Source organism: Mytilus galloprovincialis, chromosome 10 (assembly GCF_965363235.1).
Source record: "Mytilus galloprovincialis chromosome 10, xbMytGall1.hap1.1, whole genome shotgun sequence".
Taxonomy (NCBI): domain Eukaryota; kingdom Metazoa; phylum Mollusca; class Bivalvia; order Mytilida; family Mytilidae; genus Mytilus; species Mytilus galloprovincialis.
In genome coordinates this window covers 69,915,451-70,053,979 of record NC_134847.1, presented here as the reverse complement: position 1 = coordinate 70,053,979, position 138,529 = coordinate 69,915,451, and the positions used below count along the sequence as shown (strand labels likewise).

Below are 138,529 nucleotides of genomic sequence, written 5' to 3'. Positions count from 1 at the left end.
TAAAAAAGACACAAATTTTTATTTCTTATAGCCTCAATTTGCATTTTTTAATGTAGATATGTGCACGGCCTAAATTGACCCTAATTTTTTTCCAGTCTTACCTGGCCTAAGACCCTTTTAAACTAATATGATATGTTATTTGTAACTTTTCTTTCCATTTAAAGTACTTTCAATACATATGTAAGGATGATTTATAACCAAAAAGCTTCACAAGTTTAAAATTGCTGGAAAATACTACATCTTCATGTAAGGCCCCCCTTCATTGACAAACCTCAATTTTTAGGCGCAGGCTCATATAAATTTGACTTTTGAATAATTATGCCAAGTCTGATGAATCAAATGAGTACTCTATTGCTTTTAGTACATGATAAGTTATTTATTAAGGCATTTAAAAAGTATTTTTTTGCAATATTTTGATTTTTAAAGCCCCAAATGTTGATAGTTGAAATTTTTCAATTTTAACGTCAAAATTTTACACGCAAAGATGAGTATAGAACTTAACTTATTGTCTTTAATATACATCCTATTGTCATGAAACGTTGTAAGCAGTGTTATAATTTCTTAAGCTTTGGTCATACCAAGTTGTTATAAGATTTATCAACTCTTTCTATCCTAAGAGGTGAAATCTGTAAATATAGAATCTGTACTTTGGCAACTTCCCTAAATGATTTGATGGTTTCAATTTGTCAAATAGCATGAAACTAAAGGATTTAAACTTTTATTTTATAGAATTTCTGCAAAAATGACCAATTTTGGCATTTTATGTTCAAAATAGGCATTTATAGCTTTTTCAATATTGATGCATAAATGGCATCCTGACTTTCTATCTGACAGGTTTTCATGTGTCAATATTTGTGTTTCTATGCCTTTATCTAGTTCTTTTACTTATTTATGAACTCTGAATCTACAGAAAAGAAGATTATCTCAGATAATATGTGCAAAATGTGTTGAATAAATGACCCTTGTCTAACGCCCTGTTTGGATGAAGTCAAAAGTGGGGAGCTTGGTACATAAAATTTGAAGTCCATAATAAAGACCTCACTAAATTTGTATCAAAAGCACTTTAAAATGTCTATTGTACCTGTTCCATTTCACATAATATCTTTCTTTTCTTCTGTAGGATAGCAAGTGGCTTAAATATAAGCCTGTTGAGAATAAATTGCATGCAAGTTTTTCCCTAAAAAGGCAAAAATCTTTGTATCAGACCATACTGTTTGTAAGAAAAGTTAATTGCAAGAGTCTTTTTGTGCTCAGATTTGTTGTATCATGTCACATGAGTATAGAAATGATAAAAAAGACACAAATTTTTATTTCTTATAGCCTCAATTTGCATTTTTAAATGTAAATATGTGCACGGCCTAAATTGACCCTAATTTTTTTCCAGTCATACCTGGCCTAAGACCCTTTTAAACTAATATGATATGTTATTTGTAACTTTTCTTTCCATTTAAAGTACTTTCAATACATATGTAAGGATGATTTATAACCAAAAAGCTTCACAAGTTTAAAATTGCTGGAAAATACTACATCTTCATGTAAGGCCCCCCTTCATTGAAAAACCTCCATTTTTAGGCGCAGGCTCATATAAATTTGACTTTTGAATAATTATGCCAAGTCTGATGAATCAAATGAGTACTCTATTGCTTTTAGTACATGATAAGTTATTTATTAAGGCATTTAAAAAGTATTTTTTTGCAATATTTTGAATTTTAAAGCCCCAAATGTTGATAGTTGAAATTTTTCAATTTTAACGTCAAAATTTTACACGCAAAGATGAGTATAGAACTTAACTTATTGTCTTTAATATACATCCTATTGTCATGAAACGTTGTAAGCAGTGTTATAATTTCTTAAGCTTTGGTCATACCAAGTTGTTATAAGATTTATCAACTCTTTCTATCCTAAGAGGTGAAATCTGTAAATATAGAATCTGTACTTTGGCAACTTCCCTAAATGATTTGATGGTTTCAATTTGTCAAATAGCATGAAACTAAAGGATTTAAACTTTTATTTTATAGAATTTCTGCAAAAATGACCAATTTTGGCATTTTATGTTCAAAATAGGCATTTATAGCTTTTTCAATATTGATGCATAAATGGCATCCTGACTTTCTATCTGACAGGTTTTCATGTGTCAATATTTGTGTTTCTATGCCTTTATCTAGTTCTTTTACTTATTTATGAACTCTGAATCTACAGAAAAGAAGATTATCTCAGATAATATGTGCAAAATGTGTTGAATAAATGACCCTTGTCTAACGCCCTGTTTGGATGAAGTCAAAAGTGGGGAGCTTGGTACATAAAATTTGAAGTCCTTAATAAAGACCTCACTAAATTTGTATCAAAAGCACTTTAAAATGTCTATTGTACCTGTTCCATTTCACATAATATCTTTCTTTTCTTCTGTAGGATAGCAAGTGGTTTAAATATAAGCCTGTTGAGAATAAATTGCATGCAAGTTTTTCCCTAAAAAGGCAAAAATCTTTGTATCAGACCATACTGTTTGTAAGAAAAGTTAATTGCAAGAGTCTTTTTGTGCTCAGATTTGTTGTATCATGTCACATGAGTATAGAAATGATAAAAAAGACACAAATTTTTATTTCTTATAGCCTCAATTTGCATTTTTAAATGTAAATATGTGCACGGCCTAAATTGACCCTAATTTTTTTCCAGTCTTACCTGGCCTAAGACCCTTTTAAACTAATATGATATGTTATTTGTAACTTTTCTTTCCATTTAAAGTACTTTCAATACATATGTAAGGATGATTTATAACCAAAAAGCTTCACAAGTTTAAAATTGCTGGAAAATACTACATCTTCATGTAAGGCCCCCCTTCATTGAAAAACCTCCATTTTTAGGCGTAGGCTCATATAAATTTGACTTTTGAATAATTATGCCAAGTCTGATGAATCAAATGAGTACTCTATTGCTTTTAGTACATGATAAGTTATTTATTAAGGCATTTAAAAAGTATTTTTTTGCAATATTTTGAATTTTAAAGCCCCAAATGTTGATAGTTGAAATTTTTCAATTTTAACGTCAAAATTTTACACGCAAAGATGAGTATAGAACTTAACTTATTGTCTTTAATATACATCCTATTGTCATGAAACGTTGTAAGCAGTGTTATAATTTCTTAAGCTTTGGTCATACCAAGTTGTTATAAGATTTGTCAACTCTTTCTATCCTAAGAGGTGAAATCTGTAAATATAGAATCTGTACTTTGGCAACTTCCCTAAATGATTTGATGGTTTCAATTTGTCAAATAGCATGAAACTAAAGGATTTAAACTTTTATTTTATAGAATTTCTGCAAAAATGACCAATTTTGGCATTTTATGGTCAAAATAGGCATTTATAGCTTTTTCAATATTGATGCATAAATGGCATCCTGACTTTCTATCTGACAGGTTTTCATGTGTCAATATTTGTGTTTCTATGCCTTTATCTAGTTCTTTTACTTATATTTATGAACTCTGAATCTACAGAAAAGAAGATTATCTCAGATAATATGTGCAAAATGTGTTGTATAAATGACCCTTGTCTAACGCCCTGTTTGGATGAAGTCAAAAGTGGGGAGCTTGGTACATAAAATTTGAAGTCCATAATAAAGACCTCACTAAATTTGTATCAAAAGCACTTTAAAATGTCTATTGTACCTGTTCCATTTCACATAATATCTTTCTTTTCTTCTGTAGGATAGCAAGTGGTTTAAATATAAGCCTGTTGAGAATAAATTGCATGCAAGTTTTTCCCTAAAAAGGCAAAAATCTTTGTATAAGACCATACTGTTTGTAAGAAAAGTTAATTGCAAGAGTCTTTTTGTGCTCAGATTTGTTGTATCATGTCACATGAGTATAGAAATGATAAAAAAGACACAAATTTTTATTTCTTATAGCCTTAATTTGCATTTTTAAATGTAAATATGTGCATGGCCTAAATTGACCCTAATTTTTTTCCAGTCTTACCTGGCCTAAGACCCTTTTAAACTAATATGATATGTTATTTGTAACTTTTCTTTCCATTTAAAGTACTTTCAATACATATGTAAGGATGATTTATAACCAAAAAGCTTCACAAGTTTAAAATTGCTGGAAAATATTACATCTTCATGTAAGGCCCCCCTTCATTGAAAAACCTCCATTTTTAGGCGCAGGCTCATATAAATTTGACTTTTGAATAATTATGCCAAGTCTGATGAATCAAATGAGTACTCTATTGCTTTTAGTACATGATAAGTTATTTATTAAGGCATTTAAAAAGTATTTTTTTGCAATATTTTAATTTTTAAAGCCCCAAATGTTGATAGTTGAAATTTTTCAATTTTAACATCAAAATTTTACACGCAAAGATGAGTATAGAACTTAACTTATTGTCTTTAATATACATCCTATTGTCATGAAACTTTGTAAGCAGTGTTATAATTTCTTAAGCTTTAGTCATACCAAGTTGTTATAAGATTTATCAACTCTTTCTATCCTAAGATGTGAAATCTGTAAATATAGAATCTGTACTTTGGCAACTTCCCTAAATGATTTGATGGTTTCAATTTGTCAAATAGCATGAAACTAAAGAATTTAAACTTTTATTTTATAGAATTTCTGCAAAAATGACCAATTTTGGAATTTTATGTTCAAAATAGGCATTTATAGCTTTTTCAATATTAATGCATAAATGGCATCCTGACTTTCTATCTGACAGGTTTTCATGTGTCAATATTTGTGTTTCTATGCCTTTATCTAGTTCTTTTACTTATTTATGAACTCTGAATCTACAGAAAAGAAGATTATCTCAGATAATATGTGCAAAATGTGTTGTATAAATGACCCTTGTCTAACGCCCTGTTTGGATGAAGTCAAAAGTGGGGAGCTTGGTACATAAAATTTGAAGTCCATAATAAAGACCTCACTAAATTTGTATCAAAAGCACTTTAAAATGTCTATTGTACCTGTTCCATTTCACATAATATCTTTCTTTTCTTCTGTAGGATAGCAAGTGGTTTAAATATAAGCCTGTTGAGAATAAATTGCATGCAAGTTTTTCCCTAAAAAGGCAAAAATCTTTGTATCAGACCATACTGTTTGTAAGAAAAGTTAATTGCAAGAGTCTTTTTGTGCTCAGATTTGTTGTATCATGTCACATGAGTATAGAAATGATAAAAAAGACACAAATTTTTATTTCTTATAGCCTCAATTTGCATTTTTAAATGTAAATATGTGCACGGCCTAAATTGACCCTAATTTTTTTCCAGTCTTACTTGCCCTAAGACCCTTTTAAACTAATATGATATGTTATTTGTAACTTTTCTTTCCATTTAAAGTACTTTCAATACATATGTAAGGATGATTTATAACCAAAAAGCTTCACAAGTTTAAAATTGCTGGAAAATACTACATCTTCATGTAAGGCCCCCCTTCATTGAAAAACCTCAATTTTTAGGCGCAGGCTCATATAAATTTGACTTTTGAATAATTATGCCAAGTCTGATGAATCAAATGAGTACTCTATTGCTTTTAGCACATGATAAGTTATTTATTAAGGCATTTAAAAAGTATTTTTTTGCAATATTTTAATTTTTAAAGCCCCAAATGTTGATAGTTGAAATTTTTCAATTTTAACGTCAAAATTTTACACGCAAAGATGAGTATAGAACTTAACTTATTGTCTTTAATATACATCCTATTGTCATGAAACTTTGTAAGCAGTGTTATAATTTCTTAAGCTTTGGTCATACCAAGTTGTTATAAGATTTATCAACTCTTTCTATCCTATTAGGTCCGAGACCACAATTGTCGTCCCTTGATTTTCGTTGTTCCACGAATATAGTCCCTAGTGTTGACAGTGGGTTACTTGCCATTAATTTTTTTACCACTTCCAAATTTATTTCTCCATGTTTAATGCCTCAAATTGCAAGTAGGGGGGTGAAATTACACTGTAAAAAAATTTGGGTCCAGAACTTTTTATTTATCATAATAATACTTCCGCGTTAGTTTATCTTGAAAAACAAAATAAAAATTCGTCAGATAATAGAGCAATATTATATTTCTAAATAAATGTACATCTTACTGTGGAATATGTAGTACTACTCTTTCGGTGAAAAGCCCGCTATAGGCTTTTAACCATTGAGAGGACAAATTTCAAACCTTGATTTAATTATATACCTTCCTTGTTTATAGTCTCGCAAATTTGCGAGTTTCTTATTTTCAATAAATTTCTGAAAAAAAAAGAAAAAAAAATACTAGAAATTAGGTGTTTTGCTTACTATTGATATTCTATATTGTTGCAATAATAGTATCATGTTTATTATCATGTCATGTTTTGATTTTTAAGTTTAAAAACCGGGAAATTTTGAAAAATGTCGAAAATCAGCATGTCGTTTTCAAAAAAACTCATCATAGATACCGGGATTGTAATATTATATTTGCGCCAGGAGCCCGTTTCGTCTACAAAAGACTCACCAGTGGAGCTCCAATTGAAAATGGAAAAGTAAAGTAATAGTAAATGGGCTATGTCGCAGATTTCAGTAAAATTTGTCTTCAACTTTGATCCGATGATCTACAACTGAAAAACGAAAAAATAATGCATTTATCTAATTCATTGTTTGAAATTTTACTGATTGAATTCTTTCAAACTGTGGGAACATTTGTAAAAAAAGCACAAAAAATTGGCTGAAAATCTTCTAAAATTTGTCTTAAAATCATTATAGCTCTTATTCTACTCCATAGATTTTTCTTTAAAAAACTATATTTTGTTGTTACTGACTGTTCATCCGTGGAATTCCTAGATGAATCTGCGATCTCTATAAGTGAATGTATATCTAAAGATTGTTGTTATAGACTGCATCAGAGAAGGGCCGTGCTACTTCAAATAACATTCTCATATTCATTATCTGATTATACAATCTGAAACTACTCTATCACATGTATTATGGTAGTCTTAGATGTTCCTATCTCGACGAAATACGTGTTACTTTTGGTGTGAAATTATTCATAGCAATCCAATAACTTTCAGTATCTTCCTAGCAAACATGTCTGATGAAGAACATTGTTATAACTTACCATCCTCGAATTCGAACCAGTTCCCATTAGAAATTGACCAATTAGAGACATTCCAAGCCATATGCGTTCAATTTATTCATAAACTTAAAACTTCACTACGAAATCAAAATAACTGTAAAATCCTTTACTGACACTTACTCATTTCAGAGGCGGATCCAGCCATTTTAAAAGGGGGGGGGGTCCCAATACAGAGTGAAAAGGGGGGGGATCAAATGCATTGATCGGCCAAAAAAAAAGGGGGTTCCAACCCCCGGAACTCCCCCCCCCCCCCCACCTTGGATCCGCCACTGTATGCAACTAATCATGACATTTCTGATTTAATTTGCCTATTTTGTTCAATTGTTTAATTTCTGTTCATTATGTATATTATTTACACTCTCCTCCTGGAGGCAATTAAGAATAATACTGCTGGTGATCCAGTGGATAAAATATGTTGTAGAGGCGTCACTGGTGCAAATGTTCTTTTAATATAATTATCCTTTAAATAAAATAATTCTGCTGATCTGCAACTATGTTACCTTTTGATAACAGTATTAGCATGTCGAAATGTATTGTTGTATTGTTTATTTGTGTATTTCTCTGTCCTGAATGTTCTTTCATTTATTTGTACTGTACATGTAGTCCTGTCACATAATGTTATCATTTTAGTTTTATATTTGGCATTGTCATTAAAGGCTTGGCTAGCCACAAAACCAGGTAAAATCAACCATTTTTTCTTAAAGTATCCAGGGCCGTAAATTACATAGAGGCATAAAGGCAGTTGCCTCCTATTGCGGGCTCACGGAAAAAAATGGAGAAAAAAAACACTGAAAAGAAAAAATAAATGGTTAAGATCAAGACATGCATAATTTTTATAGCGCTGGTTGTTAGTTAAAAAAAAGGTGGTTAATCATAATTTCATGCAGGTGTGTTCAATATTTGGATCTGACCCAACTCAACTCCTTTGCACACATAAAATTTTCCCACCAAATACTATTGCATCTGCATACATAGAATTGACAATGTTGGCGATATTGAATGCATAGAAGTGCTAAAAAGATGGGATTCGTCCAGTCAGAAAAAAATCACCTTAGCATTTGACAAAGCCAGAATAAAACTCTTTGGTGTATACAAACATTGTTACGTTTTAATAATTTGAACTTGATAGATAAAATTATGAGTTATTGAGTATGCATTTTCATTTTAAGATTTGAAAATTGTGTCTTTGAAACGAAGTCAAAATTAATTCGATTTGGACAGCCTAATAATAAGCCGGATAAACCAAAAAAAAAAAAAAGACCAAATTCAGGGGGCTTTCATTTTAAGTCTTTGCAAAATTTTCCCTAAACTTAAGTAAAACTATCTTGTAAATAGTCATAAAGCAGGATAAAGCGAAAACAAATCTTACTCTACCGGGACACGTAATCTAACTCTGGTTTATAACTATTTTTAATATAGTCAAGGCGCATATTTATTGAAATGTAACAAAAAATTAACAAGTCGTGTATTCTTGGGAGGTACATTGCATACAAGGAAAAGGCCTGAAAAAATATCCTTTTCTGCATGGAATAGGTCCAAATATGTTTTGCCTCGCTCCGCTCGGCGATCATAAATTGCCTCCCCTTACAATGCATATACATGTAATTTCAAAGAAAGACATAACCAAGAAAACTTAACACTGACCAATGAACCATGAAAATGAGGTGAAGGTTAGAAAAACAATGCAATGCAGACTTGTACAGCTTACATTCATTCCATACAGCAAATATAGTGGGTCCTACTAAAATGCGCCCGGGAGCGCCCGGGAAAGAAAATATAGCGCCCTAGGAACATAAAAAGCGCCCGGGGAAGAAAATATAGCGCCCAGGGAACGGAAAAAGCGCCCGGGGAAAATATATAGATATTTTATTGACATGAGACAACTTTGTTAAGTTGTGGACAATGATTTATTTTTATTTTAGACAAGTAATTTGCAAATTAAGAAAATAGACATTTGTAATAAAGCACAAAAACAAGTATGAATATTTCAATTTTAACAATATATGAATACTATTTCGAAAGACTGATAATAATGGATCAGTTTATGCGGAAGATTTATAACATGTAAGACATCAAAAGACATGTTTTTCAAAAACGATATCTAAATGAAAAATGTATAAGACAACTCAAATTTCACAGATAAATTTTAATTAAATTAGGTACACATAATAAATCAGCAAAAAAAGCAGTACTATACATGTACCGTAGTTAAAACAAGGGGGTAAAAAGCAGGTGTTTGGTTTAAATTTAAGTCTAAGCATTAAAACCCTAATAACCATAGCAATTGAAACAGTTTTAGTTTTATAAAAAGATATAATAAATCTATCTCAGCATCTGTATAAAAAAGTGTTCACCATTTACTTACTTACATACAATTTTGAAATCTAAAATGTAAAAGTGCAACCACACTTTAGATGTAGGATCGTACATATCCCCATTTACATTAAGGACAAAACAAGCAATGATTAGTTATTTTTTAAGGACAAAAAATATTGTTAAAAATATTATTATTTTCTTCTCCCGGGCGCTTATTTTCTTCTCCGAGCGCTAATTTTTCTTCTCCGGGCGCTTTTTCTTTTCCCAGGCGCTTTTAAGTAGGACCGAATATAGTTAACCAATTGCTTATAGTTTAAGAAAAAGAAACCAAAACACAAACTTAACACTGAGGAATGAACTGTGAAAATGAGATCAAGGTCAAATAAAACCTGTGAGATTGACATGTACGTTATTAAGTTCTCCATACACAAAATATAGTTGACCTGTTGCATATAGTATTAAAACAAAAGACCAAGACTCAATAACTTAGCTTTCACCACTAATCCATGAAATGAGGTCAGGGTCAGATGGGGGATTTGGGGGTTTCAGATGACATTTGCCAGTTGGACATGGACACCTTACAATCATTCCATACGCCAAATATAGTAGACATACTGCATACAGTATAAGAAAACAGACAAAAACAAATAAACTTACCCATAACTACTGAACCATAAAATTTAGGTCAAGGTCAAATGACACCTGCCAGTCGGACATGTTCAAATTACAATCCTTCCATACACCAAATATGCAAAACCTATTGCTTATAGCATCTGAGATATAGACTTGACCACCAAAACTTAACCTTGTTCACTTTTTTAAAAAAGGTTCCAAAAAGTTGTTAAGCCAAGTGGTGGAGTTGGAAAATAGACTCTCAACTTCATGAAAATGCTCCTTACGGCATGTGTCTCTGACAACCAAAGTACAGCTCCAACCTTCACGAGTGGTTTATTATCTATCAACCTGGTTGAACTGCTTCAACTAACTACAGAAGGGGCAAAGGCTAGCCACTCGCGCTTAGAACCAGATAGCCTCGGTCAGATTTGGCTCATCAACCTTGGATGACGCAGCTTTATACGACGGCAGAGGTCGAACCCTGAACAGTTGGGGCAAGTATGGACACAACATTTAATCTTGATACATCTCTGAATTTGGATTGTGATTAAATAGTTGACACAACATAGGTTTCTGACACTTTCGAGCCGCGAGTTTCAAATTGGACAATTTTAAGTTGGTTATTTGTTTTTACTGTTGAAATTTGTTGTTATGTTAAATAGATAAGTATTCACCTTGAGCGATGTATTATTGTTGACCATTCGAGATTCTTATTTTGCGAACCCGTCTTCAGCTGAAGGTGGTTACTGTATTGATTTCAAATCGAAAATAAATGCAAAACATGTGTGTTCGTGTCTTTCAAAACACAAATAAAATACAGAATTAATTGCAGGACAAAGACAATAACTGTTTAGTGTCTTTAAATATCAGCTGTATTTGTACTCGGCTCGAAACAGGTGTAGTTGCTCGCTAAACGCTCGCATACACCTTGTTTCCTAGCCTCGTACAAATACAGCTGATATTTAAAGACACTAAACAGTTATTGTCTATTTATCCTGCAATTGGGTGTTCTACTATACAGATACAGCCCTACAGATATCGCTATGCTGTATCTGTATACTATACAGATATCGCTTCAAAGCTCCGCCCACGGCCGGACTGAGTATTGTATGAACCTGCGTGACCTCAGAATGTGTATTGCAGTCGCATTCCAATGACGTTTTAACGATTACTTTTATACGTTCTGTTTGTTTACAAACATTTCTTTAGAACAATAAGAATCACATCAATTTTCTGATAACATACACATATGAACAGCTGTCTTTTCTACGATGACAACTATCGATTTCAAAACTTGAATGTGTATGATTGTGTAACAAAAACAAGTAATAGCTTTTCTAAAAAGCTTGCCGTATTTTAGCTGATTATATTGAGATCAGTGGTTTGTGAGTAGTTTATTTTTATTGGAATATTGCACTTCAAGCAATATGAAAACATGCGCTTTTTCTACTAATTTGTCTACTAATTTGTCATTTTTGGTGTATTATTGGTCTACCCGTGTTATAATGGAAGGAGATTTTATAAAATTGAGAATGGAAATGGGGAATGATATTATAATAAAATGTATTCTGTGTCTATAATCAACTTGATAAAAATAGCATATAACCTACAAGTACTTTTGAGGATTACTACTTGACAAAATGGACAACAACAGAAGGAAGAGGCGGATCCAGAGGGGGATGTATAAGGCGTACACCCCATCCCCCCCCCCCCCTTTTTGCTCATTTTTTTTTTTAAATGATTAATCATACTAGACTATGTGAACTTTGCGATTTCCTGTGTACTCTATTTTTTTATATTTATGTGACAATTCTTTACTTATAAAGATATTTTTGGCTGGAATTTACTGATTGTCAAAGTAATGTGATTCGCTATGGTAGAGTTGACCAGTGCTTCGAAAAACGTCACTCAGTTGTTTTGAAATTCAAATTACAGTAACACATTGCTAAGTCTGAGGATGACAATCATGACACCTTCAAAGCGACATAGGATTGAGCAAGAACGTATTGACTTCTATTTAACTATTCCACCGAACAGGAAGTAATACTCTATAGACTATAACACTCTCATGAAAAAATTCTGAGGCAATATTATTTACCTACGAGAACATGTTTAATCCAAATGCCATTGTCATGATTGATTGAATATATAAAAGTGCTGCTTTGCGTTGAAGACTAAACTCCAACCTTTAATAATTTACTTTTATAAATTGTGACTTGGATAGACAGTTGTCTTTGGTACTTACATACATGTATATGAGATCCAGTTGTATCTATCTACAAGATTGAGCACACATTTTTTTTGTAATAAATTTAAAACATAATTATTTCTATAATATCTGATAATATGTATCAGTTATTTGTGATTTTTCATTTGATGTGTACTCTCTGATAATCTGATAATGTCAGTTTCAGCATGATCAGTTGATTGGTTGTGATAGAAAAAATGGGGCAGTTTGCAATTGTCATGTGCAGGTACACCACATGTGGATCTTCTTTCCCCTCTCATTTTTAAAATTGTGCATGATATCTATCACAGAAATGCCCCAGAATTTTGGTAAATGAAACACTTGTCATATTAAATTAAAGTCAGGGGTGGAATTAAGAGGGTTTTTCAGGGGCCTGGGCCATCCCTTTTGTAGGAAAAAATTGTTTTTTTTATAGGGAATCACTGAAGCATGACTGGAGTTGGCTCCTTCTTAGGCAGTCAGTGGGCTCTCGCTTATGAAAATTTCTGGATCCACCACTAAAAGTTTGAGTATAGTTAGATAAGAATTTATGACATATTATGTTGAAATTTGCACAGATAATGAATGAAAAATAGAGTAAATTAAAAAATAGGCACTATTATTAAAAGCTTTCCTTGCTTATTCACAAGGACGTATAATATCCTCCATGCTATTCCAATCTTAGTTTCTATTCATACATACATGTAGTCTGGTGCTGTTCCAAGTAGTTTTCTTTTTTCTGTTTCTTGAGAAGTATTTCTTTTACCTGTTCAGTCACTGTAAAGTGTTACAATTCCTATTTAAACGCAACACATAAATAGTGACCAAAAAGGTACAGCTATCACATGAGAGAAGCTAGAAAAAAGTAAAATGTATACATTTTAAACATTTTTGTAGGACCATGAAAATGGGGTATATAGATAGATATGCATAAAGAGACCATAGAACAAATAAGCAAACAAATTCAAAGGAGATATACAAGTACATGTAACATGAATTATTATTATTAAAAAAAAGCCATGGCCAGAGACCCCAAACTTGACAGCATTTGGTGTTGAACAGGTAAAATGTTTGCATTGACAATAAATATAGCCTTTGTTTCACCCAGGTCGCCTTTCCCTAAATCAGCTATATTAAAGGTAACCACATATTTCTGGGCCGGGTTGAAAAATAAATGAAAATGACTTTGAAAAAAGCTTATAGAAAGACACCAAATTTGGGAGACATCTATTAAAATGTTTGAAATAATAAGAAAGTTGACAAGAAATAAGCTTTTTCAGATAATATACAGACTATTGCAGTCAGCCTCCTGAAATGTTTGCTTATACACTTTGCTTTCCTATAATGATTTAAAATCAGTGTGATAGTTTTCATGAAGAACACTGAGCGTACAGGTATTATGACGAGATAAATGTTGTGTTACATGTATCTACCCAAATAAGTAAAATATGAAAATTCTATCCTCCAAAACCTGTGATTGATCTCCTGATTTATATCTCATCACTCTATGCAGATGCTGTGTGAAAAAAAATTTGACTAAACAGTATGCTTCTATCCATTGAGTTGATTTGTTATTAATTATTTTGCTTTGAATACACCTTATTGCTACAATATGAATATGTCCACCATTACAAACTGTACATGTACATCACAAATATTCCATGTAAAATTTTGATGTTTTAATACAAAATATATGATGCCACAATGGAAAAGTAATTGTTGTACATGTATGACGTTAATGGTTTAAGAACGGACAGATTCTTAGGTCAGGTGGGACAATAAGGGGGAAGGGGCGACTTCTCCAGTCATGCTTCAGTGATTCCCTAGATAATCAACCAAATAGTAATGTTTGTTACGAAAAAATATACTAAGTGTAAGACCTGATGATGTGAATAAATTGAAATCAGACATATCAAATGAAATTTTCAGTGCTTTTGATATATCAATGGGCAATCTGATGAGTTAAGACTTTTTTGACTGATTTTTATAGTTCGTTCTTATGTTGTACTGTTATACATGTACCACTGTCCAAGGTTTGGGGGAGGATCAGAATCCCGCTAACATGTTTACCACGCCACATTATTTATGTATGTGTCTGTCCCAAGTCAGGAGCCTATAACTCAGTGGTTGTTGTTTGTTTATGTGTTACATATTTGTTTTCATTCATTTTTTTATATAAATAAGGCTGTTGGTTTTCTGGTTTGAATTGTTTTACATGTCATATCAGGGCCTTTATAGCTGACTATGTTGTATAGATTTTGATCATCATTGACCTATAGTTGTTCATGTCTGTGTCATTTTGGTCTCTTGTAGACAGTTGTCTCATGGGCAATCATACCACATCTTCTTTTTTTATAATGACTGCTGATCACCACTGATCATACTGGGACTATTATGGTCCAACAACCAGTGGCGGATCCAGAAATTTTCATGAGTGCAGGCCCACCAAATTTCCCAAAAAAGGATTGCATGCCCCCTGGCCCCCTTCTAAATCAGTCTCCTGACAGCTACAAAGAATAAATTATCAGGTACGAGTACATCAAAGATCATTAAACTATCTACCCCACATGCAAACATGTATTTGGGAGTTCACTGTATTGCAAGTTTTTTTTTTTTGGGGTTCGAAGGATCGTATAAATGATTGCATTGGGGGTCATTGTCAAAATATAGAGCTGTGCATTGTAAAAAGATAAATTATATAATTTGCAACAGCTGACACTATAGTATCATATAGTGCACTGAAACCCTTGCAAATAACAATACAGTGGTGCTTGGTGTAGGCTTCTTTGCACATAAGAAACCATATTGCTCACCTTGTAATTTTTGTATTCTTCTATAATATAATAAGTATCGTCGGGTTTGTTTATTTACAGGGTTACCTGTTACCTGTTACCTATTCTGTACTTTCCACCTTTATCAGATGAACCACTTCAGTTGGAATATCCTCTTGAAGTGTAGAATCCCTTATATTCACTATTGGATTAAAAACATCTTCTTTATACACTTATATACACCGCCACCACACTTATTTAAAAGTATTCAAACTGTATATACAGTCATATTTTAAAATCTAAAACTTGATAGATTCATCCATTGTTATTTTGTCCTTTATCTCACTTGAGTCTCTCTCCTCATCGGAAGAATATATATACATCACATCTATCCACCAAGCACATAGACTGTGAAACTTGCTCAGCTCAGCAAATGTCTAATTCACATTCCTTATACTTAAACATACTCATCAAATGCAAACTGTAAGTCCTAACCCTTACACTTATACCTAGTATATACCCCTAACCAAAGAGCCTCATTACAGAGTAGTTTATTCTTAAACTTAAGGTAATGAACCATTACATTGTTATTTGTACTTAAAACTTAGCGACAAATAAACATTTAAAATCTAAAAATAATATGTAAAGTTATCACCTATCATATAAGCGTTAAAAAGACCACCTAACTTTAACAATCAGTTTAAATCTTTGCTTATCATTATCATCTATACCACACTCAAAAAATAAATTTCACTATATATGTCTCTTTAACTTGGAAAACTATATGAACAGTCTTTATAGTAACAAGCTAGTTCTCTTCTGATGTAGACCAAAACATAAGCTGCTTGACAGGCGCTCAATAGTTGTCCATAATTGTTTTAAAAACTGGAATTTTGTACAGTCCACTATTAATTGTAATAGATTATCTTCAAAGTTAAATAAATCATCCACAAGAAGAGCATTTATCTTATCATTTAGTAGATTTCTTAGTAGCATAATGAATTTCCTTCTCACTCCTTCCAAAGAGTTACATTTTATAAGAAAGTGCATTAAGTCTTCAGATTGTTTAAAACACAGAGGGCATAAAGAACTTGTTCTATTTCCATTAAATTTTGCTCGATCAGCTTGAAGAGTGTAAGTCCCACTTAATATTTTGGCTTTGACACATGCTCTTTTAACGGATAAAAGTTCTGAACCACTACTCTCCCAGATATTATGAACTACACCAACTTTAAAGTTATCAACATTTAACATTTTCATAGATACTTTTGTCCTAGCTTCAAGAATTAAAATGTTTTTCCAATAGTCATTCACTGCGTTATAAACCAATTTTTTCCAAATATGCTTTTCTGGGACTAGATCCAGTACCTCTATAGGAGATGGCAATTCATACATTTCTGTTAATTTTATAATTTGAATAAACCAGCTTTCAGAGTCTCTTGTTTTCAAAGCAAGCTGTCTTTGAGCGATACTGCGTTCAACTGACCCGTGATTATCTGCAATGTTACGAAATAGGGAAAGCATTTTTTTGTGGATTTCAGATTCTATAGGAAGCTGACCAGTCAGGACTAAAACAGCAGAATTCGCAGTGCGTGACGGCAGATGCTGGATTTGTTTCAACAATTGTATATAATAAACAGATAGTTTTGCTATATCAGTTTTTGTTAATCGAATAATATCCAGGCCATACAGTAGCCTCGGAATGACAAAGCACTTTATCATGTGAACTGAGACCTTCGGATTTATCCCATTCAGGCCATAGAGACCAGCGCCCATCAATGCATATACTGTTTTACGAGCAGTTTGTATTCTATCTGGTACAACTTCTTTAACTCCAAATTTAGAATTTATGTCCCTTTTTATTCCTAAGTGGGTAGCATTAATTGGTGTATTTAACTTTTGGTCGTTCATATACCAGGAATGTTCTGACTTGTCTCCTATTTTCAATACACAGGATTTCTGTTCACTAATCGAATATCTAAATTTATTTGCATGGTCCATTTGAATATTAATCATAGTTTGTAGTTCATATGGATCATTAGCTATCAATGTAACATCGTCTGCTACAGTTGGAGCACCACAGTATATTGAACCTATGTACGACCCAATTTTGTTTTCCTCATAAATTTTCAGTAAAGAGTTAATAAAAACTTTATACGCAGTTGGAGACCAAACACCTCCTTGACGGACGCCTTGTTTTTCTTTAAACCCACGTGAATAATTTCCTTCCCATTTTACTTTTGTAGTTAAGTCTTCATACCATGCCCTAAATAATAACCAATTATCTCCAGATATGTTCATTTTATGCATTTCTCTAAATAGGCCAGCATGCCATACTATATCAAACGCTTTTTTAGCATCAGTTAATCCAATATATATGGGTAAACGTTTTTCTTTAGCTTCTATTCTTAGTTCAGTTACAACCAGCCCCGCTACAGTAGGGGATTCCCCTTCAGTGAACCCTTTTTGTAATCTACTTTGCTGATTTTTAATAGAGCTTTTGTTACGGGATAAATGTAGCTTTTCTATAGTTTTTCCAATAGCACTAGTTATAGTTATACGTCTATATGAATTTGGATCTTCTTTTGGTTTTCCTCCATTTTTAAACAGAGGGCATCCTATCCCTATTTTTAAATTATTTGGGACAGCAACAGTTTTAAAAATCAAGTTTATCAATTTAGTTAGTATATTTACAACTGTCTGTCCTCCATATTTCAAGTGTTCTATGGTGAATTTATCAACATCTGGAGCTTTTCCATTTTTAAAAGATAAAATACATTTATTCAATTCGTACTCAGTCACTTCCTGAATCGGTTCTCTTGTACTTAAGAAAATATCAGTTAATATTTCAATGTCATTATTAACCAAATTGAAAAATTTACTATCGAATCTATCTTGCACAGATGGCGAGGCCAAATCTTCAAAGTATTCAGCCCAAGCTCCCAGAATAGAGGCTGAATTATTATACAGTCTATTGTTAACCTTCAAAATTGAAGTTGTGGATGACCTTGCATTTCTCTGCTTATTTACTAATGCGAAAAATTGTTTATCATTATTCTCATTTAATTCCATAATTTTGGTATACGTATTTTCTCTTTTCTCAGCAGCCAATCGTCTTTGGGCAGAACGAAGTTTTTTCTTTTGCACTTTCATTCGAATATAGTTAATGCTAGATTTATTATCTTTATTACCTTCATTTTTCCATTTCCAATAGTAAAATTTACCCTCCTTAACAATTTCAGTCATTTCTGGGGTCCAGTCCCTTTTCCTCTTAAATTTCTTTTTCCTTTTTGGGCATAGACTTTCAGCAGTAGTCACAATAATGTCAGAAAATTTTGTTAAAATGTTCTCTATATTTTCAGCAGTTTCAACCACAGCCACATCACTAAATTCAGTTAATCTCTCTTGAAGTAAATTTTCATATTTTTGTTTATCAATTTTATCCCATTTTATACGTAAAGGTCTAGGATCGCTAGTGCTAATATCCATCCTTTCAATACAACAGTTAATTGAAATCATAATTGGATCATGAATGGATAGATTTTGAAATTCACGATTAAATGACAAATATTTCTTGACCATTGCACTAGTTTCTACAAAATAGTCAATTTGAGATTCATCTCTGTTATTGAAGTGAAAAAACGTACTCTGCGTTTTGCAAGTGGAAGGTATTGACAGACCATTAGATTTTAAGAATTCATCAAAGACAATGTCACGAGGTATTTTACGCTCATTTCTATGCAGTGAGGCATTCATGTCACCTCCTATAATTATGTCAGAAGTAGGCAGATATTTTTCTATCATTTCACTTAGCTCATCTAGTACAGTTTTAAAATCTTCAATAGTGATATTTCCACCTCTAGTTGGCATATAGACACATATTAGCACAAGTGGCTGTTTTACGTTGAGACGTATAGCTATTACTCTATTACATCCATCCGGTAAAAGTTCAACAAGATTTTGTAATTTTTTGTTAACACAAATTGCAACCCCAGCATGCCCCCTCCTCCTTTCAGTTGGGTCATTTGTCTTATCATCATCAAAGCATTTTACAAGACATAAAAAGTCAGTTAAAAATTCCTCTAAAACTTGTTTTTCCCTATTATGTAACCAATGTTCCTGTAACATAATTATATCAGCTCTTTTCTCTAGCATAGATAGATACATATTATTAGATAAAAAACCTTCAATGTTAAAAGATAAAATGTTCAGCACGCTATCTATACTTATTTCATTATCATGAGGCTCTTGTACATGTATATCCTTTCCTACATTTTTGTGGATTGACCCAATGTGGGCATCATTAAATTGTCTCTCTGTGTGCAACCCAACTTTTCCTGTTGAAGACGTTGGAACCTCGGCGGTACTTGTTTCATTTGCTTTCTTGGGGGTATATATATTTGCTCCGATTTCTCGTGAAATCTTTTCCTTGCTTGTGTTTGACATTTTGATTTCCCCCTGGAATGAATATTCCCTAAAAAATTATCACTATTGTTTGTTTGACCATTAACCACAGAATTGGTCTCATTTTCACTACCACTATTATCAATGTGAAGACTATTGGGTTGGGATTCATCGTGCCGAAATGACATACCCCCACTAAAATCTGCAAAATCATTCTGAAATTTACAGTGCTTGTTTTCACTATGTCTATCAAATTGAGACCTTTCGTTTCTACTGTACTTATTAGCATTATTTTGCCTCCCTCTATTTTGCCTTTGTCGAGACCGTGTTGATTGATTATTGTTGTCAAATCTCAAGTCCAACAGTTTATCACTTAGATTACTTATTTTATTATCTTGTTTACAAATTTCCAATTCCATTTGCCTCATCCTCTGTTCAAAAAACCAACTTTTTAAGTTTTCTGATTCGGATTTATTACTATTATCACTAAAAGGACTTTGCCTGTTAAAGTCCGCATTCACGCTTGAACTTTGTTTTTGTTTTTGAATTAACAAAGAGTGTTCTAAATCCCTAATGTCATTTTCCAGTTTTATAGCATACGCTCTACTTGCTGCAAGCTCTTTTTTCTGAGTGGACACTTCTGTTTGTAACTTATAAATTTGACTGTCCTTTTGCTTGATTCCTTTATCTTTATGAGTAATTTCTAATTTTAGAGAGATTATTTCTTCTTTTAAAATGTTTGAACCCATTTGTACGGAACTATAGGAGCTATCACTTCTTGAATTGTCCTTATTTATATCCTCATCATTTGTGGAATTATTATTAGAAAACAGTCTATTGTCTTTATGTATTATAGTAACACCAGAAACAACCGACCCCCGAGCCATGGGGTTAATATCAGCACTTGAGAGGGACGATCTTGGCATTTCTTCCCCCTTATTTGAGTCATTACTATTATCAGAGATAGACCCTCCTGCTACACAATCAGCCTGCAAGGCTCTCAACTGTTTGCAGCTTATACAGATATACTCTGCTGTTAAGTCATTTTCAATTACATGAATGTCACTTAGACCAAGTTTTTCACAGCTATAATGGACCCATACATTACATATGTCACACTCTACTGCCTTTGAGTCATTTCCACAGACTTTCTTACATGTTGGACATAAGATGTCACTTTGAATAGTTTTTGACTTAATATTAGAACAGGTCCCCACTGTCTGTTGTTTAGAACTAACCATTGACTTCTTACTTAAAATTTGTACCCCTTGCTCATCTTTACTTGCTGTGTCCAGATTACTTTGTTGCGTGTTATCTAAAAACATTTTACAATATTCTCTGATTTGATTGTTTATAAGACTAAATTTGGAGTTACGGTCAAGAATACACAATATGTCCCCGAGAGCAGTGGTTATAAATTCCTTTATATATGATTGGTTGCCATTCAAAAGGACTTTTGTTGTGGTATTAAAAAAGTTCAAAACAAATAATTTTGTGCTTCCATTATGGATCGCCAGTGATTCAGATACAATGGCACCTAATTTATCCTTAGTCTCAGTCTTATTTATCTGCAGACCAGTGTTGTTTACAACTGACTGTGTTATAACTTTGAATTCTTCATAAGCAGCAGCAGAGAAGATAAGGACCAGATTACCTGGACTTATTTCAGTTTTTACTGTATACAACCGTTCGGCAGCATCAAGCTTCTTGCTAACAGCCTTTCTTTTATTTAATTCATAATCAACAGTTTTTTCATTAATACTACTATTACTATTAGACTTCTTGTTTTTTGTTGCAGTATTAGATACAGTTTTACAGGGAGTAAACATTACTTTCTTGCCTTTAACTCGGTCACTTCTTCTTCTGGCAATTTCCATTTTACCAAACAAAGAATTTAATGAGTGTGGTAATAGATTTACACAAAAATATTTTGAGCAAAAATAACTTATCTGCTAACATGTGCTACATCAAGGACAGTTTAAAAATTAAAAACTGATTATAAAACACTTTATAGTAACACAAACTTAAAAGTACTGGCTTAAAATTTAATTCAAGTGTTTTAAAAGGTAAAATGAAAAACCTTACTACATACAATAAAATCTAAAAAATTTATCAAGCGATAAAAGGTAAAATGAAGAATGAGAACGAGTACACAGACTGTGAAACTACACAAGAATACTGATCATTTTCAAACTACTCGATTTGGATAAAATAATGGACACTAAAAGTTCGTTAAAAGTTAATTAAAAATTCAGTAAACATCAGCAACACATTGTTCTTGTGTTTCCCGGGAAAGGAGAGACTAATTTCAGGTGAAGTATAGACTTAACACCTTTGCTTTGAAAGTTTTGAAATTTTTTCAAGATGGCGCTGGGTGACGCTATGTTACCTGTCCTTCACTCGCAATGAATTTTCTGCTAAAACCGCTATTAAATGACAATAAATTGTCAAATACTTGCACTAGTGTTTGAGTAATGACACAATCAACTACTAAGTGGGTGCGGGTAAGTGTAGGCGACAGAATAGGTCAGCTCAGAAAACACGTCCACCTTCCTCCACGTCCGGTTGTTCCTCACTGTTACACTAATGACTGGACCGAATGACAGGACCGAATGACAGGACCAAATGAAAAATGCTAATAACTTTTTCATTTCTCAAAGGATTGATCTCAAATTTGAAATATAATAAGATTTCATCAATTGATAAATAGATTTAAGAAAAAAATTAAAAAGTTTTGTAAGAAACTTTAGAAAATGTGACATGACCAACTTTGATAATGACAGGACCAACATCGAGAATGACAGGACCAAATAAAAATGCTAATAACTTTTTTGTTTTTCAAAGGAATTATTTCAGATTTGAAATGTAAAATGGTATGTCATATTTTGAAACCAAAATGTTATAAAAATTATAGATTTATTTTCAAAAACTTTCGAAAACGTGACATGACCATCGCTGATTGACAGGACCAACCTCGACAATGACTGGACCAGATGAAATTGCTAATTTCTTTTATTTCTCAAAATATTTTTCTGAAATTTGATATATAATAAGATTTTATCATTTGATAAATAGATTTAAGAAAAAAAATTAAAAAAAATTGTAAGAAACTTTAGAAAACGTGACATGACCATGACCAACATCGACAATGACAGGACCAAAGTAAAATGCTAATAACTCTTTTTTTTTAAGGAATTCTCTCAGATTTGAAATATAAAATAATATGTCATATTTTGAAAAAAATAAATGTTATAAAAAATATAGAAAGTTTAAACGTGACATGACCATCGCTGACTGACAGGACCAGATGAAATTGCTAATTACTTTTTATTTCTAAAAAATATTTTTCTGAAACTTGAGATATAGTCAGATTTAACCATTTTATACATAAAAATAGGAATAATGTAGGGAAAAAAATATTAAAAGCTTGCTGTAATGTGACCTGACCAACACTGACAATGACAGGACAAACCTTGACAAGGACAGGACCAAATACAAATGCTATTCACTTTTTAATTTTGAAAAGGAATTATGTCAGATTTAAAATAAAATGTGATCTCATCTTTTAAAACATCAATTAAAGAAAAAAATCTAGATTTTTTTTTTATTACGAAAACGTGAAATGACCATAGTTCCTACTATAGAAATCCTGGTTGAAATTAATAATAATAATTAAAAAAAAACACATTAAGATTGAATGATTTATAAGTTTTTAGAAAATAAGGGAAAAAGCAAACTTTATTTATCTTTGGTGTAAATATTTATCATATTAATTGATATTTCACACATGCTATATCTTAACTCTTAACTATGTATTTGGGTTGAGAATAAAGATCATTCATTCATTCATTCAGATTATTTTGTATATTAATTACCGGACATAATCTGACACGTCTGAAAACAATTATAAGGTAACAAACAAAAGGTGTGACATAAGCCATAAATAAGTTGATAAATCCAATAAAGATTGTGATGACAGTAATTAAAATCACATAATAGTTCATGTCGTTGTTTTATTAAATATTTTCAGAACATTAAATAATTATTTCCATGTATGCTTGAGTATATGCAGGGTATATCTTGATAGTTTTTTCCCCCTCATAATAAATAAACAAAAAAACATTTCTTGAAGTATGCCCGACCCTTGCATGCATGTTTTCTTGGTAGTTTTAAATATTTTCATAAAATATACTGAATCAAACATTTTCACGGACTACTTTAAAAGGTTTGATACCTTTTCAAAGTGGCTTAAATTGGGCTTCATGATGTCAAGAAATATTATGATGACAATTCAATAAATCTGAATTTATCTATAGTTTAATGAACAATCTCTTAAATGTAATTACATATAAATATTTCTTAAATATAGTGATCATTCGTGTCTTTTTGTCCTGTGACTCTGCATGTCCTGTGACTCTCTGCCAACATACGTTTAGCATGTTTAGTAGCTAGGTCAAGAATTTTAACCACCATAGAATATATTTTCCTGAATTTATAAGATATATCTTACTAATTATGGATCAGAATTGAACAATTTCAGTAAAATCATTGGCCAGATCATAGCCGATGTTGGTCAGGTCACACAACCGCAAGCTTTCAATACGTTTTTTTTTCTATATTTTTCTTATATGATGTGCAAAATGGTCTTAATTGTCATTATTTCAAATATTCTGTCAAATGTTATGCATAATTAGCATTTTTATTTGGTCCTGTCATTAATTGTCGAGGATTGTCCTGTTATTGACAACGTTAACAGTTCACATTTCAGCAAGCTTTTATACCTTTTTCTTATATTTATGTATAAAATGGTATAATCTTCACATATTTTAATTTTCAGAGAAATATTCTGCGAAATAAAAGAATTATTAGCAATTTATTTGTTCAGGTCATTGTCGAGGTTGGTCATGTCAGTCAGCGATGGGATCATGTCACGATTTTGAAAGTTTTTGAAAATAAATCTTTATTTTTTATAACATAAATGTTTCAAAATGTGACATATCATTTTATGTTTCAAATCTGAGATAATTCTTTTGAAAAATAAAAAAGAAATTAGCATTTTTATTTGGTCCTGTTATTGTCGAAGTTGGTCCTGTCATTATCAGAGTTGGTAATGTCACGTTTTCTAAAGTTTCTTACATATTTTTTGTGTATTTTTTTTTTAAATTTATTTGATAAATGATGAAATCTTATTATATTTCAAATTTCAGAAAAATATTTTGAGAAATAAAAGAGAAATTAGCAATTTCATCTGGTCCTGTCATTGTCGAGGTTGATCATGTCAATCAGCGATGGTCATGCCACCTTTTCGAAAGTTTTTGAAAATAAATCTATAATTTTTATAACAATTTGGTTTCAAAATATGACATCCATTTTATATTTCAAATCTGAAATAATTCGTTTGAAAAACAAAAAAGTTATTAGCAATTTGATTTGGTCCTGTCATTCTCGATGTTGGTCCTGTCATTATCAGAGTTGGTCATGTCACGTTTTCTAAAGTTTCTTACAAAACTTTTTAATTTTTTTCTTAAATCTATTTATCAAATGATGAAATCTTATTATATTTCAAATTTGAGATCAATCCTTTGCGAAATGAAAAAGTTATTAGCATTTTTCATTTGGTCCTGTCATTCGGTCCTGTCATTCGGTCCAGTCATTAGTGTAACCCTTATTTACATCAGAAATCAATGAAGCGATGAATGCTGGAAACGAAATTACATCTTCGGTAAATTCCGTGATTCTAATATTTTCTAATCAATATGTCCAAGCAATGAAAAATAAATGGTTATTATTTTTATACATAGAGCATACGTTTTATGTATTTACTATTTTTAAAAAATCTAAGCTTACGAAGAAATCTAACACAAAAGTATCTCAATGCTCGTCGATCTCAATCATTTAACCGTTTTAATACGCAGTTTAAAGTGTAAATTATACGCATTACTGTTCTATTTTTAGAGAATAGCAATAATACATAAATGTACAGTTTCTTAACAAAATAGCAACATAATTACAAGATTAAATCACCACATTGTCACATGATTATATAATCTGCACCAAATTGACAGTTTGTCGTGAGTTATCATCATAACTAATCACTATAGCAAATGAACACTTTATCATAATATATACATATAACCTAGTATCATGATTTCAATCCGACCCCACTTACGGACGCGTTGAACATATAATGCATGCCACTCATTAATAGCCAATCAGACGTTAAAAAGACCTTCATTTCCCCAAAAATCATTCCGGAAACAGCCGCGAAGCAGTATTTATAACCAATGAAATAACAGAAATATCGTTAACAGATTTACCCGAACCTGACGTTTAGCCTCTGACTAATCAGACCGTATGACCATGGTCATACGGTAATGACCATGGTCATACGGTAACAACCATGTCAATTTCAGCATGCATGTTTAGTGAATGTCGAGTCTGAAGCATAGGACAACTCGTACACTCCTGTTTCAATTTTTAAGTTGGTTATTTGTTTTTACTGTTGAAATTTGTTGTTATGTTAAATAGATAAGTATTCACCTTGAGCGATGTATTATTGTTGACCATTCGAGATTCTTTTTTTGCGAACCCGTCTTCAGCTGAAGGTGTGGTTACTGTATTGATTTCAAATCGAAAATAAATGCAATACATGTGTGTTCGTGTCTTTCAAAACACAAATAAAATACAGAATTAATTGCAGGACAAAGACAATAATTATATAACTGTTTAGTGTCTTTAAATATCAGCTGTATTTGTACTCGGCTCGAAACAGGCGTAGATGCTCGCTAAACGCTCGCATACACCTTGTTTCCTAGCCTCGTACAAATACAGCCGATATTTAAAGACACTAAACAATTATTGTCTATATATCAATGAGAAAGCTCTAGGGAAACACAAGTTTCTCAATCACAATCGTCTCCAAGGGATATCAAGGTCATGCAAACAACCGCTGTAACTGGGACAACAAACCATCACGGTTTGTTCCCAAATCGTTTTAATCAATTCAAGACATTTAGGAGGCCCCTCATGGGGGGGGGGGGGGTCCTAGTAATCACATAATCATCATTTTTTTGCCAATATAATCACATAATCATTAAATATTTGCTTATCTTTAGTAATCAAATAATCATAAACTAAAAATACAGTCCTAGGTAATCAAATAATCATGAAATATTTGGCTTAATAATCAAATAATCATTAAAAAACGGCCAAGTAATCACATAATCAAAAACCCCATGAGGGCCCTCATTTAGGACGACATGTGATGAACACTTCATGTTGTTGCTACAAATGGAAGTATCCCTAAGACCCTAAGAATACATAAATGGTTAGAAAAGATTGAAGAAGATTGAACGAACTAGCATCCAAACAAGACTTTTACAGCAAACTCAACGTTGAAGACATTGGCGTCGACAAATGTGCTCATGCGCAAACGGTGTATTTAGACACTTTCGTGTGTAAGAACGATTGTAACAATATTTATTTCTTATGCAGCAGAAATACTGCAATCTGATTGGTTAATAACCCCGGTGTAAATAACACCCCACCCTTGTTCACCCGGGGATAAATAAAATTTTGCCAAAAAAAAATTACAAATAAGATTTTGACGAAAATTTTAAATATTAAAATTTTGCCAAAAAAAAAAAAAAAAAATTATTTTCTCTTCTCTTCTCACATTCTTTCTTAAATAAAATTCTCACTTTATTGATCAATATTGAAATAATTGATACACAATAATATACTGTATATATATTTTGTAATTTTGAGTACTAACAATTACTAACAATTTTTCTAAATATACAATCTAATGTTTAACGAGGCCGGGATAAGGTACCGGTACTTTCTGTATCAAACTAACAAATGTGAAAGTTTTCAATAAAGTATGTATAATTTAAAAAAAAAAAAAAAAAAAAAAAAAAAAAAAAAAAAAAAAAATTTGACAAATAAAAATAATAAAATCAGTCAAAAAAAAAAAAAATAAAAAAAATATTTTTAATTTTTTGTTTCCCCAACAATTCAAAAGAACAAAATAATTAAGGAATTTTCCCTAAAATAAAGAAAAAAAGTAGTTGACAATGCACAGCAAGTTCGCCATTGAAATATTGTTAAACTGGAAATTTTTTACATCCTGGTTTAAAAATGAGTAATAGAATTGTTCATAAGAAATAAATTCGTTATCTTGGTGTAATCAGGGGTGTACGGAATTTTACACCGTTGTTGAAAATTCATACACCCATTCGGCTGCGCCTCAGGGTGTATGAATTTTCAACAACGGTGTAAAATTCTGTACACCCCTGATTACACCAAGATAACTAATATTATATGCTACTCGATGTATTACTGTTGACGAAACTTTTGTAATACTTGTGTGCATGAAAACTACAGGTTAACAGTTTAATTCCAACTGAGTACTATTACCAGGATACGAGTCTGTAACGCAGCGCTCAAGACAAAGAGTCAGATTTGAACTGTTGGTCAGTTCAACTCAATTCAAAGCTTTATTTATAGGCAGCATGTCACATAACAATTAAAAATAATCTGTTTGAACTTTTATAACCGACAAATACATACATTTTCACAATAATCATACTCAATACTAATATTAAAACATAAAAGACATATAGACCATACATTTTATGCACATTTTCGCTGAACTAATTTTAAATACTATATATTATATACATGCATGAGCACTAAGCTAAACCAACAAAAAAACTAAAGCACAGCAATCAAGACATGCTACTGATGTTTGGAAATAAACTCATCATAGATACCAGGAATAAAATTTAATATTTACGCCAGGCGCGCGTTTCGTCTACAAAATACTCATCAGGGACGCTCAAATCAAAAATGTTATAAAAGGCCAAATAAAGTACGAAGTTGAAGAGCATTGAGGACCAAAAATTCCTAAAAGTTTTGCCAAATACATCTAAGGTAATCTATTCCTGAGGTAAACAAGCCACCAGATAAGTCGTGGCCATAGTATTTTATCGACAGAACAAGGATAACAGACCGTACATAACCGACTACGACAAAACACAACCGAACAATTATCAAACCTACCTGTAGAGATGGATTATGACACAACCCCTACCTACAGGATATTTTGAGCAGACGGAACCTGCGGATATTGAAGAAATTCTAAACTACTAAGTGGACGACCATTTTAAAATATTCGGGGTGGGGTGGGGGGACAATAGGATTTGTTTTTGATCGGTTATTTATTTTTGTAAACTAAGCGGACAGGTAATCTATTTTCTGCAGTATTGAAGCAAGATTTTTTATTTTCATTAAAGCAAGGGACTGATTATTTATTTTCACAACTATAGCTTTGATATTCAAAAATATACAATTTTAAAAGTATTTGTTTATTATAAAATTATACATGTATAGTCAAGACGTTATGTACCATTTAATCAGAATTAATCATCATCCTCTGCAGAAATGAATCTTCTATATTCCCAACTGCATATACATGTACGTATTGCATAAATACACAGTATCAAAGTTTGGTTGTAACTAGTCTTGGAAAACATGTTTCCACAAGCCAAGCGGAGCGAGGCAAACATTTTTTTAAAGGATTTTGGAGCCACTGAAGGCACAGAAGATGTAGAACAAATGATGCAAAATCATGCTATCTGGGTGTTCCCCAGACCCTTTCTTGGTCTCACAGCAAAATGTATAGATTCAGTGTAAGACTTAAGTTTCTAGGGACAACATCAAAAGACCTAATGATCAGGTTAATAACAAAATTGCTCAATTACAAAATGAATGCAACACAAACAGAATACAGAAGGGTAAATGAACAAATGACAAATAAATAAGAAACATTGATCCCGAAAAATCAGGGGCTACGTCTGAGGGAGAACAGAGCTTGCTTCTTGCAAGGCACTCGCCGTGAACATAAGTTGGTATGGAGACCGGCCTTGTAATAAACGCGAGGTAAGAGTTCCTGAGAAAATATACCTAAAGTTAAATGAAACCAATTTTCAAACATTTCAAGTATATTTAAATAGTATTTATTAGGGATGGCAACGAGTACTCGAGTACTCGGGTACTCGATCGGAAGACCTAGTACTCGAGTACAGTTTTAGTACTCGGTTACTCGTTTGCCTGTTGTATATCTTGAGATATGTTCTCTTCACATTTCCACTCACTTTAGTACCGTTGAAATATCACATTCGTAATACTTTATTTAAATAAAACCAATTAAGAGCATAAATATGATTATTATGAGGCTTCTATTTGTTATAGTAGTACCAGCAAAGTTCTTTTATTCCGCGGGAATGTTTTCATGTGCATTACTTGTAACAAAAAAAATGGAAAGTCAAACAGTCTTTCGTCTGAAATTATTGACCATATCATATTTCTAAACAAGAACAAAATGACCTGCGATAAACCATACGCAACTGATTGGAGACAGTCATATTTAACGGTGTTTGTACACAGATCAACACTTTCATGGATTAATAATTAACTCATCACAAGCCGTAAAACTTATCTTTGTTTGTTAATCAAGACTTCTATGTAAACGTGATTGGTATGCGATTTACATTTAAATTAATCTAATTACACAATATTTGAAATTTAACTATAATTGTTTAATTTACAATTAAAAGATAGACGAAATTACGAGAGCGACATTCAAACTCAAATGTCGAAAATAAACTGACAACGTCGTGGCAAAAAAATAAAAGAAAATCAGAAAAACGATGGAGCCAAATAAAACCAAACAACACAGAACAAGTAAGACTGTGCAGCACGAAAAAGCACATGTAATTTGAAGTCCAATATTCTTGTTGACAAATTAACGGACAAGTCGTATCATTAAAGATACCAACTCCTCAGGAACAGATGATACATATTATATATTGTATACTGTGTCGGACTTTATATTCAAATATTTTTGATTTTATTGAAATTTGGTTCATGAACACGTACACAAGCAATGATTGGTATTATGATAGGTTATTTGTAGAAACGGCGGTCGGTAATTCATTGTTAAATTGACTACAAACAAAAAACAGAGGAGCAAGCTATGTTTGAAGTACGTTTGACTTATGTTTATGAAAGGTAATAACAAAAACACTGCATCCCACCTTAAATCTAAATTTTTCAATAGACGTTTAAGATTCATCCGATTACTCGCGAGTACTCGAGTATCTTGACCGAGTATCCGAGTATTAAATTTCTGATCTTTTGACATCCCTAGTATTTATACTTTTATTATTATTTTTGTGAGTATCAAGGCTGAGTTATTTATTTTCAAAATCCTCCTGCCACCATTCCCCCCCCCCCTCCCACCGAATATCAAATGGTCGTCCCCTAAAACTATCACGAGAAGGGGTACATGGTTCAATGCGACATCGATTACCCCAAGAATTCCACTTCAAACATGACGATTCTATGTTGGAGCATGGGAATATAGGAATAAATGAGAACGAGAACAAAGATATCAACAAGGTGGACGAACTGAATAACCTGAATAACTGCAAAAAGTGTATACTCCATAACAACAATTTGAAACAGTGCTTAGCAATGACAATTGACTTTGATCAACCACATCAGTTATCGGATTCGAGGAGTCTTCATGGCTCAAAATGTGTATCAACATGCACACAAGTCTTCACGCCAAGGCATAGACCGACTCTTAGAAAAACTTTTTCAAACTTATAAACCATTCGGTGTTCAGCAATATCATGGAACACATGCATCTGCAAGAGCGTTGACGTCCAAACTAGAAACAGATAAAGACAAAGTATACCGCTGTTTAATATTCATAGTTCGATTAAGCAAAAACAAATCCGGGTAGCAAACTAAAACAAATGTATCTAGCGTATTAAAAAAACTCATTCTAGATACGATAGCTCTTGGTGAAATATAGGAGGAAAGAAACAACAAAATACAATGAACACCAACATTTCAAATTCTAATGTTAACACACATAGAAACAGACTAAAATAACAACTGCCATATTCCTCAGTACAGGACATTTTTTTAGACAAAATGGTGAGTTGAACCTGGTCTTATGGTTAGCCAAACCTCCAGCTTATGTGTCAATATTGCAAACACCGCTTGAATGACAACACTACGTGGCAGTAATACAGTACAAACAAACATAGGAACACTCATAACAGATAATTATAAAATAGATAAACAAATGATATAATAGTACATTACAACAAAGAAGAAAGGAACGAAATTCGTAGCAGAGTAAAACTTTAATAGGAGCTTTATCTTTATCGAAAACATATATATAGACATTATTAAAATGAAAAACACCAAGTTTAATGTCGTCAAATAAAGCATGTTAGATCGACAAGTTTGGATTTTATTGAGGGAGCGAAGAAGGAACCTGACTAATACGTTCGACGACCTCAAGATGAAAATCACTTGCTTCATCAATTTGACAGCTCACAGGGCCAGTGTGGATGATGAAACGAAATGTGTACAACCATTATATTCGTAAACTTTCCGAAGGAAAGTAGCTGATTAGCTGGTGACGAAAGGCTAGTTTCCAAAGAATTGGCAAGAGCTGATGTAATCACTTGCTTCATCAATTTGACAGCTCACAGGGCCAGTGTGGATGATGAAACGAAATGTGTACAACCATTATATTCGTAAACTTTCCGAAGGAAAGTAGCTGATTAGCTGGTGACGAAAGGCTAGTTTCCAAAGAATTGGCAAGAGCTGATGTAAACATGCAAGAAAAATCTGAAGAGACAAGCGAATAAGAAATTGAAAGAACAGCATAAAAACCTGGACAATATTTTGTCTTGAATAGAGACATACTGCTGCGAGATCAAGACGTATATAGTTATCAAAGGTACCAGGATTTTAATTTAGTACGCCAGACGCGCGTTTCGTCTACATAAGACTCATCAGTGACGCTCATATTAAAGTATTTGTAAAGCCAAACAAGTACAAAGTTGAAGAGCATTGAGGATCCAAAATTCCAAAAATTTGTGCCAAATACGGCTAAGGTAATCTATGCCTGGGATAAGAAAATCCTTAGTTTTTCGAAAAATTCAAAGTTTTGTAAACTGGAAATTTATAAAAATAAATGACCACATTATTGATATTCATTTCAACACCTAAGTGTTGACTACTGGGCTGGTGATACCCTCGGGGACGAAACGTCCACCAGCAGTGGCATCGACCCAGTGGTGTAAATAGTTATCAAAGGTACCAGGATTTTAATTTAGTACGCCAGACGCGCGTTTCGTCTACATAAGACTCATCAGTGACGCTCATATCAAAGAATTTATAAGGCCAAACAAGTACAAAGTTGAAGAGCATTGAGGATCCAAAATTCCAAAAAGTTGTGCCAAATACGGCTAAGGTAATCTTTGCCTGGGATAGGAAAATCTTTAGTTTTTCGAAAAATTCAAAGTTTTGTAAACAGGAAATTTATAAAAATAAATGACCACATTATTGATATTCATTTCTTCACCTAAGTGTTGACAACTGGGCTGGTGATACCCTCGGGGACGAAACGTCCACCAGCAGTGGCATCGACCCAGTGGTGTAAATAGTTATCAAAGGTACCAGGATTTTAATTTAGTACGCCAGACGCGCGTTTCGTCTACATAAGACTCATATAACCGTTTATCAATTCAGACAAAGCATGATCTAATGATGGATTGCTGTTCAACGTCTAAGTAACCTTCATACTAGTAGTCTTATCGAACGGTTAAGACAAATCAGCTTGATGAGTTGTTTTAACTGTAGTCTGATTGTTTGATCCAAAAAAATATACTGAGGGTATAAACTTCATTTGGTGTAGAATTCCTAGCTGATACTTCGGGATGGAATTTACATAGGCGATCGCGGATTCCGTGGGTCGGTGTAAAAGGGAAAAACATATTATATGCCAATATACAGACTATGTTCCTGTATAGCTTTCGCTAGATCTTTTAAATGCAGTTCACGTCTTAGGCTGTCTTCTGAATTTCGGGTTCGTAGAATTAACCATGTATCTTCTCATCTTTGAATTCCTTGAGACTTTTAGTCGGGTGTTGAGTGTATAAAACGTGGAAAGCGTTGCCCACTAGGTGTGTTTTCCTTTTCAAATGCACGCTTCTTCTTAAAGTCATACTTTAACTGTTTTAAACGATACATCACCATCAAAAACTATAGCATTAAAGTAATGTAAATTTTCAGATTCGCTAATTCATTATTTTTTTTCTGGTTGCATCTAGGAATTTTATATATTATTCCATAGTCAACTCAACCAAGGTAGCTAAACTATAATACAACACACTATTATAATGTCATCTAATGTATCCAGCTTAATCTTGTTTTTTTAATTTTAGCTATGAATAAACTCATCATAGATACCAGGATTGAAATGTTATATTTACACCAGACGCTCGTCTCGTCTACAAAAGACTCATCAGTGAACTTTCAACAGAAAATGTGCTTGAATCTGGCTTTTGTTGGTAGCTTAATTTGATTAAATAGGTCAGTGACATTGTTCCTACCATCTGCATATTTTGTTAAGAGCTTCATTTTGAAAGTTTTCATCTGTGGTTTTCGAGAGCTGACATTCTACATCTCCTTACAGCATGTACAGGCAAATCCTACATTTGGCCAATGTACCAAATATTTACATCAACCTTAATATGCATGAAACAATTGCCACTGAACATTAAACGGGCAGAGATCAATCTGTTGAGGTCACAATTATCCACATAACTACATGTTTACCCAAACTGAAGTGGTTTTTTTTTACAGTATTTCAGTTAAATGTTGTAAATTCTAAAACATTCTTAGGATATCATTTGCTGGGGTCATTTCATGTGTAAAGGTGAAACAACATATCAAAATGTTCAGCGGATTAGAACTTTTCCACATTTGTATGTAGACTTTGTCAAATCTGCAAGATCAAACATCCACGAGAATATGATTCTCTCCAATCCACGACAATTGGTACAATCAGAAGAAAATAAATCAACAATAGCTTAAATTCTATCCATGCTCATTTTAATGGGGTATGTGTGCTACATGAGGCTGATTGTCATTTAGATTAATTGTTCATTGAATCCAAGTAAATGGAAATTTTGATCTGATCATTATGATTTAAATTTTATGCTGGTCATGGTCTAAAATTTTACTCACAGATTTCCTTAGATATTGCTTCTGTGAATAGTTATCGAAGGTACCAGGATTATAATTTAATATGTCAGACGCGCGTTTCTTCTACATAAGACTCATCAGTGACACTCAGATCAAAATACATGCAGTTTTAGATCGAAACAAGTACAAAACTGAAGAGTATTGAGAACACAAAATTCCCAAAAAGTTGTGCAAATGCAACTAACTAAAATTCAATTTAATTTGTAACTTCTACAAATATTTACATTTTGCCATTCAAAATAAAATTTTGTTGATAAAATATTTGTTATGCAATTATAAGGAAATTCGTGATTTTTTTAGATGAATCACAATAAACTTGTTTGTAAAGAATAATATTTTGACTACCATCAAAACTTTAATTTCCAAATGTGTTCAGCGGATTATTGTTCCCTCATTGCTTAGTTTATAATAAAATCTTGTTTTAAAGTCAAATAGAACAAAATAAACTATTCCTGTGTTAGTCTCTTCAAGATTTCATTATTTCTACATTAGTCGATGATACAGAACTCTGTAATTTCAAGTGAACTCATCATTGAAACTGATAATATATCAAAACAGCCAATTAAAGAAGATTCAATGAAATTATAGCACAAATACAATTTTTCAAAACCAAAGTATGCTAGATATGATTCTGTTAATAATTGCTTATGTCATATATAAGAGATGCATTAGGTCCTGTTGAGGGAACAATCTCCCCTTTGATTTTTTGAGAAGTTGACAGATATGCAAATAGTTTCTTTAAATTTGACATTTCACATCCTTCTCAGCCAGCAGTTAAGCGTTTAGTGGGAAATTGTGTCAAATTTGATAACTATGTTAAATGCATCTATCCTGTCGAGCTAGAGATAACGGATACAGCTAAGTCTGCCTCAGTTCTCAACTTACATCTAGAAATTGACAGAAACAAAACTTTTCGACAATAGAGATTATTTCAGCTTCCCAATTGTAAACTTTCCATTTCTATGTAGCAACATTCCAGCAGCGCCTGCATACAGAGTATATGCCTCCCAATTGATACGATCTATGCTCGTGCTTGTATTTCCTACCATGATTTCTTTCGTAGAGGGTTGCTGTTCATAAGGAAGATTTTTTAAAACAAAGAGTTTCAAATGGTAAAGTTAAAAGCATTCCTTCGTAAATTTTACGGATGCCATCACAAGTTAGTTGACAGTTATGTGGAGCAGTATCTACTTATCATTTTGGAGCACCTAAGATAATCCCTAGTTTTTGATGGGGTTCTTGTTGCTAAGCCTTAAGTTTCCTATATTATGGCATGTACTATTATTTGTCTGTTTGTCTTTTTCGTTCTTAGCCATGATGTTTTCAGTTTATTCTGAATCCGCCCCACTTTTATAGTGTTTCTGCATTTTCTTTTGACTAAACTTTCATTAAACACATTTATTTACTTGATGATAAAAACTACAACTAAAACTATTCATGAAATCTGACCATGTGCTTTATACATGTACAAATTTATAAAAATGTTATTTTCATTTTCCATTTAGTGGCAGAATTAGAATAACAAATTTAATCCTATCCTTTTTTTTATTAAATATATTAAACCATAATACAAATCATTATCACAAAACCAAAACCTTTTTTTCTATCACAAAGTATAAAGCAATTTGTTAAATGCTAAAAATAGATATAACAAAAACATTTTCATCACAGGAAAAAAACTTAATAAACTTACTGCTAAAAATATGACTATAAAACATGATATTAAGTGAATTTAATATCATCTTTAGCCCTTCAAATACCTATTTGGTAGTGAAATCTTTATGTATCAGGTGAAACTGTTTGTTTCAAGTGACTTTAGATTAGATTAAACAGAGATCCATGATAGTAGGGGCATTTTGTAACTGAAACTGATTAACAAAAATTTAATATAATTGCATCATTACCATCAGTTAATAATAGATACATGGTTATAATAGGTTCAATACCAAAACCAATTTAGATAAATTAAAACATAACAATTATATATAAATCACAGTTAAGCAATCAAAACATAGTTAAAAGTGAATATTTTTGTACTATCTAGCAGCAGTAATTTGTGTTTTATGAACAAAAATGTTAAACAATATAATACATAATACAATTGACAATCTGTATAAAGACAAATGAAGTTCTGAAGATGTCCAAAATGTGACCACTTAAATATGTAACACTCCCAAACGTGTCCTTCCCCCCCAAACGTGTCCGATTCCCCCAAACGTGTCTATTCTCCCCAAACATGTCCATAATATTCAATGTTCCTCAAACGTGTCCGATTTCAGAACCCCCAAACGTGCCCGATACTATTGTTATTCGCCCAAACGTGTCCACTTTTAAACGACAGAACGTCTCGCGTCTTTTAGAGCTAATACATGTCCTAAACGCGACATCAATAACGTTCACGGCAGTTCTATGATGGGGGACACAGTTGATGAAGTGGTAATTTATTAGCATTAATTTGTTCAATGACGGTTGTTAATGATTATCAATACTGAAAATTTAATATGTAACATATGCATTAACTTTTGACTGAATTTGCTTATTGTCCAGTTGCAAGTATTTCATGCTCATTTAAAGCGAGCATACAAATAATTCTAGTACAGTTCAATTAATCGTTTACTATGTAAATTATTTTATACTAATAAACTCCGATGATGCATTTTATATTAATCAGAATATTGCACGATGGGCTTTCAGTCGAATTGACCTCCCATCTTTTTTTAACAGTTCTAATTTTTAATAAATTTTAGGTTACGAGCGTCACTAAAGACACACGAACAAGAGAAATAACGTCCAGTGCCAAATATTTCATTCGTTATTTGAACGATATCATATTAACGATATATACTGTAGATAGGTTCTATCATCAAATCGGGAGTTTAAAATTGGGCATTAATTTTTACGGTTATTTGGGATGACCACTAGTTGGGATTTTAATCTAAAAAAAAATAAATGCGAGTAAAGACCGATTTGTTTATGACATCAGTAAGAAACTACTTCAATGTCTGTTATGTAATATAGAGGCCGTTTCAAATAAAAGTTGCAGAAATTAAAAAAAAATGTTGCCTTCCAAAATACAACTTATGGCACATTATAAAGAGTGAAATGCTACAAACATAGAAAAAGAATTTAAGTAATTTATTCTGATCTTTTAATGAAATAGTAAAAGATCGTAAAATGAGTATACAATAATAATAATAAAAAAAACCACACAAATAACCTACGTTTTTATAATATGAACACTAATGATAGTTCCAGTAAAATAAAAAGCTTGATATGGACACGTTTGGGGGATTGGACAAGATTGGGGGTTTATTTTAAAAATGGACACGTTTGAGCGTTTATACAAATGACACGATTTGGCGCCCTTTGACAACTAGACATGTTTTTGCAGTTCAGTGACGTCGATGTGGACACGTTTGGGGGAATCGGACACGTTTAGGGGGAAGGACACGTTTCTGAGTGTTACAAATATGTTACAGAATTGATAGCATAATGTAAACATCATTAGACAATAAAATTATGAATTAAAAAAAAAACGTAAAACAAACAATTAAATCATTAATCAAATAACATACATAGAAATAATAATAAAACAATATGCTTTAAAAAATGTTATTACAAAAATTTACAAAAAACTAAATTTTATTTTACAATTTGTGTTAATAAATTAAATAAAAGTTATAATATCCATGATATCATAGCCTTTGTAAATTGTATAATAATGGCATTTTGAAATTTGTATAACATAAAACTTATTTGTGCAGAGCACTTGCAGTAACTCAATTTTTCTCTTGCAGTTTAATTGAGATTTCATGAAAATTTGTCTTTTTGTTCAACAATTTGTACATATCATGAAAGGTAAACTTTTATTTGACTTTCAAACATTAATTCAATATATTCAACAGAAATTTGCAGGACGCCATCATCTATGTATTATTATATCATTATTACCAATAAAATATTTTTTCTTTATTTAGATATTTTGAGATGGACAGTGTTAATTAAAATTCTTTTTTCAAATTTTGTTAACTTTTGTTTGAAAAAAATAAATACATAAATAAAATAAATAAATGAATATTTTGTAAACAACATTATAAGGAACAAAGTTTTCTATCTCCGTGGTAACCAATACATTTGCACTGAATAACTAATATCATAAATATTGTAAAATGCTACATTTTGAATGGCTAGTCATATAGATTATTCAAATCTCTTAGAATCAAAGAGAAAAAATAAAACCATGTCATATTTATTAGCATAAATACTGAAGAGCTACCTTGGTACATAGGGAAAAGAATTTTTTTTAATCATTATTTATATTTGGTTTTTCTTTATAAAAAACATAATAAAAAATGAAATAAAAAAAAAAGCTCAATCAATAATAATCAAATTGCAATTACTATGCCAACAATTAGGTCAATACTTACTTGATAAAACAAGAACAAGGAGTTTTTTGAAAGCATTTGCTATATTTTACTCCATTATCAATTAAATCTTAAGGCACAATGAAATTTAGGAAAACAATATATAGTAGTGGCTTATTGGTCTACAATTAGCACTAAACTACATGTAACATTTTAGCAGCAACATGGCCCCAACAATGGCCCAATTCTAACATGTCCGAGGTCCATTTATATTCAGCCTCTTTTTGCTGATAGAAGGTTACCATTTTTAACAAATCGGTTGGGGTCTTAAAACCTATCTGCCTTGTGATTGGTGTTTTAGTACTATCTGACAGCCATTGTGTTAGCTGTTGTTGCCATGACGACTGTTCCAGAATGTGGTCAGATACAAAATCAGGAGATATCAGCTGGATGATCACAAGAAGTGTTAAAGATGTGGCAAGTAATATCATAATTTCTTCTTGTATTTTCGAAGCTGAAATCAAAAACACAGAAATTCTGTATCTCTTTACATACATAATTGTTCACATGTGAAATAAATATTTCTTAAGTCTTATATATTTTTGGTTTAATAAAAGATGTGTAAATATAGTTACTAAATGTAGATATGCACACATCAACTGTATTTATAGTCAGCCAAATGAGTTTTACTGATGCAAAATGATGAATTAAACAAAATGACATAATGTTGACAGAAGTTTTCCAAACTTGACTTTGCTATACAAATTATAAAAGTTATAGCTTAAAGGGTTTGACAAGACCGTTTGTCTTACCTGCTTTTCCTTGTCAGTGTCATAGTAAAGGTTAATTCTTTTGATATAGCTTTATATTTCAGAAGGTAGAATACCAGGATGCTTCACACATTGAATACAGATACCATGTAATACAAAGTTTCTGTTTGTCATACATAGTTTTTTAATGTAACTTTCTCACTAATTATAATAAATACAATAAGCATCCATTTACCTCAGGCGTAACAAAAAAATTCACTATATTTTAATTTTAGTGTTGGAGGTAAATGACGATAAACAAATGTTTGTTTGTTATGTCTAATCTTAGCAACCTTTACCAGACAATAAAAATGCAAGTAGACAGTTTACTCTTTTTTTATTTTAATCAAAACATGAGCATGCATAAATGAATGTCCAAAGTTACCTAATGATTTTATCCCTGCCTCTTTAAGTATTTTCATACAAGCATCATATTCTATACCAAGTAAGGTACATAACTGTTGAGAAAACTTCCAACTACCATCCTGGAAATAAAGGCAAATTTCAACATCTTGTAGTTATATACTATTTATCTAGATCTGTTTCAAAATGAGTAGGCCAGGTAAAACCTCTTTTTGGCCCCAAATCATAGGATTATAACAAATGGGTTAAAATGAGCACTTTTAGCTATTTATTTGAAAGTAGAATATGTGTTGTATTTGTTAATACATTGCACATGCAAAAGGGAATAACATCATAAATTCGTTTAATATTACTGAAATCTTCACAATTTTAACATTTATGCTAATTTTATGGTGGTTTTTGTCTAAACTGGAAGAGGTCACATTTGTGTTCAGACTTAATATTCTAACAGAAAACCAAATATAACATTATCCCCCATTTAGACTAATTATTAACATTGGTGTCTGTAAATTAAGACCTACCTCTTCTTGAATAGCAAATATTTTATTTATACTATATTTATCTACTGTTCCTCCTGTCTTCACTGGTTTTATAGTTGAACCGATTCCATAATCAGCCAAATCAGTTGAAGGACCTATAATTATAAATAACAAATATGTAACAATGTTCAACAAGGAGATTTATTTTTTCTTTCATTACTCGGTATTAATCTCATCGGCTGTAGTATCAAGTTTGTTGAGGGTACTCGGTATTAATCTCATCGGCTGTAGTATCAAGTTTGTTGAGGGTAACAATACTGATTTGCTTATTTTCTTTTCTGTAAAAGTTTTGTATTAAATGAACATGTAGGTTGTTTGGTCTCTAGTGGAGAGTTGTCTCATTGGCAATCATACCACATCATTCTTATTCATAAATGACTTAAACAGGTTTAAATCCGATAGGACCAATTTTTATCTAGCCTAATTGAATTTCAATTCTATCAGAAATTTTTACTTTCCTCAGCTTAAAGAAATTGTTGGCTTTGAATTATTTCTGATATTTCAGGACATAAAAAATGGCACCTCTCCCAAGATTAGCATGTTTTATATGGGATGCAAATTGTGCCCTAACAGGAGGTGTAAATACAGAAATGATAGTAATCATGCCAACATATCTAAATAAGATACAGCCGTATAAGGACAAAAATATGGTCTCCAATAAAACACTTAAGACATCATCACCAAATTGATAACCCCTTAGGTCAATCTTGTCATGGCCAAATGTGAAAGTGAAATGAATAAACTCATCATAGATACCAGGACTGAATTTAGTATATACGCCAGACGCGCGTTTCGTCTACAAAAGACTCATCAGTGATGCTCGAATCCAAAAAAGTTAAAAAGGCCAAATAAAGTACAAAGTTGAAGAGCATTGAGAAAACATTGTTAACAATGACAGAGGATAGACAAGACAAAAGATGACATTTTATACCAGTAGAAACAACTCAGGGGCGTTGAAAATAAAATGCTAGTTTGGTTATCATAACATATAGCTCTAACCCTCTTTGAATCAAAACTACGTATTAATTCAGGTACTCTCTCAAAGGGTCACAGCACCAATAATAATCAATCTACAGTATTTGACATAAATGTGGGAAATGCAGTTACTATATTATAAACATTGTAAACATCTAAAACATATGTAAACTGTACACAAATCTTGAACATACTATCTATACCTTGTTGCCCAACTGTTTCTGATCTTGATGACACCTACATTAAAATAAATAAAGATTAAGTCAAAATAGTGCAATGCCTTTGGGTGTTCAATAAATCATTCTATGAGTAACTACAATTTATAGCACCATGCAGGGTAAAAAATAACCATAGTGAGTAGAACTCAATTTGTAGAATTTAACTTTTTCAATTTAAAATGTATAATAAAGGGTTCATATGAGAAAATAGAATTAAAGCAATATTATCTCCACATCTTAAATTTCATGAACCATGAGAACCATAATGCCATAATTCATGATATTTTGAAAATTATAGAACACAAGCAAGTGCTTTTTCCAAGAAAAATATCAAATTGTGTGCTTTTACCGTTTAAGATCAAAGTAAAATTATATTTGGACCATTTTATGCAAAAAATGATATCTTTTTGGACTGGACATTTTTCCTGTCTGCATGTGAACTTGCCCAGATTCTGACACTGATTAGATTTTTGTTTCATGCATTTCAATAATTTGAATAAATAAGTGCCTGGAAAATATTGAATAGTGTTCAAATGATATTTATGATCTATTTATACACAAGAATGGGATGCCCCACTCACAATAATATTTTTTTCCAAATTCAGTGGACCATGAAATTTGGGTAAAAATCTAATATTGCATTGAAAATAGAAAGATCATAGCATAAGGAACATGTGTAATATGTTTAAAGTTGATTGATCTTCAACTTCATCAAAATCTACCTTGACCCAAAATTTTAATTGGATGAGGGGCAGACGGACGAACAAAAGTATGTAAATACCAGATAACATAATGCCAATAAATGGGGCATAAAAATTACTTGTTTACAACAAAAATTTCAGTGTTCTTTCCTTAAAAGATGCAAATTTTGATTGCCATGTTTCTATGTGTAGCATATCAAGCGCAGAAAGATAGTCTGTTCCTAAGTTAGAAGGTTTTAAAATACCAATCAATTCATATATTTCAAACAGAATTTTATTGTTTCTCGAAATTACCATTGTTCAAGGCATAAATAGTTAATGTAAAAGTTTCCGACTCAATCTTATATTTGACAGCAGTATTGTGGTTGGAAGGACAGTAAGAAAAGTTTCTAACGTCAAATAATCTGCATGGTTATACAGCGCCTTCATGTTTTTCCTGTTTGCAATGATCATATGGGCTTAGTTCAGATTTTCCTTGCTCCATCTAAGCAAGATGAAGATGCAACATTTTTTACCTGTGCGTATGGATCACTAGCGGATTTAAGGGGGTCTTGGGGGGGGGGGGGGTGTCACAAACCCCCCTCCCCCCCCGCTTGAAAATCTTAAAATAATTTTTGTATTAACCATTTCCTGTTCTAATGTTATCTTTACTATAAATTGAATATCTAGCACTGAATAGGGTGACACGTTGTCGCTACACTCCTTTAAATATACACATGTCATAATTACATTGGCCTGAGGGTAACTTGATACTTAGAGGATCAAAGGATTTAATTAAGACAATCAAAGGCAGGTATCCCTATATTTTATTAATTTGTTGGTTTTAGGATTAAGGTAGCACAATACAAAGATTTTATAACTCCAAGTTTTAAAATGCTGTAAATTTCTTAATAATGCTTGAAAATTTATAAAAGTGGTAATTTTGGATAGCTAACAGATTACTCTTTCAAATAAATGCAATGTTAGTATTATGCAACAATTATGTAACCAATTATAATGTTAACTGTGTCTAAACTATTTTTCACCAAATTTCCACTTTCAAATGAAATTAGCTTCTGCATAGGTATCCCTAGAGGGTTGATTTTATTATATGTTGTTCCTATGGCCATTATCTACAAAAGGGTGTCTCAGATTTCAGATAGAATGTAAAAAACAAATTTTACACCTAATTGAACATTATCTTCTTTTATGTGGTTAGGATGTTTACACTAATTAGAGATTTATGAGAGAATGAACACCATAGAGACAATCTGAGACACCCTTTTGAAGCCCATGATGTGTTGATTAAGATTCCGTTAAAATTTTCTGTATAGTTAAAGAGATGATAGAGCTAAATTCATTCAAGTGAACTTACCCAGATTTTGCCACTAATTACATAATAATTGATTACATAATGATTGCAAAATAAAAATATTGCATTCATTTAAAAGATTAATCTTTTATCTATCTATATATACCTCTTTTATTATTTTCTATGCATTCATAAGAAAGTTAAAGCATTTTAAAGGTTAGTGATTGGAAGGAAAAAAATCTTTGTATTGTGCTACCTTAAAACGACGTTTTTTGTTAGCTTGATTTGAAGAAAAATACTTTTTCACCCTATCAAATATAAGATTTTTTTTAGAAAATGACACTTGCTGAATCTAAGGATATTGCAAACTTTATTTCAACATCTGTACCTAGTGCTCAAATGTATAGCATTCTAAATGAAAACTGGAATCCACCTAGTTCTTTTCCATTTCATAAACGTGAAATGTACGTGTAAAAAAGATGCTTCTAATATGCGTGGCTGCACCATTTCCCAGGCATTGTCTTATATTCAACTTCACAGGACAAAATTTAGTGCAAATTTTGCGTTTTGTTCGCTACTGACGACAATCCCGGACAGTTTGTTAAAAAAACAGGTTCAGAATTGGGTGAAGCAAATGGTGAATGTTAATCTCACAAACAAAATACAACCAAACAGCCTTTATATTAAGATCACAAAACTTTACCAACACACATGATAAGACGCAGCTAGTGGAATAGATGCAAGGGGTGATACAGCAATTGCAAAACGGGTAGATACAATCTGTAATTAAATAATTAAACTAATCAAATGTTTATTTAGAGTAACCATATGCCGGATGAACAAAAAGTGTGCCTTTTATTGAAAAACATATGGTTTGGTATAACAAGAAAACTTCTCTAGTGTTCAAAAACATTTATCAGAGACCAAATGACAGAGAAAGTAACAATTATGGGTCCCCATATTGCGTTCAACAATGAGCAAAACCAATACTCCATACAGTCAGCTATAAAAGTTAACCAGCTGCTCTGCAGGGCACAGCTTTATACGACCGCAGAGTTCGAACACTAAACAGTTAGGGCAAGTATGGACACAACATTCAAGCTTGATACAGCTCTGAATTTGGATTGTGATTAAAAAGTTGACACAATATAGGTTTCTGACACAGATTGAATGTGGTCTAAGAACTCAAACTTAAAAACTTAAAAATTTTAAATTGGACATTTACCTATTATGGTCCAATATCCAAAATCTAAACACATGGTTAGATTCGCCATATCAAAGAACTCTAAGAATTCAATTTTTGATGAAATCAAATAAAGTTCAAGTTTTGACCCTTTAGACCTCAATGTGGACCAATTTGATAACCAGCCCAAATATCAACAAGAGGCTGTCACAACGACAGCAAACCGGATTTATTAACATTTAATTGTGTCCTGCCAATATCACAAGAACCATAACTGATGAACGGTGAAAGTGAAAATCGTCAATATCAAATTTGACATCCATTTTGTCATCAGTATCAACATATTAAAATTTGTAAAGCTTATAGGTTGAATGGTTCATGAGTAAATGCAACAACACCATTTTTCTATCTTTCAAGAACCATAACTGATGAACGGTAAAAGTCAAAATCGACATTATTGAACTTGACCTCTATTTGTCATCAGTAACAACATATTAAAATTTGGGAAGCTTTGGTTGAACAGTTCATGCGTAAATGAATGGACACGACTGGAAATGCCATTTTTCAATCTTTCAAGAACCATAACTCCAGAACGGTATAGGTCAAAATCATCATTATTGAACTTGACCTTCATTTTGTTGTCAGTAACAACATATTAAGATTTTAAAAGCTTTGGTTGAACAGTTCATGAGTAAATGCACGGACAACATTTGGTTGCCGCCCGCCCGACTGCCCGCCGTACATCCCCAAATCAATAACCGACATTTTTCTCACAAAAATCCGGTTAAAAATCTAAATACATGGTTAGATTCAGCATATATCAAAGATCCCCATATATTCAATTTTTGTTGAAATCAAACAAAGTTTAATTTTGGACCCCAATTTGGACCAACTTGAAACTGGGCCTATAATCAAAAATCTTATAGGTACATGTTAAGATTCAGCATATCAAAGAACCCCAAGAATTCAATTTTTGTTAAAATCAAACTTCAGCTTAATTTTGGACCCTTTGGACCTTAATGTAGACCAATTTGAAAACGGGACCAAAAATTAAGAATCTACATACACAGTTAGATTCAGCATATCAAAGAACCCCAATTATTCAATTTTTGATGAAATCAAACAAAGTGTAATTTTGGACCCTTTGGGCCCCAAAATATAGCAGTTTTATAAAATTGTGAAAATGTAATCTTTAAGCTATCTATTGGAAAGTAGAATGCTTCTGCTACATAAATATGGGCTGTATTTGACCAAACAATGCACATATATCGGGTACTAGCATCATTAAGTCATGCTAAATTACTGAAATCTTCACAATTTTAGCATTTTAGTTTAATTTTAGATGGTTTCCATCTTAAATGAAAGTAGTCGCTTTGTTGTTCATTCATAATATTGAAATGTAAGTTGTATTTGATGATGATACATAATATATTTAAAGGTTGAGGATAAACACGGATGCAGCCACTTTCATTTTTGACAAAAACCATCTAAAAAGTGACGTTTTTTTGCATATTTTATAGATTTTTCATATTTAAGGGGGCTCGCGGGTCTAAATGAAATTTTTTATTTAATATAGGATTTCTCTATATTTTTCTATAAATGAACTTTATCTTATACTTAATAGAAAAATGAAATAAAAAAATGGGGTCACCGTTCATTTACGCTCACAATCTGCCTTCGAAAGGAGCATACATTTTTGTTAATGTCCCTTTTTTCTGTTGAACTAATAGGAGAAATAGCGGCAATATCGAAATAAAAAAATAACTAAATTACAGAAATCGTTAAAATTTTACTATTATTTAGTCTATGTACAGCTTATTCGAAAACTACAATAAATCAAAGAGCAGAATGCTCTGAGGGATACGATTGCCATATAGTTTTCATTGACACATGTATAGCAGTTCTGCCAACTTTTCACCAAGCAAATTCGTGAGATTTGGCCAAAATAGAAAAGATCAAAGAGGAAAAAATTGATCCAAGGATACTGCTGCAAAAAAGCATGAACATGCGTGAGTCTCACACATTTTTGGCAGCCCTGGCCTTGATTGTCCAAATAACTATGACGTCTTGAAAGGCTATTATAATTATTTTTGGTTGACGCCTTACTTCGACGTCGAAGTAAGGCTTCAAAGAAAAAAATTATAATAGCCTTCCAAGACGTCATAATTATTTGGACTATGGCCTTGAAGGCATAAAACTTTGCTCAGTGCTTGGAGCACAAAAATCATGCTCGAAACAAGAAATCAAGCAATTTCATTGATTCATTTTCGAGTGTGAATACAAAAAAACTGACTCGAAAGTTTTATGACCGCAAAAACTAATTCAACTGCACATGCAAAGGTAATATAAATCTGAATAGTCACTCAACTTTAAAAATAGCTAATCCCGGATACAAGTGTACGAGCAATGTACTTATTGTGTTTTATTTGTGTGCTATCAATTCCAAGTTTAATTTCCACAGCAGTCACTGAGAGCAGGGCCGTAACTAGGGTTCCAATTCAGGGGAGGCAGGGGTTTGTGGGTAGCCGACTGATGCCCCCAAGAGAAGGGGGTTGGGGCGCAGCCCCCGCCATTTTTTTTTTTCTCTCAGTAAAATGCCTAAAAATCACCCTTTTTCCTTTGATTTCCTTACTTTAAGGATTGCTTGAACCTGGAAGCAAATTTTATGCAAAAACAAGCTGAGATTGCTGAGAGTGTTGTTCGGGGTGAGCCCAGGCTCCGTCTTGAAGGCCGTACTTTGACCTATAATTATTAACATTAAATACCTTGTGACAGCGGATTGTTTTCTCAATAGAATCAGTGGCTAAAAATGACCTGTTTTCCTTCGATTTCCTTACTTTAAGAAACATCAGTATTGCTGGATCCTGGAAGCAATTTTTATGCAAACAATTATTATCTGTATTTAAAGATATTTTAGTTAGAAATCAAACTGGTAAGTTAAAAAAGCAAGATCATAGAACGGAAGATATTTTTTTTTTATCGAGGACCTTGAATTTCAATATTGTTGACAGCTGAACAGACATGTATATAACTACAACCAGGGACTTTCTATACTAGTATATACTTAGTATAGAAAGTCACTGCTACAACGAATGGGAGTGTTTAACTACTAACTACTAAGGCATTGACCACAATGTTCTCGTACGATCTGGAGACGTTAAAATAAATGATCCAACAGCTGATTCAGTCGGTAACGAATTTCTGGTATCATTAAAGATTCATAATACAAAGGGAACCTCCTCCGCTTAATTGAGCCCCTCAATACATGTGAACAGTTAAGTTTTATTCAAAATTGTCGAAAGCAAAGTTTCATATGTGTTCTCTTACAAATACTGAATAACAGACGGACGGCCACTATCGATCAAAAATCTGGAAAATGACATATATCACGTATCATGATAACACTGTTAAAACTGTAAACTTGTATTGTTTATAATACAAATTCAAGTTATTCGTGTACATATTGTCAATATTTCATTTTATTACTTAAAAAAAAATGGTGTAGAAAATTCAGGAGAGGCAGTTGCCTCCCCTGCCTCATAGGTAGTTACGGCCCTGAAGAGAGAGAGAGAAGGTATTTCATTTCATAGTTCGAGATTACTCTGATGTCCGACATCTACATCTACATCTATGTCGTTGAAATGCAAAGGGTCTAAGACCCATCACGCAAGTACTAATTTGGTCATTCAATATGGTGCTCATTAAAAACGTATTTACATGTGAAATTAAAATCAAATGTTTGTTGCGTGACTACTCTGTTAAATAAGATGTGAGGCTGTTCTTGAATGCCTCTGCATCTTCTATATTTAACAGTCTTATTGGTAGAGTATTCCAGTCTTTGATGGTACGTGGAAAGAAGCTGTATTTGTAGGTGTTTGTTGAAGTTTGAAGGTTTCTAAATTTGCTTCGGTGGTATTGCCGTGTTGTCCTGCCTTGTTCTTCTACATAATCTGGTATATTTATGACTATCTTTTTATGTAAAGCTTTGTGACGGCTGATTTGCCAGACAAGCTGGGACCGTGGGGGACTTTTATGCTAGTATACTTAAATTACAAAGTTAACTTAAATAGTCCCAGTCCGATATATTATATCAAGTATTATTGGATGCCGAATTGAATTTTAAATATATAGGTGCCGATTTGACTAGATGCCGATTTAACCAGGTGCCGATTTGACTTTTTCTTTGGGTGCCGATTTGACCAGGTGCCGATTTCACTACAAGTAACCAATAATCTCGGGACTATTCACTTCGTATCTTATCACCGTTAATTCTAGGAGGAACCCCATTTCCCAGTCCCGTATATTATATCAAATATTATTGGATGCCGAATTGACTTTTAAATAGGTGCCGATTTGACTTTTTCTACGGGTGCCGATTTGACTTGTACCCAGTAATCTCGGACTATTCACTTCGTATCTTATCACCGTTAATTCTAGGAGGAACCCCATTTCTAAATCTTTTCCTTTGGGTCAGTGGGCATGAACCCTTCCATATACACTCCTCTGTTTAAATTGAGATCGTTCTTAATATAATACGACGTTTATCGACAAGTTAATTTTTTCTTGAAGATTTTGACGGGAAATACTTCTGAAAGGGAGACAACTCGAAACGATAATATGGAAGACTCCATTTCGGCTAAAGGGGTGTTATAGGTAAAACTTCATTGATTTTAATTTAAATGATGCATATGATTTTAAATTATGCAACAACATTATTAAACCCTCAATAGCAGGCAGACATAGAAAGAATTCAATGAGTTTCAAATTAATTAATAAGCGGGGAATCCAGAACAACCACTCAATCTGATACCCCTTGAAATCAAGAAAACTATACACATGCGCATTAATACATAAACAAACCGACGACTCGCGATTTGGAACAAGAACGTTTATTTAATTTATGATATGATGAATGAGTCTCAATTTCTTATTTCTTTATGAGAGTACAGTATCAGTTTCATAACGGTAAAATATAGAAAACTCCACTTCAGTTCTTATATGACAGAAATAGGATTATCGGAATTCAAAGAACTCTCGCATTTATCAAAACTGAGGAATTCCCTCTGACGTGTTTCTAAATTTATAAAAACACTAAATATAAATACTGCTTAATTCTGATTTTCCGTGTTGTTAAAAACACGCATATAAGTCAAGGGAAAAATCAAACATGAAGATTATGAGAAGAACATTACAGGAAAGTTGTTTATGTTCAATCCTTTTGCTTGTTTTTACCTTTTAAAGCAAGACAATCATCAGAATCTGAGATGTTGCTGAATGTTTAGAATAAAACGGTTGACGTGAGGGAATGAGCCCCGAGTAAACGGTAAAAGTCTACAGATTGCTTAAAAGCAATCGTATCCCAAAAATATAGGTCACCGATGAGTTAAAAAAGATATTTCAATTTTTATGCCAAAAAATGGCTTTTTGCACCAAAGGGAGATAATTTGAAGCTTTTCAATGGCATCTACAGTTTAAAAGTCCGCTGGGGCCAACACGAATTGATTTTTTGGAATGATTTTTGTACCATATGATAAAGTAACAGCTACTTAAGGTAATCAATAAAATTTGTAATGAAAAATTAATGTTTAATTTTTTTCTGAAAATCTTATACCCGCGAGCCTCCTTAAGCTTGAATCGGAGTGTTTTTAATGACTAAATCAGTTAAAATCATTCACATAAACTAATTGAATCAATTGAAATAGACACTTGAGTGTTTAAAAAGTGTCTAATATCTTTCGTTAGATGAACTTGAAATCGGCCCTTAACGGACCTACTCCTTTGTACTTGATCTGAGTTTTGTGGTAATAAACATTGTGTGCATGTTTTATAACATTTAGTTGAGACAAACTTAAGTAAGAGAACGAAACAAAAAAAATCAGCATCTTTTCCATTTGTAAAGAGGTATAAAATGGTTTCCTTTTACAAAATGTGACTTGGATGGAGAGTTGTCTCATTGGCACTCATACCACATCTTCTTATATCTATAACTATAGAAAAGCATAAGTGATGCCACCAAAATTGGAACTTAAGCATTTTTTATATGTTTCATAACATTTAGTTGAGGCAAACTTAAGTAAGGGAATGGAAATGAAAACCAGATGCTCCGCAGGGCGTAGCTTTATACGACCGCAGAGGTTGAACCCTGAACGGTTAGGGCAAGTATGGACACAACATTCAAGCTGGATTCAGCTCTAAATTTGGATTGTGAATAAATAGTTGACACAGCATAGGTTTCTGACACAGAATGAATGTGTTCTAATGAACTTAAAATTTTTGTTTCTCTTAGAGCAATTCACTATGCTGTTGAATATTAATCCTCTCAAAAAAATGTTTGAAGAAATTTTCTTTTTTATTTATGAAATTTCAAATGAGAAAAATTGAACCCAATTTTTTTAATCACATCCCCCTTTCCCTTATTCCAAAACTAATCTCAATTAAAATTTCTAATGGAGTTTGCAACAATAACTACTCATTTAAATACATCATAAAATATTAAGATGTAAAAAAACTGCTTGTTATCACTGAATGGTAAAGATTATTTTAATTTATCAGTTGGTAGTAAAAAGTGAATATACATTGTATATTGTATATAACAAAGATTTAAGTTGATTCTGGACAAAGAAAGATAACTCCAATTAAAAAAAAATCTTGCTATTGCACAATATTTTGCAATTAGATATTTCTTGCTTACTATTCTGGACAAAGAAAGATAACTCTAATTAAAAAAAAATTTGATATTTCACAATATTGTGCAATTAGATATTTCTTGCCATTGCGCAATACTGTGCAATTGAAAAGACTTGCTATTGCACAATACTTAATATAATAATTTTAGATCCTGATTTGGACCAACTTGAAAACTGGGCCCATAATAAAAAATCTAAGTACATTTTTGGATTCAGCATATCAAAGAACTTCAAGATTTCAATTTTTGTTAAAATCAGACTAAGTTTAATTTTGGACCCTTTAGACTTTAGTGTAGACCAATTTGAAAACAGGACCAAAAATGAAGAATCTACATACACAGTTAGATTTGGTATATCAAAGAACCCCATTTATTCAATTTTTGATGAAATCAAACAAAGTTTAATTTTGGACCCCGATTTGGACCAACTTGAAAACTGGGCCAATAATCAAGAATCTAAGTACATTTTTAGATTCAGCATATCAAAGAACCTAACTGATTCATTTTTTGTCAAAATCAAACTAAGTTTAATTTTGGACCCTTTGGACCTTAATGTAGACCAATTTGAAAACGGGACCAAAAGTTAAGAATCTACATACACAGTCATGACAGTTAGATTCAGCATATCAAAGAACCCCAATTATTCAATTTTGATGAAATCAAACAAAAGTTTAATTTTGGACCCTTTGGGCCCCTTATTATGTTGGGACCAAAACTCCCAAAATCAAACCCAACCTTTCTTTTATGGTCATAAACCTTGTGTTTAAATTTCATAGATTTCTATTTACTTATACTAACGTTATGGTGCGAAAACCAAGAAAAATGCTTATTTGGGTCCCTTTTTGGCCCCTAATTCCTAAACTGTTGGGACCTAAACTCCCAAAATCAATACCAACCTTCCTTTTGTAGTCATTAACATTGTGTTTAAATTTCATTGATTTCTACTTACTTAAACTAATGTTATTGTGCGAAAACCAAGAATAATGCTTATTTGGGCCCTTTTTTGGCCCCTAATTCCTAAACTGTTGAGACCAAAACTCCCAAAATCAATCCCAACCGTTCTTTTGTGGTCATAAACCTTGTGTCAAAATTTCATAGATTTCTATTAACTTAAACTAAAGTTATAGTGCGAAAACCAAGAAAATGCTTATTTGGGCCCTTTTTGGCCCCTAATTCCTAAAATGTTGGGACCAAAACTCCCAAAATCAATACCAACCTTCCTTTTGTGGTCATAAACCTTGTGTTAAAATTTCATAGATTTCCATTCACTTTTACTAAAGTTAGAGTGCGAAAACTAAAAGTATTCGGACGCCGGATGACGACGACGACGCCGACGCCAACGTGATAGCAATATACGACGAAAATTTTTTCAAAATTTGCGGTCGTATAAAAATCAGCAATTTTTTAATTTGTTAAGGGCAGATTCCTAGAACAGTAGAATTGACGCCACCAAAATTCAAACTTTAACTATGTTTTGTGGTCGAAAGTATTGTGTAGCAGTTTCATAACATTTGGATGAGGCAAACTAAAGTAAGAGAATAGAAACAAAAAACTTTGCCCATTAGTAACAGAGGAAATTATTTTGTAAAAATTTACAAAAATTTACCAAATTAATGAAAATTGTTAAAAATTGACTATAAAGGGCAATAACTCCTTAAGGGTTCAACTGACCATTTTGGTCATGTTGACATATTTGTAGATCTTACTTTACTGAAAATTATTGCTGTTTACAGTTTATCTCTATCTATAATAGTATTCAAGATAATAACCAAAAACTGCAAAATTTCCTTAAAATTAATATTTTGGGGGCTGTCTGAGAGCAACCTAACAACTGGTTGTCTGATTTGTCTGAAAATTTGAGGGCAGATAGATCTTGATCTGATAAACAATTTCAACCCCATGTCAGATTTGCTTTAAATGCTTTGGTTTCAGAGATATAAGCCAAAATCTACATTTTACTCCTATGTTTTATTTTTAGCCATGGCGGCCATCTTGGTTGGTGGGCTGGGTCACTGGACACATTTTGTAAAAGATACCCCTAGTGATGATTAAGGCCAAGTTTGGTGAAATTTTGCCCAGTAGTGTCAGAGGAGAAGATTTTTGTAAAAGTTAAAGACAACAAATGGACGACAATGGACGCAAAGTGATGAGAAAAGCTCACTTAGAAGGGCCAGGTGAGCTAATAATAATGAATGTGTACTGGACTGCCTTTGATTTGCAGTATTAAACACTTGCACAGTGATGTAATACTGTTTCTCTAACCACGTTAGTTTCGTATATGCAAAGCAGTTAACGGGTAATGGGGCCCTGCATGGGTTATTTGATGAACATGAGTGTTGAAAGTGAGAAAATAGAATAATTAGAAGTTAATGTTCTTTAAAAAAAATATTAAATTAAAGATTGATGTATAAAAATTCTTCAACCATATATAAATGCCCTATAGGCTGTAATATTAAACATATGTGTAGATCGCCCCAAGCCAAATTATGACAGTACACATGATCCACGTGGGATAATGATCAATAATTAGCAGGGGTTATTGTTTTTAAAATTCACCCAAATGTAATCTATGAACAATGTATGAAATCCAATCAATAATTAACACCTTTTGAGATAGGATGGTCTTGTTTTTTACCACAATCACCTGTTAACATTTTTATGACCTTAAAATAGAACATGGGCTTTTTTAATAATCATATGAACACGAAAGAAACTGTTTTAAAACTTTATTTAAACAACACAAAGGAAAACATGAAATAATAACGAAAATTATGATGCATTCAAGAAAAATATACTTACCAAAATGACGTTTCCGATCAAAAATCTTGTCAGTTTTAACTAAGCATATCTAGCTGGTGAATATTTTCTATGCAATTAACCAAAAGGCCACTTGTAAGGCTATGCATATAACTGGACAATTTAACATTAGATGAATAGGAAATGGCTTTGTGCAGGAGAAAAGTATGCAATTCAACGAATTATGCAATTAAAACAGTCGACTGTAATTTAACATTTTGTTTAAGTTTCATAACATTTGGTTGAGGCAAACTAAAGTTAGAGAATAGAAACCAAATTAAGAACATACAGATGTACAGACGGACAAGGTTATAACTTAATTTCCCCTCCACTATGACGGGAACATCAATATTGAAATTATATTACCTTTTTCACATCTATCCCATATGAATCTCTATCTTTAGCCTCTATTGCTGCTCTTCGACGTGGGCTAACTGCGCTTCCTATTTTGCAAAGAAATCCTCTTGGCTTTGCTGATTCTGTTGAAAGCTTGACTTTCATTCCATGAACATCACTTGTCACCAACTGATTATATATTATAAAACTCATTAATAATCTAATCTAATCTAATCTAATATCAATCTTCTTTCATGAATATTTTCCATTCCTATCAAATGACTAACATACAGAGATACATAAGCTAAACCTGGTTGAGTTTGTGTGCATATTTAAATACAAAAGCACACATGTTGAAATGTCTCATTGGAATTTATGTTTATATATGAACATAAAAAGATGTATTATAATTGAAATGAGATGACTGTCCATTAGAGACCAAATGTCATAAAAACTGTGGGTCACTGTATCACATTCAACAATGAGCAAAACCAATACTGCATAGTCAGCTATAAAAGGCATAGAAATAACTAATGTATAACAATTCAAACGAGAAAACTAACGGCCTTATTTATATAAAAAAATGAACGAAAAACAAATATGTAACACATAAACAAACTGTTCATTTAATTATCTGAGTTCTAACCTTTCTTAATTAGTATTTATTTTTTATTAAGCCTGTTATTTTTTACCTTAGTCATCATTCCTCTGTTATCATCATCACCATCTTCATCATCTTCATCATCTTCATCAACATGCCATCGGTTATCTGCATAGTCTGTGACATTTGCCTTACCCCTACAAATATATGATATCAAGATTTATTTATTATTTTGTAATAAAACTGTTACACAATCAGAATGTATATCATCTAAATCATAATAAGGCTTTTGATAAAGTTTTAATATCTAAAATATGATCTAATCAGAATAGCTATGGCAAGCCATTTTTATATTTATTCACTTTCAAGATATCGTAGAAAGTTAAATCAGATATCTTTATAATTAAATAAGATATCTTATAAATTAATAGATATCTTATAAATTAATAGAGATATCTTGATAAATAAATAAGATATCTTATTAAAACTTGTTATCAAGATATCTTATTTAACATATAAGATATCTTATTTAGTTTAAAAGATATCTCATTAAGTTTATAAAATATCTTATAAACTATATAAGATATCTTTTATATAGTTTCTTATAAAGATATCTTATAAACTTAATAAGATATCTTTAAAACTAAATAAGATATCTTATTAACTAAATAATATATCTTCTTTTCTTTTTACGAATTAAAATAAAGTATCCCTGTATGTTGGAAAAAAGTTTGACCAATCAAAAAATCAAAAGCAATTCAGATCAAGGTTGCTAATTCATATCTGTATCTGTGTTAGATTCTGCCAGTGTAGGCACACCTCCAAAGGAGGAGAATAAAATATTAAGTGTCCTTCACCACCCACCAGCAGTAATATATTAATAATAAAATTGACTTCTGTTTTGCCACCGTTATGTACATTGATATATGATCATATATAATTTCACAATAAAAAGAGACAACTATCTTTGATTTAAATTCGCATGCACCAAAAATTTATAATTGGTTAACATCAGTATTTGATTTGATTACAACTAATGATACCTGTTGAGATTCAAACCCTGATCATCAGCATAATGTCAAAATAATTACTGTGCACTTATAAAAGCTATATATAAATGCTTGTTTTCTCCATTTTTGTTATCAAATTTTATTAAATTCTATTGGCAAACATTTATTCTCTGCTGTATTAAATGGAAGTGCATGGTATATACAGATAAGGCCGTTGGTTTCCCCCTTTGAATTGTTTTACACTATATTATTATAGCTATAAATTTTTGGAGCCCTAAAATTATAGCTTGTTGTTCAGTGTGAGCCAAAGCTTCGGATTGAAGGCTGTACCTTGACCTTTAATGGTTTACTTTTATAATTTTTTACTTGAATGGAGAGTTGTCTCATTGTAAATTACCACATTTTCCTCTATCTATTTTGTTAACATACAAATTACTAAAAATGGGTAAAGGGGGGATACATGCATATCCACTGTTTCATTGTAAATGATTATTTCACGATAAATGAAAGAGAAAAGGGCAATTCCTTGCTTCCTATCAAAATGAATGAAATTTATTTAATGTGCTTCAAGCAGGAAAAATTGCAAAGATATGAAAATAACAGTTTACTACCAGAACGAAAATCCCAATAAAAACAAGGATATTTCTTTTGTCCTTTTTTCTAGGTAATTCTGCTTTAAAAAAATAAAATCAAATAAACATAAAAACTTATCACATTTAGTTTGTTAGAATTCTTACTTGTAATTGTTTATTGTTTGATAGATTCTTATTTATTATATCAAATATATATAAGATATCTTATTTAATAATAGAGATATGTTATTTAATAATAGAGATATCTTATTTAATATATAAGATTTCTTAATTACTATTAAAGATATTCTATTTAAAATAAAATAAGTCTCACTCAAAATATGTATAACCAATCTCATTTCAATTTGTTTTCTGTTTATCTAGAAATAAGAATTTACGAAACTATTATAAAGAATTGAAATATTTTATTAAGTTCCATTTTTTTGGGGGGGGGTTGATAAACTCAAAATGCTCTCCCTTTCATAATTCGTCAGTCAGAAATAGTGACAAGAATGAGACTTAGTCCACAAATGGATATGATACAAAAATTACAGGAATTTTCACATTCTTTGAACCAGTCACTTGTGCTGGCATGGTCATCTACATTTTTTATAACCATGGTTAACATACCTCTCTTTTATTCTATCCAAATGTGACAAAAACTATTTTGTTAGCTTACTTCTATTATATTTCGATGGTTTTTTTTTTCATCACAATCTCTCCTTGATTATTACTTGCATCAAAGTCAACAGATTTTATATAAGGTAACTGTTTTAAAATAAAATTAATAATATGTCATATTTCAAATAGTTTGAAAAAATAAGATATCTTATAAAGAAAATAAGATATCTTATTTACTTTTAAAGATATCTCATAAACTATACAAGATATCTTATAAATTATTTGTTTAAAAGATATCTTTGAAAAGATATAAGATATCTTATAGAATAAATAAGATATCTTATAAATTAAATAAGATATCTTGTATACTTTATAAGATATCTTATTAACTTTACAAGATATCTTTAAATTGATTAAATATAAAAACAGCTTGCCATACATAGCGCTTTGATCCTGCCATTCTGACTAGAACATCAACAATGTTGACTTCTATGATAAAAAAAACTTTTTTTTCAAAGCAGCAGTTGTAGAAGTCCTCTTTTCAAGTTTGAAAGGGATATATAAGGGGCTTGTTATGGTTTTAAATGAAACATTATCAACATTTAAAGTAAGTAAACTTTTTTTCATATTTGTTTCAATTACAATCATTCCACACATATTTTTAATCCAGAAATGTCTACTTTTTTTCTTTTTGATAACTGATAATTAATTGTCATCCTAAAGGGATTCCAAATTTTATTTCAGCTGGTCTGACATTTTTTTTGAAATCATTGTGAATGTTTTTCTTAAATTATGTGAACTGCAATTATAAATTTCAAAACAGCAATCAAACCCTAGGATAAGTCATTAGTCCCTCAATCCTCTAATATGCTGACATTCATTGATTTGAACTCAGTTTTAACCCCTACAAAAGATTTAAAGCCTTTGCAAACAGATGGGATCAATTGCTTTACCGAGCTCAGCTTGATACGACAGCAGAAATTGAACCCTGAACAGTTTGGACACAATACTCAAGCTTGATACTGAGACACAAAATAAATGTGGGGAAAGATCTTGAAATATTTGTATTAACTTTCAATTGAATATTTCTTGCCATTACACAATACCATTTGCAATTGAAGATTTCAGGTTATTGCACACTATTGGGCTATTGTGCAATACTATGCAATTGGATATTACTTGCTTTTGCCCCATACTGTGCAATTGAAGATTTCTTGCTATTGTGCAATACTGTGCAATTGAAGAGTTCTTGCTATTGCGCAATACTTTGCTATTGTGCAATACTATGCTATTGCACAATACTTCATATATAGTTTACAAATCATGTTTGGTGTATCTCCTGCCATATCAGTATTATTTTGCTTTTATCTATAAATTGCAAAATGGAAAATTTTGAAGAGAAAAAAAAAAATATGAAAAAAAGTTCCTACCCAAATTTTATTCAATTCCCTTTTAGTAATTATCAAACTCAATCCCAGCTTTCCCTTTAAGGTATGGTACATTGCAGTACAATTTCAGAGAAATCCATACACTTGAACACAAGTTAATGTCTAAAAACTAGAAAAATGCTTGTTAACCAAAATAAAATGACATTAATTTTTTGTGGGTACTAATTTTCGTGGATTGAGAAAACTTGCATTTCAGTGGATATTTGGTTTCATGGTTTTGTCAATGTCTGTATACAATCCTATACATATAAACTTTCTCATTGGTTGAATATTTAAATTTGTCAGTTTCACCTTTACCCACAAAGCCCATGAAAAGTGGTATCCAACACATAATACAAATGTAATAATGAATCCACAGTATTTCCTTATACTTACATCCTCTTTTTAAACTTTCTAGACCTTAGATTATCAAATAATGAAGCATGGGAATCAACCTAGAAAATTAAGAAATCATTTTAAAAATGAGGTTTTTCATCTAACAAAGTGTATCTAATTTTTTGCCCTATACATATAGCATTGCCTGCCAAGTTATATAACATATATATCTCGATCTATGTGCCTGTGATTTATTTTATTGATATTACTGAATGGCTTTGTTCTTTTACAGTTGTGGCATAATCATTAATTTAGTTTGCAAAGAATTTCCAATAAACCAGTGCTATTAAGGTCTTAAACTTGCAGTGAGGTGAGAGCTTTTGCTCCATGTTAAACAATGTGACTGAAATAAGTTTTAACAAGAGTTTTTATTGTTCACAGCTGACTGCTTCGCATCTACCAGTTCAAATCTATTCAGCATATCACAACAATGGCAGGGATTCAAAGTTGACTGAACAGTCGTTTGCCAAGTATATAAATGCTGACATATATAGGATAGTAGTTGTTCTTTGCTATTACATAAATCGATGTGAAAAAGAACAAGAAGTTTAGATTTCCTTTTAAAATAGAAAACACTCGCAACCCAAGGAATCATAATATCATATATATCTGATGGTGGAAATGAGATTTTGCAAATCGTAAAAACAACACTTTTAAACTAAGTTTTCAAAATCGGAACTATTTGTTTGATATTATCTAAAATTGGTTCAAATTAAACTAACTTTTTCATTTGTCATTATCTATAATTGGTTCAAATTAATCATTCATTTGACATTCATATTATAAGTACAGGTATCTTTTTACTTACCATTAATTCTTCAGTATTACTTTGTTTTTGAACGCTATCAGCAGAATCTAATTGGCTAGGTATATCCTTCTCAATTATTGATAGTGGTTTTGTTATACTCCCCAAAACACGAGCTGATCCTCCACGAGCAGTTAAACCACTCATTTTTTTAGCTGAAGATCCATCTGAAATGTCTGAAAGTAATTGTGCTCTTGGTGATGTTGATGAAAATACTTGATTTTGTTTTAGATGAGAAGAACTACTCTTTGCCATTTCCCTAGGACCAAATGGTGTTTTTGGAATCGGCAATCCTGTTGGTGGTGGTGGCGGTGGTGGTATTCCTTTTGGAGGACCATACCTTGGTTCCGGTAGCATACGATTCAATTCTTTTAGTAGTGAAGGTGGTGGTGCACCAGACACTAAAGAGTCCATTTGTTTTGATGACTGCAAAGGTGGTTGTGGTTTTCCCTGTTGATGCAGTGGTGGCATTCCTGATGCTGAGCATTTAATTTTAACTGGCATTCCTCTTGATTGTAGGGATGCTGGAGGTGGCATTCCTCTTGATGGAAGAGGCGGTGGGGGTGGTGGTATCCCTCTTGATGATGCTAGAGGGGGTGGAGGAGGGGGTATTCCAAACTGTGGACCAACCTGTTGTGGCAACAGTTCATCACATATTGCTTCTGGAAATGCTAGTGCAGCAGACATTGGAGAGTACATTTGTATCGATGGAGGATCTGACTTTACTGATGAAGAGCCAACAACATGCATTCCTCTTGGTGGTTGTGAAGGTGGCATTCCTCTGAATAGTTTGGGAGTACGCATTTGGGTTTGAAATTGTGGTGATGCATCTGGTTGGGTTGGTGGTATTTTTATTAATGAACCAAAAGAAAACATGTCTGATAGTTGTTGTTCTTCTGACATTTTTTTTTTCTGAACTAGGGGTAACATTTTTGGTGAATAAGATAGTTTTTTTAATGCTTGATGTTTGTCAGGTACACTAGATTCTATTGTATCTTCATCTGAAGATAAGGTTAAAGACCTGCTATATTTCATCAAAGTATCTACAAAATGCAAAAATTGTAAATCAACTATTTTTTCATTCAATATTGTATCTTAATATTTCTAAAAAAATTATAATCTTCAACCTTTTCTAGTGTATTCAATAAATATGAGTATATGAATAAATATTATATGTAGGTTACACATTTGCATGAATATATAATTCTGACCTCACTAGCAAACACAGGAATAGCAGAGGGCTTAATTATAATTTATCAGCCATGGACTCGGGGATTTTATTGTACTAGTAATGTTTATCTGTTTTCATAATGCATTTGCATGAAATATTTGCCACTGGATGCTAATCCTTAGTTCATTTAACAAAGTCAACCAGATGCTCCGCAGGGCGCAGCTTTATACGACCGCAGAGGTTGAACCCTGAACGGTTGGGGCAAGTATGGACACAACATTCAAGCTGGATTCAGCTCTAAATTTGGATTGTGATTAAATAGTTGACACAGCATAGGTTTCTGACACAGAATGAATGTGTTCTAATGAACTTAAAATTTTTGTTTTCTCTTAGAGCAATTCACTATGCTGTTGGAATATTAATCCTCTCAAAAAAATGTTTGAAGAAATTTTCTTTTTTATTTATGAAATTTCAAATGAGAAAAATTGAACCCAATTTTTTTAATCACATCCCCCTTTCCCTTATTCCAAAACTAATCTCAATTAAAATTTCTAATGGAGTTTGCAACAATAACTACTCATTTAAATACATCATAAAATATTAAGATGTAAAAAAACTGCTTGTTATCACTGAATGGTAAAGATTATTTTAATTTATCAGTTGGTAGTAAAAAGTGAATATACATTGTATATTGTATATAACAAAGATTTAAGTTGATTCTGGACAAAGAAAGATAACTCCAATTAAAAAAAAATCTTGCTATTGCACAATATTTTGCAATTAGATATTTCTTGCTTACTATTCTGGACAAAGAAAGATAACTCTAATTAAAAAAAAATTTGCTATTTCACAATATTGTGCAATTAGATATTTCTTGCCATTGCGCAATACTGTGCAATTGAAAAGACTTGCTATTGCACAATACTTAATATAATAATTTTAGATCCTGATTTGGACCAACTTGAAAACTGGGCCCATAATAAAAAATCTAAATACATTTTTGGATTCAGCATATCAAAGAACCCCAAGATTTCAATTTTTGTTAAAATCAGACTAAGTTTAATTTTGGACCCTTTGGACTTTAGTGTAGACCAATTTGAAAACAGGACCAAAAATGAAGAATCTACATACACAGTTAGATTTGGTATATCAAAGAACTACATTTATTCAATTTTTGATGAAATCAAACAAAGTTTAATTTTGGACCCCGATTTGGACCAACTTGAAAACTGGGCCAATAATCAAGAATCTAAGTACATTTTTTAGATTCAGCATATCAAAGAACCTAACTGATTCATTTTTTGTCAAAATCAAACTAAGTTTAATTTTGGACCCTTTGGACCTTAATGTAGACCAATTTGAAAACGGGACCAAAAGTTAAGAATCTACATACACAGTCATGACAGTTAGATTCGGCATATCAAAGAACCCCAATTATTCAATTTTGATGAAATCAAACAAAGTTTAATTTTGGACCCTTTGGGCCCCTTATTCTGTTGGGACCAAAACTCCCAAAATCAATACCAACCTTCCTTTTATGGTCATAAACCTTGTGTTTAAATTTCATAGATTTCTATTTACTTGTACTAATGTTATGGTGCGAAAACCAAGAAAAATGCTTATTTGGGTCCCTTTTTGGCCCCTAATTCCTAAACTGTTGGGACCTAAACTCCCAAAATCAATACCAACCTTCCTTTTGTAGTCATTAACATTGTGTTTAAATTTCATTGATTTCTATTTACTTAAACTAAAGTTATTGTGCGAAAACCAAGAATAATGCTTATTTGGGCCCTTTTTTGGCCCCTAATTCCTAAACTGTTGAGACCAAAACTCCCAAAATCAATCCCAACCGTTCTTTTGTGGTCATAAACCTTGTGTCAAAATTTCATAGATTTCTATTAACTTAAACTAAAGTTATAGTGCGAAAACCAAGAAAATGCTTATTTGGGCCCTTTTTGGCCCCTAATTCCTAAAATGTTGGGACCAAAACTCCCAAAATCAATACCAACCTTCCTTTTGTGGTCATAAACCTTGTGTTAAAATTTCATAGATTTCCATTCACTTTTACTAAAGTTAGAGTGCGAAAACTAAAAGTATTCGGACGACGACGACGACGACGACGACGACGACGACGACGCCAACGTGATAGCAATATACGACGAAAAATTTTTCAAATTTTGCGGTCGTATAAAAATAAATCTGTTGTATTACATGAGTTTATAATTAGTGCCATCTTATTATGAGAGTTTTATGTTTTTTTTTCTTATAAAATTGTTCTTGTAGAAAGTTTCATATCAAAGTGTGTGTTTTTTTTTATCAGATAACTTTTGTCCACCAATGAGTTATTTGTCACTCAGGTTGAGGTTCTTTTCAAATTAAACATAAATTTTTTTCCCTTCCTCATTCTAAAATTTTTTATTGTAATAGTATAGAGATCCCACTTGTTTTGTCAAGTCTAATTGTGAACTGCTGTTCATCATTTATGCCAACATTTATGACTTGCCAGGCAAATATGAAAATGTTCAACAAAAGGATGACAACAGCACAAAATATATTAACTGCAAATTCTCTTATCTCTGGGTTTTTTTTGCCTGTTTTTTTAGCACTTTAGTTGTTTTCATGACTATTACTGATCTTTTGACTTAAACCAATTGCAACTAATTTTAACGGTTTAGTCCAATGTGTAAGAATAGTGTGAGAGTTAAACACCACTGTCTAAGACTAGTGTGAGAGTTAAACACCACTGTCTAAGACTAGTGTGAGAGTTAAACACCACTGTCTAAGACTAGTGTGAGACTTAAACACCACTGTCTAAGACTAGTGTGAGACTTAAACACCACTGTCTAAGACTAGTGTGAGAGTTAAACACCACTGTCTAAGACTAGTGTGAGAGTTAAACACCACTGTCTAAGACTAGTGTGAGAGTTAAACACCACTGTCTAAGACTAGTGTGAGACTTAAACACCACTGTCTAAGACTAGTGTGAGACTTAAACACCACTGTCTAAGATTAGTGTGAGAGTTAAACACCACTGTCTAAGACTAGTGTGAGAGTTAAGCACTAACAAACATGTTGACCCTATCACATTCTTTATGTGCCAGTTCAAAGTCAGGTTGCCTGTTGTTCAGTGGTTATTAGTTCATATCTTTAATTATTTTTTTCTTAAATTGTTTTGTTTTTAATTTAATCTGTTAGTTTTCTCATTTGAATTGTTTTATATTTTCATGTCAGACCCCTTATTAAGGATTTGAATGAGTATAATTAAGTGCTTAAATATATTTCCAACCCCTTTGGATGGCTTTTTTTTATTTAGATATTTAGATAATGTTATGGAGGATTTTAAATCGAATGTCAACATTCCTCAAGGGAAATTTTTCATAAATCAGGCAGCCAGCTATAATGTTTAGCCCTACAACATTCTGTATTTATGTGCCTGTCCCTAGTTAATAGCCTGTAATTTAGAGGTTGTCTTTTGTTGCTATGTTACATACTTGCTCTTCAGTCTTTTTTTTGTACATTAATCATGCGGTTAGTTTTCTCGTTTGAATTCTTTTACATTTGTGATATTGGAGCCTCTTATAGCTGACTATATGTGGTAAGGGCTTTGCTCATTGTTGAAGGTTGTAAAGTGACCTATAACTGTTAATTTTCGTATCATTTGGATGTCTCATTGGCAATCAAACCACATCTTCATCTTTAAAGGTATGGAATTTTAGGAAAAATTTATTTGTGTTTAGATAGTTTTTCTTTGGAAGTATAATGACATCTTTATTCAATATTGTGAGTGAATTATCTTTATTGCAGTATTATACAAGGCAAAAGAACCATTTGTAATAAGTTTGTGAAATAAGGGAAATAGGGGATTTTGTTATAGAGAAGGCAAACGTACGCTGCAAAAATCTGAGACATTTAAAATTTTCTTTAGGTTTTAGAAATTATTTGCTTATTTGAGTATTGACCAAAGTTTAAATGTCTATTTGGTTCAGATGAAAAGTGTCGGTGGCTTAGTGCTACAACAGAATCAGCAGCTAAATGATGAAGTACAATTGTGAAGTTGTTTTTTTAAAAATCAGAAATACAATTACCTGCACCTCTCTGCTTTACTTCTTTCTTTTCGAGCTCTTTTCCTTTAGCTGAAAGACAAAAACAATTATATCATAAAGAGAGAAGCTAAATTCAACAAACTGAATCATAAAAGACATTTGGTACACATCTCAATCAATTATGCTTAAGAGGGTTTATCCTACTTCATTGATTGATTTTATATTGGAAGTTTTTAAGATAAAGGTTTAACTACAAGTATCACAGAAACTTTACATTATCAATGATCTATGTAAATGCAGTCAAGAAGAACCATGCCACATGAATATGCATGTGCACTGTAGAATCGTTCAAAACCTTTAAATAGTAAACCATGAAAATGAGGTGTTTTTCTCATTTGTGCAGGACATACTTTTGCCTTTATTGAACTTTAATAGATAATAGTTGTCTCTTTGCATATTGGCAATCAAATCACATCTCCATATTTTCATATGTATTATATTAAGTGACTTTCATCACAGGATAGATAATAAGAAAAATATATTGTTTATGGTATTATTTCAAAATATTATTTCCTTATCATCTTTTTATCCCTCTTCTCTTTTGGTGTTAAAGTTACTTTAAACACTTCTGTGCTATTTTGCGGTGGTCAGTTTTGTTGGTGAAGGAAGCCTGAGTGCCAAAAGAGAACCACGACCTTAGATAGGAAAACTGTCAATTCTAGTCAACTAAGATTATTAGGAAAACTGTCAATTCTAGTCAATTAAGATTATTAGGAAAACTGTCAATTCTAGTCAATTAAGATTATTAGGAAAACTGTCAATTCTAGTCAATTAAGATTATTAGGAAAACTGTCAATTCTAGTCAATTAAGATTATTAGAGTCCTGTGCACCTGTTTAATGCAGGGTTTGAACTTAATACCTCAGTGTTGACTAGCTAGTGATAAAGTAGACCCATTTCCTTATGATCAACACAGTATCAAACCGTTATGGTTAAACAGAAAGTTTTATACCTGGTTTTCCACAGGCTTCAAATCCAACATATGCATCCTTCTGTCCCATTCCAACCATTACCCCTTGATGTCTAGGTCTACCTACAGCTGTTGGGAAATTAGCTCTAGGATGATCATCTCCAGCAAATCCTGCCTTCATCATGAGTGATCCAGCATCTAATACTAATGGCATTATCTGCACATCTTCATCAGAGCTTGACTTATATTGGCCTTCTTCAGAAATCATACTCGTAGCTTCTTCAAGAATTTCATCTTCCTCAAAATCCTCACATGATGCATATGAAGAAATTTTAAAGCTAAATAATTCATTAGCATCTTCGTCTGAATCAATAAACCTGGCATAACCCTTTTGTTCTGGTGACATATCAGTTTCAAGATCTAAAATCAGATATTAACAAGAGTGCACATGCTGTAATATCTAGCCAAAGCTTAAAGTGATAACAATTGAATATTATGATGAAAGTATTTTATGCAAACATGTATTGCATAAACTTAATAGTTTCAAAGATTGATTGATTGGTGTTTAACACACTATTTTGTGGCAGTTTTTACTGGTGGTGGAAGCCAGAGTGCCTTGAAACAACTACATTTTGATAAAAACAGAAACCCCAAGTCAATTAAGATTGCAGTAAAGTGCACCTGCTCCGTGCAGGATTCAAACTCACAACCTCAGTATTGACAGTCTTAGTTATACAGTAGTTTGACTTCTTAGACCAGTTAACAGTAAACAGTTAAGGGAGTTCGCTTCTCAGTTTCAAAGTAATTAACTTTTCAAAACACTAGTTTATATTGATAGGAAATTAAAAAAGGAATCCAAAGAGCCGAAAAAATATATAGGTCACCGTGATTGTTTTCGAGATATTAGCCATTGAAATTTTGGCCGGAAAATTTTCTCTCTTGACTTTTCATAGCTTTATCATTGACATGTCTATGTTCTCAAAAACTGTTAAAAAGTAATTAAAATTTTATAAGACTTTTACAGATGGCTTATTATTATACATGTAAAAGATTTTCAAAAAGAAAAATGGGGGTCACCGGGCAAAATTTTCCAAGGCATTTAAATGGATAAAACCAGAGGATTCCAAAAATCTGACCAAAAATTTAAAACATGACATTAGCCAGCTTCCTTAATTTATGAATATGAAAAAAAGTTAAAAAGGCCAAATAAAGTACGAAGTTGAAGAGCATTGAGGACCAAAGTTACTAAAAGTTGTGCCAAATATGGCTAACATAATCTATTCCTGAAGTAAAAAAACCTTAGTATTTCAAAAATTCTAAATTTATTTTGTGAACAGTTAATTTATAAATATGACCATATCAATGATAATTCATGTCAGCACAGAACTGACTACCAGGCTTGTGAAACCCTCGGGGTATTAAAACTCCACCAGCAGTGGTATCGACCCAGTGGTTGTAAATAAACTCATCAGCGATACCAGATACAAGATAGACTGCTTTATGGAACAGATTTTACTCATCGCCAAAGATTGCTTTCATCTTTACATTTGGTTTATATGGTTAGATGTCTCATTGGTAATCATAACACATCTGATTCCTTTATACTCTATAAACAATTGTTGGTGCTATCAATGTCCAAAGCATGCCTAAGGTTTTATTTTGGTACTTTCTTGCACTTCTGCAACTCTGATGCAGTCAAGACAGTAATTATGGTAGCTTTACCAAATAAACACTAAACTTACCTTCACCTTCAGCAGTCCACAGTGTTAAATTATCTCTTAACAACTGCATTTTTACAGCTGAATCTTTATAGCTCTCTTCACTTAAACAATCTAGCTCTGATATTGCCTGATCAAATGCTGATTTTGCTATACTACATGCTTTATCTGGGGAGTTGAGAACATCGTGATATAATGCAGACAAACTAAGTGCTAAATCTAGACATACAGGATGAGTAGGTGCTAGACCTGCAGATGCTGTATCACTTGCAATGTTATATGCAGCTAAAAAAATTTCTGTGGCTTCATTTTTATCATTTCCTGTGACAGTTTCATTTAAGAATTGGTAATAGTCTGCTAAGTATTGGTAATATTCTCCTTTCCTGGAAATTTTGGAAGGTCAAAATATAAAAAAGAAAATGTGGTCTGATTGCCAATAAGACAACTCTCCATAAGAGACCAAATGACACAGAAATTAACAACACTAGGTGACTGTACAGCCTTCAACAATGAGCAAAGCCCATACAGCATATAGGCAGCTATAAAAACAAAGATAATGACAATCTTGAAACATTTTTGGATCAATCAATGATTTTTACTTTATACTAAAATACCTACAGAACAGTCATTCATAAAGTTTTTAGTTAAACTTTAATTTATAGAATAAATAATCTAAGTGGTCAAGAAATTTCCAATAATACATTAGAAGAATTTAATCTTTGGTCTTTTAACATTTGAAGAAATTTTTGTGAAACTTACATTTTATAGTAGAAAACTTTGGATTCTTCACTTGCTGCATAAGGAATTAGTTTGTTATCTAAAATGTCTAAAATACTATGGCAAATATTCTTAAGATCCATCTACAAAATGAACTGTAGTTTAATATGATTACCCAAATAAAAAAAGAATACAACCCAATAAATTGCTTCGCCAAGCACAGCTAGATACGACTGAAAAGGTCGAACCCTGAACAGTTGGGACAAAAATGGACACAATATTAGCTCTTGATACAGGTCTGAATTTGGATTGTAATTCAATATCTGACACATAACAGGTTTCTCACAGAGAATAACTGTAGTCAAAGAACTTAAAATCGGTCATATGAATGATTTGAATTTATATTAAAATTTTTGCTATTGTGCAATACACCATGCTATTACAAATTGACCCCCCCCCCCCAAAAAAAAAATAACCCCATTTTTTTGGTGCAATTCACTATGCTGTTGAGAATTAACCCCCACCCCTCCAAACAAAATAATGATCCCTAAATTTTTGTTCACTCCCCTTTATTGGCAAATAAATTTATTTTGAAAATCTCTTTTCAATTTTTTAAATCTTAAGAAAAATAATATTCTTTCCCTAAAGATAAGGTAATAATCTGAATTCAAATGTCCAATGGAGATTGCAATCATAATTACCCATTTAATAATTTAAAATCCGTGTAAGGGAGGTAATCCAAACTTAACATTTAATTAAAAGTAATTGTCCATTAACCAGAACACCCTTGTTTTACCCCTATTTTGCCTCTAGTTCCTAAACGGTTTGAGCCTAACCCCCCAAAGCCAATCACAACCATCCCTTTCTGATATGGAACCTTGTAGTATATTTCAGAGAGATCCATACATCATTTCACAAGTTAATATCTGGAAACTCGAAAAATGCTTATTTGGGTCCCATTTTGGCCCCTTATTCCTTAACTGTGAGGACCACAACTTCAAAAATCATACCTAACCTTCCTTTTGTGGTTATAAACCTTGTGTTTAAATTTCATAGATTTCTATTCACTTATTCTAAAGTTATTGTCCAGAAACCAAATGTCTTAAACTTTGGACGACGCTGACGACGACAATGTAATACAAATGTATGTCTGCAAACTTTTTGGGGAAGATCCTGGTAAGATCGTATAAAAAGTAGCTCTAAAATTAAAATTTAATATCATTAAACATTTTTAAAAACTAATAAAAAAGTAAAATCCTTGACTATTTTTAAATCAAAGCGCTGTAAGCGCTGAAGGCAGTTAACCAAAAACCAAGACAAACGTAATTACGAAAACTGTGGCATTGTTGCTTCAACATTAAACATTCATATATAGTACATTTATGTTTATCTAATGAATTAATTATTAAGGCACATAATTTATATGTTATCAAGGTTTCAAAAGCAATGCATATTTCAATGTATATTTTTTATGGTGAGTCTGCAGTGGTACAAGTTCGCAATGATTGCAGTTGTTCTACTTGGTAGTTAACGTTGGTTTTAGTTGACTGCTAGTAGTACAAGTTGACTTATTACGAATATGTAATGGTATGAATGGACAAGTTTCCCTGGAAAGAAAACTGAGTTTGTGTTCTATAAGTACAAAAGTTATGAGACACAAATCAGACAATTCCCTACTACAGGGATTAAAGGTGAGGTCTGAATAACCTGCTCATAGTAAAGGTAGACCTTTATTCCCGTTTTTACGGCACAATAATTTGACTTTCCCACGTCATGCTTACAAAAAATCGGCAATCCCGCGTCACGCTTAGACCGCAATGAGACCCACTTCAAAATTGAGAGAAAAATACCCCTATAAAATTGCAGTAATATGTTTACACTTTAAAAGCATCTTACATGCATAAAGATAAAGATAATTTATACTGTGACCAGGAACATATATATTGTTAGATATACTGTTCCCAGCTGTCACATTGTATTGGATTTTGACATTAAAATTTGTCAAAAAGTAAATATGAGTTTCTGTATAAAATATTTTTTGCTTTTTCTTTCTTTTACATATATCTTTTGGTTTTCAATTCTAGTGTTTATATTCATTAACCATGCATAGATGTATTTTGTCAACTGCCTGGATTTTTGTGTAGTTGATCGCCAAAACCCAGGATTTACCCTTATCCGCTTCCGGAATCGGATCGATATTGTAATTACGGCATCCATTGTTTATGTTTACAATGTTGATTTTGTCAGTCAGATACATTTTTACTCAAATTTACACATTATTTGTCGGCGATTTTCTGTATAAAGCTAGCGGTTGATCAAAATGAACATTGCTGTCATGAATAATAATGATGAAAATAAGTTTTTGTTTATTTGGAGACTTTGGTGAAAAGGCTTGCAAAGTTATTTTTTATTTTCTTTCAAGTGGAAGGTCTGTCTGGCATAGCTATGAACCATCCGAAATTCCGATTGCAAAAGTGGATGGTCGCGGACCTTAGACCACCTCTAATTTGAATCCCTGCCTCAAAATTGAAAAGATACAAAAATTCGTCTCCTAATTTGAAATTGCCGCCAACAGCATGACCAGTTGAACTTATTATATAATAGACTACTGACGTAGTTGTACTACATATTGACAACAAACAATATTCCTACGACTTTTGCCATTTTGGAAATCTAAACTACTTGTCTTAAGAGATTTTCGACGATTAAATATTTCATACAATTGTTCTTTGACATCTTAGCCAAAAGCACAGGCAATAATAAACTACACAAGGATTCCTAATAAGCACTACTTCCTATGTGCAACTTCAAAACTTTTGGGCGATTCGACCATCATTTTAGGTTTTTCTTGTCATATTTTTTGAAATCCAGATTTAAAAGTATTAAAAAAGTGTTCAATTAGTTATATATAACATAGTAGCCAGCTAGGTAATAACAATGGCAAGTATTTCAGCATTTATTGGGTAGAACACAAATCTCGGGTGCTCGCATAATGCAGCTTAACTGCATAAAAATCAGTTTTGAATAACAGAAAACCTTATCAAGATTAAAAATATTTTCTTTTCAAAAGAAATATTAGAACTCCTGGAATGAAAGTTTAAAATTATTATCACGGTCACCTAGAGACAAAAGTGATTGATTTTTTGTTGTAAATGTGTGCACTAGTTATTCCCAAGTAAAAAATAGTGTTACTATTGTATTAAAAGATTTTGTATAAGTTATCAGAAGTTATCAACAGTGATTAGTATATTAGTAATTAACGTACTTTTTACTTTATGTTATTAGCTGTATCGATAATGTCATATATAGCGCAACCTTGTCATGTATTGTTCAGAACGTTACATTATATTTGTCTTACACCAAGGCTCTGCCCATGGGTTACTAGATGTAAGAAGCAGAGCATTTAGCTGTATGCCTCACCGTTTATCTTATGAGTAAGGGTCATAGTTTAAAGGTAAGAAGCAGCGCAAATAGCTGTATACCTTGCATTTATTTACATTGTAGAATTTAAGATAGTCCCGTTTGGTCAATACAAAAATACAAGAGAAAGAATGTTATTCTAGTAGCTTGCCTGTTAGATGAAATAAAATAACTTTTTAACAATCATTTTGGGTTTTAACAAAATTGAAACAAAACAGAGATTTATTCCTATACCTTTCCCTTGTTTTCTTTGTGTTCATTACGGCCATTATTTCTCAAAATTGTTCTTTTAGTTAAGATTTCTCTTCTAAATACATCTGACAACAAGTTTCTCTCTTCAGCTGTTAAATCCACATGTGTTGACTCAACCTTATTAATTTGATCCATTATTTCTGAAAACAATAATGTCGTCCAATGCTAATGCTCTCAAAGTAAGACTTGTTATTTATTTTGATTGTTTCCCTTGAGCAATCAAATTAAAGAAGTATGAATATCTTATCTTCGTTTAAGAAACATAACCGTAGACTCTTGGCTGAGTTTGGGTCTGTTTTCTCTATGGGATGTGTAAATGTGCAATACCATTCTGTCTAATCATTAGATCATTAAATATAAGTATGGGTTGAAAGAATGTTACACTGTTACTTTTCAAAAGTATCCCAAATCAATAAATGTTGAATAGGGCTGTGAAAATAGCATCCTTTAAGACTGCTGGAAATACAAGCTTTCATTGACAAGATAAGAGAAGAAACTTAACTTTAAGATTTTTATGAATTAAAGTACTGTGAAAAGACGAAGACAATTAAAATCAAAGGGGGATAATTGTGGTCTCAGGCCATTATTGGGGTGTCAAAAATAAAATTCACTTTTACTTTAGTATAAGGTTGAGAACATTAGGCTACATGCTTATCTGAAATGGAGTAAAGTTATTTTTTCAATGGAGTGTAAGATTATAGAATCAAACACAAGTTTACCTAAATGAAAGAGTTCTTTTTTTTAAAACAAAAAAGAAACTTTTATTATTTTATTTCATTTTGAGAAGGGATTGACAATGGCAATGATGTTTTGTTATGCTAAAATAATTTTCAAAACATTTTCATTTTATCTTGTTCATATATTTTTTTTAATCTTTTATCAGTATCGTTGTACAAATCTTCAGACTTTAATTGGCTGTTAGGTCAGTGTTTTTTCTGGGCACTCCGGCTTCCTACACCAATCAAAGAGCAGATTGCTCTGAGGGATACGATTGCCATTGTTTTCATTGACACATGTATACAAGTAGCTGGATAATATTATTTTCAAAGCTAATTCAACTGCACATGTAAAATGTAATTTACGTAATCTGAAGTTACAAAATAGCCAATCCCAGATACAAGTGTACGAACAATGTATTCATTGTGTTTTATTTTTGTACTATAAATTCCATGTTTACTTTCCACAGAGGTCACATGTACAGCAGAGACTCAGAGTGAGAGAAGGTATTTCACTTCGTATCTTATCACCTATTTTCCTACGATAATTCTAGGAGGAACCCCATTCCTAACTCTTTCAAAAATATTTAATTTCCTTTGGGTCAGTGGTCATGACTCCTTCCCGTACACATTCCTCGGTTAAAACTGCAATCGTATTTAATCTAACACGACATTTATCGACAAAACGAGTTAATTTTTCTCGACATGTTTTGTTTTCAGAATTTACGGAAGTTACTTCCAGAAGGGAGACAACTCGTAACGATAATATGGATGACTCCATTTCGCCGTAAGGGGTGTTGCGATGTGATAATACATTTATTTTAATTTAAATGATGCATATGATTTAAAATTATGAAACAATAATAACCCTCAGTATCAGACAAATATAGAAACGATCCCATGAGTTTAAAATCAATCAACTGAGTGGGGAATCCAGAGCAACCATTCAATCTAATACCCCATAAAGTCAAGAAAACTATACGCATGCGCATAATTACCTTAACAAACCCTTGAGCAAGAACGTATATTAAATGTTAATTAAACGACCTAGATGGTTCTCTATTTCTTTATGGAAGTACAATATCAAATATCAGTTTCATAACGGTGACATATATAAGAGAAACTCCACTTCAGTTCTTATATGACAGAAATAGATTTATCGGAATTCAGAGAACTCTCGCATGTTTATCAAAACTGGGGAATTCCCTCTGACGTGTTTCTAAATTTATAAAAACACTAAAGATAAATACTGCTTAATTCTGATTTTCCGTGTTGTTAAAAACATGCATATAAGTCAAGAGAAATATCAAACATGAAGATTATGAAAAGAACATTATATTAAAGATGTTTAAGTTCAATCTCTTTGTTTGGTTTTACCTTTTAAAGCAAGACAATCATCTGAGATGTTCCTTAATGTTTAGAATAAAACGATTGACGTGAGGGCATTGCTCTGAGCCACTGGTATAAGTCTACAGATTGCTTGAAAGCAATCGTATCCCAATAAAAACCGATTACCATGAAATAGCCCAAAAGCGATGCTTAAAGTGGCATTAAAAACATACAATAAAATAAAAAAATATATAAATTGGCTGTTTACTAAAGACACTACATATATATGTCTAAAGTTCCTCAAATTACTCATCCTTCATACATATAGATTTATTGCACATCACAGTATTCTCAACTCATCAGACAAAACATGTAGGCTGCAAATGTTCAAATTATATCAGAGCATTATGAATTCCAATTTTTAAAATGTAGATAATAAAATACAATTATAATATCATAACCAGAGTTCATTATCTTTTTTTACATATAACCAGAATCATTCTAAAAATCTTTAAAACAAACATTCATTAATCAATGGTAGAAATTTTCTTGCTTAGGACAGCTAATCTCCCAATATTATAGAGGTTAATCAAGGGTTTTGTTTTTTAAAAGAAAAGGGCTCTGACATCAAATGTGTGTTTTCTCTCTATAACAATACCTTGTAGCACTACTACATGTAGCAGTTCAGTTTGAGATAAGACACAAACATAAGGACATAAAAAGGTAAGTGGTTTATAAAGAATTGGGTACCTATCCCATTAAAATCCTGTTCCTCAATCAACTTACCACATGAAAGAAAGTAAGGCATAGGAGCGGCTTCTTCCATGTCTGCGCCAAGTATATCGTAACAATCTACCATTTCTGCGCCAAGTACATCGTAACAATCTACCATTTCTGCGCCAAAACATTCACTGTAAAGATGTTCCTCTTCCCCTTCCCATCCTAAATACTGCAAAGTATCTACATCTTCATCAGAAACCAATTCCAGTATTGATGGTCCATCAGCCTGAATCACTTCATCCTTAATCAAGTAAAATTTTTACAGTGAGTTGACTGTTAGTGTTGCTCTCCACCAACTACAACTCATTCAAAATTTGACCAAATTGCAATTTGTTTTATTAAACCAAATTGTTCAACTGGTCATAATATTGAACAAATTGTTCAGTCAAAATGTGAAAGTGCAAGGTGATGAAATAAAATATACTTACAATCCTATAAGACTTTAACTCCACTTTAATGATGTTGTGACAAAGTTAGTTTATCAGTTTGTATAGTTATATTATATTCCTTTCCATGCTGAAGAGGAACTGTTTATTTTGAATTGCTATAAAATGTTCCTTCATCCAAGCATATCTTGGATGTGCAGGATGAAGGTCATTCTTAGAATATGAGCCTGAGGCTCGAAAGTAATGAATTAGCTTAACTTCTCTATGAGGGGTGAAGCTTACATATAATATCTCTGTTTAAAGAAACGAACTATACCACCAGACCATACCTGGCCAGTGACCTTGACCCTAGTATATAAGCACCTGTTCCATAATAACTTGTCATAATTTAAAGCAAGTTTGTGTCGACCAAAAATAAAACCCAGTGGAAAAGGGTGGGTCTGACTGATAATCTCTAGGGTGGGAATTAATTACTTTCGAGCCTCAGGCTCATATTCTAAGAATGACCTTCATCCTGCACATCCAAGATATGCTTGGATGAAGGAACATTCTTATTCATATTTCGCCTTCGGTCTCAAGTAATGAATTAGCTTGTTTAAAGTGTAGACACAAACTAAAAACAATTTTTATATAAATGCCAACATTTAATAAAGGATAAAAATCACAAGATCATCCAGTAACTACAACTGAAGAAAAGTGTTTTAGTACTGATATTATTTACTTTCCTGTTATAGAACTTGTAAAAAGTTTTACCATATGTCCAGACAAAACTGTTGCCATAATGTCCTTAATAGAACATCCTGAAGCTAAATGCACTTATGAAAAGGTTCCTCTAAATGAGTTAACCTTAAAACCTCGGATAAAATTAGAACTCTCTCTAACGATCTAAACTTTACAAAAAGACTTAGATGAATTCTCTCACCTATTTTGTACACAAAACCTGATAAATCATTGTCTTAACAACACAAAGTTTTGGTTTATCAAAACCTTTGATCACCTCATTAGGTAAACTAACTAACAGATCTAGTATTTTTCAAAAACTCATGTATATGAAAAAATAAAGTGCCATGTCTCAGAATGAAAGACATAGAATGTAAATCTACAGCTGATAAAGATAGTACTTTAAGGTGCCAGATGTAGTCAAGGCAAATAAAGACACAAGTATAAAAGACAGTCTTCAATGTTAAATACTCCAATGAATATTAAGAACTTAAAAAAGAAAGCACTAAAATCATCTCCCAAGTGAAAGAGTATCTAACTCTTCAATTGCAGATTCAGGTTTAAGCAACCTTCCACAAATACATGTAGTAAACAAACAAAATAAGTAACATCTATTTCCTAAAGGATAAAGTCTGTTTCAACATAGAACAAGGAAAATACACATTAAACATGCTGAATATGAAAAGCTTGTGTTTTACAAAAATTTCAATAATCAATAACATCCTTTTTAGATGGTGATAAGGAATTGGTTCTCTAATTGAACACACCAAATAATGAAATTTCTCAAAAAATATTGATAATGCTTGATTATAGATGCAAGATCTCCAAGATGAAGTGTAAATATATTTTACAAATGATTCTGAAATCTCTTGTATATATTAAAGTGATTTCTGAGAATAATACACACTTTTACCCTACTGCACAATCAACCCTTCAGGTGTTAGTTCACTTATATTTTTTACAATATACAGTTAAATTAAGTCTCTTCCTGACGGTAAGACATTATCTTCAGTATGCAACATTGTTACTAATTTTTATGCTTAGCAGTTTAACTGGCAAAAAATTAAAATTGGTCTAAGCAAAGAAAACCAACTCTGAGCAAGCCAAAAAGGATAATCAAAAGAGCCTTCTGAACTTTATCACTAATAATTTCCTTTATAATTATCCCCAACAATGAAAAAGTTGGGAAAATATAAGGTCTTAATTCTGATCATGAAAAATACAAACATCTCTGAAAGGAACTTGTTGGTCAAAAGACAACGAGGTAATCATCTACAGATTTGAAAATGAAAACGTGATAAAAACAAAACAAATATATCTTCTTTCAATTGCCATCCTTTTGAATCTGTAAATTTTTTAGACATATGATAAGCATCAAAATTTTCTTACCAGGAATATAAAGAGCTGTGATAAAAATGTTCCTTCTTGAACACCAAGCCCAAATAATGAAATATTTGTAGTAAGCATGTTAAGTGACAAAGAGGTTATACCTCCTATTGCATAATAAAAGCTACTGAAATTGTATTTTCTGATTGTATAACTCTCTGTGACTAAAACTTTTTCTCTATAAGAAAAATATAGCCAACAATACTATGAAATCTATATGAAATAAGTGCATACTCTTAAAGAAGCTCCATCTACCAACAGAAACATTTTCTTCAAATTTGGATCCCAAATCCTTCTTATGTCAGAGGAATCTGGTCCAATCCAAAAACTTATTTGGATGGGTCTATAAATCAAATTTTTAATTTCTGAATTTAAATTATTAAAAAAAAAAAAACTTTCACCTATTGATGATAATAAACACTGTAACAACTATACAGTGTTTCAACATTATTTCTCGCCATGTTTCTGCAATGTAACATTCCCACAGATACTGCATTAAAAAGCATTCGTCACAAGACCAATAAATGATGTAAATCATCTATAATACAGTTACACAATTCTATTTAAGAAGAATTTCCCAAGGGAGATAATTTTACCATTTCTCATCTGTCAGAAAAAACTAAAATAGCTCAGTATCAATAATGAGACAAAGGAAAACAATGTGCTTCAACTTCTCAAAATTTATTCCGAAGCACAGCTTATCAAGCATTTGCACCACTTCTTCTGTATTCACAATACAATAATCTAAACTCTGATCCATAATAAAAGAATCATCAATGTATAAACTTATTATAGCATGTATATACTTCAAGTGACATTATTTCATAAATACATAAGACAGGTTTTAAAACCTTAGTAAAAACTCTTGATGCAGAAGCCAATCCAAAACAAAAAACATAAATATCATTTCAATGTCTTTTCCACATGAAACAGGAAATTGTGATATAATCATAAATGATACTTAAATATGCATCTGTGAGATCTATAGATGTTAGCTCTCTCTCTATATATATATAGATAATTATCCTAAAGAATTACCTCTAAACAAAAGATAAATGGTCCTGCTCCAAATGCTGATTAGCCACAAGCTAATTTTGTTTGAATTTTTCAAATAGATACAGGCCTTGAAGACCAATCTTTCTTAGGAACCAAGAAAATATAGGAAATAAACTGATTTTCCATTGATCAATCAACCTCTTAAATAGCTCCCTTAGCTATCAATTTTTGGACTTCTGAAATAAATTCATCCTTATGAAAGGTGAAATGTATTTAATTCAGAAATGATAAACCTTGTGGTACATCATTAAAAATAATTTTATAACCATTTCTTAATAAATCTAATATCAATAGATCATTAGTAACATTTTCCAAATCATAATATTTAAGTTATCTACTGTATATATAGCAACTGGTTGAGAAATGTGACCTCTTCGAGATTCTCTGTTCCCTTTTTGGAAACCTCTCCCTCTCAATGAAGGGAAATGCCTACTAATATAGTCGCTCTGTTGACCAACAGAGCCTCTGCAGTTAAAAAACTGATATTGCCTTTCCCATAACAGCTGGGAGTAAATTAATTGCTAGACCTGGAACCTCTTCCAAGGAATCTATAATTTGCTTCAGAATCTTTGTATAAACACTAAGTTTGCTTTTTGCAATCGTAACTAGAAATGTGATAAAGCAACTATCACAACAGAATTACAAATAAGTATTATCATCTAAATATTTCTGAGCATCTCCTATGGGTTTAACCAGAAACCCATGGTCAAACAAACAAAAAGAATTTTACAATAAAATCCTTGTATTATCAAGATCCAATGGCTCATTCTTACAACAAGAAATAGCCAACTCAACAATAGGGGTGATGATCAACCCCTTAAAAAAGTATCTCTGGGTTTCCTGCATCTTTGAAACCACAGAGTGGGCCTGTCTAGGCAGTGCCATATCGATTTATTATTTATCCTAGACACACTAGGATTGTCACAGTCTCAGTGTGATAGTATTTCCTCTATGAACTTTATATTTTCCTGATTTTATCAAAATCATGATTAAACTGTTCAACAAACAGGATGAGATAATGGACCATTAATCTCAATAAAAGAAGCCTTAAAGGCTTCTGAAAACCTTAATGCAGGATCAAAAGATGTATCAAATTCAACTCCGGCTGGACTATCATCAGCCATGGCACAAACTCCAAAAGGAGGTACATACACGTATCATTTCAGTAGATCAGATAAAAAAAAATAAATTAGAACTAAATCTTCATTAAAGTAAGCCTCTAATTTTCAAATATAGCAGCAGGTTTCTCTACAAACTCTGCTAGAGTTGAAGGCAGTGAAACTGTCTCAAACCTTATGATTCATACAGGTTCTTTACTACATAGTCATTAATAATAATGAGTAAATGTATCAATATACATGCCTATCTTAAATCTCAACAGCACTTTCGTGAGAAACATTCACAAATCAAGTAGATTTTGAAGTTATACAAGTAGCACTAGATTTTAAAAATTACTAATTTTACAGGTTCTGTTGCTTTGTCAATTATTTCCAATTGCCATGCCATTATGATTTATTATAAAACTACTAGGTTTTATATCTGTTAAAGAAGAGGATTTATTCAAAATACCTCTTGTTTTCCTATTAAATTTATCATCTTTAATTTCTAAAACATTCCAGAGGTGATGAAAATCATAACCATCACCCTTGTAAGTGTAAACATCATTCTAAACATCTTGCAAAAACAAAACATTTGCATAAACAAATTCAGCCATTGTAATACAAAAATGTGTACCTGTGCAGGTAAAACACGTGTAAATTGTGAAGAGTACTCACGACCTTCAGGTGAATAGAAATACTTTTAAATATCTACCTGTTTAACAAACAGGGGTATGAAAAAGTAATTGCCGTACATCGTACTAAGGCAAAAACTTAATGAATATATAAAATTGTCATACATCGTAGACAATAAAATATTTAATTAATTTCCATGAACACTTGTCATACATCGTAGACAAGAAATTTTTAAATTCATTTCCATCAACACTTGTCATACATCGTAGACAATTGAGGAATTATTATTTGTAAATAACAAAATAACAATAGAACTTGTCGTACATCGTAGACAAGTTAATGTAACTTTAATAACTTTCTCCCAAATTTAAGATAAAAATAAAATAACTAAAAAGTACTTACGTGAAGTGTTCACTTCAAACCCTCAAGAAAAATAATGACAAGTTATTATGGAACAGGTGCTTATATACTAGGGTCAAGGTCACTGGCCAGGTATGGTCTGGTGGTATAGTTCGTTTCTTTAAACAGAGATATTATATGTAAGCTTCACCCCTCATAGAGAAGTTAAGCTAATTCATTACTTGAGACCGAAGGCGAAATATGAATAAGAATTGTCCAAACTAAGCTTTCATATAGTTTTTCTTTCTAAAAGTATTTTTTATTTATAAGAATCAGATATCATTTTAAATAAAACATCATATATTCAGTAAAATATGTGTGAAATAACAATATGCTATTGATAAGTTTTCAGGGGAGATAACCTAAAATATTATTCTTTTGAATAAAGACTTTTTGAAAGAAAAGTTATTATCTCCCCCATGGAAACTTCCTACAAACATATATTGCAATTTTACACATATTTTACTGAATATGAAATGTTTTAATTCACATAATGTCTGATTCTTATAAATATAGAATACTTTTAGAAAGAAAAACTATATGAAAGCTTAGTTTGGACAATTTAATAGCAATTCTAAATAAACAGTTCCCCTTCAGCATGGAAATGAATATAATATAACTATACAAACTGATAAACTAATTTTGTCACAACATCATTAAAGTGGAATTAAAGTCTTATAGGATTGTAAGTAAGTTTTATTTTATCACCTTGCACTTTCATGACTTGGCTGTGGTTTTCTACAGCAGTTGGTTCAAATTTCTGACCAGTTGAACAATTTGATTTTATAAAACAAATTGCAATTTGGTCAAAATTTTGAATGAGTTGCAATTGGTGGAGAGCAACACTAACAGTCAACTCACTGTAACATGACATACTGGTATAAAAGAAATATATTTTAGCTACCATATATGTTGCTTGGCATACAGATCATTTCAGATACTAATGTGGAAAACTAGACAGGATGAAAAACTTGTAGAGTAATAATTATTCTACAATTTACACAGAAATTATATTAATTAAAATAATCATTTTTTGTTTGCTATAGAAAATTAACAATAATAATTTAAATGCACAAATCAAATTCTGATTTTAAATCATAATATTCTTAAACATTTTATTATCATTTTATAGCTAGACATATTTATTCTTTCAGATTTCTAAAAATATTTTACCAACATAACTTAGTATTAGCTTTAATAGTCAATTATACAATATTGGTTTTTCTAATTGTTGAAGGCTGTATGGTTGACTATAATTGCTTACACCCTATAGCTATCCATATCAATTTGTCTGGTGAATATTTGTCTCCTTGGCAATCATACCACATCTCTTTATTTTAATAACAGGTTACCGTTTCTAGTGTGTATTTATTCTGAACTTTTTGACTATATAAAACATTGGAACATAAATTCATTCAAACAGTTCTGGGTTGTACAGTAACTTTCAATTTGGTTTAAAACTTTTAAGTGTTATTCTATTCTGTATTATTTGTTCATGAAATAGTTACAGAATAAATTACCAAGCCTACAAGTCCATTAGTGTTAAAAGTTTCAAAAGCCAACAGCAACATTATCAGTATCTCTGCCCATCTAATTTGGACCATTTTTATAGGCCTTAAGTTTTGATAGCATATTCAATATAATAGAAAGACTCTCCACATATATATCTATGTTTGGTCATGCAAAATTTATAGGAAAGACAAAGCATCAAAATACTTTATACAGAATCTGTGTTATATGTAACACATACCTGCCAAGTTTTGAAAGTGCCCATGGGGGTTTTAGTGCGCGACAACAATTTCAAAGGTTACAATTCCTTGCGACGACTATTTGCGTGTGCTGTTTTGTGGTCTAGAAAAAGTGTCATATTTGTAAGATGAGCTTACATGCCTATTTCTTAAGTTTATTTGCATGATTCTAGTTATTATATATCAGTAGAAAAGATGAACATGTAGCTGCAAGACCAGGAATTAATTTCATGTGTAAGGATATTAAATAATTGTTGACTTTTCAAATTTAAAATTATGCACAAAAAAAGACCTTTATCAGGTTGGGAACAACACCTAGGGGTATCCCCTCAATGTAACGACATTAAAACCACTTTTTAAATAAAAATGAGCGCACATTCATGTTATTTGAAGAAACTTTTCCCAAAGAATTATACATCTTATGATCTGTCTGGTATAATATGGTCAACACATGTCCTAGAATTTTTGTATGTTCTTGGCCTAATATATCATGTATATCTTCTTTATTTTTCAAAATAATTGGACCCTACATTTAGGTAGCAACCATTTGATTTTCTGGGGGGGGGGGCTATGCGTTTTTTTGGAAAAAAAAGTTTGTTTCCAGTTTTTGGAGAAAAAAATAATTTGTTTTTCATTCTTAGAAAAAAAATTGTTTGTTTCACCCTCAGCTGCCACTATATGTAATGCTAAAATTGAAAGAAAAAAATTGTTTTCGACTTGTCGCGAAAAAAATAGATTGTTTTTCGCCACAGGCGAAAAAAAAAGTTTGTTCAGAAAAAAAAAACATAGCCCCCCCCCCCAGAAAATCAAATGGTTGCTGCCTTAGAAAAGTAGTTCTAAATATAATGTCAGAATTTCCCATTTTTAAGTTAAATAAAAATCTACATTTTTCATTTCATTTTTCACAGAAGTAAAATGACCCCTTGACTAAGGGAAGTCCCTCATTGAAGGGATTCCTCATGTGGGCTTTTTTTTTTTGTCCATGTGAAAAATAAAGAATAGTACATTAAATGATTTGGTATTTTAATTAATACATAAATAACATTTGTTACAGCAAGTGTAATATCAATAAATTAGTGAATAAACTACTATTTATTATCTTTATGGTAGTAATGCATCATTGAAGTTTGTCAATCAGCCATGCTTTTATTCTTATTCTGTGTAAGAACCTCCTTGCATTTGAAAAACCATTTGCCATGTTCACAATTTTAAAATACAGAGGAATTCAACACAAGTTCAAAATCTAGGATGTTAGAATTATCTTGAGAGAAAACGTTTTTGATTGGCTGATTAATTTGATCATGAGAAACATAGAATTTGATTGGCTGAACATGAATGTCTTCCATGGACACAGTTCAAAATCGGGAACCATCATATTTTTCGTGTAGATTTTCACAAAATCGTGTTTTAGAGGGTTTTTCACGATCACGATCGTGCAATCGTGACAAAGGGTCAAAATCGTGTAATACACGCCTAAATCGTGAAAGTTGGCAGGTATGGTAACAAAAGTTACAACAGATGGACCAAAACGGACAAAGAGTGGGGTAAAATATTCTTATCTATTAACATAGGTAAATATTACCTTTTCTCTTTTCTCCACGGCTATGAAACTTGTCAGCTGAGTGACTATAGAGTATTTCTTACTCAGTTCTATTATATAGTCTTTCATGTCCATCTTCTTCAACTGCAAACAAATCATAAATAATTCTACTTCTTTATCCATAGAAATTACCTTAAATTCAGAAATCCTTGGGATGTTTTTATTATTGCGAAAATGCAACAGGTTTATCATCACAATAATTAAAACTCGCATTTTGAAATTTATTATATGAATCAAATAGGAATTTTCTAAATATCTCAAAAATTAAATTGCATTTTATTCTAAAATGACAAAATCACAATAATAAATGCACACAATAATTTCTGAATTTACAGTATATATATATAATTCCTCCTAGAGTAATTCAAAAACTGACTCAGTAATTACAGAGATGTCTCAAAATAAAGAGCTTGGATACTAGATGCAATTTTGCAGCTGGTGTTTAAGTTATAACATGAACTTTCATTTTCAGCAAATAAGGATGTAAAAGGTTTAACTGCTATACAAATATGAACCCTGTTTTGTAATAGAATGACATCTTGGGCATGAGTTTTAACAAGATAAAGATCACAAGGTATCTGTACAGGATGATATCTAACCCTACTCACACACATTTATTGACTCAAAGCCAAATGCTCTAATTCCTGAATGCTGTATGATTGGCTAATAGATCATGAGCAGTAGCAAATATATCAACTTTGGTAGCAGGGGTCTCAACTAACACTTAGTCTTGTCAGTTTTAAAAGTACTGAAAATGTTCTCCTCTTTTTATAAAAAATTATTACAACAAAAATGAATGGTGTTGTACTGAAATGTTGTAGTTTTTATTGCAAGAAATTTTGTAAAATTAGTAACTGTCTCTTATGATTCACATCCAAACTAAAGTTCAGATTCTACCTTATTCATTTAATTTTACCTGATGGTCAATACTGTCTGGGGAAAGTACTCCATCTTCCCAGTCTCTGATTATTGCTTTAGCTGTTAGTCTGTGGAGATTCTGCAAGAAAAAAACAACAACATTATCATATCAATCTCATGAATAAAAGGTGATTCTCGGTACATGACAGCAGGGCAATAACAAAGAAAGATGACATCTAGTGGTCAACATGTTGTCTTCAAAACAGTTTAGTATAAAGCTCTGACTTCCCCCCTAAAGGAACAGTTGTGACAAATATCACTGTAACAATTTTATTTTCTCCATTGTTTTCTAAAAAGATTGAACATAAAAATATCAAGTTTATACACATGATATTACTAATGTCAGATCTGAAAGTTAGGATTTGTGTTCAAAGTTTCCAAAATCTATATATGCACTTTAAATGTTTTTTAAATGAGGATACTAACCCAAAGAAAAGTTTTGATGAAATTTCAGTTGTTAAATTATCCTTACCTGCCCTTGTGTAGTACTGAGCTCAGACGTAGAGACAACAGTAGATATTTCTTGGCCACCAATCTCTGCCTTTAAAGTAGCCTGTATAAAAAACCGTAAAACATGGTTTATATGTGTACATATTATATTCATTTGAGGGCAAACCAGTTATATAAATGATAGAGAACATAACCTATCTTTGATCTTTCACATCATTGTATAAGTTCATGGTATATAACTATATACTAAGGCTTTGAAAAAAAACATTTCAAGGGGCATAACTCTAAAACATTGGCAGTCAATATACAAAATGTGCAATAGAATACTGAAGTTAATGGAAAGCTATTTAAAGTTATCATTTTTGAACTATATATCATGATTTGTGAGAAACAAAATAATAACTTTACCTAAACAAGAAATATGTCCATAAAGAATACACTACATATTCATGTATTGTATCAGGGTGATCAATTTACATGTCAAATTTGGTTATAAGTCTGCACAAACATTGGAAAACCCTGTTAAGTTATATGTAATGTTGTTCATGTGAGATCTTTAAAAAGTAATGATTCTGAAAGTGTTTAAACTTTCCATAATGTAACTTTTGTGAATTCAAACTGATGATTCTAAGCACAAAAAGTTACATTTTATTGGCTCCCAACATAGATATAATAAAAAGGGTGAAAAAAAGGATACTTTATTCTTTAGAACAAAAAAAAAGTTAATCTAACAAGAAATCAGTCTGACTTAATAAATAATTGTCTGATTTGTCTTTAAGTTTGTTATTTGTTAATGTATAACAAAACAAAATTGTAAAATGTACTTATAATTACCATTTTACAATTGCTGACAAATCCATATACCACAAGTCTGGAGCCATTAAACAGAGCTGTGATTTGTTGTGGAGCTTGAACTGGAGGAGGAGTATCAAACTGTTGCCAAGCAACTGATACAGAGGTCAACACTGGCTGAGAGGTCTTCTGAATTTGGGATTTTACCTGCAATATTCATACATTATGAATTATAGATCACACAAGTTATGATGTTTTTAGATGACATAAAATGTCATTATCTTTATTTTTACACTGTGTTTTCAGCTTTCTTATTGTATATCAACTGTAAAAGAGTTCTACTGAAAAATACTATTTTACTGATCTTATTTCTTTCTACAGCTTATTATATCCTCTTTTTAATCAAATAAAACTTTAAATAAATCCCACTTAAAAAAAACATAAAACTCTTCTTCAAACATAAAAATAGTTACATAAAAAAAAGCTTCTTTAATAAGTTTATTAACTACCTTGTTTTCCCACTTTGACTTTGCATGAGAATCAAAATATTCAAAAGAACCTGCTCCAAGTCTGGACATAGCCTTCAGCACATGTTTGTTAGCAATGGCACTGAAACAGAACAAGAACATTCATTTATTCTTTCATTCTCTTTAACAAGCAATTAGTATTTATGACAATAGACTTTTTTTTCTTTTTTAAAAATACATACATGATGAAAATATCCAAATTAAAAAGAAATATACATAGCCTTTTAATATATGCTTGTTACCGTAAGGAACATACAATTTTTAACCTCCTAATGTCTATGAGAAATTTCCGCGGGATCTATTAGAAAGGGACAAATGTTATTCTTTTTACATTTCAGCAAGTAACTTTTCATTACTGTAGTAGATATAAATTTAAGTGCCAATCTGCCTAGGAATAAGGCAGTGGTGCAAACATGACAAACAAAAACCTAAATTATCTTTTAATATAAAAGTTTTATTTACAGTTACCTAACACCGAATGTAAAGATTCTTGTGTGCTGACAGTTGTCATGAACAGCTTTAAGAGTAGTCTCCTCATTGTTAATATGACCGTCAGATAATATAAAGACATTTCTCAATGAGTTCTCCGGCTTTAGGAGGAAGAAACTGTGGAGGGGACGATATACCTCTGTGCTACCCATGTTGGCTTGGATATCCTGAAACAAAAAAGACAGAATTAGAGGGAAACAAGCCAAGGTGTATAGAAAGGGATAAGTAATGAGTATGCTTATACCATTTTTAATCTATAAAGATACTTATACTAATGTTAGACGAAGAAGTCTCATCAAGAGTTACTGTAAACAACAGATTGTAAGTGTTTATAATTGCTACTCACTGAATATGAAAACTTTTTCAATATACAGGGTAATCTGTGTTATCTGAAACATTTGGGGACCAGAAAAAAATGTCGGATTGAGCAGGGTGTCGGAATACTCAAGTTTTTTTCTGCAAGGATAGGAATATATTGGGACCATGAAAATGTGTCAGTTAATGCAGGATGTTGGAATACTCAGGTGTGGGATTAGTCAGGTTACACTGTATATACATTATTTGATTGATTGTAGGTTGCTTAACAACGAGTGGCAAATATTTCATGCATATCCAGGATGCTTAAACATGAAATGAAAAGAAAATTACAAATAAAATTTTTACACAGAAAGTATATGAGACATGTTCATCACATTTTAACATTTTTTTTATTTTGCCTTCCCACCAAAAAAAGTTCAGAAACTCTACCCTACCTCTTTCAATCTGTTTTACATGAGAGGCTGCACGTCAAATTTTAGTGCCCTTGATATAATGCATTTTGAACTGAGTTTGAAATTTAAACATACCTTAACAAATTGCTCAGAAATTTTCAGCGTTGACTTGGACTTTTTCTGGCCTGCAGGAAATAATTCTCTGTAACCTGTTTATAATGACAGTTTATAATTACATGTGAAACTTTATAGACATTGTTGTTACATACATGTATATTGTAAATTAATACTAAGGAACAGTTACAGATGACATATTCATAAAGGATGATGCATTGTTATAGATATATTTTTAAAGCTGTGACATAAACCTCTTGCACCTTCTGACATTGACCTCTTGCTACCTATGACATTAACCTCTTGCAACCTTTGACATTGACTTATTGCTACATTTGACATTGTCAAGAGTTTCTCAAGCATAAAATGTAAGTAAGGATGATCAAGACAGTCATATTATCATATCTTAAGACATCTACTCAAGTACCTACATGTGCCAAATACTACAATGTTAAACAGAGTATGTGCTGACAGATGATTCAGTGTTAGCAGCAAAATTTTCTTAGCTTCCTGCAAAGCTTTCCCCTTCATTGAATTTGAAAGGTCAAGGACAAGTATTATCTCTGTTTCATTGTCTTCTGCTGCTTCAAATTCTGGATAAAATGTCAACATGGCTGCCTAAAAAAATGTGAAAGATAGAATGTTTATACCAGCAAGAGTACATAACTCTCATTGTTCCCTTTTTTACCCCCTATATAATTGTTGAAAGGTTACAAAGTATGTTCTCTATATAAAATTTAGATAAAAAAAATTTAACAAAATTTGGTTCTGACAATTCACATAAGTAGTTAAAAAGACCATACTTTTTTTTATCATATGTTTGAAATTATTTACATGGATATTATAATTTATAATTAATGTTTGGCAGTGAATTGACCTTGAAAAAGTAAATAAAGAAATTGTTTTGCACATACTAAACTAGCTATTTCCCCATCTTTTGATAACATACCTCAGTTTGTTTGCCTTCACCATCTACCTCGACCCACATCCTCGGTACATGTATCTCAGCCAGTCCTATCAGTAACTGAAATCCATCAGAAATAGTCTGTCCTTCCACCATTGAAACTGTACATCTTGTAGCTGTACTCTGAAACAAAAAAAACACAAACTTTACTTCATTTCTATATATGCTTACAGAAAATTAATGGGCCCTACTAAAAAGCGCCCGGTAGTGCCCGGTAGAAGAAAAATTGCCCGGGGAAGAAAAAAACAGTGCCTGGGGAAAAGAAAAAGCGCCCCATGTAGAAAAACAGCGCCCGGGGAAAGAAAAGGCGCCCGGGGAAATTTTATAGATATTGTATTGGCATGAGACAACTTTGTGTCGATGAAATAAGTTATGCACATTGATTATTTTTTCTAATTTCAGACAAGTATTTTGCAAATTCAGATAATAGAGATATATAATAAAGCATAAAAACGAGTATGAATGTTTCAATTTTAACAATAATATATGAATACTATTTCAAAAGACAGATAAAAATGAATCGATCACAGTTTATGCTATAGATTTATAAAATGTAAGACATCAAAAGACATGTTTTTTAAGAATGATTTAAAAAAAAAAATGCAAAATCAACAGTGTGTACAGTTAACGATTGTTAAAAAAATGAAAACGGATGTAGAATAATGAAATATTAAAATTCCATAAGCGTACCTTTTGCATTGTCTGAACAGAACGTTTTATTATTTTCTCTTTATTATTTATATAATATATTACAAATCTCATCTCTGTCAATCGTAATAAAGCTGATGTGTATGTGTATTAATCTGACTGGTCATTGGAAAAAAACGCTTTGCATGAATAATTCACATTTTTTGTCTGTGGTGAGGAACATCTCAGGCAAAGTTTGTCAATTCCAGATCGTAGCATCGTACATATCCCCATTTATATAAGGACAAAACAAGCAATGATTTTTTTTCTTCAGGAAAATATTTATTGTTATCATACATATTATTATTTTATTCTCCCAGGCGCCTTTTCTTTTCCCCGGGCGCTGTTTTTTCTTCCCCGGGCGCTTTTTCTTTTCTCCGGGCGCTTTTTCTTCACCCGGGCGCTCCTGGGCGCTTTTTAGTAGGACCGTAATTAATCAATATAAAGCTATATTATTATTCCATTCAATTCATATTTTGTATTTTTTCAAAATAGAACTGAACTGTTAACTGCTGTTGCTATTATCATAATATTCTTTTGAATATCAAACGAGTCAAATTTGGCAGTCTTCAAATATCTATTGAAAATGATGAAGTTAACAAAAACACAATCAAAAAAGCAAATCTGCTGATAAAAAAGAAAGTCTAGATAACATTTGAAGAATGCTATTTGTAAATCTTATGATACTTATGGTTTTCTAATCCATCAAGCTAACCAGATGCTCTGCAGGGCGCAGCTTTATATGACCGCAGAGGTCGAACCCTGAACAGTTGGGGCAAGTATGGACACAACATTTAAGCTTGATCAAATAATTAACACAATATAGGTTTCTGACACAGAATGAATGTGGTCTAAGAACTTAAACTTAAAAACTTAAAAATTTTAAATTGGACATTTACCTATTATGGTCCAATATCCAAAATCTAAATACATGGTTAGATTCAGCATATCATAGAACCCCAAGAATTCAATTTTTGATGAAATCAAATAATGTTCAATTTTAGACCCTTTAGACCTCAATGTGGACCAATTTGATAACCGGGCCTAAATATTAAAAATCTAAATACATGGTAAGATTCAGCATATTGAAGAACCCCATATATTCAATTTTTGTTGAAATCAAACAAAGTTTAATTTTTGACCCTTTGGACCTTAATGTAGACCAATTTGAAAACGGGACAATACTGTGCAATTGAATATTTCTTGCTATTGCGCAAAACTATGAAATTGAAAATATCTTGCTATTGCGCAATGTTGTGCAATTAGATATTTCTTGCTATTGCACAATACTGTGCAATTGAATATTTCTTGCTATTGCGCAATACTGTGCAATTGAAAATTTCTTGCTATTGCACAATACTGTGCAATTGAAGATTTTTTGCTATTGCGGAATACTGTGCAATTGAAAATTTCTTGCTATTGCACGATACTAAATATAATAATTTTGGACCTCGGTTTGGACCAACTTGAAAACTGGGCCCATAATTTAAAATTTAAGTACATGTTCAGATTCAGCATATCAAAGAACCTCAATTTTTGTTCAAATCAAGCTTAGTTTAATTTTGGACCCTTTGGGCCTTAATGCAGACCAATTTGAAAACAGGACCAACAAGAATGTGTCCCCAGTACACGAATGCCCCACTCGCACCATCATTTTCTATGTTCAGTGGACCGTGAAATTGGGGTAAACCCTCTAATTTGGCATTAAAATTAAAAAGATCATATCATAGGGAACATGTATACTAAGTTTGAAGTCGATTGGACTTCAACTTCGTCAAAAACTACCTTGACCAAAAACTTTAACCTGAAGAGGGACAGACGGACGAAGGAACAGATGGACGGACGAACGAACGGACGCACAGACCAGAAAACATAATGCCCCTCTACTATCGTAGGTGGGGCATAAAAATTAAGAATCTGAATACACGGTTAGATTTGGCATATCAAAGAACCCCAATAATTCATTTTTGATGAAATCAAACAAGTTACTTTTGGACCCTTTTGGCCCCTAATTCATTGTCACCAAAACTCCCAAAATCAATCCAAACCTTCCTTTTGTGGTCATAAACCTTGTGTTAAAATTTCATAGATTTCTATTAACTTATACTAAAGTTATTGTGCAAAAACCAAGAAAAATGCTTATTTGGGATCTGTTTTTGGTCCCTAATTCCTAAACTGTTGGGACCAAAACACCCAAAATCAATCCCAACCTTCCTTTTATGGTCAGGTTTATATTTCATAGATTTCTGTTTACTTTTACTAAAGTTAGAGTGCGAAAACCAAATATCTTTGATGACGCCGACGCTGATGCCAACGTGATACCAATATACGACCAAAAAATTTTCAATTTTTGCGGTCGTATAAAAAGGAGCTTGAACATATCAGACATTTCAAAAAACTCAATTTGTCAAAATTTGAAAGCTTTCCATAGCTGAAAAATAAAACCATGCACAGAAATTTTTTTGAAGCAACATAAAGAGAGTTACTTACCTTTTTCATAATTTTATGAGTTGGACATGTTACTGTTCTGATATCAAATGGCATCTGTATTGACACTTGGATGGTACAGCTGTCATCATCCTGTAATACATGTACAATGACAACATACGTGTTTCAATATAACTTTAACTCACCTCTCTGTCCAATATAAAATTCTAAGTGTAAAATGAATTCTGTAGATACAAATAAACTTTCCTGCTATGAAAAACTTAGATTTCACTTTTTTACAAATGGTTTCATTTAATATCATCATCTTCCAAAAATATATCCCTTTACCAGTAGCGGATCCAGAAATTTTAATAAGTGGTGGCCCACTGACTGCTTAAGACGGGGCCTCTCCGGTTACGCTTCAGTGATTTATTATTTTACCCTATGCTATTGTTATCTCCCTTACTTCAGTATTACTGGCTTCCTGTTTCCAAGGAGCCACAGATCCAGGAATTGTGAAGTTGATCAATTCTCCTTCTACTTGTAATTCTGATACATAAGTTATTTTGATAAGGGCCACACACCCTGGTGGCAAATTACCCACACTGACAGTAAATACATCCTGCAAGAAACAAGAAGGATTTATTAGTAACTTTTCTTCAAAAAAAGACACATAACATATAGCCTACAAATTATAACAGTATATCATAAATCTTCAGTTTAATCTTAGATACATGATTTTTTGTATTAGTTGTTAGAAGCTTTGAACTAGCTGTCAGATAACTGCGAGTACTCTCAGATCTGTTCCTTAAATGTCTTTTTGTTGTCGGGATGTACAAGTACTCGGACTACGTCCACTTGTATTTTTGTCCATCTGATGAGTTAAGCCTTTCTCAACAGATTTTTATAGTTCGTTCTTATGTTGTTCTGTTATACCACTGTCCCAGGTTAGGGGAGGGTTGGGATCCCGCTAACATGTTTAACCCCGCCACATTATTTATGTATGAGCCTTACCCAAGTTTGGAGCCTGTAATTCAGTGGTTGTCATTTGTTTATGTGTTACATATTTGTTTTTCATTCATTTTTTTATATAAATAACTTTTATAAGGCCGTTAGTTTTCTCATTTGAATTGTTTTACATTGACATATCGGGGCTTTTTATAGCTGACTATGCGGTATGGGCTTTGCTCTTTGTTGAAGGCCGTATGGTGACCTATAGTTGTCAATGTCTGTATAATTTTGGTCTCTTTTGGACAGTTGTCTTATTGGTAATCATACCACATCTTCTTTTTTACATTCACTATATTAACCCTTTCAACGCTTTACACGGCATATGCCGCGATGACATACGCCGTCCGCCACTGCTATTCGCGGAAAACGGAGGTTGACTGAAAATTTTGAGGACGGAGCCACTGATTTGTGCCAAGATTACATAATACGTTGTGAATGGTGCTATACGCTACGGAATCGAGCAATTGGTGTCTTCTTTATTATATGGCAGATAAAACAACAAAATAGATGAAGACTAAAAGTAGTTTTTATTCCAAATTCAACACAAATGTAATAAATTACACCTTTTACCTGTTAATTACATGAAAATGCAGGTAACCTGATAAAAATTTTACTGAAATAACTGCCCAACATTACAGTTCATACTCTCCTGAGCATTTTTCATGCAATAACTTTCTCTGTATCTCTTATAATAAAAAAGATACAGCAGTCTGAAAAGGAATATACTGTTCTAATGAATGAACACACAAAAAATGCAGCAGCAGCAGCCATTTTTCTCTTTTTTTTGTGTAGCGTTGAAAGGGTTAAGAAATTTGGTGTTCAATTTATATATGTAAAGTTGGCTAACAAATTGATCTGTGCACTGTATTGTAAATGTTTACATGACCTGTGTGTTCAAAAAGATCCTTTAATATATTTGAATTTGATGACACCAAATGTTTTATATAATAATTTAACTCACAGTTGACTCATTAATGTAACCATACACATTAAAAAGGTACAACTATATACTGTTAAAACATTATTCCTGTAGTATTACTAACAGGAGATGTGGGAAAATAGCAACAAGACAACAACAAAATAATGAGTACAATAAAACAAAACAGCAAGTATATAATTCGCTGTTTAAGAATCTAATGCATTCTGGGTAATATTTTCATAAGTGTACACCAAAGCGTCATGATTGGTTAAAAATGTCCTAAATAATTGAAATTAGACCAATGCTGTGGTGTTATTTTCAATGTTGGGTACAAACAATTGAGTAACCCATAGACCTTTAGATTCTGAAACGGCCTATTATTTAACCTACGGGAGTTTCTTCATCCTGATCCATGAGATAAGCTCCATGTCCTTCACTTATTGCCTTCTTGTATTCCTTGTGAGCCGTCTCCTTCTCCTTTACTTCTCCCACAATATGTTTACCGTTGATAAAAGCCTCAAATCCACAAACAGCAGCCATATCATCTAATGGAAACACATACTTAGCTTCTAGAGTAGAGGTACTATTGTTGTGGTACTCCTGTAAAACTACTACCTGAAATATAAAGTATTGTCGGAAAAAATGTAACAGGCTTCCAATACATAAATGGCTTTGAAAGTAGGATTACAGCAAAACAGGTCTAAACAGAACCCATCAAGCCTATTCAGCTTATGAAATTACATAGGTGCATGTTGGGAGTATGCCTTCATAAAACCCAACTATTCTTGAATATTTTCTGAAATACAAAAAAAACAACATTGTTCAATTCAATTTCCTAATTATAACCTGTTGCATAAATGTCTTTTTTTTTTTACAATGGCATTAGTTTCCTTCTAACAGTTTTGCAAGGATTGAATAATAGAATGAAAAGTGATATCATTCCTTTACATGTTTTGGTTACATTGAGATCAATTTCTACTGAAGTCCTGCCTATTTCAGAAAAAAAACTTTTATTCAGAACTTATTCAGATTTTACTACAAATTATCAATTTTTGTATACTTGACTTTTGAGATGTCTGAAAATGTTTAAACAGTCATCAATCTGTGACAGTAAAATCATGAATTATGAATTTGAAAAGTAAAAGTTGGCATTGCAGCCAGTGTGAAAGAGAAACAACTCTTTTGTTTTTTCCATTTGAATGGTTTTATTCTAGTCATTTTTGGGGCCCTATATAGCTTGCTGTTTGGTGTGGGCCAATGCTTCATATTGAAGACCGTTATTTGTTACCAAATTGTGACTTGGATTTGAGAGTTGTCTCATTGGCACTCATATCACATCTACTCACAAACATTTGAAGCCACAATTAATGACATTCCTTAAAGAAAATTGCCAAACAGTATATTGTAGTTTAATTTGTCCAGCAATGTGAATAGTTTTAAAATATTTTTCTATGTTAGGTACTGATGGTATAATCATACCTTTGAGGCCAAGTCCATAAGCTGAGCTCTGATATGGACTGATTTAAGAACACATGATTCTCCTGAGGTAGATACCAATCCTGGCTCTACTTTGTCCATGGGATTCTTTATTCCAGAAACATCTTTTAAATCAACTGAAATATAAAAGAATATTTGGGACAGTTAATGCACACTGCACTAAAGAAACATACAATGAGGTTAAGACTTTACTAAATTATTTTGATTGATAATAAGTTGGTTGGTTAACGTCCATTGGCAAAACTATTTTGAGAGTTATTTAAGATAAGACAACAGTTAAGTTAAAATATTTCTGATATTTAATACTTAAGGATGAAATGATTTTAAGCAAATAAATTATGTTGAATATTTAGTAAATTAATAAAAGTCACAATTGTCATAAGAGTCAGTAAGTATAATGGGACCAAAATGACTATAATGAATACTACCATTAGTTTTAGTCTATTCAGTGAATATGTTCCACAGTCATTTGTTTTTCAATTATATCAAAATTTACTTATGAAATTCACACCAATTGAATAGTTTGAATTTCCTATAATAAGGGTATTAACTGCAAAAGTGATATTAAATAATAATATTACTTTGCTGGTTAACATCTAAATCTACATCTTCTTCCATGGTGAACATTGATTCTATGTTGAACGATTGTTTGATATCCCCTTCCACAGAAAACTCCACTAAGTACTCTACGATCTGCTGGTTTGTATTGTAAATGACATATTCATCATCCTGTATAAATTAAAATAAAAATTGTAACATATAATTAAATTGTACAATATACTGTGGTATGTACACAAAACTTTACTAGGACCGGTGCTGGTGGTTGTCTTGGAATTGCAGAAGGGTGGGAGTTTCTTTGCTCAGCATTGTAGGCCTAACTGTTACCCCTAGAAGAAGAACAACTATAAATGCACTGTTTGCTTCTTGTGCTTTTTTGGTGTGCACCTACTGATTTTGTGTCATGGATGGATAGCCCATATCATTTGTATTGTCTATTAGGAATGTGCTTGTGTCATGGATGGATAGCCCATATCATTTGTAGTGTCTATTAGGAATGTGCTTGTGTCATGGATGGATACTCCATATCATTTGTATTGTCTATTAGGAATGTGCTTGTGTCATGGATGGATACTCCATATCATTTGTAGTGTCTATTAGGAATGTACTTTTGTCATGGATGGATACTCCATATCCTTTGTAGTGTCTATTAGGAATGTACTTTTGTCATGGATGGATAGCCCATATCATTTGTAGTGTCTATTAGGAATGTGCTTGTGTCATGGATGGATAGCCCATATCATTTGTATTGTCTATTAGGAATGTGCTTGTGTCATGGATGGATAGCCCATATCATTTGTAGTGTCTATTAGGAATGTGCTTGTGTCATGGATGGATAGCCCATATCATTTGTAGTGTCTATTAGGAATGTGCTTGTGTCATGGATGGATAGCCCATATCATTTGTAGTGTCTATTAGGAATGTGCTTGTGTCATGGATGGATAGCCCATATCATTTGTAGTGTCTATTAGGAATGTGCTTGTGTCATGGATGGATACTCCATATCATTTGTAGTGTCTATTAGGAATGTGCTTGTGTCATGGATGGATACTCCATATCATTTGTAGTGTCTATTAGGAATGTGCTTGTGTCATGGATGGATACTCCATATCATTTGTATTGTCTATTAGGAATGTACTTGTGTCATGGATGGATAGCCCATATCATTTGTAGTGTCTATTAGGAATGTGCTTGTGTCATGGATGGATACTCCATATCATTTGTAGTGTCTATTAGGAATGTACTTTTGTCATGGATGGATAGCCCATATCATTTGTAGTGTCTATTAGGAATGTGCTTGTGTCATGGATGGATAGCCCATATCATTTGTATTGTCTATTAGGAATGTGCTTGTGTCATGGATGGATAGCCCATATCATTTGTATTGTCTATTAGGAATGTGCTTGTGTCATGGATGGATAGCCCATATCATTTGTATTGTCTATTAGGAATGTGCTTGTGTCATGGATGGATACTCCATATCATTTGTATTGTCTATTAGGAATGTGCTTGTGTCATGGATGGATAGCCCATATCATTTGTATTGTCTATTAGGAATGTACTTGTGTCATGGATGGATAGCCCATATCATTTGTAGTGTCTATTAGGAATGTGCTTGTGTCATGGATGGATAGCCCATATCATTTGTAGTGTCTATTAGGAATGTGCTTGTGTCATGGATGGATAGCCCATATCATTTGTAGTGTCTATTAGGAATGTGCTTGTGTCATGGATGGATAGCCCATATCATTTGTAGTGTCTATTAGGAATGTGCTTGTGTCATGGATGGATAGCCCATATCATTTGTAGTGTCTATTAGGAATGTGCTTGTGTCATGGATGGATAGCCCATATCATTTGTAGTGTCTATTAGGAATGTGCTTGTGTCATGGATGGATACTCCATATCATTTGTAGTGTCTATTAGGAATGTGCTTGTGTCATGGATGGATACCCCATATCATTCGTATTGTCTATTAGGAATGTACTTGTGTCATGGATGGATAGCCCATATCATTTGTATTGTCTATAAGAATGTGCTTGTGTCATGGATGGATAGCCCATATCATTTGTAGTGTCTATTAGGAATGTGCTTGTGTCATGGATGGATACTCCATATCATTTGTAGTGTCTATTAGGAATGTGCTTGTGTCATGGATGGATAGCCCATATCATTTGTATTGTCTATTAGGAATGTACTTGTGTCATGGATGGATAGCCCATATCATTTGTAGTGTCTATTAGGAATGTGCTTGTGTCATGGATGGATACTCCATATCATTTGTATTGTCTATTAGGAATGTGCTTGTGTCATGGATGGATAGCCCATATCATTTGTAGTGTCTATTAGGAATGTGCTTGTGTCATGGATGGATAGCCCATATCATTTGTATTGTCTATTAGGAATGTGCTTGTGTCATGGATGGATACTCCATATCATTTGTAGTGTCTATTAGGAATGTACTTTTGTCATGGATGGATAGCCCATATCATTTGTAGTGTCTATTAGGAATGTGCTTGTGTCATGGATGGATAGCCCATATCATTTGTAGTGTCTATTAGGAATGTGCTTGTGTTATGGATGGATAGCCCATATCCTTTGTTTTGTCTATTAGGAATGTGCTTGTGTCATGGATGGATAGCCCATATCATTTGTAGTGTCTATTAGGAATGTACTTGTGTCATGGATGGATAGCCCATATCATTTGTAGTGTCTATTAGGAATGTGCTTGTGTCATGGATGGATAGCCCATATCATTTGTAGTGTCTATTAGGAATGTGCTTGTGTCATGGATGGATACTCCATATCATTTGTAGTGTCTATTAGGAATGTACTTTTGTCATGGATGGATAGCCCATATCATTTGTAGTGTCTATTAGGAATGTGCTTGTGTCATGGATGGATAGCCCATATCATTTGTAGTGTCTATTAGGAATGTGCTTGTGTCATGGATGGATAGCCCATATCATTTGTAGTGTCTATTAGGAATGTGCTTGTGTCATGGATGGATACTCCATATCATTTGTAGTGTCTATTAGGAATGTGCTTGTGTCATGGATGGATACCCCATATCATTCGTATTGTCTATTAGGAATGTACTTGTGTCATGGATGGATAGCCCATATCATTTGTATTGTCTATTAGGAATGTGCTTGTGTCATGGATGGATAGCCCATATCATTTGTAGTGTCTATTAGGAATGTGCTTGTGTCATGGATGGATACTCCATATCATTTGTATTGTCTATTAGGAATGTGCTTGTGTCATGGATGGATAGCCCATATCATTTGTATTGTCTATTAGGAATGTACTTCATTTGTAGTGTCTATTAGGAATGTGCTTGTGTTATGGATGGATAGCCCATATCCTTTGTTTTGTCTATTAGGAATGTGCTTGTGTCATGGATGGATAGCCCATATCATTTGTAGTGTCTATTAGGAATGTACTTGTGTCATGGATGGATAGCCCATATCATTTGTAGTGTCTATTAGGAATGTGCTTGTGTCATGGATGGATAGCCCATATCATTTGTAGTGTCTATTAGGAATGTGCTTGTGTCATGGATGGATACTCCATATCATTTGTAGTGTCTATTAGGAATGTACTTTTGTCATGGATGGATAGCCCATATCATTTGTAGTGTCTATTAGGAATGTGCTTGTGTCATGGATGGATAGCCCATATCATTTGTAGTGTCTATTAGGAATGTGCTTGTGTCATGGATGGATAGCCCATATCATTTGTAGTGTCTATTAGGAATGTGCTTGTGTCATGGATGGATAGCCCATATCATTTGTAGTGTCTATTAGGAATGTGCTTGTGTCATGGATGGATAGCCCATATCATTTGTAGTGTCTATTAGGAATGTGCTTTTGTCATGGATGGATAGCCCATATCATTTGTAGTGTCTATTAGGAATGTGCTTGTGTCATGGATGGATAGCCCATATCATTTGTATTGTCTATTAGGAATGTGCTTGTGTCATGGATGGATAGCCCATATCATTTGTAGTGTCTATTAGGAATGTGCTTGTGTCATGGATGGATAGCCCATATCATTTGTAGTGTCTATTAGGAATGTGCTTGTGTCATGGATGGATAGCCCATATCATTTGTAGTGTCTATTAGGAATGTGCTTGTGTCATGGATGGATAGCCCATATCATTTGTAGTGTCTATTAGGAATGTGCTTGTGTCATGGATGGATAGCCCATATCATTTGTAGTGTCTATTAGGAATGTGCTTGTGTCATGGATGGATAGCCCATATCATTTGTAGTGTCTATTAGGAATGTGCTTGTGTCATGGATGGATACTCCATATCATTTGTATTGTCTATTAGGAATGTACTTGTGTCATGGATGGATAGCCCATATCATTTGTATTGTCTATTAGGAATGTGCTTGTGTCATGGATGGATAGCCCATATCATTTGTAGTGTCTATTAGGAATGTGCTTGTGTCATGGATGGATAGCCCATATCATTTGTATTGTCTATTAGGAATGTGCTTGTGTCATGGATGGATAGCCCATATCATTTGTAGTGTCTATTAGGAATGTACTTGTGTCATGGATGGATACTCCATATCCTTTGTAGTGTCTATTAGGAATGTGCTTGTGTCATGGATGGATAGCCCATATCCTTTGTATTGTCTTTTAGGAATGTGCAATCTAGGTACTGTGAGCTCATGTCACAAGTATTTCTCCATATTATTTTTTAATATCATTCAAAATTCATTAAAAATCTTAAACATATTGATAACTTTTATTCTACATTTGTTGTTGCAAAGAAGCTACACAAGTAAAAGTATTACAAGGTCATGGTGGACCCCATTTATCAAGAATCTCTTGAAATTTTACATCTTTTCTTGGTGAAAAAAAAAACCCAATGTACTGGTTATATTAAACCATTAGAGGCTTTTGTTATTTGTCTGTGTACCTGAAATTCTGAAGATTGATCTTCTGACGAAGCTACACCATGACAGCTATCATACCCCTCTGGAGGCCCCTGTAGATCTTTGTGGTATTCTGTGAAATCTTTACAGTTGCCAAGGGCAACATTGCTGACTAGCATCATTCTGGTTCCCTTACATTTACTTTGGTCTGAGTATTGTATACTAGTACTGTAATATTAAAATAAATCATATTATGTTTATCATTCTCTGACTTGAATCTTACATTATTTAAGTACTTTATTCATTTGTATATCTTGTTGACTTTCATATACACGAAAGATAAAGAGCTTACCTACTAAAATGTCCAGAACTTTGCAAATTTGAATAACCTTCAAATAACCTTGAATCTAATCCCAAGATAGAAGGAAAATTTTCAGTTACACTTTATTCTCATTTCAAGAATTAAAATAAAGAAAAATTGATTGCCACGCAAATATCTAACATTGAAAACAAAATTGACCACTGAGGTCAACACTATATGACAAAAGTCCATTTTGTTTTACAGAATTTTATTTGAGTTAATTTGACCTCTACATACCTAGCAGAGCTGGCAAAGTAGACACCATTTCCAAGCATTCCTGCATCTGTTCTGGTTCCACCAAAATCATCAACAATTATTTTAGGCAAAAGTAAACCCCTAAAAAAGAAAGATTAATACTTGTCACAAAATTGTGGTATAAAGCAGTTACATCAATTTTGTCATATCATGGTTTTTTTTATATGTATAATCTACAAATGTAATTTTTAATTTAAATATTTTTTCTATTCCAGAAAAAAAAAGGATTGGCTATATCAGAAAATAATAGATTGGTTGTTGGAAGGCACTATATATATTAACACAGACATATTTTTAAGTTTTGTTTTTTTTTTTAAATTATTATGTGCGGGAGATCTTTAAAACATTGCCTTTCAATTCTCTGTTTCAATTTTCTTAGAAATTTTGGCTTTGCAACAGGATGTTTACAACTGAACTGTTGAAAGGCCGAATCTGAAAATCATGCAAATGAACCTGGTTATTTAGTTATCAATCATATTGTGTAAAATTTTAAGAGATTTGGTGATATGGTTCATAAAAATCCCTTAGAAACTAATGAATTATAATATTAAGATAATGAAAAGCAAAACTCTTCAATAGTACATTCAGATTCTACTATGGTCCTATTTATTTGGCCATTTGTGATTAAATTAAAACTTTTTACCTAGATAATATTCCAACAAAGTTCTGAACTTTTGATGCATGAAACAACAACTTCTGAGGTCTTAAATCTTTTCTAAAATTGTCTTCTTCAACTTGTCGATGAACACAGAAAACATTACTAATGCTGATCTCAGGACTTCCTCTGAAATAAAAAATTACTGATAAGTTGTAAATCCTGAACTGACCAGCAATAAACTTAATAGCTATACTACCCCTAAAAAACAAGCAAAATACAACATATTGCCATTAATTTCTCAATGACAGCTGATTCAAAGAATAAAACTTGAAAAAAAAATATCCATTGAAGAATGACTGGATGTAGAACATTTTTTTCAAACTTTTTCAGATGGGTGTTTTTCTGACACTATATAAATACATAAATCTTGTGGTACCATCAAAGCTTAACTACTTATACTACAAGTATTAAATTTATTGACTTCTTGATGTTTTCTCTTTAAGATTTGGATTAAATATTAGCGTCCAAAAACACAATGACCCAAGAAAAAGACATCTAGAGGTGTATTTTAATCAGTATGATAATCTAGAAAGTGATACAAACATCAATCTCTTATTTCTTAGGAAGTTAGTAAAAACTAAGGATTCATTTTAATTGTTTTGAACCCATTCATCATGATTTCATAAAGATCTAATTAATAAGGTTTTCGATTCTAAATATGTCCTAAAGATGACAATTACATATCCTATATAGAAGATTTGATATGATTTAATTTTTTGTGTTTAAATTCCACTTTTAGCACCACTTTATGGCTATTTGATAGCAGCCTGTTTTTATTGGTGAAGGAAGTGGGAGAGCCAAGAGAAAACTACTGACCTTTGTTAGAAAATCTGACAATCCTAGTCAATTAAGATTTGAGTCATGTGCACCTGCAGGAGCTATTAAGACCACTTGGCCTCTCTATCATAGAAGACAACAACCAGGTTTTATTGCACCCAAATTTCATTGATTACCATTGATATATAAAAATACATTAAAATGTTATTGAATCATCATCAACAACAAAATAATGTAAGATATCAAAAATACAAACTGTTTGAGAGACTGTATAATGTGTTCCTTGATCTGTTTATATTCTGTATCTGTAATCTCTAAACCATCAAGTCTACATCGTAATGCTTTATACTTGGCCTCGGTACTACTTCTGGTTGACCAGTTTGTAGACTCACTCACAGCTACCATATCTTTAATCATCTGAAATATGTCATAATCTTTAAATACATACATCATGTCAAATACATACACAAAAATTCTAAAAGTCAGGAAACTAGTGATTTACCTCCTTTTGTAATAGGTAAAAATGATAAGAAAGAAACATCTAATTTTGTAATAGAGCATTTCTTTACTCAGACTTACAAAATCTTCCTTCAAAATGTGTTCTTATTTTGTCCTGACATTTCTATATACAAGAACAATAAAGATCACTAATTGTAATGGAAAATGAGTGAAGAAAGTGTTTCTATATGAATATTAACTAACATGACTCTTTTCTGTGAAAGTGTTTGGTTTTATGTGACATAATTTGAAGTCAATAATGGGTTTGCTAGGCATAAAATTTATGTCAGTGTGTTGAGCTAAGGGATGAATATTCTAATGGGGATATATTCTATGTGACTGCTTTGTAAGTGTTTTTAAATGATAAAATTTAATATATTTCTATAGGCAGGTTTTGATTATGTTCAAAGATTCAGGGATCCACTTAACCCATTAAAAGTTGCATGAGAAGTCAGAATACAGTTAAAGAGTATTTCTGGTAATTGAAATGAATCAAACATATTACCTGACATATATCTTGTTTCTTTGATAGCCATGATCTCCTATGTGATTTGACTGGTTGAGTTTTGTTTTTGTGTGGTAATATTTCATTGAATTCTTTAAACAACTGTTCTACTTTTAAGTCATCCTTGCAATCCTTTATCTTCAACAGAATAGCTTCTGCTTTCTCTATCTATAATATATGTCAAAAGAAAAATGTTGTATTACATATTTTTATCAGATCAACATTTGCATTACATTCAAATACTGTACAATTCATTTTCTGGTATGCTTGTGATAAATGCCACTTAAAGACCCTTGACTACAGTAAATTCAGAAATTATTGCAAGGTTTTTAATATTGAGAAAAATGCGAAAAAATGTGGTAAACGCAATAATTTAAACTGACATTTTGAAATATTTTATATGAATTAAACAGGATTTTTCGCAAAATCGTAAAGATTAAAATCGCATTGAAGTCTAAAATGACCAAATAGCAATAATAAAATGCACACAATAATTTCTGAATTTACAGTATTATCATGGTGCATATTTTTCAATGGTTGAGGCAGCAAGAGTACCCAAAGAAAACCAAAAGCCTTCTACAGTAAAAGTTGCAAACTGTGTCAAATAAAATCCATTAATGCAACATGCCACAAGCAGGGTTTGAACTAACAACTTTGGTTATACTTTTATTATGACGCTTTCTCATTTCATTTTTGTCTGGAACGTTGCCATTTATTTCAATCAAACTAAATGTTCACTCCAGGAAAAAAACTAAGACAACTGATGACAAATCATCAATAGATATAAAATATAAAATAGCTGTGTCGTTCATAATACTGTTTGTTATAGTTAGAAATATATAGTAAAGATCGTTAGTGACAAATACTTATTGCATAACATTGTATATAATTGGTTATCAAAGGTACAAGTTATATAAGTTATTCCAGTTTGTATTCTAGTTCATAAAAAGTTTACATACCTGTTCGAACTTGATGCTCTGTAAAGGTACACTTATCACCTGCTCTATTTCACCTGTAGCCTCTTTCCAGATATGTTCAATTAACTCTACAGTTGATGGTGACAAGGGACGACTGTCCATTCCATATATTTCTACCATCTGAAAAACAATAATAAGAATAAGCAAACTAAACAATAAACTCGCCCAATTATGATCCAATTGCAATTTCTGACATGTCAATTGAACAGTTTTACATTTCTCAGAATGCAAGTACAGAAAAAAATGTATCTCAATGGTCATTCTATTTGTTTCCACAGAAAATGTTTAATCTGGTTCTCAATATTAAGGCTCATACTAGCTAGTGTACTTGACATGTTAAATCTTTAAGGTTAAAGTTAACCATAGGCTGTTACTTCTTATAATTATATATACAGATTCTTTCATTGAAACCAGTGAATTATCAGATTTATCCAATCCAGATAGTTAAATTATCAATTTTAAAGTCTGAGCCTCGATAAATTGGATAATCCAAAAGTAACTATGTAACAATTTTTTGCTAAACTAAAATCCCCTTCAAGTGCCTGCAACATTCTAAGATGTTGTCAATTTCATTAACACCTGTTAGAATATTTTGATTCATTCAGTAGGGTGATAAAGATTATGACCCTTTAAATCATACAATCATCTTCTGAGATCACAGGCAACCATACGTTGATTAAATTTTTTTGTACAACGAGTTTCAGAAAGGTACAAATTTCCATAGAATTAAAGATATCTTTATATGGAAACAATGAGGGTTGGGCACCAGCAAACTATAGCTTGACCCCATCACATTCTGTAAGTGCTTGTCCCAAGTCAGGAGTATTTCATTCAGTGGTGGTTGTTTGTTGCTGTCACTTCAAGGACTCATATGGCTGACTTTGTGATATGGGTCATTTGCTCATTCAAGAAGGTTGTACAGTGACTTATAGTTCTATGTCATTTTCTCTCATTAGCAATCATACCAAATCTTCAATTTTTATATTTTATCAACTTTTTATACAACCTACCTTTTGAAAGTTTGTAGAACCAATTTTTCTTGACAAGGGTTGGTATATAACATCCATGTTGTATGGAGGTCGAGTTTGTTCAGTATGTAAATAGGTATACACATGTAGGGCATCATCTGATGTGGCAACATACCGACATTCTGTAACACCTCTCTGAAAAATAATATCAAATCATTATTACAGACTGCTGTTTATATGGTTTTCTTCCACACTATACACTGGTGTTCATTTTATAATTAACTGTAAATGTTCAGATATTAGATCTCAATAAACATACAGGTTAACAAAATATGTCATCAATGTTTGTATCAATCAGAGACATAAGAACAATGGCAATTTTATGAACAAAAATATTTCACAGCACAACTTATTAACCAATCAATTATATTAATTTGACAGATATTGTGGATTCATTTATTTTCATGGGTATCAATGTTCGTGGCTTAAGGAAAACTTATATGTTCATCGATATTTAATTTCATGGTTTTTGCCAAATTGTGAACACATTTAGCCAATAGAAAATTTGTTGTTGGTCAAACTTTTACTTTCATGGTTTACCTGTACCCCATAATCCACAAAAAATGGTATCCAACGAATAATAATGAATCCACAGTAGTTGTTCTTTAACTTATGAATCTTCTAAATATTTGGAAATCAAGAAATTACAATCTGATAATCTTATCTACCTCAATGTCAGTCAGTGAACCAAAATGTGAATAGACCCTGAATCTATAACAGTCTGATCTGTTCAAATCCACCGGCTCAGCTACATGTATCTCCAAATTATAAAACAGCATGGTCTCTTTTAACTTGTCATATTTCTGAAATATATATAACTACAATAACAGTAACATGTTACCTATCATTTAAAAAAGTTTTACTGATAAGAAATACTGTAAACCAACTTATTTTTGAGAGCGATTTATTTTTGCGCTTTCACAAATAAAAAATAACGCTGATATAAATAGTGGTAAATATGTAAAACTTTTATCTCTCCTTATTTAAATACGTAAATCAAATTTGAAATCGTGAAACTAAATCACCATGAAAAGGGCTAGTAAGGGCTAAAACACAAAATAAAGTATCTGCGAAAATAAGTTGGTTTACATTATTGTATGTTTAGTAACAAACTTACACAGTGCATGTATAGCAGCATGAATAACTGGTATTTTTAAATAAAATAGACTTCTCTAAAAATTGGTTCGTTGCAAAATCTTTTGAAACAGACACAAATGAACAATTAAAAAAATTTAAAATGTATTAACCAAAAAAAAAAGATATATAGTTTATAATAATTGGTTTTTAACTATTTATTTTCCTCACTACAAGGGTATATATATACTTTTTATTTGTGCATGATGTCACATTTTCCTTAAGTATTTCATATAGATGGGAATCAATTTTTTAACACACTCAATGTGAAATTAACTTCAGGTAATCACTAATAAATGTAGACAACAGAAAACACATTTTTTTCCACTGCAAATTACTAACTTAAGAACTCTGTAATTAAAATACTATCTGACTGCAGGCTAAGCACAGACAAAGAGATAAGAACCAAATTATCATTTAAAATCGCTTTCATCTAAAAAAAAAAAAAATCTAATACAAAATTGTTAATTTCTATAATTCTAAAAAATAAGAGCATTATTCCTTACCTGAAATATGGCATACTTAGCCACCTCATAGTCTTTTTCATTGTACTCTGGGGCATTTTTATCTTCTATCTTCCAAACTTTAACATTTTTAGGGTCAATTTTAAATTTCTTCTTCTTGGGTTCTTTGCTCTGATATTTTGAGGCTGCAAATCAAAACAAATCATTCCTCTTTTATATATTCATCATGTCTAAATATTTTAATATTTAACAATTATTACATTTCTGCTAATTTTTACCTCATCTGTAAGCCAGGTAAATGTTGTGTTGTAAAGACAAATACATATTGATATAAATGGAGAATGTGTCCATTATGAGGACCCAGATAATGCCCTTGCTTGTGTAACAATACACTTACGCTTCTACAATAAATGGACATAACATAATTTTAAAACCGTAATGTAAAATATTTTTCACTAAAGTACGTTCAGACCTACTGAACAATTTTTGAAGTCTGAAAAAACTAATGTCATACATATTGTATTCAGAGATTTGTACTTTGGAAATCTTTAGAATATTGAAAAATTATTTCTAATTTTAATTTCAAGTTTTAAAACTTCAATCAAACAGTAGGCCAAACATGAGATATTGGTAGATACCCCTTTTCCATTTATGAAATAAGTTTGTTTATTTTTCCTTTTCCTTTTACCTGTTATCTTTCCTGAGCTGAATTCTTGTGACTTTGTTTTTCCTACAAGGATGTAATTATCTGTATTGAGTAGTCTCCCCTGGTCTACACAGTCATGGATATAATCAAGTGACACTACTGGTAATCCATACTTTGAGGCCATCTTACATTTGTAACTGATATCTGCCTTTTCTGGGTCATTACATACAACATGTGTACTCTGTAAATAAACCAGAAACATATAATAAACAAGACAACAAATATGATAATGATCGATCTTTAGGGAAGACATGTAGACATTAGGGAGGTTTTGAAATTTGTGTCAAATGTTAATAGCTCATAAAAAGGTCATTACATACAACATGTGTACTCTGTAAATATATTCGTTAATAGTCAAGTGAAATCATTATTTAAATTTGGGGATACATATAGATACATGATATATATAGTCCTGTATACAGTGAATTCAAAAATTCTTGTGAGGTTCACATTCATCTGAATAATGTGACTGGGAGTGGGTTTGTATCGCATTAATTGAAACTTTCATTCTGATATCAAGTAAACAACTCTGTATAAATATTTTCCTGGAATCACAATAATTAAACTTGCCTTTATGTCCATTCTTATCCAGATGCTCTGCAGGGTGCAGCTTTATACGGCCGCAGAGTTCGAACCCTGAACAGTTGACACAGAATAAATGTGGTCTAAGAACTTAAACTTAAAAACTTATAAATTTTTTAAATAGGTACTTATATGTTATATAAGTATGTTTATACATAATTTGATTTTAATTACTCAGTAGTCATTATTTTAGGATTTTCCCAGGATGTGTATTTTCTTTGCTGTTGAGATGAAACAGATTTATTATCATATGTCAATCAGTTAGATATGAAGTTTATCACATGTTCTTAGCAGGAGGTCTAATTTCATCAGTTCCAATACAAATATACATGTCTTGTTAATTAGTGACCACTTGTGGCATTTGGCTTCCTTTGTCCTTTGTTTCTTGATACATTAATCTGGGTGCAGTTTTAACTCCTCCCACTTAGGAGTATCCCATTAAGAAGTTGTGTATTAAAAACCTGTGTATGCTGCCTTGAGTATTCATTTATCTAAATGCAGATTAAGCAGTTATAGAATAATCTTGGCTAATAGTGCTAATAGGTTTTAGCTAAAAACTTGAACTTTCAGTGTTTGGATTACTTTACAAAAGCTATATGACAGTTTTTAAACAACTAAATATAATTCAAACTATATAACCTGAAACAATAAACATTATTTTGGATTAACTGACAACAAAATGTCTGGCAGAGGAAAAGGTGTTCGAAGGAAAACTAGGAGTTCTCCGTATGAGACCCAATGGGATTCTAATAACCCTTCTAATTGGACAATAAACAAACTAAAAGAAGAACTTAACAAAAAGGGAATAAGAACACCTTCTGGTATGTCAAAACAAGTGTTAAAACAACTTTATTTAGAGAATTGTTTTGATGGAGTAACATCTTTAGAGACACAACAGACAGACACCATTAGTGATGAGATTAACACAGATTCCTCACCAGAGAGCACTCTTCCAATTACCTTAGCAGAATCAGTGCATCAACACAGAAGCAGTGTTTCAAATGGTGGAACAGACAGGAACATAGCTCAGTGTTTTGAAGGACTTCAAGAGACCTTTAAACAGCTAATTTACAGAGACAATTGTACTCATGACACAGGTAGAGATCGCGAATTCAACCTTCAACAGTGGTACAACCATGCAGGGATTGGGAATAGGAGTGAAATTTCTAACAGAGGAAATAATACTGTTTTACATGGAAATACACAAGAGCATGCATCTTTCATCTCAGGACCACAAGTTGGAAATGTTTCATGTGGAGTGCGTTCGGATGAATATTCTAATGTGGACATTATATCTCCTTCTATTCAAAAGCAAATCATTGACGGTAAGGATGTTAATTTGGCATCTCTGCTTATCCCAAACTATGAAACTCCCCAAATTCACTCTGTTGCAGCTAATGGGTTAGAGTTAAATATTTCTGGGAAGCCAGATCCCCGTCTGAATAGAAAACTCACAATTCAAGAATTCATTAAGGCATTTGGCAAGTTTAAGAGGGTCATGTCATCAGTTTACCCTGACCGTAGAGCAGAGCTAGATGCTTATGAAGATGAGATTATAGATATTAGTAATTTTTATGGTGACAGATTTTATGATTACCATAAATTGTTTTCTGCAAAATCAGCAGCTCTTTTAAGGGAGAGAAGGATTAAGGTTGACTGGAGCAAAAGAGATAGGGATCTTCTTTCATTAATAGTTGCTGGTGGGAATGTAAATGTTTGCAAAATTTGTAATTTGGTTGATCACACTACTGCTTTTTGTCCTATGCAAACCTCCATGACATATCAAGACTACCCAGATAAAGTATCAAGGCAGGTAGACACTACTGATAAGTTAGGTAGAAAGAAAATTTATCATTCTGGGCGGGAGGTTTGCAATAATTTTAATACCAGTAGGGGTTGTACCAGGAGTTTTTGTCATTTTTCACATATCTGTAGCAGATGTAAAGTCGCTGGTCATACCCTATTATCTTGTCAAAAAGTTTTCCCCTCTCAAGGTAGGACTGAAGTACAATCTAAGCCACATACAGTAAACTCTTCACAAAAGTTTGAGAAAATAACAACAAATAAGCAAGGTCAATGACTACATGATTTCCCATATCTGGCTACTACTCCAATTAATGTTATTATACTTGCAAAAGAATTAATTTCTCATCCTGACAAAAAATCTGTTAACTATTTATGCAATGGCTTAGAGAAAGGATTTGATACTATGGTATCTACAACAGATTTACCTACAAAAGAATGTAGGAATAGTTTATCTGCTAGGACACAACCAGATGTGGTTTCTGATTTGATAGAGAAAGAAGTTTTTAAAGGTTTCTTGTATGGGCCTTTTAAGGATCCCCCTTTTCAAAATTATAGGGTAAGCCCAATTGGTATTGCAGAAGGGAAATATTCTGGTAAAAAGCGTTTAATATTGGACTTATCTTCACCACATAATGATGATAAACATCTAAGTATTAATGATCTTATTGACAAACAGGATTGCTCAATGTCTTATGTTAGAATAGATGACGCCATTGATGTTATTTTGAAATTTGGAAGAAATTCCTGGCTTTGCAAGTTCGACATATCCGACGCGTTCAAAAATTGTCCAATTGTACCAAGTCAGTGGCCTCTTTTCTGCATAAAATGGGAAAAAATGTATTATTTTTATGTCCGTTTAACTTTTGGATGTCGTTCAAGCCCCAAAATTTTTGACCATTTATCCCAAGCTTTGTGTCATATTGCAGAAAACAATTACAAAGTTAATAGCATTTTGCATTTATTGGATGATTTCCTAACCATAGATCCACCAGATGCTGATGGTGAGAGGACTATGGCTATAATGATGATGATTTTCAAAAAACTGAACATTCCTATAGCAAAACATAAGACAATAGGTCCTGTAAAATGTTTAGAATATTTGGGTATTATTCTAGATTCTGAAAAAATGGAAGCTCGACTACCTCTTAATAAAGTTGATCGCATTTGTGAATTCATCAAAAAATTATGCAGGAAAAAATCTTGTACAAAAAGGGAATTGTTGCAGCTTTTGGGTCACTTAAACTTTGCTTCACGTGTCATTTTACCTGGTAGATCCTTTGTTTCATACCTCATAGGGCTGTCCACTACTGTCAATGATTTGCATCATTATGTTAAATTAGATAAGGAATGCCGTGTTGACCTAGAATTTTGGTTACTTTTTCTGAGCAGCTGGAATGGTGTGAACATGTTTTACAGTAGACAATTTTACTCAAGTTATGATATGGAACTTTTTACTGATGCCTCATCAACAAAAGGATTTGGTGGATATTTCAAGGGAGAATGGTTTTATTCATCATGGCCATCAAACATTGCTTATCCTGACAAAACATTTTCAATGGCTTTTCTTGAATTATACCCCATTGTAGTATCCGCAATACTGTGGGGCTCACAGTGGACAACAAAACGCATTCTTTTCTGGTGTGACAATGAAGCTACAGTGGCTATAGTAAAAAAGGGCCGTTCAAAGTGTTTACAAATAATGAAATTAATGAGGAAACTTACATGGTGTGCTTGTAAATACAACTTTCATTTTAGTGCCAAACATGTTCCAGGATATCAGAATGATATAAGTGATGCTCTATCTCGTTTACAGATAGACAGATTCCGCAAACTAGCTCCCAGTGCAGCACAACATCCAATGAAGTGCCCAAGCAGCTCAGATGTAATGTGGTCCTAAATCAAGCAGTGAATGAACTTTGGAACAGTGCTATTGCTAATACTACAAGAACTGTTTATGATACTGGGTTCAGAAAATTTGAGACTTTTATGTTATTGAATGGTTTTCAATTTTCTAATTTACCTCCTATTTCTGAGGATATTTTAATTTATTTCATAGCCCACTGCTTTAAAGTTCTGAGTTTACAATACTCTACCATTAAATTATATTTATGTGGAATTAGGTATAAATATGTACAGGGTAATCAAAATGATCCCTTACAATCTGCTCATAATACACCTTTAATCAGACTTGATTATGTTTTAAATTCTGTAAAAAGACTGCAAAAAACAAAAAATCACATAAGATTACCAATAACTTTCGAAATTTTGGAAAAAATTGTAAATTGTTTGAGAAAAGGTTTTTGTTCCAAGTTTACTGATTTAATGTTAAGAACTGCATGCATTGTCGCATTTTATGGATTTTTGAGATGTGGCGAGTTTACAGTGTCAAAGGCCTCACAGTTTGATCCACATATAAATTTATGTATTGAAGATGTTGTATTTCACTCAGACTTAGTAGTTTTGAAATTAAAACAATCAAAAACAGATCCTTTTAGAAAAGGCATAAATCTACAGCTACATAAATTAGGTCAGCTTATCTGCCCTTACACAATTTTGTTAGAATATATACAAATAAGGAAAGAATTTTCTCCTACTAATCAAACTGATCCACTTTTCATAACCATTGATAAGAAACCTTTGGAGAGACAATATTTCATCACTTGTATCAAAAAAGTACTGGATATATGTGGTTTCAACTCAAGTCATTATAATGGTCATAGTTTTAGAATTGGGGCAGCTACAAGTGCTGGTAAGGCAAAAATAGAAGATCACTTGATAAAAACATTAGGGCGCTGGACTTCAGATAGTTACATCAGATACATTAGGGTAACGCCAGCATCTATTAAAACAGCTCAAAGTAGGTTAGGTAGAATTTAAGGGCATGCTCATTTTCAAATATTCCATACACATGTTTTTTACAGAGATTCTAGATGATATTGTTTTTGTTTGACAATTGATTTTGATATTGTGTATTATTATGTGATAACATTTATTATTTTTATTATTTTTTTATTTTTTTTTTATTTCATGGCTTTATTGAAGGTACCCCCTCCCTAACCTCACAAATCCTTGGGGACACTCAGCTGTTACCATCTGTGTTATGGCCATTTATGAAATTTTATCACTGGTTGTTTCAAAAATTTCACTCATCCCCCAAGAATTTCTGGGGATAAACTGTCAAATTTCATACAAATTCATTCCAACACCAATTCAACATCAACACTACTAGGCTTCCTCATAGCCTCCTTACAGGCTTCCTCATTGTCTCATTATAGGCTTCCTCATAGCCTCATAGGCATGATAGCCTCTAGGAATGATAGCCTCATAGGCTTCCTGATAGCCTCATGCATTTATTTTGAACCATCGTTCCAATTGGATTGGTGTGATGTCAAGCCAGGGGTCTATACTTTGCTACTTTTCAGTATGCACATAGCTAGGCTCTTGGTTTAGGCATGGAGCAAAAAATTAAATTTTTTAGCTGAGTAGTTTCCCCAAGGGCCAAATTATAATCGTGATGTATATATATAAAATAAAAGTTGCAATTAAATTATGATTTATGTTTAATTCAAACATGGATACCAATGGCATTGCTACACAGTATTTCCCAGGAGTTTATTTACAAGATAGGTGATAGCAGGAAAAATTAGGTTGATAATAATGTGAGCACTAAATCCTTAATTTTACATATCATGAGTTCAAACAGTGTGTTCTGAAAGAAATCAGGGGTAATTAAATTATTTAAATTACTATGAAATTAATATGAACTCATTATGTGTGACTTTGAGGATTTTGTTCACTGACACATTTATTAGCAAAATTAAAATATAGGACCGAAAGTTAGATCAGGATGGTTTAATTGTCAGGTCAAAGAATTTGCAAGAAGATATGAGGTTGGATGTTTGCTCAGGTGTTAACACACATTTCCCTATTACATAACAGATTACCACAGAAAAGATACAGTATAAACAAAAGACAATTAAAATAAGATTAGAACAGCATCACATCAAACAGAAATAAATTTACCCTAAAAAATATTTACAAAGAATCAGAACACATTGCAAACATGGAACAAATGACAATTAAACATATTCAGGATCATTTCTGAGAATTTTGTATAAATAGGTACTTATATGTTATATAAGTATGTTTATACATAATTTGATTTTAATTACTCAGTAGTCATTATTTTAGGATTTTCCCAGGATGTGTATTTTCTTTGCTGTTGAGATGAAACAGATTTATTATCATATGTCAATCAGTTAGATATGAAGTTTATCACATGTTCTTAGCAGGAGGTCTAATTTCATCAGTTCCAATACAAATATACATGTCTTGTTAATTAGTGACCACTTGTGGCATTTGGCTTCCTTTGTCCTTTGTTTCTTGATACATTAATCTGGGTGCAGTTTTAACTCCTCCCACTTAGGAGTATCCCATTAAGAAGTTGTGTATTAAAAACCTGTGTATGCTGCCTTGAGTATTCATTTATCTAAATGCAGATTAAGCAGTTATAGAATAATCTTGGCTAATAGTGCTAATAGGTTTTAGCTAAAAACTTGCCTCCCACCGACCCCTCCTTTCACCTTCAATATTGCCATGACAGGGGAAGCAATCTCAGCATTATGTTTATTGATTTCATTTATGAAATTTTATCACTGGTTGTTTCAAAAATTTCACTCATCCCCCAAGAATTTCTGGGGATAAACTGTCAAATTTCATACAAATTCATTCCAACACCAATTCAACATCAACACTACTAGGCTTCCTCATAGCCTCCTTACAGGCTTCCTCATTGTCTCATTATAGGCTTCCTCATAGCCTCATAGGCATGATAGCCTCTAGGAATGATAGCCTCATAGGCTTCCTGATAGCCTCATGCATTTATTTTGAACCATCGTTCCAATTGGATTGGTGTGATGTCAAGCCAGGGGTCTATACTTTGCTACTTTTCAGTATGCACATAGCTAGGCTCTTGGTTTAGGCATGGAGCAAAAAATTAAATTTTTTAGCTGAGTAGTTTCCCCAAGGGCCAAATTATAATCGTGATGTATATATATAAAATAAAAGTTGCAATTAAATTATGATTTATGTTTAATTCAAACATGGATACCAATGGCATTGCTACACAGTATTTCCCAGGAGTTTATTTACAAGATAGGTGATAGCAGGAAAAATTAGGTTGATAATAATGTGAGCACTAAATCCTTAATTTTACATATCATGAGTTCAAACAGTGTGTTCTGAAAGAAATCAGGGGTAATTAAATTATTTAAATTACTATGAAATTAATATGAACTCATTATGTGTGACTTTGAGGATTTTGTTCACTGACACATTTATTAGCAAAATTAAAATATAGGACCGAAAGTTAGATCAGGATGGTTTAATTGTCAGGTCAAAGAATTTGCAAGAAGATATGAGGTTGGATGTTTGCTCAGGTGTTAACACACATTTCCCTATTACATAACAGATTACCACAGAAAAGATACAGTATAAACAAAAGACAATTAAAATAAGATTAGAACAGCATCACATCAAACAGAAATAAATTTACCCTAAAAAATATTTACAAAGAATCAGAACACATTGCAAACATGGAACAAATGACAATTAAACATATTCAGGATCATTTCTGAGAATTTTGTATAAATTGGACATTTACCTATTATGGTCCAATATCCAAAATCTAATTACATGGTTAGATTCAGCATATCAAAGAACCCAAAGAATTCAATTTTTGATGAAATCAAATAAAGTTCAATTTTGGACCCTTTAGACCTCAATGTGGACCAATTTGATAACCGGGCCCAAATATCATAATTCTAAATGCATGGTTAGATTCAGCATATATCAAAGAACCCCATATATTCAATTTTTGTTGAAATAAAACAAAGTTTAATTTTGGACCCCGATTTGAACCAACTTGAAAACTGGGCCTATAATCAAAAATCTAAATACATGTTTAGATTCAGCATATCAAAGAACCCCAAGGTTTCAATTTTTGTTGATATCAAACAAAGTTTAATTTTGGACCACGATTTGGACCAACTTGAAAACTGGGCCCATAATCAAAAATCTAAGTACATGTTTAAATTCAGCATATCAAAGAACCCCAAGAATTCAATTTTTGTTAAAATCAAACTAAGTTTAATTTTGGACCCTTGGACCTTATTGTAGACGAATTTGAAAACAGGACCAAAAATTAAGAATCTACATACACAGTTAGATTCGGCATATCAAAGAACCCCAATTATTCCATTTTTGATGAAATCAAACTAAGTTTAATTTTGGACCCTTTGGGCCCCTAATTCTTAAACTGTGGGGACTAAAACTCCCAAAATCAATCTCAACCTTCCTTTTATGGTGTTTAAATTTCATAGATTTCTATTTACTCATACTAAAGTTATGGTGCCAAAACCAAGAAAAATGCTTATTTGGGCCCCTTTTTGGCCCCTAATTCCTAAACTGTTGAGACCAAAACTCCCAAATCAATTCCAACCTTCCTTTTGTGTTCATAAACCTTGTGTTTAAATTTCATAGATTTCTATTTACTTTTACTAAAGTTATTGTGCGAAAACCAAGAAAAATGCTTATTTGGGCCCTTTTTTGGCCCCTAATTCCTAAACTGTTGGGACCAAAACTCCCAAAATCAATCCCAACCTTCCTTTAGTGGTCACAAACCTTGCGTTTAATTTTCATAGATTTCTATTTACAAAAACTAAAGTGATAGTGCGAAAACCAATGTGCCAACGTCATACCAATATACGACCTCAAACATTTTTTGCAGTCGTATAAAAAGTCACAATAATAATATAAATGCACACAATAATTTCTTAATTCACAGTTTTAAATCCAAGAAATGAAATTTGGGCAACTAATAAAAATGCTCTTTGAACAGTAGGTATATATATATATATATATATAGTGTCTGGCAAAGATTGTGTTCTTTTCAAGTGAATTCGTCCACTTTTTTTCGGATGCAGATCTTGTGGGGTTTTTTTTTCGTGATAAAACAAGTGCTATTTCCTAATTATAACAGTCTTATTCGTGACTGTCCATCTTATTTTGAATACTATACATGTTTAGAGCAAAAAAGTCACAAAATATTATTGTACAGTGAAACCTGTTTTTAGAGACCAGTAAAGTTAAGGGAGAACAAAAAAGTGGTCTCTCATGAAGACATGTAGTCTTTTATTACAGGTTCAAACTATATGAAATGTACTACAGCTAGAGGGATCTAAATTTATGGTCGTATGATACAGGGTTTTGCTTAATACAGATGGTCTCTTAAGCAGGTTTGACTGTATTTAACTTAAAATTTTGTGATTTGCATTGTCCATGTTTTTTCGAGAGCAACATTTAAACATCCAGGTTTTGTAACAAATGGTCTGAGTTTGAAACAACATATCTGAATTTGAAAAATTATGTCAAAGCGTTTGCATGTTAATGAATGGACATTGTTTGGCAGCCTACTCACCGCCATATATCACCAAATCAATAACTGACTTTTTTTCCTTAAAAAATCTAGTTTAAAATCAACCACCTTCAAAATGATGACTAAGGGAAATAACTCCAGCTCAGTTTATGCCATTTATTGAAACCCTAATATCTATATGGTTTCTCATACTTCAATTTTTATTTTTTTATTTCTTGATAACATTTAAATTCAACTGTCCAGATGAATGAAAACTAATAAAAAAAAAGGTAAAATTGTTGTTATATTGGTCATTTGAATTCTGTTGGATTATAGTTTTCGCATTGTAATCATACCCCACATCTTCTTAGTATAAAATTCTAAAATCTGGAAATTGGTAAATGGCGAGTTCTATGATGTTTACCTTTTTAGTGACAATATATGATATAACTCCTCCATTATTAGTTATCTTTTTCCTGATTTCTGTCTTTTTCTTAAAGTTGACACTGGTTGTCAAATCAAGGACAATTTGACAATCACTAAATATCGACATCTTTTATCTGAAGAAAAAAATCATGGATCAAACACACTGATTATAAACCATTCATGATAGAGATACCAAATAAATAGACTCATAGAAGTATGCTGGTCTTGGAATTGCACACAGGATGATAATCATTGTTAAAGGCCAAGCAATGATCTACAGGCCTGCATAAATACATGTCACTTATGGTCATTGGTGGATAGTCGACTCATTGGCAATCATACCACATCATCTTTTAATTGAGAAAATAAAGAGACGTTTAAGAGTATGTGTCTATGTGAACAGGCTTGAAAAGAAGATGGATAATATGAAAAGATATACCTGTTACAGCTACAATTGTTCCAAATTCTCATCCGAAAAGATACTCTATGTGATTCTACTTTAATTGACTGCAAATAAAAAAAAAATGTATATGTGCAGTTATGGTATAAATTTTAGTTTGATAGTTTGGCTTATACATGTACAAAGAAACATTTAAAATAGTTATGAACAAATTAATTATTAAGACTTTGTAACTTATTATTCTACTGAATAAAGTTATATATAGAAATGGCATCAATTGCTTTAATTCACAATATATATGATCTTACATCCAACAACATATTACTTTTTTTACATGTTCTTTTTCTCAAACCCTTTTCTCCCGATTATCCAATTTTTTTCTTTAAAACTTTCTATTCCTGTGCATTGTTTGTTTATATAATTCCTCTCTTAGGAGCATAGCAAGTACTAATCAAGTTAGAAAGTATGAGTTGAGGTGTAAAGGGTGGGTATGTTGGTATTTGAGGTGGGGGTGGCAAGGGTAATAAATGTCTTCCTTGAAAGGTATTTGAAATTAAACATTAGAAATCACAACTTAATAATTTCCCTGGAAATTTTTTCAATTGAAATTTTCCCTGGCATTTTTTCAATTGAAATTTTCTGACAGAATCCACTCCCATCACTAGTGGACTCTATATAACTTCAATTAATATAGTGAAGTTTCCTTAGCATTTGCTTAGAGTGAAAGCAATTACATTAGGTGTGTGCACTCAAACAAGATTGTTATACGAGTAAAAATAGAGCAACAATTACATTTATCTTATACTGACTAGTGCAGCTAAAAATACAAATTTTTTTAATAAGGCCATAAATGCATATATGTTTACCTACCTAGAAAATAGCTGCCTACTCAAAATCTTTTATTGTACTGATGTGATAAAGTTTTTTTCTTCTACTCATGAAGACTAAAAAATATCTGACTTGAGTTTGCCATTAAAAAAAAACCCAAAAATGCCTACCTACATGTAGCTACCATGAGGGTAGTAAATTCCCTTTACCAAAAGGATGTCCAACGGTAATTTCTGGCTACCATTAGCATCAAATTGGTTAAATTTTACTGTGATTTGTCTACATATATCCTTATTGTGATTAGTCAGAAGTCCCAAATAATAATCATAACAGTCATATTTGAATTTTTTTAAGTGATTTGTCAAAATCGGTCGATTTTTTTATCATTAAAAATAAAGTACATTTTAACATCATGCACCAACAATTACTGTTACCTTTATTATGTCCTCACTACATGACCTTGTGACCGGAATTTCTCCCATTAGAATATACAGTCCTCGGACAAAAGTGAGTTACCACTCAAAAAATGTCCTATTATTTCAACTAAAATCAATATTTTCAAAAAATTATTACCAAGTCGCTCTTTGAGTGATTTTTATAAAATAGATACCATAAGATGCAGAATTATGTCTTAAGTTTTATTGTTTATTTGGCCATGATATTATTCATGCTTATTTTAAATTTCTGACGAGGTGATCATGAAGAAAAATATTTCTTGAAAAGTTTGCAATGTATTCTAACCAAATTAAAATGGAAAAATTTGCATTAAGTATTTAACCCATTAGATAATGAAAACGAACCTCACCAAAATTAATTGCCAGGGCTATTTGTCCGGCCATTGCAATGTGCATGCCAAAACTTGATTACAAAGTCATTAAACACAAAACCAATAAAAAATTGGGCGCGAATGTGTAGGGTGTGAGAGTGAAAGGGTGAGAATGAGACTGGGCGCGAAAGTGAATGGGCGCGAACAGACCCGGATTCACCAGGGTGCCCAGCCCCTTATTTTGTTGAAAAAAATGGTTGATTATTGAAGGAATCACTGAAGCTTGGAGTCCCTCCCCTTTCTAAAGCAGTCAGTGGTACACCCTAATAAAAATAGCCACTCTGTTTAAACAACAATCATGATTTTCTAATTATTCAACTAGAATTTGCTTTAAAATTGGGTGAGAAAGTGTAGGGTGCGAACGGACTTTGGGTGCGAATGTGGGAGGTGCGAACGTGTAGGGTGCGAAAGTGTATTGGGTGTGAACAGAGCTGATACCCACCCTGCCACTACCCCCCCTTTTCTTCTTCTTTTAGTTTCTGCACTCCATCATAATATTGATAACTATGTGCCATGCATGCGGGGGTAAAATTTACAATTTTATACTTACATTAAAAAAAATTAATAAAGAAATAATAACTTGTTTTTGATTTTCACTGTACATATAAGATAAAACTATTTACAAGGTGTTACATTACATGGTGTAGTATTGGTTGAGAACAGATATAGGAATCTGTTCTCTGAATGCTTCAACTGTGGTGCATTGGACAGCAGTAATTGGTAAAAGGTTCCATTGGACGATTGTCCTAGGATAGAATGAAAATTTATATGAATATTTTCCTGTCCTTCCCTAAAAGTAAATATTGAAATATTTTGAAAATCCCTAGAATTTTGCTGTTTTTGATCATTTGTAATTCAATATCTACCTATGCAAATTAGTTGTTAACTTTAACAAATTTCTCGTTGCTGTTTGATTAATGCAGCATATTTTGCTTCAACAGGTCCCCGTCATGATGAATACAATAACTGCGTTTTTTGTAAAATATGTGACAGTGATCGGGAAATTTTTTTAATGTTTAGGTTAACCGTCGAATGACTTCCTGTTCTAAAAATAACAATGATCTATAGTTGATTTATTTTACTACAAAGTTCAAAGTTCAAAGTTCTTTATTTTCCAATTAAGGGCCCTGACGGGACATTTATGACAACAATACACAATACATTCTGATTCTTAACACATAAACATATAATGAAGATAAAATTAAAATTATAATTCACATGAAGAGGATGAGGTAATATTAATTTATATAATAAGTAAGTAAGTAAGTAAGTAAGTAAGTAATGACTTTATTTAACAGAGGCACGGGGGGGTAACTTCGATATTTTTTTGGTAGGGGTGTGCCATTTCTGCCTTAAAAAAACGTACCCATTTTAATATAACATTCACTGAAATTCAGTACCTATAGTTATATAAATATTTAAGAAAGAATGACCTATACTTATATACAATATTTTATTTGATACATGACACATGCTTATATAAGCACTAACTCATCAAATCAGGAGACAAATTTCCGGAGTTCATTTGGGAACTTATTTGAGAGGTGAACTTTCAAATGAATTGATTTAATTTGATATAATAAATTAATTGACCATTTATATGTAAGATTCTAAATAGCATATTTATATGTATGATATGCAGATCATACCCGAAATCAATATACAGTTATCAAACGTAAATGTATTTTAATAAAGGATGTCATTAAAAAGGAGGGTCATTTTAATATAAAATCTCGCAAAATTATGACCCATATTTTTGGCACATCCCCGTATACCCAATAATAGGAAGTAACCCCCCGTGAACAGAGGGTGACTCAATTAGCTTTCGCTAATCTACCTTGAGGCCCTCACAAAGAACAAACAGTACAAATATTACAAAGCTTACAGTTTCTAACATATTATGTAAATGCACTATTCATACTAACAGAGACATATATACACATGTGTATATGTTCCAGACCATATGAGTATTTGGACCGTACGCGTACGGTCCGGACCGTATACGTATACTCGTACGGTCCGACCATACGCGTACGGTCGGACCGTATGAGTATACGCGTACGGTCCAGCTGATGTTTTGGGATCATATTGGTTAAATTTAAACAAATATTTATCAAAATCATTATTTTTAGTTATACAAATTGATTTTATTACATGTATATGGATGAAATGATTAAGCGAACAATTGAAATTAAATATGTGTTTATTTTTATATCCGTGATTCCTATTTTGGTACTCAAGGTGACACTGACTTCCACAAAGAACGTCATATTTTTTTTTACAGTAACATAATTTGTTCATGCACGTTGCTTTGCATTTTTTTTTTTGTAAAGTTCCTTAATATTCTAAAACGATTGTCTTCCCACTCTAAGTTTACTTCCGATAACTTCAATTTTAATTAGCATACTTGGCTTCAATATATGAATTACTGACATGCTAAATACAGGAGATTAACAGATTAAGTAAACGTGATTTTTTAAAATAGTTATAACATTATTTTGTTTTATTTCAATTACTATTGAACTTTTTACATTAATTTGAGATGTAAGCTATGTTGATCTGTTATATACATTTGTATCTGATAAACGTGACCAACTTCTTAATATTAGTCAGACCGTACGCGTACGGTCCGACCGTATGCGCATTTTGAAAATATACGCATACGGTCCAAATACTCATACGGTCTGGAACATATATATCATGTATAATATGTCTCTGATACTAACTATAAACTGTCTGTAGAACAAGAGAAAAATAAATTCATTGATATATATATACTTAACATACAAATCATTAGAATATTTGAGTAAGTTGTTATAAATCATTTATAGTCAAGAAATCAACACATTTTGTTTAAAAGTGTCCAGGTTTTCACAACATTTTTATTTCATTTGGTAGTTTATTCCAAAGTATAGATGATCTATATGCAAAAGATTTCTTCATTGAATTTTTCTTCGGTCGTACAACAGCTAAATTATTATTTGCAGATGACCTTATATAATCATATAAAATATCACAACACAAAACTATTGTTATTGTTATTATTTAACAGTTATTTTAGTTCTTTCAAAGTTTCAAATCTTTTGTTTTTCTGCCATGCCAGAGTGCCAGCAAAAATAGTTAAAAAATTTATTAATTCACCATATTAAATCATTGTAAATTGAGAATGGAAATAGTTGGCTAACAGAGGTCCACCTTGTCTCTTATCCAGAAAAATAAGTTGAAGGAATAAATAATACAAGTCACTAAAATGGAAAAGAGAACAAGGGCAAATGCGCTTGGACATGTTAGTAAGTGGAATTTTAGATACCGTCTTAACCCCCTCGTGACTAGTGCACAAAAGTAAAAAAAAATTGTTCACTTTAATGCAGAATTCACCAAGGGATGATACTATAAGGTTTTGGCATCCAAAATCGTGTGTAATTATATTTACAAATGTATATATATACATAGTCAACACTCTAGCATAGCAGTAGCATGCAGGTGCAAGTGAAGTGACAAAGTCCCACTACTCTTTAATTAGTATGTTCATGTTTGGCTATACGACAGCAAATTTTACATATATTTCATGATCTTCATTATTCATCATCCAAATAAATTTTTCAGGATTTTGTAATTGGGTAAAATTAGGACAAATAGCATTTATAAGATCATAACGTTCAACTTTATACTTTGTACATGTTAGTAAAAAATGGATCTCATCTTCTACCTTGCCAGATGTGCAATGAACACACAATCTATTTTGCCTGATAATACCTTGACATCTTCCCAACTCTATTTGAACATTTTGACGTCTATGAGGTGATATTCTGAATCTGGTGAAAATTCTCCTCTGCCCAAAATCTTTTATAATATATTCAAATAATTTTCAAATCCAAAATTTTGTTTAAACTTGAAGTATGTACACAGTTTGCCGTCTGATAATGATGGTTTTTTTTTTTTTTTTGCCAAAGATTAATATAATGAATTTTCATATATTTTTTTACATGTCTTCTTAAAACTATTTGTTTTCATTGACTCTAAGCATGTTAAGTCAGTATGGTTATCAAAAATTCTGTTTTTCTGTATATAAACAGAGCCATACCAAGAAGGATGTTTATTTTCGTACAACTCTATGGAAGTTAAATAGACATCTTTTAGAATTGGAAATTGATTATGTAAATTTTCTAAACAGTGCCAATATTTAAGCATTGAACTGACGATATTAAAATGTGTGGTTAATCTGCCAAGTTATGACAAGGAGGCAAAATGTGTACTCTTTTTCCCACAACCAAAACAAATTTACATAATTTAACATGCATTTTTCCACATTTAACTCTTTTATAAATTTCATCAAAGGACAAATCAGGGTTTTTTTTTCAATCTTGTTGTAAAGGGATTAAAATAACCCAAAGTTTCACAACCATATAATAATATTGGCATAATAGAATGATCGAATACATGTAATGAGATTTAAGGTGAAGGACAGTGAGAAATAAATTCCTTGCACAGTTTAAAATAAGCCTTTAGACCCTTCTGATAAAGTTCATTTTGAGCATAGGTCTGGAGAAAGATCCAGATGAACAAAAAGTAATGCTAAGATATTTACATTCGGTTACACATTCAACAATTTTTCCATTGTATTTGAAATTATATTTGAGATGTCTGCCTGCCTTATTGAATATAAGTACTTTGGTTTCAGATAAATTTACAGTAAGACACCACTGTTTGCAAAACTTATCTAACATGTCTAAATTATCTAGTTTTTGTTGAAGACCATGCGATGAGGAAGAGAGCAGAAAAATATCATCTGCATACATCAAACAATGTATATGCCGAGAGTTTAGTATAATTGGATCTGATGTTTGTTTCAGTAATGAAGGAAGGTCATTAATAAATATTTTGAACAAGTTAGAACTTAGGTTGTCGCCTTGCTTAACTCCCAATTTACTATCAAACATTTCAATGCGAGCAGTGTTACTTGTTTTTATACAAGATTTACTTACAGAGTACATATTCTTAATAACATTATAAAATTTAGTACCAACCCCTATTTCTAAGAGTTTAAGTCTTAATCCTGTATGAATTACAGTGTCAAAAGCCTTTCTTAAATCAACAAAGCAGACAAACACTCTACCATCCTTTAATATCATATGTGAACAGTATTTATCAATAATGCATTTTAATATAAATATATGGTCAGATGTTCTAGCCTTTTTTGTGAAACCAATCTGAGAGTCATCTATTATGCTTTATTAAAATATTATCCAATCTAGAGTTTAATATGCAATTGAATAATTTACCAACACAGCTGGTGATTGTCAGGCCTCTATAGTTACTTTGTTCATCTTTATCGCCACCTTTATGCATTTTTTTATATATCTTTCCGCCCATGATTAAGGATATAAACCATATAATAAACTGGTATTAAACAATTTAATTAAACATTTTGTTAAGAAAATTTGGCCTCTTTTAAAAATGTTGTTGCTAATATGATCTAATCCAGGAGCTTTATCCATTTTTAATCTACCAATAGCAGAATATATTTCTGAGTCCTTTATTGGAAAATCTAGATCATTGAAACATTTATTTTTTTCAGCATCTTCTAGCTTTTTATCAAGTTCTTTTAAACGAGAGTCCCCTGTCTTCAGTTCAATAGACTCACGAGACTGTGTTAAAAGGGATCCTAGCTTAATATGCATGTGTTATCTTGGGTTGAGTATATATATTATTTTATCTATGTCATATAAATTTATAAAGTGCATATTCTCATTTATCAAAAAATCAAAATAAACTTTTCTATTATTATGGTTTCTATTAAAATACAAAAAGAAATGAATATGATCTTCAATTTGTTTGCAGTTTTTGCATAATCTTTTACAAGAAGGCACATACTAGGGAAATAATTTAAAATCTAAACATATTTTATACAATAATTTCATAAACTTTTTTTTTATTGTGTATATACATTGTATATAGATAAAATATGGTTTTGATCTAGCAATATATATATATAAATAAACTGGGAACAGTATATCATAAACATGGTTAATATATATGTTCCTGATATAAACGAGTCTAAATTGAAAACTACGTTCAAACCTATGATTCCGTTGGATAAAAACCGCAATTTTTATACGTGTGCATGTAAAACAAATTTCGTTGTAGAATGGTCTAAATACAGCAAAAACAACATTTTCCAAAAGACCAAAAAAGTGAAAAAAGTATATTTAAACAAAACGCATTTGACTAATATATATATACTGTATTTAGACCCTTCTACAACGAAACTTGTTTTACATGCACACGTATAAAAATTGCGGTTTTTATCAAACGCAATCAGAGGTTTGAACGTAGTTTTCAATTTAGACTTGTATATATATATTCGACCTTTTAGTCAAATGCGTTTTGTTTAAATATACTTTTTCACTTTGTTGGTCTTTTGGTCGGTTTATCATTAGTATTCGGAGAGACCGAAGCATGACCAACGGTGGTCTTTAGCAGGGTTGTTGCTGCTGTGTAAGTAGTTTCGTCACATGTTGGTTCGTGAGGCTGAGGAACAGTAGTTGTACCTTCTGTGTTTGTCAAATGTGTATCGGTAATATTACCAATGGTCCTAGTGGTTATGCCAGTAGTATTAAATATCGAGATAAGTTAGATGGTTTTTGCTGCTGTTATACTAGTTTCGCTAGTTGTTGTGTCTGTAATCGTAGTATCATCTGTTGTAAATCTGATCGTCTGAATGTCAATTATGAATGTAGACATTTTTGTTGCTGTTTCCGAGCTAGCTATTAATTCTGTCGTTACCGTCGATTTATTGTTAAATAATTATCAGTGATAGTACCAATGGTCCTTGGGGTTATGCCAACAGTATTAGATATCGGGGTAAGTTGGATGTTTTTTCAGCTTTTACAGTAGCTTCGCTAGTTGTTGTGTATGTCATCGTAGTATCATCTGTTGTAAAGCCGATCGTTGGAGTGTCATATATGAATGTAGACGGTTTTGTTTGAGTTTCCGAGCTAGCTATGATTTCCGATGGTTTATCATTAGTAATCGGAGAGACCGAAGCTTGACCAGCGGTGGTCTTTACCAGGGTTGTTGCTGCTGTGTAAGTTGTTTCGTCAGATATTGGTCCAAGAGTCACAGAAACAGTAGCTGTACCTTTAGTGGTTGTTACATGTTTCTCGCTGATAGAACCAATGGTCCTAGTGGTTAAGCCAACATTATTAGATATCGAGGTTAGTTAGATGGTTTTTGCGGTTGTGTCAGTAGGGTCACTAGTTGTTTTGTCTGTCATCGTAGTATCATATGTTGTAAAGCCGATCGTTTGATTGTCATATATGAATGTAGATGTTTGTGTTGGCGTTTTCGAGCTTGCTATGGTTTCCGTCGTTTCCGTCGGTTTATCATTAGTAATCAGAGAGACCGTAGCTTGATCAGCAGTGGTCTTTAGCAGGGTTGTTGCTGCTGTGTAAGTTGTTTCGTCAGATATTGGTCCATGAATCTCAGAAACAGTAGTTGTACCTTGTGTGTTTGTTAAATAATTATCTGTGATAGTACCAATGTTCCTTGTAATTATGCCGACAGTATTAGATATTGAGGTAAGTTGGATGGTTTTGGCGGATGTGTCAGTAGCGTCACTAGTTGTTTTTTTCTATCATCGTTGTATCATCTGTTTTAAAGCCGATCGTTTGAGTGTCAGATATGGATGTAGACGTTTTTGTTGGCGTTTCCGAGCTAGATATTGTTTTCGTCGTTTCCGTCGGTTTATCATTAATAATCGGAGAGACCGAAGCTTGATCAGCGGTGGTCTTTAGCAGAGTTGTTGCTGCTGTGTGAGTTGAATCGTCAGATATTGATCCATGAGCCTCAGAAACAGTAGTTGTATCTTTAGTGTTTGTTACATGTTTCTCGCTGATAGAACCAATAGGCCTAGTGGTAAGGCCAATAGTGTTAGATATTGAGATAAGTTGGATGGTTTTTGCGGGTGTGTCAGTAGCGTCACTAGTTGTTTTGTCTGTCATCGTAGTATCATATGTTGTAAAGCCGATCGTTTGAGTGTCATATATGAATGTAGATGATTTTGTTGGCGTTTTAGAGCTTGCTATGGTTTCCGTCGTTTCCGTCGGTTTATCATTAGTAATCGGAGAGACCGTAGCTTGATCAGCAGTGGTCTTTAGCAGGGTTGTTGCTGCTGTGTAAGTTGTTTCGTCAGATATTGGTCCATGAATCTCAGAAACAGTAGTTGTACCTTTAGTGTTTGTTACATGTTTCTCGCTGATAGAACCAATAGGCCTAGTGGTAAGGCCAATAGTGTTAGATATTGAGGTAAGTTGGATGGTTTTTGCGGGTGTGTCAGTAGCGTCACTAGTTGTTTTGTCTGTCATCGTAGTATCATATGTTGTAAAGCCGATCGTTTGAGTGTCATATATGAATGTAGATGATTTTGTTGGCGTTTTAGAGCTTGCTATGGTTTCCGTCGTTTCCGTCGGTTTATCATTAGTAATCGGAGAGACCGTAGCTTGATCAGCAGTGGTCTTTAGCAGGGTTGTTGCTGCTGTGTAAGTTGTTTCGTCAGATATTGGTCCATGAATCTCAGAAACAGTAGTTGTACCTTTAGTGTTTGTTACATGTTTCTCGCTGATAGAACCAATAGGCCTAGTGGTAAGGCCAATAGTGTTAGATATTGAGGTAAGTTGGATGGTTTTTGCGGGTGTGTCAGTAGCGTCACTAGTTGTTTTGTCTGTCATCGTAGTATCATATGTTGTAAAGCCGATCGTTTGAGTGTCATATATGAATGTAGATGATTTTGTTGGCGTTTTAGAGCTTGCTATGGTTTCCGTCGTTTCCGTCGGTTTATCATTAGTAATCGGAGAGACCGTAGCTTGATCAGCAGTGGTCTTTAGCAGGGTTGTTGCTGCTGTGTAAGTTGTTTCGTCAGATATTGGTCCATGAATCTCAGAAACAGTAGTTGTACCTTGTGTGTTTGTTAAATAATTATCGGTGATAGTACCAATGTTCCTTGTAATTATGCCAACAGTATTATATATCAATGTAAGTTGGATGGTTTTGGCGGATTTGTCAGTAGCGTCACTATTTGTTTTTTCTATCATCGTAGTATCATCTGTTTTAAAGCCGATCGTTTGAGTACCAGATATGGATATAGACGTTTTTGTTGGCGTTTTCGAGCTAGCTATGGTTTCCGTCGTTTCCGTCGGTTTATTAATAGTAATCGGAGATACCGAAGCTTGATCAGCGGTGGTCTTTAGCAGGGTTATTGCTGCTGTGTAAGTTGTTTCGTCAGATATTGGTCCATGAATCTCAGAAACAGAAGTTGTACCTTGTGTGTTTTTTAAATAATTATCGGTGATACTAGTAGTACCAATGTTCCTTGTGGTTGTGCCAACAGTATTAGACATCGAGGTAAGTTTGATGGTTTTTGCAGCTGTTACAGTAGCTTCACTGGTTGTGTCTGTCATCGGAGTATCATCTGTTGTAAAGCCGATCGTCCGAGTGTCAAATATGGACGTAGGCGTTATTGAGCTAGATATGATTTCCGTCGTTTGACTTGGTTTATCATTAGTAATCGGAGAGACCGAAGTTTGATCAGCTGTGGTCTTTAGCAGGGTTGCTGCTGCTGTGAAAAATGTTTCGTCAGATGTTGGTTCATGAGTCTCAGAAAGAGTAGTTGTACCTTCTGTGTTTGTCAAATGTTTATCGGTAATACTACCAACAATCTTAGTGGTAATGCCAGCAGTATTAGACATCGAGGTAAGTTGAATGGTATTAAGGTCTGTGTCAATAGCTTTACTAGTTGTTGTGTCTGTCGCCGTAGTATCTTCTGTTGCAAAGCCGATCGTTTGAGAGTCAGATATGGACGTAGACGTTTTTGTTGGCGTTTCTGGTCTAGCTGAGGGTTCCATCGTTTTTGTCCATTTGTAATTAGTAATCGAAGAGACCGTAGATTGATCAGTGGTTGTCTCTAGCAAGTTTGTGGCTGCTGTGTGAGTGGTTTCGTCAGGTGGTGATCCACGAGTCTCAGAGACAAAAGATGTACTTTCTGTGTTTGTCAACTGTATTTCTGCGGTTGTACTAATAGTCTTGGTAGAAGTGCCAATGTTAAGAGACATATGTTTGGTAGTTGTAACAGTATTTTCATCAGTTGTTGCGTCTGTCAAAGTCGTATCATTTATGCTAGTCCCAATAGTCTCAGTGTCAGAAATGGATGCCGGTGTTTTCACTGTATTTACTGTGCTCGCTAAACTATCCAACGTTTTCGTCGTGTTGTCATTGGTAATCGGAGAATTCGAAACTTGATCAGAAGTTATTTCTAGCAAGGTTATTGCTGCTGTGTGAGTGTTTTTGTCAAATGTTGGTCCTTGAGTCTCAGAGACAATTGTACCTTTGGTGTTTGTCAACGGAGTACTTATAGTGTTGGTGGTAGTGTCAACAGCATAAGATATAGAGGTAAGTTCGATTGGTTTTGCGGATGTGACAATAGCTTCCCTTATAGTTGTGGCTGTCAAAGTCGTTTCATCGGTCGTAGTGCCAATCGTCAGACTGGAAGAAATGAATGCTGGAGTTTTAATTGGCATTGCTGTGCTAGCTATAGTCTCCGTCATTTCCCTCAGTTTATTATTGGTAGTCGGAGAGACCAGGGCTTGTTCGATTGTTGTCTCTAGCAAGGTTGTTGCTGCTGTGTGAGTTGTTGCGTCGGATGCTAGTTCGTGAGTCTCAGAGACAGTAGTTGTACCTTCGGTGTTTATCAATGGGGTTTCTTCGGTAGTACCAATATTATTTGATATAGAGGAAAGTTTGATGGTTTTTGCAGCTGTTACAGAAACTTCACGAATTGTTGTGTCTGTCATAGTCGTATCATCTGTTCTAGAGCCAATTGGCTGAGTGTTAGAAATGAATGCCGGTGTTTTCGTTTGGGTTTTTGAGCCAACCACTGTTTCTGTCGTCTCCCTCAGTTTTGTATAAGTAGGCGGAGAGTACGAAGCTTGCTGAGCGGTTGTTGTTACGGTGCGAGTTGTTTCGTCAAATTTCGACCCATGAGTCTCAAAGAAAGTTGTCCCTTCGGTATTTATCAACGGCTTTTCGGCAGAAATACCAACAATGTGAGTGGTAGTGCCAACATTATACGATATAGAAGTACGTTTGATGGTTTCTGCGGCTGTGACAGCATCTTCATCAGGTATTGCGTCTGTCACAGTGCTCCCATCTGTTGTAAAGTCAATTGTTTGACTCTCAGAAATGGTTGCTGCTGTTTTTGTTGGCGTTGCTGAGTGAGTTATAGTGTTCGATATTTCCCTCGGTTCATCATAAGTAATCGGAGAACTCGAAGCTTGATCAGCGGTAGTCTCTATTAATGATATTGCTGCTGTGTGAGCCGTGTCGTCAAATGGTGATTCATGAGTCTCGGAAACAGTAGTTGTACCGTCGGTGTCTATCAACCGTTTTTCTGCGGTAGTACCAAAAGTGGTAGTTGTAGTGCCAACAATATTTGATGAAGAAGTGGGTTCGATAGTTTTTGCGGCTGTGACAGTTGTTTCACTAGTGGTTGTGTCTGTTGCCGTAGTATCATCTGTTGTAAAGCCGATCGCCATACTGTCAGATATGGATGTAGACGTTTGTGTTGGCGTTTCTGGTCTAGCTATGGTTTCCGTCGTTTCTGTCAATTTGTTATTAGTAATCTGAGAGACCGAAGATTGATCAGCGGTTGTCTCTAGCAAGTTTGCTGCAGCTCTTTGAGTGGTTTCGTCAGACGGTGATTTATGAGTCTTAGAGACAGTAAATGTACCTTCTGTGTTTGTCAATGGTGTGTCTGCAGTAGTACCAACAGTCTTAGTGGAAGTGACAGTATTAGAAGATAAAGAGGTAAGTTGGAAGGTTTCTGCGGCTGTAACAGTATCTCCATCAGTTATTGCGGCTGTACCAGTCGTATCATTTGTTTTAGTACCTATAGTCTGAGTGTCAGAAATGAATGGCGGTGTACTCCCAGGATTTGTTGTGCTTGCTATTGTTTTCGTCTGGTTATCATTAGTAATCGGAGAGTTCGAAGCTTGAGTGGTTGTTTTATGTAACGTTGATGCTGATGTGCGAGTTACTTCGTCAGATGTTGACCCATGAGTTTCAAAGACAGTTGTACTTTCGGCTTTTATCAACGGCTGTTGGGCAGAAGTACCAACAGTGTTAGTGGTAGTGCCACCAGTTGTCGATATAGAAGTAAGTTTTATGGTGTCTGCGGATGTGACAGTACTAGTATCTTTATCAGTTATTGCGTCTGTCAAAGTACTACCATCTGTTGTAAAGCCAATCGTTTGACTCTCAGAAATAAACACCGGTGTTTTCGTTTGCGTTGCTGATCTAGCTATAGTGTCTGTCATTTCATTCTGTTTATCATAATTAATCGGAGAGCTCGAAGCTTTAGCAGCAGTTGTCTCTAGCAATGTTGATGTTGCTGTGTAAGTTGCTTCGTCAAATGTTGGTCCTTGTGTCTCAGAGGCAGTTGTACCTTCTGTGTTTGTCAATTGAATGTCAGCGGTAGTGCCAGAAGTATTATATATAGATGTAAGTTCAATGGTTTTGGCAGTTGTGACAGGAGCTTCATCAATCGTTAAAAAGCCAATCGTATGACTCTCAGAAATGAATGCTGACGTTTTTATTGGGGTTACTGAGCTTACTATAGTGTTTGTAGTTTCCATCAGTCTAATGTCAGTAATTAGAGAGACTGAAGCTTGCTCAGCTGTTGTGTCTAGCAATGTTGTTGCTACTTGAAGATTTGCATCATTAGATGTTCGTCTATGAGTCTCAGATACAGTAGTACCTTCTGTGTTTGTCAATAGAATATCATCGGTTTTGTCAATAGTCTTAGTGGTAATGCCAGTAGTACTATATCTAGAAATAAGTTCGATGTTTTCTGCCGCTGCGAAAGCATCTGTATCAATTGATGTGTCTGTCACAGTCGTATCATCTGTATAAGAGGCAATCGTCTGAATGTCAGAGAGGGATGTTAATATTTTTGTTGGCGCCATAGAGCTAGCTATAGTGTCTGCAAATCCCATTGGTTGGTCATGAGTAATTGGAGAGACCGATGATTTATAAGCGGTTGTCTCTAGCAAAGTTGTTGCTGTTGTAGGAGTTGTTTTGTAAGATTTTGATCTATGGGTCTCAGAGACAATTGTACCTTTGGTTGTTGTTAATGGTATCTCAGCAGTAGTATCAAACGTGACGGTTTTAGCTGCTTCAGTTGTTGTGGCTATTCGAGAAATTGATGTTAGTGTTTTCATTTGCGTTGTTGAAGTACCAGTATTGAGAAATTTTGTATTGTCTTTTGTTGTAGTGGTAATAGGTTCTGAAAAAGAGTAAATACACTTCACTATATGATACTTTTCTCACTGGTTGTTGCTCTAAGTAAAACCTTTTATAAATGGGCTGCAGGCAATAGGCATGTTATCTGATTCTATATCATGTAAAAGATAAGAGCTGAGAAAATATTTTAATAGGGCCGAAACTATCTTACGTGACTTCGGAGAACATGTTTCTTGATTTACATGAAGACACTTTGCATAATTATTCCTCTCAAGATTAATCAAACTAGATGTAAAAATCGGCATTGATCATACTTTTTGTTTGATTTTCAGCCAAATCTGGATCGTACTCGACTGTTAAACGTTCAATTTCAATGTTTTGCGACGTGTTCTTTTACTTGTATATGAATATCTTTAGCCTATACTGTTAAGTCCATTTTCCCTGAAATTCTTTTGACATGCCTCGGTATTCATATACTAATATCCAGTCATTTTTGTATTGTGCTATGAACATTTTTTGTACTCTTGTCTTCCATTTTGGCTGAAGTGATGTGCTATTGGCCATTTTATTGACAGAGTTGTTTGTTTTTATAGTAATTAAATTTTAACACAAGAATGACTACTCAGTTTTTGACATTTCTATCATTTAAGTCTGTTTGTTTTGTTCACACATTGTTGTCAATATATTGCAATTTTAAGCGACTGCCATACAAAAGAGAGGATAAGTTAGCTAGAAAACCATGTTCAATCCACCATTTTCTACATAAGAAAATGTATGTGCCAAGTCAAGAATATGACAGATGTTATCTATTCCTTTAATGTGTTTGAGCTTTTGATTTTGCCATTTGATAAGCGACTTTCCGACTTGAATTTTCCTTGGAGTTCGGAATTTTTTGTCATATTATTTTTATGTTGCATGCTGCTATTTTTACGAAGTGCTATAGGCAACAACGTTATTGGAATTTCGTCCTAATGTTTTTAAAGACACGGCGTTATTTTTTTTTGCTTTTTCCTATCAAACATACATTGTGCTTTATTTGTTGTTTTTGAATAAATCATGCCGTTGGTTTTTACTTTCGAATTGTTTCGTATTTTTTTATTATATCCGATGGCATAGTATTTGTAGGTTAGACAGTACTATGTCAAAAGTTATAATCATTAAATGACAATGATAAAACTTTATCAATAAATATTAAAATTACTAGTCGTTCCATCATTAGACGCTTAATTATTTTGATAAACGTATTGTTTTTATACTATAGCATCATTGCCTTTATAATCATTGTTTCTTAAAAAAAAATGACATTAACTCTTTTGTTAAGTATGAAAAAATCAAGGCAAGAATTATTCCACCTAACCTTTCCCTCCCTTTTCTAAATTCATTACAACAAAAAATCTTTTTGATCATGCACAAAACAGAAATTTTACAAATGTTTCAGATAATCAAAGATACCTTTATCTTAAATTGTGTACTTACTATCTTTTACACAAAATGTGTTTCCATCCAGTTTTATTTCACAAATCTCTGCTGACTGGCAGGGCTTTCTATGACATGGATCCAGTAGCGAGTCCTGAAAATATTGAGACGGAATCATGAGATAAAAGTATATAATACCAATGTAACCGCTGGTGTCTTTAATGATCTTCACAATGAACAAACAAGGCCAATATTTAATATTGAAAAAAAACCAACTGGATAGATAATTATTCCACTTTTCAATGTGTTTTTGCTCATCCTCATCCGTGAGATCTTACAATTACATAACATTCACCAATTCATCTTTGACATTTTGTATTTGCGCCAGACGCTCGTTTCATCTAAAAAAGGCTCATCAGTAACGCTCGAATTATTAAAAGTTAAAAAGGCCAAATAAAGTACGAAGTTGATGAGCATTGAGGATAAAAAAAAATCCTTAGAGTGTTGTTGCCAAATACAGTCAAAGTAATCTATTCCAGAGATAGAAAAGCATACTTATTTTAAAAATTCAAAGTATTGTAAACATTTATTTTAAAATAATGACCATACCGATGATCATATCAACACTTAAGGAGGCTCGCGGGTATAAGATGTTCAGAAAAAAATTAAACATTAATTTTTCATTACAAATTTTATTTATTACCTTAAGTAGTTGTTCTCAAAAATCAATTCGTGTTGGCCCCAGGTGACTTTTAAAATGTACATATCATTGAAAAAGCTCTAAATTATCTCCCTTTTGTGCAAAAATGCCATTTTTTGACATTAAAATTGAAATATCTTTTTTTACTCATCGGTGACCTATAATTTTTTAAGGTTGTTTTCGAATAAGCTGTACATAAACTAAATAATTGTAAAATTTTAGCGATTTCTGTAATTTAGTTCTTTTTTTATATCGATATTACCGCTATTTCTCCTATTATTTCAACAGAAAAAAGGACATTAACAAAAATGTATGCTTCTTTCGAAGGCAGATTGTGAGGGTAAATGAACGGTGACCCCATTTTTTTTTCTATTTTTCTATTAAGTATAAGATAAAATTCATTTATAAAAAAAATATAGAGAAATCCTATATTAAATTAAATAAAATGGATTTAGACCCGCGAGCCCCTTAAACTACTTTTATTATAAAATTGGAAAGACGAGAGCAGCAATGCATTAAATATGTGAAAACTTGTAGAAATAATTAAGAAAATTTAACATAAAACCTCAAACACCGAAAACATACTAAAAAAAGCGATCTATGTCAAAAGCGTCTGTTGTATTATAATATGTGTAACTTAAAATTTGTGTTTTTTCTTTTAGAATCAATATACATGATCTAACCTCTACATTTATTTAAGGTATCCTTTCTTTCGCCTCGTTTCTCTCTCTCTCACTTGCGCTGTGAGGTTACCGAATTACTAAAGATTGACTCGTTGCTATATATGCTAACTGCATATGGAAAAGCTAAAGGCGAATTATTATACGGGAAGACAACAATTCAATCGCATTACATTTCTGAAGAATGTGGTAGGAGAAAGAATTTTCTTTCAAAAGAAGGTCCATGTACACTTGTTTTATAAAACTTGGTCTTATGTTAGTATATAAAACATATGCAACGTTGTTTTTTAATCTAAAGTCTCATGTGACTTTAAAAAATATATCCATGCTTTAGTTTAGAACTGATTATGACTCTAATTATATTCCTGTCATAACGAATCACGCGCAATGCTCAAAACTAAACTTTCTTTCAGAATAGTACAATAATTCGAAAAACATAGGTAAAAAGATATTATTTTCCTTATCATATGAAATTTTTACATACCCCTCTGTACTGGTCAATTTCAACATATACATATCCTTTCTGAAAATAGAAATCCTCAGTAGATACTGATTTTGGCTTGTTATTTAGTTCACATGTCAGCACAGCTTTATTATAGTTGTACGAGTGGCAATTTGGCCTCCGTATACATTTGTTAAAGCATAACCTCGGTGATATTTTCTCAAATGTTAAATAAATGTATCCTTGCAGCTTAGAATCAAGCCGATCAGGGTGAATGCGAAAAATGTTTGTTTCAGTTTGACCCGGACTGAACACATTTAAAAAGAACAAAACATATTTAACTATAAACATGTTATCACCAGGTGCCATCAGTGTATATTTCTACGAAAAATTCGTATCGTCTTTGCAAGATTTCTTGCAGATTGTCACTCACGTACCTGTATTATTATAATTATGAATAATTAATGAATTTAAATATTAGGAATAAACAAATGAATGAGTTATGTTTGAATCGTCCAATGGGAATCATTTGACGTTGGAATTAGAATTGCTACTATATAATTACCAATATCATTGCACTACAGTTATGAGAAGGATTTGTTTGCATATTTTGTATTTAAGCATAAAAGGATGAGAGGAGAAATACAACATTGAGTTTCAAAACACATTTCCTGTTGGTGTTTGTTAGTTAAGATTTTTTTTAAATTAAAAATTGTTTCTCTTTGGAAAAAACGCAAGCATCCTCTATCCAAAACATGAATGATAAAAGCCTATGTTACATTGAATCCTCATGTGTTTCAGTGACTGTGTTATGTATATGATATATAAAATATATATTTTAAAATGAAGCACATAAGATATTCAAGGTTTTGTCCACTCTCCTGATAATGATAGATTTATAGTTAATATAAATGACGATGAATGTCGTCATTAAACTTTGCCAAAACTCTTTATCATGAGGCACTTTTTGCCAGAGTCGTTCATCACATGTCGAAAGTTTAGAGTGTACACATAT

At 32.4% G+C, this 138,529-nt stretch overlaps 1 protein-coding gene across 4 annotated transcripts; it reads right to left on the bottom strand.

Annotated features, from left to right (window-relative positions):
* Window positions 1–36,080: 36,080 nt before the first annotated feature.
* LOC143048258 (protein mono-ADP-ribosyltransferase PARP4-like) lies at window positions 36,081–122,008 on the bottom strand. Of its 4 annotated transcripts, none has more exons than XM_076221825.1 (38): window positions 121,850–122,008; window positions 118,928–119,063; window positions 108,684–108,882; window positions 108,038–108,180; window positions 107,066–107,200; window positions 106,380–106,532; window positions 105,352–105,489; window positions 104,393–104,560; window positions 103,646–103,806; window positions 102,598–102,738; window positions 101,937–102,035; window positions 101,383–101,566; window positions 96,471–96,618; window positions 95,872–96,005; window positions 94,783–95,007; window positions 92,929–93,084; window positions 92,526–92,615; window positions 89,334–89,471; window positions 88,816–89,002; window positions 88,406–88,479; window positions 87,540–87,727; window positions 87,054–87,153; window positions 86,587–86,751; window positions 85,775–85,855; window positions 85,301–85,381; window positions 84,367–84,468; window positions 75,363–75,597; window positions 66,467–66,844; window positions 65,498–65,545; window positions 60,245–61,284; window positions 59,437–59,495; window positions 55,502–55,607; window positions 54,840–54,998; window positions 47,758–47,856; window positions 41,803–41,836; window positions 40,607–40,719; window positions 40,108–40,207; window positions 36,081–39,427 (listed from the first exon to the last, which is right to left on the bottom strand). In XM_076221825.1, exons 2-38 carry the CDS (start codon window positions 119,054–119,056, stop codon window positions 39,108–39,110), a joined length of 6,210 nt encoding a protein of 2,069 aa, XP_076077940.1. In that variant the 5' UTR covers window positions 119,057–119,063; window positions 121,850–122,008; the 3' UTR covers window positions 36,081–39,107. The 4 variants fall into 4 exon arrangements, with proteins under 4 accessions (XP_076077940.1, XP_076077941.1, XP_076077939.1 ...); XM_076221826.1 differs by lacking the exon at window positions 121,850–122,008 and adding an exon at window positions 121,622–121,642; XM_076221824.1 differs by lacking the exon at window positions 121,850–122,008 and adding an exon at window positions 119,369–119,453.
* Between the last annotated feature and the right edge of the window lie 16,521 nt (window positions 122,009–138,529).

Excerpts from the sequence above, each read along its gene's own strand:
- LOC143048258 (XM_076221825.1), bottom strand. The coding sequence starts at position 119,056 with ATGTCGATATTTAGTGATTGTCAAATTGTCCTTGATTTGACAACCAGT. Across the intron at positions 96,619-101,382 it reads ATCAATCTTCAGAATTTCAG|GATGATGAATATGTCATTTA; the intron begins GTACACAGACAA and ends TAATTTATACAG. Across the intron at positions 87,728-88,405 it reads TTTCTGAGCAATTTGTTAAG|GATATCCAAGCCAACATGGG; the intron begins GTATGTTTAAAT and ends TTTTTGTTTCAG.